This window comes from Ranitomeya variabilis, chromosome 7 (assembly GCF_051348905.1).
Source record: "Ranitomeya variabilis isolate aRanVar5 chromosome 7, aRanVar5.hap1, whole genome shotgun sequence".
In the NCBI taxonomy this organism is placed as follows: domain Eukaryota; kingdom Metazoa; phylum Chordata; class Amphibia; order Anura; family Dendrobatidae; genus Ranitomeya; species Ranitomeya variabilis.
This window is the reverse complement of record NC_135238.1, coordinates 16973277-17117455: the sequence shown is the minus strand read 5'-3', so window position 1 is coordinate 17117455 and position 144179 is coordinate 16973277. Positions and strand designations below refer to the sequence as shown.

General features: G+C 44.5%; 1 protein-coding gene, 1 long non-coding RNA gene and 1 pseudogene across 2 annotated transcripts; 1 reads left to right on the top strand and 2 right to left on the bottom strand.

The window, feature by feature from the left end:
- Nucleotides 1–39268: 39268 nt before the first annotated feature.
- On the bottom strand, nt 39269–88068 carry LOC143786169 (uncharacterized). The gene is made up of 17 exons (XM_077275458.1): nt 88041–88068; nt 87916–87990; nt 86968–87042; nt 86812–86862; nt 85365–85442; nt 85203–85262; nt 45918–45962; nt 44570–44608; nt 44000–44077; nt 43838–43897; nt 42629–42667; nt 41694–41783; nt 41307–41399; nt 40924–40953; nt 40716–40808; nt 40343–40429; nt 39269–39409 (listed from the first exon to the last, which is right to left on the bottom strand). The coding sequence occupies exons 1-17, from the start codon at nt 88066–88068 to the stop codon at nt 39336–39338; spliced, it is 1095 nt and encodes a 364-aa protein (XP_077131573.1). The 3' UTR covers nt 39269–39335.
- A 387-nt stretch (nt 88069–88455) lies between these two features.
- LOC143786168 (serine/arginine-rich splicing factor 9 pseudogene) lies at nt 88456–89732 on the top strand (annotated as a pseudogene).
- Nucleotides 89733–101726: 11994 nt separating this feature from the next.
- On the bottom strand, nt 101727–136413 carry LOC143784454 (uncharacterized). The gene is made up of 6 exons (XR_013217787.1): nt 136305–136413; nt 120821–120846; nt 120088–120123; nt 104299–104385; nt 102942–103016; nt 101727–102509 (listed from the first exon to the last, which is right to left on the bottom strand). It is a non-coding gene; the product is annotated as an uncharacterized LOC143784454 (long non-coding RNA).
- Nucleotides 136414–144179: the final 7766 nt, after the last annotated feature.

The window sequence follows — 144179 nt, the reverse complement described above, 5'->3', positions numbered from 1 at the left end:
GGGGGACAAAGACCGCCCCCAGACTTAAAAGAATAAACCTCGATACCCTGAATCTGTAAATAGTTACTGTTCCACTGCTTTGTTGCTATACCCGTAAAGGGTTAACTCTTAAAGGGATCCCTTTGTTTACCCGGGATCCCTATTGTTTGTTTTTGTTTCCAAAAGTTTTGCACAAGTTTTAAAAACTGCTGAATCATGAACAGTGCATGATCCGAACTCTTTTGTAAATAGTTTGCACCTTCTTAAAGGTGCTCCCTACTGGTTTTACTTAAACAAGGACTCTTTGCGAAGATACCGCACTGGAACCTTTGATGAGTATGGACTGGTAGCTTGAGAAGATGTGCTACCTCACAGAGACTTGGTCCTCTCTTAAAGGGGATGTTCATTTGTCACGCTTCGATAGTAATATTGCTTAAGATGAGTAGCAATAATGTTAATAGAAGGAAATGATGATAGTATTTACATGTAAAAGTTATATGTATGCCACTAGTTAATTATAAAGGAATGCTGATAATGTTCTCTGAAAGAAAAAGTAAAAGGAAGTAATGAGAAAGTTTAATATTGTGAAAAGAAGATAGTTGATAATGTTGATAAGAAAAGGGGGGGGATAGAAGGTAAACCCTGCATTCCCCATCGAAAGTTAGTAATGTGTTACTAAAGGACAGAAAGTGAACCCGTAAGGGTTAGTGGGTGAGTCCTTATAGGAGCCAAGTAGAGCCGGCTCAGTGTTCTCAAACTGAAAGAAAAGTTATGTTCTATACTGTGTATAGTAGTTGAAAAGGCAGTAGGCCCTGGCTGAACTGGGCGGTCCTGTAACAGAAAGGAGAGGCAGTAGGTCTGGTGCCGATAGGACAGGCGGTCCTGCAGATTCAACAAAGGAGAATGAAAAAGTTAAAATGCCTTATAATGTGATTATAGGAAGGTCTTTAGTGGATTAAGAGTGTATGTCCTTAAAGGCAAAGTTAAATTATTGTTTAATAATTTGTTGCACTTAGTAGAATACCTGGTTGGGTAAGAGAAGTTAATTATAGCATGTTGCTATGATATTTTACCATGTTTGTAACGTTCAAGTGTCCTCACCTCCCATAAAGGGAAGCCTGTTCAAGTATACTTATTGTTATTGCACTCAACAAAACTGTATGTCTTTTTGCTAACTTGTATTGTTGTTTTCTTCCCAGTCCCGGAGTACTGTGTTTAACCAGGGGGGAGTGCAGCGCCCCAGAGTCCTGGTCGTTGCAGTACTGTGGCTCCGCCACTATGGGGAGCTACGGTGCGTCCGATGGCACTGAAGGAGTTCATCTGATCAGGTATCACAGACACCAATACATTTCACAGCAGGGCCTCCGGGGGGAGCTAAGGGTGCTATTCATTAGGCCACTCCCCACCATAGTGGGTAAACTGGGGGTCAGGCAGGAAGTTAGATCAGAAAGCTGACTGGATTGGACGAAGCAACACCTAGTGGCAGAGGGTGTTGTGGAGGAAGATACAGTAGGGTCTCTGTCAGGGGTGGGATCCTGACAGAGGCTTGGCATTGGAAAGAACGTAACGGGTCCGCGCCAGCTCCGGGAAGCGGCGGGGCCCAAGAAAGGACTAGAAGCGAGATAGATTGTGCTGAGTGAGAAACGAGATCAAGCAATAGGAGAATACCAGTAGGGGTCGTGCTGTAAGACCGGAGCAACACCCTACTGAGGCGCACTACCGGTGGCCGGAACGCCGAGGGAGTATTATAACATTCAGCTTCAAGCAATACTCTAAACAGCGGCAGGACAGTCAGTTTAAGGCAGGCTGTCTAACACATATCACCTATGAAGTCTTGGGAGGCAATTGCGGGAGAGGGGCGTCTCTAGGGTCCCGGAAGAACTCCAGGCCTACCCGACAAACGGGTGCCGTTCTAACTGTAACATCAGGAAGGGACGGGCGATTAGAAGAACATCATTTAATCGAGTTGTGAGGGAACTTAAGAAACAGACACAACAGTTGTGGGGTACTTTCCGTAAGCACAGCAGGGAAGGACTACAACACATAGCGCTAAGAAGGAAGGCACCGATTTCCACCTGTGAAGTGAACTCTGGAGGTGCCATTGGACCGGCCGGACTTGCGCAGCCTGGTGAACCGTATTCTGGACTGAGGACTCAGAGATCTCCAGTAAAGAGGTAAAGAGACTGCAACCTGGTGTCCTCGTTATTTACCGCGACCTGCACCCCACAACTGCACCACCAACGTCCACACCTATCATTCACTGTGCGCCCCACGGCAGGGTCACGGACCGGGGCCTAGCCACCGTGACAACCCCAGAGCAGAGACTCAGAGGCCCAGTACTGGGTAGGTACCCCTCGGCCCTGCGGCGGTGGGGGCGCTACATAAGAATCGCACCTACTGTTCAGAGTGAAGGAAGAGCTGCTGAAGTGATTGCCAGCAGACTGTCACAATTAAAAATACAGGCTTGCTGAGGTGTCCATGGGAATGGCATAAACTATCCAGAGTGATTGCTAGCAGACTGTCACAAGTACAAATACAGGTCCTGCTGAGGTGTCGGATGGAAATGTTAAACAGGGAGTTGGACATGATGACCCTTAATGGCCTCTCCAACTATCAATCTATAATTCTATGTCCAGAGTGAAGGAGCTGAGACTAGGGAGAGGATTGTCACTGCAGAGGGGAGCAGAGAGACTTATTCTAGCATATTGGTTGAGGATTATGACAGCCATAAGGATGAGGAGTTATCACAGCATAGGGAAGCATAAAGTCTGATTTCTGAGTATGAGAATTGTTACATCAGTGCTGATTTCTGAATGTAAAGATGAGTGATAGACCAGTGACTGCTGGAGATTGGTGTTTTTGTGTTGGAAACTGTTACACAGTAATCTGCTACTGTTTACTAATTACCAGACAAAAGCTGTGGTAGGATATTGCTGCCATCAGATGTAATCATTGAGATGACTGACCAGCACTATGTGAGAATAACACCTACTGTTTATCGTGAAGGAAGAGCTGCTGAATTGATTGTCAGCAGATTGTCCCAAGTACAAATACAGGCTCTGCTGAGGTGTTCATGGGAATGGTATAAACTATCCAGAGTGAAGGATGAGCTGCTGAAGTGATTGCCAGCGGACTGTTACAATGTTAAGTACAGGCTCTGCTGAGGTCCATGAGAATAGCATAATCTCTCCAGATTAAAGGATGAGCTGCTGAAGTAATTGCAAGCAGTTTGTCACAAGTACAAATACAGGGTCTGCTGAGGTGTCGATGGAAATGTTAAACAGGGAGTTGGACACAATGTCCCTTGAGGGCCCTTCCAACTGTAACATTCTATAATTCTGTGTCCAGAGTGAAGAAGCTGAGACTTGGGGAGTGGATTGTCACTGCAGAGGGAGAGCAGAGAGACTTATTCTAGCCTGTAGGGTGATTATGACAGGCATAAGGGTGAGGATTTATCACAGCATAGCAAAGCACAAAGTCGTATTTCTGAGTGTGAGAATTGCTACACCACTGCTGATGTCTGAGTGTAAAGATGAGTCCTAGACCAGTGACTGCTGGAGACTGGTTTCTTTCTGTTGGAGACTGTTACATGGTAAGCTGCAAGTATTTACCAATTACCAGACAAAAGCTACCGCAGGACGTTGCTGCCATCAGACGTGATCATGAAGATGACTGTGACCAGCGCTATGTGAGAATCACACATACTGTTCAGAGTGAAGGAGGAGCTGCTGAAGTGATTGCTAGCAGAGTGTCACAAGAACAACTAAGGAGTGGCAATTGTCAGGCTCTACTGTATTCTATCTACCTCTGTCCAAACCAGCAGCCTCAGAAAACTGCAACCGTCAAGCTCATTGCCTCTTAGTGAGCACATTTTTAACTATTGCTGGATTCTCTGAAAGGGGACATCTCCCCAAAAAATAGCAATAATAATCATTAGAGATCTTCAAATTTGGTCAGGATTAACTGAATTTGCTTTAATTTTTTTTTTTAAATTGATTTTTCTTGATTTCAAAAATGTTTGCTATTTGCTCTGATTGAATTCAGTTTGCCACCATTTTGCTGAATTGTAGACACACCTCAGTGCTTACCTGTCCCATCACCACCATAGCTCGTCATCTGATCCTCTACTGAGAGAAGAACGCTGAAGAAGATGTTGTGCGCTGGAGGATGTTGGAAAGGAGAAGCTAGAGAGCGAGGAGGATAGGATGGCGAGCATCAGTGGGACAGGAGAGCGTTATATAGAGGCAACTTCTGGTTACATTATACTTCTATTCTCTTAGAATTCATATGATCTTCGAAAACTTCTTTAATACTCAGACAGAGCGCAGTGGGAGTTGCTGTTTTCCAACAGATTGACTCCAGATCTCCTTCGTCTTAGAGTATACTGTATGCACTTAATATTTCTCACATTCTTTTCAGCTCGGGGAGATCTTCCAGAGATGCAGAATGTTCTAGTGCCTTATGAAAAAGAGGTTGTGCCATCCTTCTTTTTATCTACTGATTATTGGATTAATCCTTGACATCAGGGAACTTTACCCTTTATTATATGACACCTGGAGTAAATTTGAGAGCAAGTCCCAATCCGAGCACAGTCTAAATACATTACTGACCATGGGGACACAACCGGATAATGCCATTAATGGAGTCTTGTAGCTGAGAAACATTCAATACTGTCTCCGTGTCAGAAGAATTGTTCATCTGGAGCTATGTGCACAATGCCAGAATGCTTCTGGAATGTTGTAAAGCCACATTATTAGCATAACTGGAGGGGGTGCAGAAATAGGACTGACACTTGTGTGGCCCTGGTTCTTGTGATAGATCCAAAGACGTCTCTACCACTGATGACATCATTATTATATGTTGCACATGGTCAATAGAAGCTTTGTTACAGATTGTACCTTGGGACCCAAGTTATGACTTTGTAAAAAGCCACCACTCCGACTTAAGTACTGTATCTAGCTGTCCGATGGACGAGTCTTATATATATATCACATGTACTGATTTTTATGATATTTCAGGTACTGTAGTGGGCCATCTCTGACATCATACACTTACAGTCTTGGTACCATGTCTCATGTTTGAGATTAGTAACTTTCTCATTGTGAATACGATAGTGCATCTTACTAACCCTATGTAAGCGATGATATCCTTTTGTGAATATATCATGTGACACACAGGTAATCGCGATATATTGGCACTGAGTGTTGAGGGAGGTTGGATCTGGTCATGATACATGTTGATCATATCTGAAGCTTCTACTTGGAGACCATGTTTTAATATTTGAATAAATAAAAGTCTAGTTTTAATAGAGGTTTTCCTCGTTGCTGGATTTAAGGGGTTCTCTGACAGTTAAATACTTTTTCTTTTTCAGGCATGGATGGTTTTTAATAATGAATAGAGGAATGACCACCTTCTCACCTCCTCACAGATCAGTCATAGGGTGCTCTGTAGTTCTGCATTGGCTCCGGAACGGTATCTGCTGGATTTGGAAGCCACAGAATCATTGCAATCTGTGATTAGCTAAATTGGTCAGGTGACTAAAAGAGTTCCTCATCTGAGAAACACGCTTTTCTAGTCACCTGATTTCTATAACCAATTATTAAAAAAATGTATTTCACTGTCTGACAAACCCTTTAATGCTGTGTTCCTACTATTTATGCCCCACCAGAACATTCACACAAGTGTCTCAGAAAGCAAAAATTGTATTTCACTGGCGGACAACCATTTTAATGTTGTGTTCCTACTACCGATTCCCACAAGAGCACTCACACAAGATTCTCAGGTTCTTGGACCATAAAAATGATGATACTAATACTGATCAGCCCCAGTGTTGCAGTGTCCATACTTTATTTTTATAAAATAACAATTTGAGGCCCAATGAAAGGCCCCATGGCGGTCCCTAAACAATGCAAAGTATCATAAATATATTCTCATCATTTATATATAGATATATGTATATGTATAAATATATATATTCTCATAATCATGACAATATGAATAGTGGGAATTATTCAACCTTGTCACCTCCAGAGCATCATTGGCATGCTGATAGCTTATCTCTCTTTTCATGCTGGCGCATGCGTACTACTCTCACAATCATTCTTCTTCTTGAACATCATAAGCAAGTGTGTAAAGAGTTGTATTGTGGTCAAAGCAGGGCAGTGGGTCTCATGTTTTGCCCTCACCTCATCCCTAGATATGCCACATCTATGAACCACCAAAAGAAAAACTAATACATTTAATATCTGAAAGTAGACTTTTTCTACAGGAGGAGGATTTGTCTGGTGCTACCTATTAGATTTATTAATCCTCAACATCAATACTGACATTTTAAGGAGTCCTGCCACATGACTTAGGATATGAAGCCAAAGTAGAAACTCCCTTTGCGACACATGTTTCAGGGTGTTGCCCTTCATCAGTGAAAAGCAGGAGATTTGATTTGGCTATGATATACATTCATGTCAAGGACACTTTACTAGCCTTAGGGTACCGTCACACAGTGCCATTTTCATCGCTACGACGGCACGATTCGTGACGTTCTAGCGATATAGTTACGATATCGTTGTGTCTGACACGCTACTGCGATCCGGATCCCCGCTGAGAATCAAACGTTGTAGCAGATCGTTTGAAACTTTCTTTCGTCGTCTAGTGTCCCGCTGTGGCGGCATGATTGCATCGTGTGACACAGGTTGTATACGATGTGCGCACAGTAACCAACGGCTTCTACATCGCAAATACGTCATGAAATTATCGCTCCAGCGCCGTGTATTGCAACGTGTGACCGCAGTCTACGCCGCTGGAGCGATAATCATACGACGCTGCAACGTCACGAATCGTGCCGTCGTAGCGATGAAAATGGCACTGTGTGACGGTACCCTTAAAGTGGGACTGTACCATGCTCAGCCAAAAAACATGCACTCCGCAATACCATTTACATGACCCCTGTGTGTGCCCTGGTGTCTGGAGTAAAGAAAATGAGTAGAGATGAGCAATTTTTTCCCCAAAAATAATTGATTAGCTGAAAATTAATATTACAACACAAAAAGGGGTAGAAACCCTTTAAAATATTAATTTTTATTTGCACACTTAAAACATACAAAATAATAAATATAAGTATGTATAAATTCTTGTGTCACTATCTTTCCTATCAATTTTGTATGTTGGAATCTGTGTCCATCATGGTGTCCAGTCTACGGGAACCATAGGTTAAGGTTGGGGTTGAAATTCCTGATTTCATTACACTCCCCAACTATGTGAGTAACGACAAATAACACTGCAATAGCCTTTTAAGTTCCCAGTCCAGGTCAGGGGCCCAATTTTAGACGTGAGGAGACTTACCAAATTAATTTGCATCAGTAAAGACACCAAAAATCTTCATATTTGCAAAAAACACAAAAAGAGGATAATTGTGTTCATGGAAGGCATGACATTTATTTGTTTTTCAATTCTGCTCAGGGTCCTGCGATGGGAATTCACACCAGCCGAAACCCCAAAATATAAATTTTGACAAAAAAAATTAGGAAGATTATAAAGAAAATTATATTTATGGAAAAGCCTGAATTTTTGTTTGAAAAATAATTTTTGCCCTGCAGAGTCAAAACCGAAAAAGTCTTCAAACTCACCCAAAAATCAGAGGATGGCTTATAATTATGGAAGCAATGATGGATTATATTTGGGGAGAACGGCAGCACAGCAATAAAATTCTTCAGAATGTTCAGAATTTTCTTGCCTCCATAGAAAAGTCCCAATGAGGGACCGTATTAACGACATTCAGGAAGGAATGTGAAGCACTAGAATGTTTCGCAAATGTACCCCAGTCCCCCCAACCCTCAGTGATTTTATGCACGGCAGGTATTTTGGCGCAATATTTGCTCAATCTTGTACTTTTTTCTCTAAAAACTTGCCAAAAAGCTTAAGGACAAAAATAAAAGATTTGAAAAATTTGGAGCCAAAAAATGGCAACGGATACACATGACAAAAAAGAAATGTGACCTTAAAAAATTGCAAATGATGTCTTGGGGCCACGTATAGTTTCTATACCGTATAGTCGGGCCATTCTCTGGAGACGTCCTGCCTCTCCTACACCCGCTCACCCTTTTTTCCCAGCCTACTGCATCACTCTGTCCACCAGGTTTATGATTTTATACCTGGACTAATTTTTCCCAAGGTCACACGTAGTATTCATTATTTTTATTTTTTTGTTTTTAAATTAATTTATTTGCTTTAGTTCTCTTTTCCCTCTGTCGTTAATAATCAAGTCTCTGTAGTATTTACAGACTACTGCTCTCATCATCTTCACTTCTGTTGTGCAGCTCGTACAGTTTGGAGTATCACCTTATCTTTATTGCTGAGCTGCGACGTCTTCTCGCTATCCAGGTTCACCATATATGGCTGCTGCATTTCCTGCCTTGTCTTTTACACAGACTGATAATCCTTCCTTATTGGTTGGGATATACCATGTGATGTGTTAGCTTCCTGACCCCTCCCTCCGTCCCCAAGTTCCCGCCATCCATTTCAGATGCAGTTTTTTTCCGTGACGTAACATGGCGGCGGACATTTTTGCTCATTGCTCACAAAGCAATTCCTAAATTGTTTGAGATCAGCAAATTCCCCAAAATTTCACGTTTGCATCATATCGATTTGCTCATCCCTGAAAACGGAACTCTTGGGGGTGACAATGAGGTTACTGAGTAATTGGGAGTCATGGGATAAGTGTATTACACAGAGGTGGAGCTATCCGGTCCGGTGCTTCTTTATACAGTCCGCATGTTGTTTTTGATTTCACGGACCCGCTTGCTATTGCGAACTTATCGCTCCAGCGTTATTACCTCCTTATAAGGTTTATGGTGAAACACCCTTACTGTATTTATGTCTCTATATTGTGCATTTTTGCCTACCTTCACGTTGGTAAATGCCCAGTAATCCTCCGCGTTGCTCTCCGTACCTTAAACCCTCGACTTCCTAAAATTTCTATTTATCCACCCACTTGCGACGTAGTTCCGTTACAAGCCCTGTGCTGTACCTGCGCCTGCGTGTCCCCATTACAGACACACTACAGACTTGGGACTATGTAAGGAGCACACAAACATCTTCTGGACCCAAGATAGGCTCAACACATCTCCCACCGATGTCCTACTCGTGATTTGTAGACCTCTATAACGTCTTCTTACCAACCATCGGTTCCAGAAAGTTTCTATTTGGTCTAATAATGGAGGATCTTTCTACATTATTTTAGGGTTGGGTGTTTTTGTAGGAACCCTGGAAAGTCTAAGAACTTGGACTTAGGAGAACATCATGTTATCTTGGGTCCAGAAGAAGATACAAGGAAGAAGGTCCATTAATTAGGACTTCCACCAAATCCTACAATAAAGGATTGTAATGACCAGTAACCCACTAGGTGGTCTCCAACTATGACTCTCGATAGTTGGAGAGTTGCAGGTCGTAGACCATCAAGACCTTAGACACAGGGTAATGTTGTATCACATGTCTTATAGATGTCCAGTAGGGGTGTAAAAGAGGTCTCCAACAAGAATCCAGCCCTGGAGGGTGAGACAAGGTGTGACCCTGATCACAGCTCCACGCTATGTGGTATATAGTATATATGATATTATATGTGTGTTATGTACCGATAGATTCATGATGGACACAGACACAAGACACAGGATGATCGTGAGCAGAACTTTATTTCAAGCTTCTGATTTTTCTTTCTGTCCTTTATTAGATTAGACGTTTGTGCATTTTTCTTGAAGGTATAAAAACAACACTTACTCCAGTGAGGACGGCTGTGATTTTTTATTGTATTTTTGGCTCACTAGTGCTAAAACGCCGCTTTGTCTATCTCTATTTATTTTCCGGTGCCTTGGAATTTTTGGTATGAAAACAATAAGCAGAAATTATGAGGACGTTTACGTATAACAGGATTGACTACTAAGTCCAAAAAATCACCCCGAAGCAGGAAAGCGGATTTTATTACAACCCAGGAAAGATTCGGCACAAAGTAGCAATCAAACACACACACACACACATATATATATATATATATATATATATATATATATATATATATATATATATATATATATATATATATATCTTCAATTTTCAAAAACAGCCTGGGTTGTAATATAATCCGTTTTCTCAGCATCTGACTTAGCAGTGATTTCCTGTATTTTTTAGATTTACTGTATGTACGAGAGCTTTCAGTGATAATTTTGGAGGTTTTTCAGCCATTTTTGCATAAAAAGTGCTATACGATCTGTCTGTCCCATATCTATCTTTATATGTCGTATTTCATTATCTGTCTCATATCAATGTCTATTGTGGAAAGATGGAGATGGAACAGATTACTATATAGTCAGATACAAAAAAAAAAGCAAAATTGAACCTCCAGATTTATCTCCAAATAAAATATCTCAAAAGGAAGATGGCAGCCCTCCAAATAAAAGACAAACAATGGGGACTGTTATTAATCCCTTATGTCCACATTTTTTTCATTCAAGCCAAGATACACAAAGAATAAGCAACAAAACCTCCGGTGTTTCTGGAAGAAGCTTCACAGCGTGATCGGCATGTGTATATAAAAACATTTGGTATTTGCATTTTGCCTCTTATGTGTTTTTCTCTCTTTTAGTCGGACGTTTCTCTGGTCGCGGAGGATCAGTTATAAAGATTTCAGAAGTTTTTACACTTTTATTGAAAAATCTATGAAGTTTCAGTGAAGCCTCAATATTCCCTGCGTTGCCCCTTGTTCTCCACGCTGCCCCTTGTTCTCCACTCTGCCCCTTGTTCTCCACACTTACCCTTCTTCTCTAGACTTCTGCCTGTTATTCTCCAGACTCCTGTCCCTTATTCTCCAGACTTCTCTCCTTATTCTCCACACTTCTGCACCTTATTCTCCTGTCATCTGCCCCTTATTCTCCTGTCTTCTGCCCCTTATTCTCCACACTTCTGCCCCTTATTCTCCACACTCCTGACCCTTATTCTCCAGACTTCTGCCCCTTTTTCTCCAGTCTTCTGCCCCTTATTCTCCAGTCTTCTGCCCCTTATTCTCCACACTCCTGCCCCTTATTCTCCAGTCTTCTGCCCCTTACTCTCCAGACTCCTGCCCCTTATTCTCCACACTCCTGCCCCTTATTCTCCAGACTCCTGCCCCTTACTCTCCAGACTCCTGCCCCTTATTCTCCACACTCCTGCCCCTTATTCTCCACACTCCTGCCCCTTACTCTCCAGACTCAAGCCCCTTACTCTCCAGACTCCTGCCCCTTATTCTCCAGACTTCTGCCCCTTACTCTCCAGACTCCTGCCCCTTACTCTCCAGACTCCTGCCCCTTATTCCCCACACTCCTGCCCCTTATTCTCCAGACTCCTGCCCCTTATTCTCCAGACTCCTGCCCCTTATTCTCCAGTCTTCTGCCCCTTACTCTCCAGACTCCTGCCCCTTACTCTCCAGACTCCTGCCCCTTATTCTCCAGACTTCTGTCCCTTACTCTCCAGACTCCTGCCCCTTATTCTGCAGACTTCTGCCCCTTATTCCTCAGAATTTTGTCCCTTACTCTCCAGACTCCTGCCCCTTATTCTCCAGACTTCTGTCCCTTACTCTCCAGACTCCTGCCCCTTATTCTGCAGACTTCTGCCCCTTATTCCTCAGAATTTTGTCCCTTACTCTCCAGACTCCTGTACCTTATTCTCCACACTCCTGCCCCTTATTCTCCACACTTCTGCCCCTTATTCTCCAGACTCCTGCCCCTTATTCTCCACACTCCTGCCCCTTATTCTCCACACTCCTGCCCCTTATTCTCCACACTCCTGCCCCTTACTCTCCAGACTCAAGCCCCTTACTCTCCAGACTCCTGCCCCTTATTCTCCAGACTTCTGCCCCTTACTCTCCAGACTCCTGCCCCTTACTCTCCAGACTCCTGCCCCTTATTCCCCACACTTCTGCCCCTTATTCTCCAGACTCCTGCCCCTTATTCTCCAGACTCCTGCCCCTTATTCTCCAGTCTTCTGCCCCTTACTCTCCAGACTCCTGCCCCTTACTCTCCAGACTCCTGCCCCTTATTCTCCAGACTTCTGTCCCTTACTCTCCAGACTCCTGCCCCTTATTCTGCAGACTTCTGCCCCTTATTCCTCAGAATTTTGTCCCTTACTCTCCAGACTCCTGCCCCTTATTCTCCACACTTCTGCCCCTTATTCTCCACACTTCTGCCCCTTATTCTCCAGACTCCTGCCCCTTATTCTGCACACTCCTGCCCCTTATTCTCCACACCTCTGCCCCTTATTTCTTCAGACTTCTGCCCTTCCCGTGGCAGCTGGATATCGGCTCCTGGACAGATCCTCACTGATGGCCGCCTGTTCTTGTCTCATCAAAGCTCAGAGTTTATCACAATTTTTGGGTTTTTCTTTGTCGTTTTTGAGGACTGACCGTAGGTTCTCACCGGTGTCAGTTTGGGGAGTTTCCTGGACCTAAAATTTCAATATTTTGTTCTCTGAGCTGCTTAGTTCTCACTTGGTCACAAGGCAAAAGTGAGCACTTAGTGACTCGGGAACAAAACATGGACATTTTGGGTCCAAGGAAACTCCCCCTGATCTCATACCAGTGAGAACCTGCGGTCAGTCCTCAAAACCGACAAAGAAAAATGAAGAAATTGTGATAACTCCGAGCTTTGATGAGACAAGAAAGGGCGGCGATCAGTCAGGATCTGTCCAGGGGCCGATATCCAGCTACCGGGGCGAAGGACAGAAGTCTTTAGAATAAGGGGCAGCACTGGAAATATTGAGGCATCACAGAAACTTCATGGATTTTTCAATCAAGGTGTAAAAACCTATGAAATGTTTATAATTTTCCGTCAATAACCATAGAAAAGTCAGACAAAAAAAGTGGAAACCCTGAGGCCACAAAATGTGAAAAACAAAACTTGTGTCAATTCTCAAAACTTTTCTCCATGACTGTATATCGTATTATCTATTTGTAATGTATTTATCTCATCCTCTCACATCTATCTAACCCTCCATGAGCTACATGACCTTGATGCCAACTTGCTGATGGTTTCCTTTGAGCCCCTTTTCTTCACCTTTCACAGAGTAGACCTAAATGAAAGCATCAGCCCAGAGCCTGTACCCAGTCACATCTGCAGCTTCTCGTCCATCTCCCCCATGCTCGGAGCAGAAGTCCCTGTGTGGTCACTAGTTGTGTGTCAGCCTCCGGCTTCGATTCCTCCTGAACCCCCTTGTGTCATACATTACCAGATCGGGATCAGCCTCACTTCCTCAGAACTCCGAGCTCTGTATATATACCATATGTGTATACTCCTCCCTGTGTCATCAGTAGGAAGTCCTGAATAGAGAAGTGGTCCTTGGCTCGTCCTCATCTGCTGTGAACGTTGTTCAAGCCACAGAGCAGGGTCTGCCCATATGGACCCCTCTAATAGCGACACTAGAGGGCTACTACAAAGATCCCTCCAGGTAACGATCCCTACTTCTTCCTCCGGACGTCTCTTCTTTTTCACCTTCTAAGATCTTCTCATGGATATAGTGATACATTGTAACAAAACCTGAGCTGTGTGACCAGCAATACTTATGGGCAGGTTACAGCTACTGTATGTTTCCGTTCACTGACAGCAAGCAAAATTAAAGCATTGAACACTTTAGCAATATTTGGAGATGGGCTGTGGTGGGCGATATTTGGAGAAGGGCTGTGGGGGCGATATTTTGGAGATGGGCTGTGGGGGGCGATATTTGGAGAAGGGCTGTGGGGGGTGATATTTTAAAGATGGGCAGTGAGGGTGATATTTTGGAGATGGGCTGTGGGGGGCGATATTTTAAAGATGGGCTGTGGGGGCGATATTTTGGAGAGGGCTGTGGGGGCGATATTTTGGAGAGGGCTGTGGGGGTGATATTTTGGAGAGGGGCAGTGGGGGGTGATATTTTGGAGATGGGCTGTGGGGGCGATATTTTGGAGATGGGCAGTGGGGGCGATATTTTGGAGATGGGCTGTGGGGCGATATTTTTGAGATGGGCCGTGGGGGGCGATATTTTGGAGATGGGCTGTGGGGGGTGATATTTTGGAGAGGGCTGTGGGGGGTGATATTTTGGAGATGGGCTGTGGGGGGGGCAGTATTTTGGAGATGGGCAGTGGGGGCGATATTTTGGAAATGGGTAGTGGGGGCGATATTTTGGAGATGGGCTGTGGGTGGCGATATTTTGGAGATGGGCTGTAGGAGCGACATTTTGGAGATGGGCGATATTTTGGAAATGGTCAGTGGGGGGGCAGTATTTTGGAGATTGGCCGTGAGGGTGATTTTTTGGAGATGGGCAGTGGGGGCGATATTTTGGAGATGGGCTGTGGGGGGTGATATTTTGGAGATAGGCTGTGGGTGGCGATAGTTTGGAGATGGGCTGTAGGAGCGACATTTTGGAGATGGGCGATATTTTGGAAATGGTCAGTGGGGGGGCAGTATATTGGAGATTGGTCGTGAGGGTGATTTTTTGGAGATGGGCAGTGGGGGCGATATTTTGGAGATGGGCTATGGGGGGCCGTATGTTTGTGATGGGCAGTGGGGCAATATTTTGGAGATGGGCTATGCGGGGCGATATTTTGGAGAGGGGCTGTGGGTGGCGATATTTTGGAGATGGGCTGTAGGGGGCAATATTTTGGAGATGGGCCGTGAGGGTGATATTTTGGAGATGGGCAGTGGGGGCGATATTTTGGAGATGGGCTGTGGGGGTGATAGTTTGGAGATGGGCTGTAGGAGCGACATTTTGGAGATGGGCGGTATTTTGGAAATGGTCAGTGGGGGGGGCAGTATTTTGGAGATTGGCCGTGAGGGTGATTTTTTGGAGATGGGCCGTGAGGGTGATATTTTGGAGATGGGCTGTGGGGGGGCACTATTTTGAAGATGGGCCGTGAGGGTGATATTTTGGAGATGGGCAGTGGGGGGCGATATTTTGAAGATGGGCTGTGGGGGTGATATTTTGGAGAGGGGCTGTGTGCGCGATATTATGGAGAGGGGCAATATTTTGAAGATGGGCTTTGGGGGGCGATATTTTAGAGATGGTCAGTGGGGGGGCAGTATATTGGAGATTGGTCGTGAGGGTGATTTTTTGGAGATGGGCAGTGGGGGTGATATTTTGGAGATGGGCTATGGGGGGCAGTATTTTTGAGATGGGCAGTGGGGCGATATTTTGGAGATGGGCAGTGGGGGGCGATATTTTGGAGATGGGCTATGCGGGGCGATATTTTGGAGAGGGGCTGTGGGTGGCGATATTTTGGAGATGGGCTGTGGGGGGCGATATTTTGGAGATGGGCTGTAGGGGGGCAGTATTTTGGAGATGGGCCGTGAGGGTGATATTTTGGAGATGGGCAGTGGGGGGCGATATTTTGGAGATGGGCTGTGGGGGTGATCTTTTGGAGATGGGCTGCGGGGGGCGATATTTTGGAGATGGGCTGTGGGGGGGCAGTATTTTGAAGATGGGCCGTGAGGGTGATATTTTGGAGATGGGCAGTGGGGGGTGATATTTTGGAGATGGGCTGTGGGGGGCGATATTTTGGAGATGGGCTGTGGGGGTGATCTTTTGGAGATGGGCTGTAGGGGGGCAGTATTTTGGAGATGGGCCGTGAGGGTGATATTTTGGAGATGGGCAGTGGGGGGCGATATTTTGGAGATGGGCTGTGGGGGGTGATATTTTGGAGAGGGGCTGTGGGGGTGATCTTTTGGAGATGGGCTGCAGGGGGCGATATTTTGGAGATGGGCTGTGGGGGGGCAGTATTTTGAAGATGGGCCGTGAGGGTGATATTTTGGAGATGGGCAGTGGGGGGCGATATTTTGGAGATGGGCTGTGGGGGGTGTTATTTTGGAGAGGGGCTGCGTGGGCGATATTATGGAGAGGGGCAATATTTTTGAAGATGGGCTGTGGGGGGCTATATTTTAGAGATGGTCAGTGGGGGGGCAGTATTTTGGAGATGGGCCGTGAGGGTGATATTTTGGAGATGGGCAGTGGGGGGTGATATTTTGGAGATGGGCTGTGGGGGTGATATTTTGGAGATGGGCTGCGGGGGTGATATTTTGGAGATGGGCTGTGGGGGGGGGGGCAGTATTTTGAAGATGGGCTGTGGGGGTGATATTTTGGAGATGGGCTGTGAGTGGCGATATTTTGGAGATGGGCTGTGGGTGGCGATATTTTGGAGATGGGCTGTGGGGTGCGATATTTGGAGATGGGCTACGGGGGGCGATATTTTGGAGATGGGCTGTGAGGGCGATATTTTGGAGATGGGCTGTGGGTGGCGATATTTTGGAGATGGGCTGTGGGGGGCAATATTTTGTAGATGGGCTGCGGGGGCAATATTTTGGAGAGGGGCTGTGGGTGGCGATATTTTGGAGATGGGCTGTGGGGGGCAATATTTTGGATTGAGGCTGTGGGGGGCGATATTTTGGAGATGGGCTGTGGGGGGCGATATTTTGGAGATGGGCTGCGGGGGCAATATTTTGGAGAAGGGCTGTGGGTGGCGATATTTTGGAGAGGGCTATGGGAGGCGATATTTTGGAGTGGGCTATGGGAGTGATATTTTGGAGAGGGGCAATGGGGGTGATATTTTGGAGATGGCCTGTGTGGGCGATATTATGGAGAGGGGCAATATTTTGCAGATGGGTTGTGGGTGGCGATATTTTTGAGATGGGCTGTGGGGGCGATATTTTGGAGATGGGTTGTGGGGGGGCAGTATTTTGGAGATAGGCCGTGAGGGTGATATTTTGGAGATGGGCAGTGGGGGGCGTTGTTTTGGAGATGGGCTGTGGGTGACGATTTTTTGGAGATGGGCTGTGGGGGTGATATTTTGGAGATGGGTTGCGAGGGCTATATTTTGGAGAGGGGCTGTGGGCGGTGATATATTGGAGATGGGCTGTAGGGGGCAATATTTTGGAGAGGGGCTGTGGAGAGCGATATTTTGGACAGGGGCTGTGGGGGTGATATTTTGGAGAGTGGCAATGGGGGGTGATATTTTGGAGATGGGCTGTGGGGGTGATATTATGGAGAGGGGCAATATTTTGGAGATGGGCTGTAGGGGTGATATTTTGGAGATGGACCGTGGCGGGCAATATTTTGGAGGGAAGCAATATTTTGGAGATGGGCACTGGGGGGGGCGATATTTTGGTGATGGGTCGTGGGAGTAATATTTTGGAGATGGGCAGTGGGGGACGATATTTTAGAGATGGGCTGTGGGGGTGTTATTTTGAAGAGGGGCTGTGGGTGGTGATATTTAGGAGATGGGCTGTGGTGGGTGATATTTTGGAGAGGGGCAGTGGGGGGCGATATTTTGGAGATGGGCTGTGGGGGTGATATTTTGGAGAAGAGAAGAGGAGTTGATATTTGGAGAGGGGTAGTGGGGGTCGATATACTGGAGAAATGCAGTGTGTCGGTTATATTTCACAGAGGGTCATTGTGTGGGAGATAGTTTGCAGAGAGGCAGTTTTAGGGATATATTGTACAGGAAGCCGTGAGTGGCAATTATATACAGTATATCAGCATTGGAGATTTTTTTTATGGGGCACTATAATGATACTTAAATTTTTAAGGACACGGTGTAGAGATGTGTTTCTGAAGTTGGAGAAGAACGAAGTCTGCAGAGGTGAGCTCTGGGCATTAAATCTCATCATGCTGTCTGCTACTTGGAGGCAAAAAGGGATGAGAATAACTTCAATCAGAGAAGATGTCAGATATAAGGTACCTGGATGTAACTGATTATTTGTGATTCGTCCCACGTCTCATCACTGCTGTGGTTCCTGTATGGTCCACAGTCTGACGATGACAACTCCCAGTATCTCCTTACCATTGTTAAATGTGATATAATTGTACATGCAGCGTGCATTCATGTGCTGACAGTGGTTCAGGCACTGCATTTATGTACTAACTGTAGTTATTGCTCTGCGTTCATGTACCAATGGTGGTCCTGGCGCTGCATTCATGTACTGACATGGGTTCCAGCTCTGCATTCATGTACTGACGTGAGTTGTAGTGCTACATTAAGTTACTGACTATGGATCTGGAACTGCAGTTATGTATTGACACTGGATATGGCATTGCTTTCATGTACTGACAGTGGATTTGGCACTGCATTCATATAATGACCGTGGTTCTAATTTTGTACATATATAGCAATCCAAAAAGTGCTTCATAGCTATGTTAAGATTTAAAAATCCTCAAAACTTAGGCTATTTTCACACTAGTGTCGTTTGGCCTCCGTCGCAATGCGTCGTTTTGGAGAAAAAATGCATCCTGCAAAAGTGCTTGCAGGATGCGTTTTTTCTCCATTGACTTGCATTAGCGACGCATTGCGACGGATTGCCACACGTCGCATCCGTCGTGCGACGGATGCGTCGTGTTTTGGCGGACCGTCGGCACAAAAAAAAGCTACATGTAACGTTTTTTCGTGCGACGTATCCGCCAGTTCCGACTGCGCATGGGCGGCCGGAACTCCACCCCCGCCTCCCCGCACCTCACAATGGGGCAGCGGATACGTGGAAAAACAGCATCTGCTGCCCCCGTTGTGCGGCGCTTCCACAGCTAGCGTAAGTACACTTTACATTTTTTGTGTCCTTTGGGATTGGTTTAGTATGGCATTGCGGCCCTTGGAGGAAAAAATGCTGTGCGCTCCTGATGTACATGAAGTATTTCACACAACTGCAACAATTATATCTAAGATATTTTTCTTTTTTTAATTTCCTTTCTATAAAAGTATTAACTGGAAAACTGCAGATAATGTCATCATGGGGAGAAAGGTCGGGGGTCCGAATAACTCATGTGATTGATAGCAGTGTTTGTACTATATGTTTTATACTATTAAATGTATCTCTGAGGATCTATTCATGCTGTGATTTAAGAAGATTTGTTTGTTCAAAACCCGACAGATGAATCTCCTGCTGATCTGAGCTGGATTTCACTTTTTGGAAATAAGGCCGTAAATCTTATTTTCTGAAGAATGCTGGATCTCTCTTTCTTATTCAACACACTGTATGAAATTTCGCACCTTGTCTGTGCACTTACTCCATGGATGAACAGTTTTTTTCAGTATTAAGTTACAATAATTCAGCCTCTATGTACAAGAATATAACTACTATAATACTGCTCCTATGTACAAGAATATAACTGCTATAATAATGCCCTTACGTACAAGAATATAACTACTATAATACTGCTCCTATGTACAGGAATATAACTACTATAATACTGCCCCTATGTACAAGAATATAGCTACTATAATACTGCTCCTATGTACAAGAATATAACTACTATAATACTGCTCCTATGTACAAGAATATAACTACTATAATACTGCTCCCTATGTACAGGAATATAACTACTATAATACTGCTCCTATGTACAAGAATATAGCTACTATAATACTGCTCCTATGTACAAGAATATAACTACTATAATACTGCCCCTATGTATAAGAATATAACTACTATAATACTGCCCCCTATGTACAAGAATATAACTACTAGAATACTGCCCCTATATACAACAATATAACTACTATAATACTGCCCCCTATGTACAAGAATATAACTACTATAATACTGCTCCTATGTACAAGAATATAACTACTATAATACTGGTCCTATGTACAAGAATATAACTACTATAATACTGCTCCTATGTACAAGAATATAACTACTATAATACTGGTCCTATGTACAAGAATATAACTACTATAATACTGCCCCCTATGTACAAGAATATAACTACTATAATACTGCCCTATGTACAGGAATATAACTACTATAATACTGCTCCTATGTACAAGAATATAACTATTATAATACTGACCCTATGTACAAGAATATAACTACTATAATACTGCCCCCTATGTACAGGAATATAACTACTATAATACTGCCCCTATGTACAAGAATATAACTACTATAATACTGCCCCTGTTATGACCCCAATGGCGAGGGTCTCAGAGGAACGTGGAAGTCTGCAGAATACAAAAATCCAGCTCATAGGGCAGTGGTAACTGGGTTGACCATATATCTACTCCTAACGCCAACACTAGAAGTAGCCGGGGATCATTCCTACGTTGATTCTAGATGACACGCGCCAGCCGGAGAATCTAGCTACCCCTAGTAGAGGAAAACAAAGACCTTTCTTGCCTCCAGAGAAGGGGACCCCAAAGCTGGATAGAAGCCCCCCACAAATAATGACGGTGAGGTAAGAGGAAATGACAAACACAGAAATGAACCAGGTTTAGCACAGAGAGGCCCGCTTACTGATAGCAGAATAAAGAAAGGTAACTTATATGGTCAACAAAAACCCTATCAAAATCCACACTGGAAATTCAAGAACCCCCGAACCGTCTAACGGTCCGGGGGGAGAACACCAGCCCCCCTAGAGCTTCCAGCAAAGGTCAGGATATAGATTTGGAACAAGCTGGACAAAAATACAAAACCAAAACAAATAGCAAAAAGCAAAAGGCAGACTTAGCTGATATAACTGGAACCAGGATCAGTAGACAAGAGCACAGCAGACTAGCTCTGATAACTACGTTGCCAGGCATTGAACTGAAGGTCCAGGGAGCTTATATAGCGACACCCCTAACTAACGACCCAGGTGCGGATAAAAGGAATGACAGAAAAACCAGAGTCAAAAAACTAGTAACCACTAGAGGGAGCAAAAAGCAAATTCACAACAGTACCCCCCCCCTTAGTGAGGGGTCACCGAACCCTCACCACGACCACCAGGGCGATCAGGATGAGCGGCATGAAAGGCACGAACTAAATCGGCCGCATGAACATCAGAGGCGACCACCCAGGAATTATCCTCCTGACCATAGCCCTTCCACTTGACCAGGTACTGAAGCCTCCGCCTGGAGAGGCGAGAATCCAAGATCTTCTCCACCACGTACTCCAACTCGCCCTCAACCAACACCGGAGCAGGAGGCTCAGCAGAAGGAACTATAGGCACAATGTACCGCCGCAACAAGGACCTATGAAATACATTGTGAATAGCAAACGACACAGGAAGATCCAGACGAAAAGATACAGGATTAAGGATTTCCAATATCTTGTAAGGCCCAATAAAACGAGGTTTAAATTTGGGAGAGGAGACCTTCATAGGAACAAAGCGGGAAGAAAGCCATACCAAATCCCCAACGCGTAGTCGGGGACCCACACCGCGGCGGCGGTTGGCAAAGCGCTGAGCCTTCTCCTGTGACAACTTCAAGTTGTCCACCACATGATTCCAGATCTGCTGCAACCTATCCACCACAGAATCCACCCCAGGACAGTCAGAAGGCTCCACATGACCCGAAGAAAAGCGAGGATGGAAACCAGAGTTGCAGAAAAAAGGTGAAACCAAGGTGGCGGAACTAGCCCGATTATTAAGGGCAAACTCAGCCAACGGCAAGAATGTCACCCAATCGTCCTGATCAGCAGAGACAAAACACCTCAAATAAGCCTCCAAAGTCTGATTGGTTCGCTCCGTCTGTCCATTAGTCTGAGGATGGAAAGCAGACGAAAACGACAAATCAATGCCCATCCTACTACAAAAGGATCGCCAGAACCTGGAAACGAACTGGGATCCTCTGTCTGACACAATATTCTCAGGGATGCCGTGCAAACGAACCACGTTCTGGAAAAACACAGGAACCAGATCGGAAGAGGAAGGCAGCTTAGGCAAAGGAACCAAATGGACCATCTTGGAGAAGCGATCACATATCACCCAGATAACGGACATGCCCTGAGATAGCGGAAGATCAGAAATGAAATCCATGGAGATATGTGTCCAAGGTCTCTTCGGGACAGGCAAGGGCAAGAGCAACCCGCTGGCACGAGAACAGCAAGGCTTAGCTCGAGCACAAGTCCCACAGGACTGCACAAATGACCGCACATCCCTTGACAAGGAAGGCCACCAAAAGGACCTGGCCACCAGATCTCTGGTGCCAAAAATTCCCGGGTGACCTGCCAACACCGAGGAATGAACCTCGGAAATGACTCTGCTGGTCCACTTATCCGGGACAAACAGTCTGTCAGGTGGACAAGACTCAGGCCTATCAGCCTGAAATCTCTGCAACACACGTCGCAGATCCGGAGAAATAGCTGACAAGATAACTCCATCTTTAAGAATACCAACAGGATCAGCGACTCCAGGAGCATCAGGCACAAAGCTCCTAGAAAGAGCATCGGCCTTCACATTCTTTGAACCAGGTAAATACGAGACAACAAAATCAAAGCGGGAGAAAAACAATGACCAGCGGGCCTGTCTCGGATTAAGGCGTTTAGCAGACTCGAGATACATCAGATTTTTGTGATCAGTCAAGACCACCACACGATGCTTAGCACCCTCGAGCCAATGACGCCACTCCTCAAATGCCCATTTCATGGCCAACAACTCCCGATTGCCCACATCATAATTTCGCTCGGCAGGCGAAAACTTCCTAGAGAAAAAGGCACAAGGTTTCATAACAGAGCAACCAGGGCCTCTCTGCGACAAAACGGCCCCTGCCCCAATCTCCGAAGCATCCACCTCAACCTGAAAGGGAAGTGAGACGTCAGGCTGGCACAAAACAGGCGCCGAAGTAAACCGGCGTTTCAACTCCTGGAAAGCCTCCACGGCAGCAGGAGCCCAGTTAGCTACATCGGAGCCCTTCTTGGTCATATCCGTCAAAGGTTTCACAATGCTAGAAAAATTAGCGATAAAACGACGGTAGAAGTTAGCGAAGCCCAAGAACTTCTGAAGACTCTTAACTGACGAGGGCTGAGTCCAATCAAGAATAGCTCGGACCTTGACTGGGTCCATCTCCACAGCAGAAGGGGAAAAAATGAACCCCAAAAAGGGAACCTTCTGTACACCAAAGAGACACTTTGAGCCCTTGACAAACAAAGAATTTTCACGCAGAATTTTAAAGACCAACCTGACCTGCTCCACATGCGAATCCCAATTATCAGAAAAAACCAAAATATCATCCAGATAAACAATCAAAAATTTATCCAGATACTTCCGGAAAATGTCATGCATAAAGGACTGAAAAACTGAAGGCGCATTGGAGAGCCCAAAAGGCATCACCAAGTACTCAAAATGACCTTCGGGCGTATTGAATGCGGTTTTCCATTCATCACCTTGCTTAATGCGCACAAGGTTGTACGCACCACGAAGGTCTATCTTGGTGAACCACTTGGCACCCTTAATCCGGGCAAACAAGTCAGACAACAGCGGTAAAGGATACTGAAATTTGACAGTGATCTTATTTAAAAGCCGATAATCAATACAAGGTCTCAAAGATCCGTCCTTTTTTGCCACAAAAAAGAATCCCGCACCAAGAGGGGAAGAAGACGGACGAATATGTCCTTTCTCCAGAGACTCCTTGATATATGAACGCATAGCGGTATGTTCAGGTACCGACAGATTAAACAGTCTTCCCTTAGGAAATTTACTGCCTGGGATCAAATCTATAGCACAGTCACAGTCCCTATGAGGAGGCAGTGCACTGGACTCAGACTCACTGAAGACGTCCTGATAATCAGACAAATACTCCGGAACTTCCGAAGGCGTAGAAGAAGCAATAGACACAGGCAGGGAATCCCCATGAATACCACGACAGCCCCAACTTGAGACTGACATAGCCTTCCAGTCCAGGACTGGATTATGGGACTGTAACCATGGCAGCCCTAAAACAACCAAATCATGCATTTTATGTAAAACCAGGAAACGTATCACCTCGCGGTGTTCAGGAGTCATGCACATGGTAACCTGTGTCCAATACTGCGGTTTATTTGCTGCCAATGGTGTAGCATCAATACCCCTAAGAGGAATAGGATTTTCTAATGGTTCAAGAGTAAAACCACAGCGCTTAGCAAATGAGAGATCCATGAGACTCAGGGCAGCACCTGAATCTACAAACGTCATGACAGGATAAGATGACAGTGAGCAAATCAAAGTTACAGACAGAATAAATTTAGGTTGCAAATTACCAACGGTGACAGGACTAACAACCTTAGCTATACGTTTAGAGCATGCTGAGATAACATGTGTAGAATCACCACAGTAGTAGCACAAGCCATTCCGGCGTCTATGAATTTTCCGCTCATTTCTAGTCAGGATTCTATCACATTGCATTAAATCAGGTGTCTGTTCAGACAACACCATGAGGGAATTTGCGGTTTTTCTATCACATTGCACCGAATTAGGTGTCTGTTCAGACAACACCATGAGGGAATTTGCGGTTTTGCGCTCCCGCAACCGCCGGTCAATTTGAATAGCCAGTGCCATAGTATCATTCAGACCTGTGGGAATGGGAAAACCCACCATAACATTCTTAATGGCTTCAGAAAGGCCATTTCTAAAATTAGCGACCAGTGCACACTCGTTCCAATGTGTCAGCACGGACCATTTCCGAAATTTTTGGCAATACACTTCAGCCTCGTCCTGCCCCTGAGACATAGCCAGCAAGGCCTTTTCTGCCTGAATCTCAAGATTGGGTTCCTCATAAAGTAAACCGAGCGCCAGAAAAAACGCATCAATATCAGCCAATGCCGGATCTTCTGGTGCCAGCGAAAAAGCCCAATCCTGAGGGTCGCCCCGTAAGAACGAAATAAAAATTTTTACTTGCTGAGCAGAGTCTCCAGATGAACAGGGTCTCAGGGACAAAAACAATTTACAATTATTCACGAAATTCCTAAACTTAAATCGGTCTCCTGAAAACAGTTCAGGAATCGGTATTTTAGGTTCTGACCTAGGATTTCTGATAACATAGTCTTGTATGCCCTGCACACGAGTAGCCAGCTGGTCCACACTTGTAATCAAGGTCTGGACATTCATGTCTGCAGCAAGCATAGCCACTCTGAGGTAAAGGGGAAAAAGAAAAAAAAAAACTCAGAATCTTCTTTCTTATAATCCCTCTTCTGCAATGCATTAAACATTTAATATAGGCCTGGCAAACTGTTATGACCCCAATGGCGAGGGTCTCAGAGGAACGTGGAAGTCTGCAGAATACAAAAATCCAGCTCATAGGGCAGTGGTAACTGGGTTGACCATATATCTACTCCTAACGCCAACACTAGAAGTAGCCGGGGATCATTCCTACGTTGATTCTAGATGACACGCGCCAGCCGGAGAATCTAGCTACCCCTAGTAGAGGAAAACAAAGACCTTTCTTGCCTCCAGAGAAGGGGACCCCAAAGCTGGATAGAAGCCCCCCACAAATAATGACGGTGAGGTAAGAGGAAATGACAAACACAGAAATGAACCAGGTTTAGCACAGAGAGGCCCGCTTACTGATAGCAGAATAAAGAAAGGTAACTTATATGGTCAACAAAAACCCTATCAAAATCCACACTGGAAATTCAAGAACCCCCGAACCGTCTAACGGTCCGGGGGGAGAACACCAGCCCCCCTAGAGCTTCCAGCAAAGGTCAGGATATAGATTTGGAACAAGCTGGACAAAAATACAAAACCAAAACAAATAGCAAAAAGCAAAAGGCAGACTTAGCTGATATAACTGGAACCAGGATCAGTAGACAAGAGCACAGCAGACTAGCTCTGATAACTACGATGCCAGGCATAGAACTGAAGGTCCAGGGAGCTTATATAGCAACACCCCTAACTAACGACCCAGGTGCGGATAAAAGGAATGACAGAAAAACCAGAGTCAAAAAACTAGTAACCACTAGAGGGAGCAAAAAGCAAATTCACAACATGCCCCTATGTACAAGAATATAACTACTATAATACTGCTCCTATGTACAGGAATATAACTACTATAATACTGCCCCTATGTACAAGAATATAACTACTATAATACTGCTCCTATGTACAAGAATATAACTACTATAATACTGCTCCTATGTACAAGAATATAACTACTATAATACTGCCCCTATGTACAAGAATATAACTACTATAATACTGCCCCTATGTACAAGAATATAACTACTATAATACTGCTCCTATGTACAAGAATATAACTACTATAATACTGCTCCTATGTACAAGACTATAACTACTATAATACTGCCCCCTATGTACAAGAATATAACTACTATAATACTGCTCCTATGTACAAGACTTTAACTACTATAATACTGCCCCCTATGTACAAGACTATAACTACTATAATACTGCCCCTATGTACAAGAATATAACTACTATAATACTGCTCCTATGTACAAGAATATAACTACTATAATACTGCTCCTATGTACAAGACTATAACTACTATAATACTGCCCCCTATGTACAAGAATGTAACTACTATAATACTGCCCCTATGTACAAGAATATAACTACTATAATACTGCTCCTATGTACAAGACTATAACTACTATAATACTGCCCCCTATGTACAAGAATATAACTACTATAATACTGCTCCTATATACAAGAATATAACTACTATAAGACTGCCCCATATGTACAAGAATATAACTACTATAATACTGCCCCATTTGTACAGGAATATAACTATTATAATACTGCCCCCTATGTATAAGAATATAACTACTATAATACTGCCCCCTATGTACAAGAATATAACTACTAGAATACTGCCCCTATATACAAGAATATAACTACTATAATACTGCCCCCTATGTACAAGAATATAACTACTATAATACTGCTCCTATGTACAAGAATATAACTACTATAATACTGGTCCTATGTACAAGAATATAACTACTATAATACTGCTCCTATGTACAAGAATATAACTACTATAATACTGGTCCTATGTACAAGAATATAACTACTATAATACTGCCACCTATGTACAAGAATATAACTACTATAATACTGCCCCTATGTACAGGAATATAACTACTATAATACTGCTCCTATGTACAAGAATATAACTATTATAATACTGACCCTATGTACAAGAATATAACTACTATAATACTGCCCCCTATGGACAGGAATATAACTACTATAATACTGCCCCTATGTACAAGAATATAACTACTATAATACTGCCCCTATGTACAAGAATATAACTACTATAATACTGCTCCTATGTACAGGAATATAACTACTATAATACTGCCCCTATGTACAAGAATATAACTACTATAATACTGCTCCTATGTACAAGAATATAACTACTATAATACTGCTCCTATGTACAAGACTATAACTACTATAATACTGCCCCCTATGTACAAGAATATAACTACTATAATACTGCTCCTATGTACAAGACTATAACTACTATAATACTGCCCCCTATGTACAAGAATATAACTACTATAATACTGCTCCTATGTACAGGAATATAACTACTATAATACTGCCCCTATGTACAAGAATATAACTACTATAATACTGCTCCTATGTACAAGAATATAACTACTATAATACTGCTCCTATGTACAAGAATATAACTACTATAATACTGCCCCTATGTACAAGAATATAACTACTATAATACTGCCCCTATGTACAAGAATATAACTACTATAATACTGCTCCTATGTACAAGACTATAACTACTATAATACTGCCCCCTATGTACAAGAATATAACTACTATAATACTGCCCCTATGTACAAGAATATAACTACTATAATACTGCTCCTATGTACAAGACTATAACTACTATAATACTGCCCCCTATGTACAAGAATATAACTACTATAATACTGCTCCTATATACAAGAATATAACTACTATAAGACTGCCCCATATGTACAAGAATATAACTACTATAATACTGCCCCATTTGTACAAGAATATAACTATTATAATACTGCCCCTATGTACAAGAATATAACTACTATAATACTGCCCCTATGTACAAGAATATAACTACTATAATACTGCTCCTATGTACAATATAACTACTATAATACTGCCTCCTATGTACAAGAATATAACTACTATAATACTGCTCCTATGTACAAGACTATAACTACTATAATACTGCCCCCTATGTACAAGAATATAACTACTATAATACTGCTCCTATATACAAGAATATAACTACTATAAGACTGCCCCTATGTACAAGAATATAACTACTATAATACTGCCCCATATGTACAAGAATATAACTACTATAATACTGCCCCATTTGTACAAGAATATAACTACTATAATACTGCCCCTATGTACAAGAATATAACTACTATAATACTGCCCCTATGTACAAGAATATAACTACTATAATACTACCCCCTATGTATAAGAATATAACTACTATAATACTACCCCCTATGTACAAGAATATAACTACTATAATACTGCCCCTATGTACAAGAATATAACTACTATAATACTGCTCCTATGTACAAGAATATAACTACTATAATACTGCCCCTATGTACAAGAATATAACTACTATAATACTGCCCCTATGTACAAGAATATAACTACTATAATACTGCCCCTATGTACAAGAATATAACTACTATAATACTGCTCCTATGTACAAGAATATAACTACTATAATACTGCCCCTATGTACAAGAATATAACTACTATAATACTGCCCCTATGTACAAGAATATAACTACTATAATACTGCCCCTATGTACAGAAATATAACTACTATGATACGGTCCAGTGTAGAGTCTTTTCTTTTTCTGTTTTCTGCTTTTGGACATCAGATACCAACTTCTTGTTAGACAAGTGACCTAAGCAGCTCGTGATTGTGCGGGTTATTATTTGTCATGTGTTTCTTGTCAGTATGTAATGACTTTATTTACCTTATGAATTTAAAGGGGAATGTTAACCACATGTTCAGGCCAACATATTGTTGATATGAATTAATAGAAATAAATTCTTATCGGACATATTCATTACTTGGGAGGATTCACTCGACCCACCTCTTCCATGAAATGCTTGTAGGAAGGGGATTTTTCACATATTAAGAATGAAACCTCAGCCCCGGTACAGGTAACCCCCCATCAGCACAAGGGTCTTGTCACACGCATGTAATACGGGCACCACCCTAACCAGCAGGAATAGTGTTATGGCAGGCATCGTCCCATACAACTCTTTCCAGGCACGAATATTGTATGTATGGCCACCCCTGCTCCTGTCATCTCATCCCCGACCCCCTTTGGTGGCCCTATTGGTGCCGGATAATGTTTTTATTTTTATTTTTTGCCAAATTTTTCAAAATGGCACCCAAAGGCTAGATGAATTTTTGAGCAAAATTAAAAATTCTCTTTTATTTTGTTGCCCGATTCTAGTGTCACCCACTAGTCGAAATTACAATGAGGCAGAGATGATGCTCCACCGGGACACCGGAGAACGATTCATGACAATTTTATGACATTTCGAAAAGTCGGAAATGATGAATTAGACAAAAACCATCCGGATTAAGGGGGAAAAAAAACAAGCTGACATTATCGATCCGAAAAAAGTGAGAAAACTGTTACACTTTTAACGTTTTCAAGTGACCCTTAAAAAGGGGCAAAGAACCATTTACACTGTAGAAAAAAGGACTTGAAAAAAACCATGATGAATCGCGGCCGTGAGAGTCATCAGATCAGAAGACAATTTGGACTCCATTTATCAAAAATTTTGTAAAGATTTCTGGGATAAAACTGTTCAAATTATTGCAAAAAATTGGTGCAAAAATGTTGCAACTAATGGAGTTCCAGAACCCCGGCCCTGCACATTTACCATTATCTGCACCACAAAGGTGACCGTGAATGAGGACAGACGTGATTAACGTTTCTTGGTGACGGATGTTCTCGCCTCTTAATGGATTTGGGGCATCTTATTCCAGAATTCACTTTATCAGGACTGGAGTAGAAAAGTTTTAATGACCCGGGGTCCAAGCGCTTTGCTCTCTTCTTTCAGTTCAAGAAACATAGCAAAAGAACAGAAAAGAAGAAGTGAGATTCGTGATCGATGACTCACTGGTCATTGGTTGATGTTCTTGTCTACAACCGTAACATTCTTCTCCTTTCACAGTTGTGTTATGGACAAATTGCAAAATTTGTCAGCCTCAAGTTTTTTTTTTTCCAACATAATGCTCCTCTCATCACTTTTAAAAATATAAATATTGTTTGGTTAGTTATACAAATAATGTTTAACCCCTTCACGACATGGCCTGTACCACATACCCCTCGTGTCGGTGATCACTGTCATTGGCTGATCAATTCACAATAAAGTTATTAAAAATCACAGTGACATGTTGTGATCGATCACAATTGTATTTTTGGTGCACTTTTTTGTGTTTGTTTTTTTTTCCCTATGCGTGGCATCCTGCGTTGAACATTCGTTCTCTTCCCGTAGCTGCTGCACTCTGATCAGTATCGCTGCTGATCAGAGTCTGCGCCAAGGGAGTTTTTCATTTTTTAGATATTGGTAGAGTAACGGATGTCGCAGTGTGAGTCACGTCCGATTTTTCTTTAAGAAAAACAAATAGTAATAGTTAGTACAGAGTAACTTTATAGGTAGGGAGAGAGCGTAATTCTATTGCAAAAAAAAAAGAAAGATTTGTTAGCTCCTGGTAAATTTTTAGCTAGAGCAAGAGGTAAACGTACGTCGCAGTGTTAGTGACGTCCGTTTTTCTTCTGCAAAAATAAAAAGAATAGTTAGTAATTTTATAGATAGGTCATTAGTGTAGTGAACGTCACGGTAATTTTTTTATACTTTTTTACATCTACTGATTTTTTTTTTTTTAATTTTATGCTTCAAAATATTTCTATTTTTCTACAACTTTTTTCCTCTCTTTTTTTTCTCTATTTTTATAATAAATGGTACCCTCTGCACAAATTCCAGACAAAGAAAAAAACGATCCGCACCACTGCAACACTTTGTGCTTGGCCTTTTTTTTAAATATCCAGTGTGCTTATGGCTGCCCAAATCAGACTCCTGGATGCTCACTCATAGAAAAAAACAATGCAAATGTCCATGCAGCAAAAGAGAAAAGAGTGGCACTCACCGTCCTTAAAATTCACTTTATTTTGGCAATTTTAAAACATCAAGGCCATGAGAGTAGTCGGTGGAACAAAGAGCTGGACGACGATCGTTTTGCGCACAGGCACTTCAACAGGTCCGAAGCGCCTGTGCGTGAAACGACCGTCGTCCAGCTCTTTGTTCCACCGACTACTCTCCTGGCCTGGATGTTTTAAAATTGCCGAAATAAAGTGAATTTTAAGGATGGTGAGTGCCACTTTTTTCTCTTTTGCTGTATGTACCCTTTACACAAGCCTTATGCAATACGTGTAAAAGCCCCACTTACAGACACATCCCCGGGGATTTAAAGAATAACATAAAAACTGCCTGTTTCTCAACAAGACGCTATTCACAAGAGGAGGCCAACCCTTTCTATGCCTCTGACCCCGATTCAGGAGGTGAGGAAGATCCAACATTCCTCTATTTCTCTTCCTCCTCATCTAGTGAGGAGATACCCCCCACAAGGCGCCCTAGGACCCAAGCAACCCCTACAGCAACCGATCCCACATGGACTCCACACCCTGAAAATTATCTCAAACAAATGGCCCGACAAGGAAAACTCCATGGACAGACACCTGTGGACTCGGAAGTAACCGTTCACCCCAACACGTGGAAGTAATCAGGATGGACTGGGATGAGACTGATTCAGTGTTTGGCACCTTGGTCCTCATTAGACACCAATGTAAATCTGTCGAAGGTCAAAGCAAATTTATGAAACAATCATCTCCTCGTGGGTAATTCCATCCTTGACTGATTCACCCGGGGAATTTATAGACGGTGGAGGAGCATAAAATTTCCAACTTCTGTTTTGGGAACAATTAAGAATAATTAAGCATGGTTTCCGAAAGCAACTTCCTGAAATATATTTTCCGAACTACATCTAAATTGTCAAAAACTGATTTAAGAACAAATAAAAAACACCATAACCAAATATGAAATGTGAAAACCAAGCCCACCGAGAGACGTTCTCTTGCAGTAGGGTTTGGACAATGGTTGAGCGAGCCAGCCTGTGCCCTTTGTTTGAACCTTTGCCTGCAGGACATACTCATTTTATGGATATCTTATGTAAATGTCTGGTTCAATCTTAAGACTAGACAAAAAGGATTTTGGTAAATTTTCTCCAATTTCGTAGTTAGTACGGTAATTAAACTACAAATGGCTAAGATAGAAGAAACCTTCTGCCAAATCCAGCTGAACTGAACCTGAAAGATCAACCTCATGGGTCTAACCACAAATTGCCATCACTGGTAAACCACTGGTCTAGCCGGTATTATCACTGGTAGAACTGGTGCTGGAATTTACGGTGATCACTAGCTTTTCAGGAACAGTATTACTCTCCGCATGTACAGAATAATGAAAATTAGAACATTTTAATATCCACTTAGACGACTAGATTTGGTGTCCAAAAAGAGTGTTGAGTGACTACAGGAGTGTTCGCTCATTGAATGTCCTGTGCTCACAGCCCGGGCGAGCTGCATGGGAACAGATCAATGATCCGGCAGTTTCCGTATTGTCGGCAGCTCCTCCTGTTTATACGCGGAGAATCATTGCTGACAATGGATCGTTTGTCCCGGCAGATAAGTCATCAATCCGTGGATGAGAGTTTTGTGAGTTGACATGTTTACACGGGACAAGGACGGGGAATGAACGGATGATTGTTCACTGATTAACGACCCTGCGAAAGGACTAGAGTTCAGCAAATCAATTTAGGGCAAATCAAATTTTACAAAAAAACAGATTAGTCAGAATCCATCCATTTTACAGGATAACAGAGGGATTAAAAAAATAGAAATATATATATAATCTCATTAAGATTTTACCAGTCTCTCTGTGCAGCTCTGGATCTCCCCCAGTCCGGTCTGATTTCCGATGCCCGCCATCTTGTGTGGCTTTAGCAATGCTACTACTCGCAAAGTCTTGCCATAGTGAGGCAATGCACATCTTCATGTAACCGGACTTAGCCAGCACCGGAGACACCAAAATATCACCGATGTTACCAAAGAAAACAAATGGGGGACTCCACAGCAGCACAGCGCAGGGACAGAGGGGTATAATTTATACTGACCATTATTATTCCCTGGGGTCTGCAGTGATCTCCGAGCATAAAAATGCACAATTTGCATCAAATTTCATGTGAATCTAATTTCCAAATTTGGGCAAATCTAACATGTAAATTTCATCAGGTTCTTCTTCTTTCTTCCTTAAAAGTGACATTAAGGATACATTTCCAGAAATCAAAAATGTAGTAGATTTTACTTTGTTTACTCACTAGCAGAAAATCGTCAAACTATGGGCAGCACAAATCAGAGATCATCAAGTATGTTTTACTCTAAAAATGCTCAGGAGGCCGGGGACCAAAAGCAGAGTGTGTACCATGAAGATATGTGCACCATGAAGGTCTGTGCACCATGAAGATATGTGCACCATGAAGGTCTGTGAACCATGAAGTAATGTGCACCATGAAGGAATGTGCCCCATGAAGGAATGTGCCCCATGAAGGAATGTGCCCCATGAAGGTCTATGCACCATGAAGGAATGTGCCCCATGAAGGAATGTGTCCCATGAAGGAATGTGCACCATGAACGTTCACCATGAAGGTCTATGCACCATGAAGGAATGTGCACAATGAAGGTCTGTGAACCATGAAGGTCTATGCATCATGAAGGAATGTGCACCATGAAGGAATGTGCACCATGATGGAATGTGCACCATGAAGGTCTGTGCCCCATGAAGGTCTGTGCCCCATGAAGGTATGTGCCCCATGAAGGAATGTGCCCCATGAAGGAATGTGCCCCATGAAGGAATGTGCCCCATGAAGGAATGTGCACCATGAAGGAATGTGCCCCATGAAGGAATGTGCCCCATGAAGGAATGTGCCCCATGAAGGAATGTGCCCCATGAAGGAATGTGCACCATGAAGGTCTGTGCACTATGTAGGTCTATGCATCATGAAGGTCTGTGCCCCATGAAGGTCTGTGCCTCATGAAGGTCTGTGCCCCATGAAGGAATCTGCACCATGAAGGAATGTGCACAATGAAGGTCTGTGCACCATGAAGGAATGTGCACCATGATGGAATGTGCACCATGATGGAATGTGCACCATGAAGGTCTGTGCCCCATGAAGGAATGTGCCCCATGAAGGAATGTGCACCATGAAGGTCTGTGAACCATGAAGGTCTATGCACCATGAAGGTCTGTGCACCATGAAGGTCTGTGCACCATGAAGGTCTGTGCCCCATGAAGGTCTGTGCACAATGAAGATATGTGCACCATGGAGGAATGACTTACAGTGGGGCAAAAAAGTATTTAGTCAGTCAGCAATAGTGCAAGTTCCACCACTTAAAAAGATGAGAGGCGTCTGTAATTTACATCATAGGTAGACCTCAACTGTGGGAGACAAACTGAGAAAAAAAAATCCAGAAAATCACAATGTCTGTTTTTTTATCATTTTATTTGCATTTTATGGTGGAAAATAAGTATTTGGTCAGAAACAAAATTTCATCTCAATACTTTGTAATAAATCCTTTGTTGGCAATGACAGAGGTCAAACGTTTTCTGTAAGTCTTCACAAGGTTGCCACACACTGTTGTTGGTATGTTGGCCCATTCCTCCATGCAGATCTCCTCTAGAGCAGTGATGTTTTTGGCTTTTCGCTTGGCAACACGGACTTTCAACTCCCTCCAAAGGTTTTCTATAGGGTTGAGATCTGGAGACTGGCTAGGCCACTCCAGGACCTTGAAATGCTTCTTACGAAGCCACTCCTTCGTTGCCCTGGCGGTGTGCTTTGGATCATTGTCATGTTGAAAGACCCAGCCACATTTCAACTTCAATGCCCTTGCTGATGGAAGGAGGTTTGCACTCAAAATCTCACGATACATGGCCCCATTCATTCTTTCATGTACCCGGATCAGTCGTCCTGGCCCCTTTGCAGAGAAACAGCCCCAAAGCATGATGTTTCCACCACCATGCTTTACAGTAGGTATGGTGTTTGATGGATGCAACTCAGTATTCTTTTTCCTCCAAACACGACAAGTTGTGTTTCTACCAAACAGTTCCAGTTTGGTTTCATCAGACCATAGGACATTCTCCCAAAACTCCTCTGGATCATCCAAATGCTCTCTAACAAACTTCAGATGGGCCCGGACATGTACTGGCTTAAGCAGTGGGACACGTCTGGCACTGCAGGATCTGAGACCATGGTGGCGTAGTGTGATACTTATGGTAGGCCTTGTTACATTGGTCCCAGCTCTCTGCAGTTCATTCACTAGGTCCCCCCGCGTGGTTCTGGTTTTTTCTCACCGTTCTTGTGATCATTCTGACCCCACGGGGTGGGATTTTGCGTGGAGCCCCAGATCGAGGGAGATTATCAGTGGTCTTGAATGTCTTCCATTTTCTAATTATTGCTCCCACTGTTGATTTCTTCACTCCAAGCTGGTTGGCTATTGCAGATTCAGTCTTCCCAGCCTGGTGCAGGGCTACAATTTTGTTTCTGGTGTCCTTTGACAGCTCTTTGGTCTTCACTAGTGTTGAGCGATACCGTCCGATACTTGAAAGTATCGGTATCGGAAAGTATTGGCCGATACCGGCAAAGTATCGGATCTAATCCGATACCGATACCCGATACCAATACAAGTCAATGGGACTCATGTATCGGACGGTATTCCTGATGGTTCCCAGGGTCTGAAGGAGAGGATGCTTGCGGTATCGGAATGCTCAACACTAGTCTTCACCATAGTGGAGTTTGGAGTCAGACTGTTTGAGGGTGTGCACAGGTGTCTTTTTATACTGATAACAAGTTTAAACAGGTGCCATTACTACAGGTAATGAGTGGAGGAAAGAGGAGACTCTTAAAGAAGAAGTTACAGGTCTGGGAGAGACAGAAATCTTGATTGTTTGTTTCTGACCAAATACTTATTTTCCACCATAAAATGCAAATAAAATGATAAAAAAACAGACAATGTGATTTTCTGGATTTTTTTTTCTCAGTTTGTCTCCCATAGTTGAGGTCTACCTATGATGTAAATTACAGACGCCTCTCATCTTTTTAAGTGGTGGAACTTGCACTATTGCTGACTGACTAAATACTTTTTTGCCCCACTGTATAAACGCCAATGTACTGACTACATTTTTCAAGCAGAGCACGCTTTAGAAAAACTGTTTCTACAGAAGCCTCTTTTATGCCATTTTTTGTGGCGGCTTTGCTTATTTTTTATTATTACAATTACTTGAGTGAGTGAGGTCGGCAGTGGTGGGAGAACGATCAGGTCACTGCTAGACAGCAATCAGTTTTACATTGCAGCACTTCTGTTTATTGTTCTTAGAACAGCCCTTTCTTGAGGCCCATTTCACTGATTTGTGAGGGGTTTTTTGCTGCATTTTTGGGATCAATTCTCTCCAATCAAAACTCATGTTTTTTGGAAAGGTCCAAAAACTCAACAAGGTTGTGTAATGTCTTCTCTGGTTTTAAGGCTACTTTCACACTAGCGTCGTGCACTGCACGTCGCAAGGCGACGTTGCAGCTCACCGACGCATACTGTGTAAGCGCCGCACAACGGGGGCAGCGGATGCTGTTTTACAACGCCTCCGCTGACCCATTGTGAGGTTCGGGGAGGCGGGGGCGGAGTTCCGGCCGCGCATGCGCGGTTGGAAAAGACGGGAACGACACACCAAAAAACTTTACAAGCAACGTTTTTTGGTGGCGACGGACGGACGCAACACGACGGTTACGACGTGTGGCAATGCGTCGCTAATGCAAGTCAATGGAGAAAAAACACATCCTGCAAGCTCTTTTGCAGGATGCGTTTTTTTCTCCAAAACGACGCATAGCGACGGGCAGTGCACGACGCTAGTGTGAAAGTAGCCTTACCGAGAACATTTCTGTACCTTCTGTTTCCTTTATCGAGAAAGATGGAAATTGTGTCACCTGTGTCTACATCGGTGATGAAACTGTTGTTCTGCATTGTTGACCGAAGTGAAGTTATAGACGAATACTCGTCGACGATTGTTGGGGTGGAAGTGCAAACTGTGAAATTTGTGGTGAAATTTTCACTTACTTGAAATAACTGTAGGAAGAAACTGCTTGGGTAACGGGAGCAAATATTAACTCCTTAGTGACCGGGCCAATTTTTTTTTAATCTGACCATTGTCCCTTTATGTGGCAATAACTCTGGAATGCTTCAACAGATCCCACTGATTTGGAGATTGTTTCTTCGTGACACATTATACTTTATGATAATGGTAAACGTAGGTTGATATGTTTTGAGCTATTTATAAATATATCAGAAATGTATCAAAAAATGATTAAAAAAAATAGCAGTTTTTAATCTCTGAATGATTATCCCTTTAATCCAGACAGTCACACCACACAAAAAACAATAATAAATTAGCTGATATGATGTCCTGCCATACACCGCTCATAGACAAGAGATTCCTGTTCTTCATTCCTTAGTTATCTCACAGACAGAAGAAGCAGCAGTATGGAGAGCATTATACAGCAATACTGAGCAGTGTAGATGTGAATCCATCTCTGGGGTGAGGTAAAAGACTTGCTAGAAAGCTCAGCACCATTTTCTTTATTTTTCTCTGCCCGATTTCTCACTTTTTCCCCCTTCACTACATGAACCAAAATGCCATTCGTACACCTTACATAATGTGGGAAATAATAAGGTAACAATTATTAACGCCAATGTTGCCCTGACCAATCTAGAATAGAAAACCGTGCTGCAGTAACAGTGCTGCACTAACCCATTCCCAACATATGAAGCATCTCAGGAGCTGTGTCATACAGCCGACCTCTGCCTGCGGCAGCATTGAGCATCGATCACTGAGGTTTAACCCTTTAGACCACAACAGTTAAATTGTGTACACCGGATTCCATCAACACCCCCATGATGCACCGTGTTGTTGGGTTGTCATGGTAGTCGGCGACCTGATAAAGGTCCCCATGGCTGCCATCGTTCTCCTGTGATTCAAAGTCTGTGGCTGGACTCCATAGGAGTTCTTTTTTATCTATATACTGTAATACCTTGGTATAACAATACATTATATAAGCAAACAATCAATATTTAGAATCCACTAAGGACTCTTAACAAGTAAAATTAAAAAAAAATGATTAAAATGTTTGCATTTTTGTCATATTTTCCCCCTGGGAAAACGAAGGGGGGGGGGGGGGGGCCTTCGTTTTCCCAGTTTAAAAATAAAGGTATTAAAAAGTAATCCTATTTCATAGCGCTGCATTCAAATATATTTAAAAAAATCCAATCTATCAAAATATATAATAAATTAACCCATATGGTAAAATCCACAAAGAGGAAAAATACAAACACCAGAATTGCATTTTTCTGGGTGCAACACCTTCCTAAAAAATGCAATAAAAAGTGATCCAAATGTCGTACGTAGCCTAAAGTGATGTCAATAAAAATGTCTGTTCTCTTCGCAAGAAAATAAGCCATGACACAGCTTCTTCAACAGAAAAATGAAATTTGCAAGTCTCAGAAAATGGCAACAGAAACCAATTTTTCCACTCATTTCTTTAAAAAATTGTCACCGCTTAAAAATATGCAAGTTTGGTATGATTATAGTTCGATCTGAACAATTAACTTTCAAAGGGCCTTTTTAGTGCACAATGAACGCCGTAAAAACAAGACCCAAAAAAACGACGCATTTTTCACCATTCCTTTTGGAATTTTTCCCCATTTTTCAGTACATTGCATAATACAATGAAGGGTGTGATTGAAAACGACGACTGGTCCCTGGGACTGCGAAATAAAGAGATATATCTTTTGAATAAAGTGAATTAAAAAATGGAAGAGCGAAAAACGGAAATTGGCCGCGGTGGGACTTTTGACTCATGGCGTATATTTTTGTTTTTTGCTTGCAGAAGTGTTTTCTTAAATTGCTCAATTTCTAAAAGATCTGCTTTTTTTAAGGAACTCAACAAAAAAGCTGACGGCAATGCTCCTTGTCCCAAAAATATAATGTTTTTTCTATAGACTGTGAGCACTTATTGCAGGGCCGCTTACAGTCCTTACAGAAAGGCAACAAGTGCAATGCTCCTATAGTCTAACCTGCATACCCAGAATTCATTGTGTAGACATAGGCAGGGGTGGGTAAAGACCACCCAGTCCAGACCCGCCCCCGCCTATGAATCCTGGATAGACCGTGTCTACAGTTACTCAAAATCATGCCAGCAGGCTCTGAACAAGCAGGGGGTGACGCTACACCGTGTACAGAGGGGGTGACTGTGCTTTTTCTCACATTCATTTGTAAATCCTGTAAAAAAACAAATAGCAGAAATTGTTAAGTCCGCCCACAATTGGACAGCCTCGCCCATTAGGGTGTGGTTTATATCAACTCTGCTCCTTTAAAAATGAAACAATTATCAATTTTTTAAAGATTGCTTTTAATAGTGATTATTACATTTATAAATAAGAATGTGGAACCACATTCTCACACAATTAGGCATCAATCTCATTTATTTTAGGAACAGACACAAGACCGGTCTCCTGGATAGGAAAATTTAGCAATTCCTCTGAAAATTAAAACAGAAACCAAAATTAAAAAGTTGTAAAAACAATTTCAAATACATTTCTTAGTTAGAAAAAAAAACTCTCAATGTTTCACCATGTTTTTTACATTTTTTTTTTCTTGGAGATATCAGGGGAATATTAGGTGAAGATCAATTTTGAGCTTTGGTGAAAGCCATGAACAGGCAAATTTGTTTGTAGATATAATATTGCCTGTTGCAACAGTGTTAGTAGTGTGAACAGCTACAGTGAAGAGTTCATTATGATTATATCAGAAAAAGGGTTAATCAGCAAAGAAATGGATAGCCACTGACAGACAGGAAGAACAAGCAAACTTTTTTTGTAGAGACGATACATCCTGTTGCAGCAGCGTTTGTAGTGTGAACAGTTCGGGCTTTTCAGCAGACTCTGTCAATGACCAGTTTTAGGCTATGTTCACATGGGTTGGATTTGACCTAAATGAATTTGAGGCCAGATTCCACTCTGAAATCCATAGGACAGTCAATCACTCAAAACATGTGAATGGGGTTCATGCAACCTCAATAGTCTCCAGTGGAAAATGGCCCAAAATCTGGAACAAAGTAATGGCAGATTGCCCAACACATATTTACTGGGACTTATTCTAGTGTGAACGCATGTCAGCTTGGGTTTATGCTACTGAAACTGTAGGTTGGAAAAGGAAACTCATGTGGTCAGGACAGCAACCAACCAAAACCTACACAATACAACCCATGGACATATGTCGGTAAAGGCCGCGGCAGCTTTAATGAGGGCCCTGCCGGGGATTGGACTCCAGGTTGGTCTCATTCCCTTTTTAATGAGTAGGGACAACCTGTTAAGGATCACGTGCAGAAATACCAGAAAATAAGGAGGTGTGTTGAAGAGTACTAGTGTCTTAAAGGAGGCTAAGTTTTATCTTTTTTTATGGCCGTGCTCACCAGGAAAGTCAATATTCTCTCCAATAGGATTGCATTGATTATTCTTCTTTATAGGCACAAATACAAACTCGTCCTGCTCTATTCCATCTGTGAACAAACAAAAACAAGCATGTAAAATTGTATCCAGGCATCTCCATGGTTACAGACTACAAATAAAGTCTGTGTAGTCAGAGCCTGCTGTCATGTTTTTTTTTCCATCATCCACCATCTGTACCTTTTTTTTTATTAAAAAAAAAGTTTGTGATTACCACGTGTTCAGCAAATATCATCAAACACCAAAATGGAATATATACCCAGAGAGGGGTTGAAATGTGCTAGTGTCAAGCAGCTCCTAAAAGGAGGCTAATTTTATTGTTGCTATGGGCGTACTCACCAGGAACGTCCATATAAGTTCCTGCTCCAAAAGGATTCATTTTCTTATTTTTCTTCATAAGTACATATACTGAATTGCCTTCTTTAATTTCATCTGTGAATGTAAAAAAACACATTTAAAATTGTATCCAGGTGTCTCCATGGTTACAGACTACAAAGAAACTCTGTGTAGTCAGATTCTGTTTTCATGGGGTTTTTTCCCCACTCACCTCCCATCTCCTCCTTGTTATATTGAAAATCTACAGACAAGAGAATAGAAATGAAGAGATTAGATTAACCCATGATTGCAAGATTTTAATCTGTTGCCTAGGAGACAAATATTTCTGTATAGGAGCTGTAAATGCATAACTGTAGAAGAAGAAAATCATTGTCAAATTTTTTATTTTTTACTTTGTGTTTTAAAAAGTGCTCTGTGAGTGAATGGGAACCCTGCAATCAATTCAGGAACAGCTGATCTGCAGCGCCTGTTGTCACCCCCCCACTGATCAGATATTGATGACTTATCCTAAGGATAGATGATTAAGGTTAAAGTAGTGGACAACTTCTTTAAAAATCTAAAAAGCTAAAATAAACAAAACAAGACCGTGCTCACCTGGAAAGTCTATATTAGCTCCCGCTCCAATAGGATTGCATTGATTATTCTTCTTTATAGGCACAAATACAAACTTGTCCTGTTCAATCCCATCTATGAAAAAACAAAAACAAGCATGTAAAATTGTATCCAGGCATCTCTATGGTTACAGACTACAAACAAAGTCTGTGTAGTCAGATCCTGCTGTCATGTCTTGTTTTTGTTTTTTTTTCTCATCCACCATTTTTACCTTTTTGTTTTATTAAAAAAAAGTTTGTGATTACCACGTCTGCAGCAAATATCAGCAAACACCAAAATTTAATTTATACCCAGAGAGGGTCGAAATGTGCTAGTGTCAAGCAGCTCCTGAGAGGAGGCTGATTTTATTATTGCTATGGGCGTACTCACCAGGAAAGTTCATATAAGTTCCTTCTCCAAAAGGTTTTATTTTCTTATCTTTTTTCACAAGTACATATACTGAATTGTCTTCAATTTCATCTGTGAATGTAAAAACACACAAGGATTTAAAATTGTATCCAGGCGTCTCCACGGTTACAGACTACAACGAAACTCTGTGTAGTCAGATCCCGCTGTCATGGTTTTTTTTTCACTCCCCTCCCATCTCCAACTTGTTATATTGAAAATCTACAGACAAGAGAATAGAAAGGAAGAGATTAACCCATGACTGCCAGATTGTAGTCTGTTACTTTGGAGACATATACTTCTGCATAGGTTCTGTAAACACATAACCATAGAAGACTGCAGTCATTGTCAACATTTCTTACTTTATATTTTAAAAAATGCTCTGTTGTCAGTAAATGGGAACCCTGCAAGCAATGCGGCATATACATTCAGTGACTCATTCCCTACCGTTTTTTGTCTGCAGCTCCTATGCAGATGAATGTGTCTCCGTAAAGAAGGTTAGGGGTTGTCCACTACTTTAAGATTAAGATTGATGATCTATCCTTAGGATAGGTCATCAAAAGCGGATTGGTGGGGGTGATACACCCGGCACCTCCAAAGATCAGCTGTTCCTGGTGTCGGTGGCAGCCGGAACTGCACTCCTCCATCAACTCTCTAGTGGCCGCGGCTGGGTACTGCACATCCGCTCTCTTTCAAATCAATAGGTGGCGCATGTGCAGTAACCGGCCGCGGAAACTATTCCATCCATGGAGCTGCGCTGTGCAGCTCTGTAACTGCGCAGTTCCAGAAGACACCGGGAACATGATTGGCGGCGACGCGCGCCGGCTGTCGTATCCCCACCGATCAGCTATTGATGACCTCTCTTAGTAGTGGACAACCTCTTTAAAAACATAAAACTGTAAAATAAACAGAGAACTCACCAGCACGATAGATACAACAGCATAAAATATTCTCAAAAGCTGTATGAAATGGAAAAGAAATACATTATTCAGGGGTAGCAAAAATTATCTCTTAAATGGAACTTTCAAAATGCAATTATTAAAGGAACCCCACACTGTTATGGCAAAATTGGGATGAAGTTGTTGTGCAACTATAAATACACAGCACTGGACCATAAGTGGACCGTAAGGTTCGGTACAAATTACAACTACATTCAATAGTGCCCCTGATGAAGCTGTAAGCGAAACACACGTATGGGTGCTGAGTTCCACTGGCATGGCATTTGGTGGGTATTATACTTAAGGTTCTTGTTCTTTTTGGACCTGTGTTTATATAGATCTTGTGAGAGTGGTTGGTTATAGCCATTGTTACGCTTTATGGGTTTATAATGACGACTTTCTAACCACTGTGTGTGTGAAATATTTGGTATCCACCTATCAGATTGTTATATTTATTTTATATATTATAATGGATTTTGCACTACACTTCTGCTTATATTATGACTGCATTGTCCTATCTGGGTTTTTATAGAACATTTTGAGCGTTGTTTGTACAACATTTGTGTTGATAAAGTTTGATATTCTAGAACTATTGAGCTACAGTTGATGATCATTAATAATAATTTGTAGTCTAAGGGTCATTTATAGGTAACTGTTGTGGAACTTTACAGGGACTATATCTTTGGCTTCCCGTCATGTCCCCACCCTATGATAAAAGCGTTTGCATCACTTACATTGAATATCCTGCAACTTTAACAAGTGCTGACATTTAGTGGCCAAGAAGGGTTCTGCAGCCTTGATTGAAAAAGCTCCCGTTTTGTGTTTGCAGCTCTCATGAATATTCATGACTCCGTGTAGTCTGATCCTGCGGTTTTGTGTTACTCCGCTCCCTCCGCCGCTCTTCTACAGACAATAGAGGAGAGAACAACACCTGACTACAGGATCAGGGTTTGTTTGTAGTCTGTTACCATGGGAACAGAACAGTCTGCAGACAGTACCAACTGTAGACACTAAACGGTAGGAGATTTTTAATCGAGACTTTCAATGACATGACCGGTTGTATTATTTATCTCCAATAGTTAATGACGGGAACAAGAACCGAACTCTGAAGTCTTGGACTGTGAGATGTGATGGAATCGGCCATAACCCTTATTGCTTTTTGCGTTGTGGCCCTTACTGCTCTTTTCTTACCCTTTATATTTCTCCTAAAGAATATGAAGTTGGGAGGTCCATCATATCGATTAGGTTCTTCTACAAATTTGTAAAAATAAAATATAAAGATTAATTCTGAGATTTCCCATATAATCACAATAGTGGAGTGTTGGCGCGGTCCTGTGTGATTTATCTTTTCACCTTGTATCGGACAGTTACTATAAATCACAGCTCGCGGGTCCGGACTTGTCTCTTGTTTGGATCTTTTATAGTGTACATCTGATAAACGGGGAAAAAAGTTACAATTATGTATCATACTGGTCTATCCAGAATCAGACTACACAGGGTTTGTTTGTAGTCTGTAACCATGGAAATGCATAGATCCAGATAAGAGCTCAAGAGCCCAATTCTTTTTTCTTTTTTTTTCAGCAATAAAAAATGTGCAAATATATATATGTATGTATTTGTAATTGTAAACTTTGGTTCTTGCTTGCAGAATTGCTCAATTTCTAAAACATCTCCTTTTTTTAGAGAACTCAACGAAAAAGCTAACTGCAAGGCTCCTTGTCCCAGATAAATAATGCTTTTCTAGACTGTAAACACATATTGCAGTGCCGGCTTACAGCCCTTATAGAAAAGCAACAAGTGCAATGTTCCTATGGTCTGACCTGCATTCCCAGAATTCATTGTACCATGGGTATAGATATCAATGTTAAAGTAGTGGACAACCTCTTTAAAAACATAAAAGTGTAAAATAAACAGAGAACTCACCAGCACGATAGATACAACAGCATAAAATATTCTTAAAAGCTGTATGAAATGAAAAAGAAACACATTATTCAGGGGTAGCAAAAATTATCTCTTAAATGGAACCTTCAAAATGCAATTATTAAAGGAACCCTACACTGTTATGCCAAATTTGTTATGAAGTTCTTGAGCAACTATAACTATCCAGCACTGGACCATAAGTGGACCGTAAAGGCCGGTACAAATTACAACTACATCCAATAGTGCCCCTGATGAAGCTATAAGCGAAACACACATATGGGTGCTGAGTTCCACTGGCATGGCATTTGGTGGGTATTATACTTAAGGTTCTTGTTCTTTTTGGACCTGTGTTTATATAGATCTTGTGAGAGTGGTTGGTTATAGCCATTGTTACGCTTTATGGGTTTATAATGACGACTTTCTAACCACTGTGTGTGATTATTTGGTATCCACCTATCACATTGTTATATTTATTTTATATATTATAATGGATTTTGTACTACACTTCTGCTTATATTATCACTGAATTTTGAGCGTTGTTTGTATAACATTTGTGTTGATAAAGTTGGCTATTCTAGAACTATTGAGCTACAGTTGATGATCATTAATAATAATTTATGGTCTAAGGGTCATTTATAGGTGACTGTTGTGGAACTTTACAGGGACTATATCTTTGGCTTCCCGTCATGTCCCCACCCTATGATAAAGCGTTTGCATCACTTACATTGAATATTCTGCAACTTTAACAAGTGCTGACATTTAGTGGCCAAAAAGGGTTCTGCAGACTAGTATTAAATAAAATACTTCTGGGTTATCAGGGGAACTTACTGAATAAAGATAGAAAATGTGCATTTAAATACTAGAATGTCATTTTTCTTAAATTTTCCCTTTAAGAAACAAACTTGCATCACTTTTTTTCTTCTATATCCACACTAAAAGCAAAATAAACTCCAACAGTTCTCCAACAATACACTGCTTTGAATCAAGCAGTATCTCTGAACAACATGCTCTTTAAAATACATCTCCATATAAGATCTTTAATGGTCTTAATTCTACTCTAGTCACATCTAAAGAACCTTCAAAAGCAAGAAAGTTTCATGTCATTGCTTTCTTGGCGTTCAATTTCTGAAGGATTCCTCGTGGGTGGAGTCAGTGATAAGGGCAGGCATACAGACCGCCCATGCAGAGACTGATTAGGTAGAGATCATCTATATAGAGCTTTTTATGTAGCTGCTGTAGGATGGGACTTTGGGATTTGTGATGTAATGGGTTAACTAGTTTCAGGATGGGGTCTTTTTTTTTTAAGATGGGGCCCCTATATGCCCTTATGTGCAATTATTTAATTTCTCACCTTTCATTAATCTTTCCTTATATCCTCCTATGCTGGGGGGCTTATCTGCAAATGATAAAAAATGACAATTAATTCCAATAAATTATATTTATTCCTGTTTTATATTCTCCCATCATCAGTTAACAATTTATCATAAATCACCGACAATTTTACCTTGTACAAATGTATAGAAAAGAAAATTACAAAACGTTAAATGTGAGTTATTTTTTTTTTAAGGGTACTTATACTTTTGCAACCAGATTTTTGTTATACTCCTGTAAAATAAAAAGTTTAGCAACTGTGCAAAAAGCTGTGATTGAAAAAGCTCCCGTTTTGTGTCTGCAGCTCTCATGAATATTCATGACTCCGTGTAGTCTGATCCTGCGGTTTTGTGTTACTCCGCTCCCTCCGCCGCTCTTCTACAGACAATAGAGGAGAGAACAACACCTGACTACAGGATCAGGGTTTGTTTGTAGTCTGTTACCATGGGAACAGAACAGTCTGCAGACAGTACCAACTGCAGACACTAAACGGTAGGAGATTTTTAATCGAGACTTTCAATGACATGACCGGTTGTATTATTTATCTCTAATAGTTAATGACGGGAACAAGAACCGAACTCTGAAGTCTTGGACTGTGAGATGTGATGGAATCGGCCATAACCCTTATTGCTTTTTGCGTTGTGGCCCTTACTGCTGTTTTCTTACCTTTTATATTTTTCCTAAAGAATATGAAGTTGGGAAGTCCATCATATCGATTAGGCTCTTCTACAAATTTGTAAAAATAAAATATAAAGATTAATTCTGAGATTTCCCATATGATCACAATAGTGGAGTGTTGGGACGGTCCTGTGTGATTTATCTTCTCACCTTGTATCGGATAGTTACTATAAATCACAGCTCGCGGGTCCGGACTTGTCTCCTGTTTGGATCTTTTATCTTGTACATCTGATAAACGGGGAAAAAAGTTACAATTACGTATCATACTGGTCTATCCAGAATCAGACTACACAGGGTTTGTTTGTAGTCTGTAACCATGGAAATGCATAGATCTAGATAAGAGCTCAAGAGCCCAATTCTTTTTTTCTTTTTTTCCAGCAATAAAAAATGTGCAAATTTATATATATTTATATTTGTATATTTTGTTTCTTCTTTTTGGAACAATAAAAGGATGATTCCAATGTTTATATGTCAGTTACATTTTTGCGACTGATGGGTGTAACAGTGAGTACTTGTACTTTGAAATATGACTTAAAAACAAGTAATTTTGTTTTTTGGAGCATTGGCTCCTTGTCTGTAAAGTGCTATGGAACTAACGGCGCTATATAAGTGAGTAAAATAAATAAATAAAAAGTCTCCCCTGTAAATAATGTAGGCACAGATAGTACTTCTTCCTTGTCTTTTTTTGTGTCAATTTCGTAACTATTGATAATACCATACATCATCGTGAACATGAAGTACAGGTTCTGACTCTGTCTAATCCCATAAATTGCATAGGCACAGATAGTGCTGCATCCCTGTCTTTTCTTGCTAATTGTATAACTACAGATAGCAGTGCCCTGCTATAAAATGTATGTAGCTAAAGATACTACTGCCTTCTTGCATCATCCTTATATACTGTCTCCTTGTCTTGTTATAATTTATAAAGATATGATGTCCTCCGATATCTCACTGTAAATCGTGCAGACATAGCATTGCTTTCCTGTCCATTCCTTTAAAAGTGAAAGGCACAGATAGTATTGCTTCCCTGTCTTTTTCTGTGAATTATGTATGCATAGATTGTACGGCCTTTGCTTCATCCTAAGTATAGGCACAGATAGTACTCTCTCCCTGTTTTTCCAAGAAAATTATGTAAGCACAGATAGTACTGCCTCCTTGTCTTTTCTTGTGATGTATGTATGGACAAATAGTACTGCCTCCCTTGCATCATTCTGTAACTTAAATAAGCACAGAGAGGGTTAGGTTATAAAAAAAAATAGCCCAAGCTCTGAATATCTCACGGAGCACTGTTCAATACATCTTCCAAAACTGGAAGGAGTATGGCACAACTGCAAACCTACCAAGACGTGGCCGTCCTCCTATCCTGACATCCCTAGCAAGGGGAGCACTAATACAGAAGAAGCCAAGAGGCCCATGGTCACTGTGGAGCTGCAGAAATCCACAGCTCATGTGGAGAATCTGTCCACAACTATTAGTCGTGTACTCCACAAATCGCATTTATGGAAGAGTGGCAAGAAGAAAGCAATTTTTGAAAGCCATAAGAAGACCCGTTTGTGGTTTGCAAGAATTCATATAGTAGACACAATGAGCATGTGGAAGAAGGTACTCTGGTCAGATGAGACCAAAGTTAAAACTTTTGGGGCTAAATGCAAAACACTGTAAGTGGTAGAATATTAATACTGCACATCCCCCTGAAAACACCATCCCCACTGTCACACATGGAGGTAGCAGCATCATGCTGTGGGGAGACTTTTCTTCAGCAGGGGCAGGGAAGCTGGTTAGAGTTGATGACAAGATAGCTGTAACTAAATACAGGGCAATCCTGGAGGAAAATATGTTAGAGGCTGAAAAAACTTGAGACTGAGGCTTAGGTTTACCTTATAGCAGGACAATGACACTAAACATCCTGCCAGAGCTACAACGTAAGGTTTAAATTAGCGCATATTCCTGTGTGTGAACGAGCCCGGTCACAGCCAGACCGGATCCTCAGAGAATCTGTGAAAATTGCTGTTTTGCTACTTTGTGCTGGTATATCACATAAAATCCCAAGAAATATAAACAAGGTCTCCTTCGCACACCCATATAATACCGGTACTGAAAAAAAGCAGTAGCAGTGTCATCAGTGTTTTGGATCAGTGTCTCATCAGTGTGCCATCCATTTTTTTTTGGCCTGACTTAAGAAAAATCCATTCCAAAGCTTCTGCTGTACTTTACAATGTTAAAAATGTACAGCAAACGGACTGTACACTTCTGCCATCCGTGTGCTGCACGTATTTTACATGGACCCATAGACTTGAATTGGCCCTGGTCATCCGTGCCGCTGGTAAAAAAAAACAAACGGACATGTGCGCAGCACCATAGGTTATAATGGGTGTGTGTAGTATCCATGAAAAAAGCCACACGTACCTGAAACACGGACAAGTGAAGGGAGCCTAGGTTTGTGGTATAATGTGGGAAAAAATGTGGAAAAGTTAGCAGGGTGTGAATACGTTTTCGAGGCACTGTGTATGACTCTGCAGGGACGTTTCAGAATGTCCTTGATGACTCGGCCCCTGCAGGAGCGATGAGATGCCTGTCAGAGACAGCAGGACTATCGTGGAGAAGGCAGAGATGGTTTATTTTGTTATGCTCTTCCGAGCGCTGTGTACACACGCCGAACAGACCGAGCACTGTGAGGACCATTCAGGGAGCGGTGATGGCGCCTCCTTCTCACATCTCAGCGATCACGCGATTATTGGGTGATGGGAAGGTACAGGAGATGCAGGAACTAAGCAGACTCTGATCAGGTCTACAGTGAAGAAGGAGAACAAGTGGAAAGGAGAAGAGAGGGAAGTGATAAGAGGCGAGGTGAAGAGGAGAGAGGAGAAAGGTGAGGAATATACATGGAGGGACAGGGAATGGGATAGTCAGCTCACTGTATATTAACTGTTCAGATGAAGATGGAGTCCCCGGCTCTGGACGTGCAGAAGCAAACAATGTGAAAGAGGTTCTCCAGCGTAGTCAGGAATAAAACTTCACATTTATTGTAGAAACATTAAAAGGACATATGGTGGATGGCTAGCGATCGACGCGTTTCAACCGTGAGGTCTTAATCATGGACCATGAAACGCGTCAGTCGCACGCCATCCTGGGCTTCCAAGTGTATCCACCATATGTCCTTTTAATGTTTCAACAATAAATCTGAAGTTTTATTCCTGATCACGCTGAAGAAAGATGAGAAGTGCAAGTAAAAGAAAAGAAAGAAAAGAAAAAAAAGAAGGGAAAGGAAAGAAGTAAAAAAAATAAGAAGAAAAGAAAGGGAAAAGAGAAGTGAAAAATAAGAGGAGAAAAGAAGACACCTAAGTGAAAGAAAGAATGGAAAAAAGAAAAGAAACAAAAGGGAAAAAACAAAAGAAAAAAAAGAAGAAAAACTTTAAGAGAAAAGAAAGTGAAAGAGAAAAGAAAGGAAATAACAATATAAAGGAAAATAAAGTGCAGTTTCTACCAATGCCTCGGCTCCAAGGCAATATATACAATATATAAACATAGTAGTGTTGGAAGGGACAGAGCGATACACAATGTAATTTATTGTGGCACATTCTACTAATTTAAAAAAAAAAATGAAAAACAGACGTGTATTTCCTTTTTTCTTTATCTTTTCCCCCCAAGATCACAACAAAATATCAAATATAAATCTGAAAACAACATAAAAAGAATACAAATAATTTAAACAACCAGAAGAAAAAACACCTAAACTACATAAATGAAATGAAAAAAAAAAAAAAATTGCCTGGTTATAAACAGGAACGTTTTACATTCTCACCTTGTTTAATTCCCTGTATAAAATCCCGCGGCACAATACGAGGATATGGAGGAAATTTTCTAAAATTCTCATCTGCAAATACAGTAAGGAAAACAAGAAAAACGTCACATTAAGATCATTGCCGGTGACTGAGCCGCCTCCATATATCGGGACAGATTTACTGTCTGACAACCCTGATCAGAGCTGCTGCCCAGAATTCCAAAAGTTCAAAATGTGTGTAAAGTTTTTGGGATTTGCCCCCACTTTGATGAAAACTGATCTGTGATAACACATGATGAAAGATTTAACTGCCTGACATGCAATACCACATTGCTCCTGTAGTGGTCACCATAGAGCAAATGTATAGTAGGGAGGAAACGGAAGCCAGAATGGCTTAAAGGGATGGTCTATTTGTAGGGTGTGCCATGAATATCGATCAATTGCGGTATGGAGAGTTGAAATCCTATGATCAACTGACTGAAGGGGCCCTTACTTTTGGATATGGTATGGCCTATCGTAACAATAGCATACAAGGGTCCCAGATTTTGCAATGGGGTCCAAGATCTCCTGTAGAGATAACCCCTTTAATTGTAAATAGGAAGTTGCACTCACCTTCTCTATAACGTATGCTGCACATAATCTTATAACCTAGATGTAAAGTCATAGAAAAATAGTTGAGTGGCTCTGTACATGCATTATGTCACATTTTATGATTATCCTGAGTTATCACCTGTATTATATTCCGGAGCTGCATTCATAATTCTGCAGGCTTTATAGCCATATTCTCCCTGCTGCATTATTGGTGATATGCAGATTTGTATGCTGGGAAGTGTCCTCTTTACTCCTGGTCCTGCACAGTCATGGGATGTATAAAAAACTGTCCTCCTACGTCCCACGGATGGATATAATTCTGGTAAGGTCCTCGATGATGGCTCCTGTAGAAACGGCTTAGAATAACAATTTCCCATTTTTTCCTGTAGAAATAGAAATTTTCTGCTGATAAGTGAATGAGAAAGTGAGAGTTCTGCCCACTGTTAGTCTTCTTTTATGGTTAAATATATGTACTGTAGGTACGGTACCCAGATAGTGTGGCACTTGATGCTTCTTGGTGCCATCTTTATACACACGTATATACTTCTAAATCTGTTCATTACTAAACTGTTCATGCACTTGTGGTTTCTCTTTCCTACATAGCAAAGTTGGGAAAATCCCCTTCCTTTTGTAAACTCACAGTAGAAAGTGTATGTAGGTTAGCATATAAAAAGGAACCACCCACTGGAGTAATTCCCTGTAGCCTGGGAGGCAGGAGAGCTGCAGGTGCTTGTAAGGCCTACTGGAGTAATTCCCTGTAGCCTGGGAGGCAGGAGAGCTGCAGGTGGTTGTGAGGCCTACTAGAGTAATGCCCTGTAGCCTGGGAGGCAGGAGAGCTGCAGGTGGTTGTGAGGCCTACTGGAGTAATTCCCTGTAGCCTGGGAGGCAGGAGAGCTGCAGGTGGTTTTGAGGCCTACTAGAGTAATGCCCTGTAGCCTGGGAGGCAGGAGAGCTGCAGGTGGTTGTGAGGCCTACTAGAGTAATTCCCTGTAGCCTGGGAGGCAGGAGAGCTGCAGGTGGTTGTGAGGCCCACTAGAGTAATGCCCTGTAGCCTGGGAGGCAGGAGAGCTGCAGGTGGTTGTGAGGCCTACTGGAGTAATTCCCTGTAGCCTGGGAGGCAGGAGAGCTGCAGGTGCTTGTGAGGCCCACTGGAGTAATTCCCTGTAGCCTGGAAGGCAGGAGAGCTGCAGGTGGTTGTGAGGCCTACTGGAGTAATTCCCTGTAGCCTGGGAGGCTGGAGAGCTGCAGGTGGTTGTGAGGCCCACTGGAGTAATGCCCTGTAGCCTGGGAGGCAGGAGAGCTGCAGGTGCTTGTGAGGCCCACTAGAGTAATTCCCTGTAGCCTGGGAGGCTGGAGAGCTGCAGGTGGGTGTGAGGCCCACTGGAGTAATGCCCTGTAGCCTGGGAGGCAGGAGAGCTGCAGGTGGTTGTGAAGCCTACTAGAGTAATGCCCTGTAGCCTGGGAGGCAGGAGAGCTGCAGGTGGTTGTGAGGCCCACTAGAGTAATTCCCTGTAGCCTGGGAGGCAGGAGAGCTGCAGGTGCTTGTGAGGCCCACTGGAGTAATTCCCTGTAGCCTGGGAGACAGGAGAGCTGGAGGTGGTTGTGAGGCCCACTGGAGTAATGCCCTGTAGCCTGGGAGGCAGGAGAGCTGCAGGTGGTTGTGAGGCCCACTAGAGTAATTCCCTGTAGCCTGGGAGGCAGGAGAGCTGCAGGTGCTTGTGAGGTCCACTGGAGTAATTCCCTGTAGCCTGGGAGGCAGGAGAGCTGTAGGTGGTTGTGAGGCCCACTAGAGTAATTCCCTGTAGCCTGGGAGGCAGGAGAGCTGCAGGTGCTTGTGAGGCCCACTGGAGTAATTCCCTGTAGCCTGGGAGGCAGGAGAGCTGCAGGTGCTTGTGAGGCCCACTAGAGTAATGCCCTGTAGCCTGGGAGGCAGGAGAGCTGCAGGTGGTTGTGAGGCCTACTGGAGTAATTCCCTGTAGCCTGGGAGGCAGGAGAGCTGCAGGTGCTTGTGAGGCCCACTGGAGTAATTCCCTGTAGCCTGGGAGGCAGGAGAGCTGCAGGTGCTTGTGAGGCCCACTAGAGTAATGCCCTGTAGCCTGGGAGGCAGGAGAGCTGCAGGTGGTTGTGAGGCCTACTGGAGTAATTCCCTGTAGCCTGGGAGACAGGAGAGCTGCAGGTGCTTGTGAGGCCCACTGGAGTAATTCCCTGTAGCCTGGAAGGCAGGAGAGCAGTAGGTGGTTGTGAGGCCCACTAGAGTAATTCCCTGTAGCCTGGGAGGCAGGAGAGCTGCAGGTGCTTGTGAGGCCCACTGGAGTAATTCCCTGTAGCCTGGGAGGCAGGAGAGCTGCAGGTGCTTCTGAGGCCCACTAGAGTAATGCCCTGTAGCCTGGGAGGCAGGAGAGCTGCAGGTGGTTGTGAGGCCTACTGGAGTAATTCCCTGTAGCCTGGGAGACAGGAGAGCTGCAGGTGGTTGTGAGGCCTACTGGAGTAATTCCCTGTAGCCTGGGAGGCAGGAGAGCTGCAGGTGGTTGTGAGGCCCACTGGAGTAATTCCCTGTAGCCTGGGAGGCAGGAGAGCTGCAGGTGGTTGTGAGGCCTACTGGGGTAATTCCCTTAGCCTGGGAGACAGGAGAGCTGCAGGTGGTTGTGAGGCCTACTGGAGTAATTCCCTGTAGCCTGGGAGGCAGGAGAGCTGCAGGTGCTTGTGAGGCCCACTAGAGTAATGCCCTGTAGCCTGGGAGGCAGGAGAGCTGCAGGTGGTTGTGAGGCCTACTGGAGTAATTCCCTGTAGCCTGGGAGACAGGAGAGCTGCAGGTGGTTGTGAGGCCTACTGGAGTAATTCCCTGTAGCCTGGGAGGCAGGAGAGCTGCAGGTGGTTGTGAGGCCCACTGGAGTAATGCCCTGTAGCCTGGGAGGCAGGAGAGCTGCAGGTGGTTGTGAGGCCTACTGGAGTAATTCCCTTAGCCTGGGAGGCAGGAGAGCTGCAGGTGGTTGTGAGGCCTACTGGAGTAATTCCCTGTAGCCTGGGAGACAGGAGAGCTGCAGGTGGTTGTGAGGCCTGTCATGTTCTCAATGGCAAGAGAACATAGCATCAGCATATATAGGAACTAGCTCTTGGAAGATGGGAACTGAGCTGACCATGAACTAAACCTAACGCACAACTAGCAGTGGCCGGGTAGCATGCCTACGTTGATTCTAGATGCCCAGCACCAGCCGGAGGACTAAATAAAGCTAGCAGAGGAAAATATTAGTCCTAGCTCACCTCTAGAGAAATACCCCGAAAGGAGACAGAGGCCCCCCACATGTATTGGCGGTGAATTAAGATGAAATAACAAACGTAGTATGAAAATAGGTTTAGCAAATTTGAGGTCCACTTACTACATAGCAGAAGACAGAAAGGACACTTTCATGGTCAGCTGAAAACCCTATCAAAACACCATCCAGGAATTACTTTAAAACTCTGGCATTAACTCATAACACCAGAGTGGCAATTCCTGTTCACAAGAGCTTTCCAGACACAGTAACGAAACTACAGCTGTGAACTGGAACAAAAATGCAAAAACAAACATGGACAAGAGTCCAACTTATCTAGTAGTTGTCTAGGAGCAGGAACAAGCACAGAGAGGCTTCTGATAACATTGTTGACCGGCAAGCAACTAACAGAGCAGCAAGGTTATATAGCGACTCCCACATCTTGATGGGAACAGGTGAACAGAGAAGATGAAAACACCAGTTCAATTCCACCAGTAGCCACCGGGGGAGCCCAGAATCCAAATTCACAACAGTACCCCCCCCTCAAGGAGGGGGCACCGAACCCTCACCAGAACCACCAGGGCGATCAGGATGGGCCCTATGAAAGGCACGAACCAGATCAGAGGCATGAACATCAGATGCATTCACCCAAGAATTATCCTCCTGGCCGTATCCCTTCCACTTGACCAGATACTGGAGTCTCCGTCTGGAAACACGAGAGTCTAAGATTTTCTCCACAACGTACTCCAACTCACCCTCAACCAACACCGGAGCAGGAGGCTCAACGGAAGGCACAACCGGTACCTCATACCTGCGCAATAATGACCGATGAAAAACGTTATGAATAGAGAAGGATGCAGGGAGGTCCAAACGGAAGGAAACAGGGTTAAGAATCTCCAATATCTTATACGGGCCGATGAACCGAGGCTTAAACTTAGGAGAAGAGACCCTCATAGGGACAAAACGAGAAGACAACCACACCAAATCCCCAACACAAAGCCGAGGACCAACACGACGGTGGCGGTTGGCAAAAAGCTGAGTCTTCTCCTGGGACAACCTCAAATTGTCCACCACCTGCCCCCAGATCTGATGCAATCTCTCCACCACAGCATCCACTCCAGGACAATCCGAAGATTCCACCTGACCAGAGGAAAATCGAGGATGAAACCCCGAATTACAGAAAAACGGGGACACCAAAGTGGCAGAGCTGGCCCGATTATTGAGAGCGAACTCTGCCAATGGCAAAAAAGCAACCCAATCATCCTGGTCAGCAGACACAAAACACCTCAGATATGTCTCCAGGGTCTGATTAGTCCGCTCGGTCTGGCCATTCGTCTGAGGATGGAAAGCGGACGAAAAAGATAAATCTATGCCCATCCTAGCACAGAATGCCCGCCAAAATCTAGACACGAATTGGGTCCCTCTGTCAGAAATGATATTCTCAGGAATACCATGCAAACGAACAACATTTTGAAAAAACAGAGGAACCAACTCGGAAGAAGAAGGCAACTTGGGCAGAGGAACCAAATGGACCATCTTAGAGAAACGGTCACACACCACCCAGATGACAGACATCTTCTGAGAAACAGGCAGATCTGAAATAAAATCCATCGAGATGTGCGTCCAAGGCCTCTTAGGAATGGGCAAGGGCAACAATAATCCACTAGCCCGAGAGCAACAAGGCTTGGCCCGAGCACAAACGTCACAAGACTGCACAAAGCCTCGCACATCTCGTGACAGGGAAGGCCACCAGAAGGACCTTGCCACCAAATCCCTGGTACCAAAAATGCCAGGATGACCTGCCAACGCAGAAGAATGAACCTCAGAGATGACTCTACTGGTCCAATCATCAGGAACAAACAGTTTATCAGGTGGGCAACGATCCGGTCTATCCGCCTGAAACTCCTGCAAGGCCCGCCGCAGGTCTGGAGAAACGGCTGACAATACCACTCCATCCTTAAGGATACCTGTGGGCTCAGAGTTACCAGGCGAGTCAGGCTCAAAACTCCTAGAAAGGGCATCCGCCTTAACATTCTTAGAACCCGGTAGGTATGACACCACAAAATTAAACCGAGAGAAAAATAATGACCAGCGCGCCTGTCTAGGATTCAGGCGCCTGGCGGTCTCAAGATAAATCAAATTTTTGTGGTCAGTCAATACCACCACCTGATGTCTGGCCCCCTCAAGCCAATGGCGCCACTCCTCAAAAGCCCACTTCATGGCCAAAAGCTCCCGATTCCCAACATCATAATTCCGCTCAGCGGGCGAAAATTTACGGGAAAAGAAGGCACAAGGCCTCATCACGGAGCAGTCAGAACTTTTCTGCGACAACACTGCCCCAGCTCCGATCTCAGAAGCGTCGACCTCAACCTGAAAAGGTAGAGCAACATCAGGCTGACGCAACACAGGGGCAGAGGAAAAACGGCGCTTAAGCTCCCGAAAGGCCTCCACAGCGTCAGGGGACCAATCAGCAACATCAGCACCCTTCTTAGTCAAATCGGTCAATGGCTTAGCAATATCCGAAAAACCAGCAATAAATCGACGATAAAAGTTAGCAAAGCCCAAAAATTTCTGAAGACTCTTAAGAGAAGAGGGCTGCGTCCAATCACAAATAGCTTGAACCTTGACAGGATCCATTTCAATGGAAGAGGGAGAAAAAATATATCCCAAAAAGGAAATCCTCTGTACCCCAAAAACACACTTAGAACCCTTCACACACAAAGAATTAGACCGCAAAACCTGGAAAACCCTCCTGACTTGCTGGACATGAGAGTCCCAGTCATCCGAAAAAATCAGAATATCATCCAGATACACAATCATAAATTTATCCAAATAATCGCGAAAAATATCATGCATAAAGGACTGGAAAACTGACGGAGCATTTGAAAGACCAAAAGGCATCACTAAATACTCAAAGTGGCCCTCGGGCGTATTAAATGCGGTTTTCCACTCATCCCCCTGCCTGATTCGCACCAAATTATACGCCCCACGAAGGTCAATCTTAGAGAACCACTTGGCCCCCTTTATGCGAGCAAACAAATCAGTCAGCAACGGCAATGGGTATTGATATTTTACAGTGATTTTATTCAAAAGCCGATAATCGATACATGGTCTCAAAGAGCCGTCTTTTTTTGACACAAAGAAAAAACCGGCTCCTAAGGGAGATGACGATGGACGAATATGTCCCTTTTCCAAGGACTCCTTTATATATTCTCGCATAGCAGCATGTTCAGGCACAGACAGATTAAATAAACGACCCTTTGGGTATTTACTACCCGGGATTAAATCTATGGCACAATCGCACTCTCGGTGCGGAGGTAACGAACCAAGCTTGGATTCTTCAAAGACGTCACGATAGTCAGACAGGAACTCAGGAATTTCAGAGGGAATAGATGATGAAATGGAAACCACAGGTACATCCCCATGAGCCCCCTTACATCCCCAGCTCAACACAGACATAGCTCTCCAGTCGAGGACTGGGTTGTGAGATTGCAGCCAAGGCAATCCTAGCACCAAATCATCATGTAGATTATACAGCACCAGAAAGCGAATAATCTCCTGGTGATCCGGATTAATACGCATAGTTACTTGTGTCCAGTATTGTGGTTTATTATTAGCCAATGGGGTGGAGTCAATCCCCTTCAGAGGAATAAGAGTCTCCAAAGGCTCTAAATCATACCCACAGCGTTTGGCAAAGGACCAATCCATAAGACTCAAAGCGGCGCCAGAGTCGACATAGGCGTCCGTGGTAATAGATGACAAAGAGCAAATCAAGGTCACAGATAGAATAAACTTAGACGGTAAGGTGCAAATGGAAACAGATTTATCAAGCTTTTTAGTGCGCTTAGAGCATGCTGATATAACATGAGTAGAATCACCACAATAGAAACACAACCCATTTTTCCGTCTAAAATTCTGCCGCTCGCTTCGGGACAGAATTCTATCACACTGCATACTCTCTGGCGACTTCTCAGTGGACACCGCCAGATGGTGCACTGGTTTGCGCTCCCGCAAACGCCTATCGATCTGAATAGCCATTGTCATGGACTCATTCAGACCCGCAGGCACAGGGAACCCCACCATAACATCCTTAATGGCATCAGAGAGACCCTCTCTGAAAGTCGCCGCCAGGGCGCACTCATTCCACTGAGTAAGCACAGACCATTTACGGAATCTTTGACAGTAAATTTCCGCTTCATCTTGCCCCTGAGATAGGGACATCAAAGTTTTTTCTGCCTGAAGCTCCAAATGAGGTTCGTCATAAAGCAACCCCAAGGCCAGAAAAAACGCATCCACATTGAGCAACGCAGGATCCCCTGGTGTCAATGAAAAAGCCCAGTCTTGAGGGTCGCCCCGGAGCAAGGAAATCACAATCCTGACCTGCTGTGCAGGGTCTCCGGCAGAGCGAAATTTCAGGGACAAAAATAATTTGCAATTATTTCGAAAATTCTGAAACCCAGATCTATTCCCCGAGAAAAATTCCGGCCAAGGAATTCTCGGCTCAGATACAGGTGCATGACAAACAAAGTCTTGCAAATTTTGTACCTTCGTGGCGAGATTATTCAAACCTGCAGTTACACTCTGAAGATCCATTACAAACAGGTGGACACAGAGCCATTCAAGGGTTAAGAGGAGGTAAGAAGCAGCTAGACAGCAATTAAGGGCTAGGCAGCAAAACTCTGAGGGGAAAAAAAAAAAAATTCCCTTAAACACTTCTTTTTCTCCTGCTTCAGCCCAAACAATTAACACTTTGTGGGCCGGTCAAACTGTCATGTTCTCAATGGCAAGAGAACATAGCATCAGCATATATAGGAACTAGCTCTTGGAAGATGGGAACTGAGCTGACCATGAACTAAACCTAACGCACAACTAGCAGTGGCCGGGTAGCATGCCTACGTTGATTCTAGATGCCCAGCACCAGCCGGAGGACTAAATAAAGCTAGCAGAGGAAAATATTAGTCCTAGCTCACCTCTAGAGAAATACCCCGAAAGGAGACAGAGGCCCCCCACATGTATTGGCGGTGAATTAAGATGAAATAACAAACGTAGTATGAAAATAGGTTTAGCAAATTTGAGGTCCACTTACTACATAGCAGAAGACAGAAAGGACACTTTCATGGTCAGCTGAAAACCCTATCAAAACACCATCCAGGAATTACTTTAAAACTCTGGCATTAACTCATAACACCAGAGTGGCAATTCCTGTTCACAAGAGCTTTCCAGACACAGTAACGAAACTACAGCTGTGAACTGGAACAAAAATGCAAAAACAAACATGGACAAGAGTCCAACTTATCTAGTAGTTGTCTAGGAGCAGGAACAAGCACAGAGAGGCTTCTGATAACATTGTTGACCGGCAAGCAACTAAAGGTACCTTCACACGAAACGACATTATAACGATATCGCTAGCAATCCGTGACGTTGCAGCGTCCTCGCTAGCGATATCGTTTCGTTTGACACGCAGCAGCGATCAGGATCCTGCTGTGATGTCGCTGGTCGCTGAATAAAGTCCAGAACTTTATTTGGTCGTCCGATCGCTGTGTATCGTTGTGTTTGAAAGCAAAAGCAACGATACCAGCGATATTTTACACTGGTAACCAGGGTAAACATCGGGTTACTAAGCGCAGGGCCGCGCTTAGTTACCCGATGTTTACCCTGGTTACTAGCGTAAAATGTAAAAAAAACAAACAGCACATACTCACATTGCGTCCCCTGCAGTCTGCTTCCTCCTCTGACTCAGCGCCGCAAAGTGAAAGTGAAAGCAGCACAGCGGTGACGTCACCGCTCTGCTCTCACTGTACGGCGCTCAGTCAGTCAGGAAGTGGACGCAGGGGGACGTGAATGTAAGTATGTGCTGTTTGTTTTTTTTAGATTTTACGCTGGTAACCAGGGTAAACATCGGGTTACTAAGCGCGGCCCTGCGCTTAGTTACCCGATGTTTACCCTGGTTACCAGGGGACCTCGGCATAGTTGATCGCTGGAGAGCGGTCTGTGTGACAGCTCTCCAGCGACCAAACAGCGACGCTGCAGCGATCGACATCGTTGTCGCTATCGCTGCAGCGTCGCTTCGTGTGAAGGTACCTTTACAGAGCAGCAAGGTTATATAGCGACTCCCACATCTTGATGGGAACAGGTGAACAGAGAAGATGAAAACACCAGTTCAATTCCACCAGTAGCCACCGGGGGAGCCCAGAATCCAAATTCACAACAGAGGCCTACTGGAGTAATTGCCTGTAGCCTGGGAGACAGGAGAGCTGCAGGTGGTTGTGAGGCCTACTGGAGTAATTCCCTGTAGCCTGGGAGGCAGGAGAGCTGCAGGTGGTTGTGAGGCCTACTGGAGTAATTCCCTGTAGCCTGGGAGATAGGAGAGCTGCAGGTGGTTGTGAGGCCTACTGGAGTAATTCCCTGTAGCCTGGGAGACAGGAGAGCTGCAGGTGGTTGTGAGGCCTACTGGAGTAATTCCCTGTAACCTGGGAGACAGGAGAGCTGCAGGTGGTTGTGAGGCCTACTGGAGTAATTTCCTGTAGCCTGGGAGACAGGAGAGCTGCAGGTGGTTGTGAGGCCTACTGGAGTAATTCCCTGTAGCCTGGGAGGCAGGAGAGCTGCAGGTGGGTGTGAGGCCTACTGGAGTAATTCCCTGTAACCTGGGAGACAGGAGAGCTGCAGGTGGTTGTGAGGCCTACTGGAGTAATGCCCTGTAGCCTGGGAGGCAGGAGAGCTGCAGGTGGTTGTGAGGCCTACTGGAGTAATGCCCTGTAGCCTGGGAGGCAGGAGAGCTGCAGGTGGTTGTGAGGCCTACTGGAGTAATTCCCTGTAGCCTGGGAGACAGGAGAGCTGCAGGTGGTTGTGAGGCCTACTGGAGTAATTTCCTGTAGCCTGGGAGACAGGAGAGCTGCAGGTGGTTGTGAGGCCTACTGGAGTAATTCCCTGTAGCCTGGGAGGCAGGAGAGCTGCAGGTGGGTGTGAGGCCTACTGGAGTAATTCCCTGTAGCCTGGGAGACAGGAGAGCTGCAGGTGGTTGTGAGGCCTACTGGAGTAATGCCCTGTAGCCTGGGAGGCAGGAGAGCTGCAGGTGGTTGTGAGGCCTACTGGAGTAATTCCCTGTAGCCTGGGAGACAGGAGAGCTGCAGGTGGTTGTGAGGCCTACTGGAGTAATTCCCTGTAGCCTGGTAGGCAGGAGAGCTGCAGGTGGTTGTGAGGCCTACTGGAGTAGTTCCCTGTAACCTGGGAGACAGGAGAGCTGCAGGTGGTTGTGAGGCCTACTGGAGTAATTCCCTGTAGCCTGGGAGGCAGGAGAGCTGCAGGTGGTTGTGAGGCCTACTGGAGTAATTCCCTGTAGCCTGGGAGACAGGAGAGCTGCAGGTGGTTGTGAGGCCTACTGGAGTAATTCCCTGTAGCCTGGGAGACAGGAGAGCTGCAGGTGGTTGTGAGGCCTACTGGAGTAATTCCCTGTAGCCTGGGAGACAGGAGAGCTGCAGGTGGTTGTGAGGCCCACTGGAGTAATGCCCTGTAGCCTGGGAGGCAGGAGAGCTGCAGGTGGTTGTGAGGCCTACTGGAGTAATTCCCTTAGCCTGGGAGACAAGAGAGCTGCAGGTGGTTGTGAGGCCTACTGGAGTAATGCCCTGTAGCCTGGGAGACAGGAGAGCTGCAGGTGGTTGTGAGGCCTACTGGAGTAATTCCCTGTAGCCTGGGAGGCAGGAGAGCTGCAGGTGGGTGTGAGGCCTACTGGAGTAATTCCCTGTAACCTGGGAGACAGGAGAGCTGCAGGTGGTTGTGAGGCCTACTGGAGTAATTCCCTGTAGCCTAGGAGGCAGGAGAGCTGCAGGTGGGTGTGAGGCCTACTGGAGTAATGCCCTGTAGACTGGGAGGCAGGAGAGCTGCAGGTGGTTGTGAGGCCTACTGGAGTAATTCCCTGTAGCCTGGGAGGCAGGAGAGCTGCAGGTGGTTGTGAGGCCTACTGGAGTAATTCCCTGTAGCCTGGGAGACAGGAGAGCTGCAGGTGGTTGTGAGGCCTACTGGAGTAATTCCCTGTAGCCTGGGAGACAGGAGAGCTGCAGGTGGTTGTGAGGCCAACTAGAGTAATGCCCTGCTGAATAGAAGAGAGGAGAACTGCAAGTGGACAGGAGGCCCACTGGAGTAATGTCCTGTAGAGTGGAAAGGAGTAGAGCTGCAGGTGGTTGTGAGGCCTACTTTAGTAATGCCCTGCAGAGGAGAGCTGCAAGTGGACATGAGGTCCACTGGAGTAATGTCCTGTAGAGTAGAAGAAATTAGAGCTGTAAGTGGACATGAGGCCCACTGGAGTAATGCTCTGCAGAGTGGAAGGGAGGAGAACTACAAGTGGCTATGAAGCTACCTGTGCAGTCTCTCAGTGGAGACAATTTTTGTAGCTGGTGTAGATTTAAGTTTGTGTTACATTTTATTAGGCTCCACCACCTCGTCTTTCATTGACAGCTCTGACTCCACATGAGCCATAATTGTCTCCACTGACATCCTGTGCATACACCGCATACCAAGATATCGTCCCACGAGCAGATCAGTTCATCTGATCAATATTCTGTGCCTAAATATACACTGCACGATCAAACATAATGGCAAAAATTCCTTTACCAAAATCTCAAGTGTTCAATCCCTTCCCAGAGACAGAGATAGCGACAAACATGTATAACAAGTATAACAATGCTGTGTAAGGCTACGTTCACATTTGCGTTGTGCGCTGCAGCGTCGGCGACGCAACGCACAACGCAAACAAAAATGCAGCAAAACGCATGCAAAGCGCTGCGTTTTGCGACGCATGCGTCCTTTTTTTGGTTGATTTTGGACGCAGCAAAAATGCAACTTGCTGCGTCCTCTGCGCCCGGACGCGTGCGCCGCAGTGACGCATGCGTCGCAAAACACAAGTGCAACGCATGTCCATGCGCCCCCATGTTAAATATAGGGGCGCATGACGCATGCGGCGACCCTGCGGCGCCCGACGCTGCGGCGCAGACCGCAAATGTGAACGTAGACTTAGTGTGAAAACTGCCGAATGGTCACAGCAGTAACAATCCACTCATAATATATATATAAGAACAAACTGAATGTTCCTTATTATAGTCCGAGACCTCTACAGACCTAGCGCATAATAAAGGAATGGTGGACACAAATAATGATACTCGCCGCACTGCTCACCTGTCAGGCCCAGACCATTTGGGGGGTTTTGTGTGAAATTATGTCAAATTTTTCTGTTATTTTGTGTATGTTGTTCCAATACACACAAAGAAAATAAACATACGTAATTGTAATAATTTTCTGGGAGAAATACTCCACCCTCCCTTTGTTAGAATTGCATGCAACACTTTAAAGGGAATCTGTCACCTCATTTTCCGCATATAAGCTGCTGCCACCGCCATCAGGGGCTTATCTACAGCATTCTGTAATGCATTCTGTAATGCTGTAGATAAGCCCCCGATGTACCTGAAAGATAAGAAAAAGAGGTTAGATTATACTCACCTGGGCGGGCGGTCCCATGCAGTCCGGGTCCGGGCCTCCCATCTTCCTACGATCACGTCCTCTTCTTGTCTTCACGCTCCGGCACAGGCGTACTTTGTCGGCCCTGTTGGGGGCAGAGCAAAGTACTGCAGTGCGCAGGCCGGGCCTCTCTGACCTTTCCCGGCACCTGCGCACTGCAGTACTTTACGCTTTATTTTACTCCTCTCATGCATTGGGCTTTTTTTTGTTCCTCTCAGGGGACTACGTTATATTCTGGGGGGCTACATCATACCATATGAGGGGGGGCAGCATTATGCCCTATGAGGGGGCTACAGTATACTTTATAGGGGGGCTGCATTATACCCTATGAGGTTGCTACATTATATTCTATGGTGGGGACTGTATTATACTTTATGAGGGGGCTGCATTATATTCTATGAGGTGGCTGCATTATATTCCATGAGAGAGGGCTGCATTATATTCTTTGAGGGGGGCTACATTATTTAATGAGGGGGGTACATTATATTCTATGAGGGAGGCTACATTATATTCTATGAGGGGGCTACATTATATTCTATGAGGGATGCTACATTATATTCTATGAGGGGCTACATTATATTCTATGAGGGGGCTGCATTATATTCTATGAGGGGGGCTACATTATATTCTATGAGGGGGCTGTATTATATTCTATGAGGGGGCTACATTATATTCTATGAGTAAGGCTACATTATATTCTATGAGGGATGCTACATTATATTCTATGAGGGGGCTACATTATATTCTATGAGGGGCTACATTATATTCTATGAGGGAGGCTACATTATATTCTATGAGGGGCTACATTATATTCTATGAGGGGGCTACATTATATTCTATGAGGGAGGCTACATTATATTCTATGAGGGAGGCTGCATTATATTCTATGAGGGGGCTACATTATATTTTATGAGGGGCTACATTATATTCTATGAGGGGGCTGCATTAAATTCTATGAGGGGGCTACATTCTATTCTATGAGGGGGCTACATTATATTCTATGAGGGGCTACATTATATTCTGTGAGGGGGCTACATTATATTCTATGAGGGGCTACTTTATATTCTATGAGGGGCTACATTATATTCTATGAGGGGGCTGCATTAATTTCTATGAGGGGGCTACCCCAACCCCTGCTACATAATTAAGACATGTACTAGCTTATATTATGCCCTGATATTAGCGTGTTTTACTACACAATTGATGGTCTTGTATTTATTTCTATATAGCTACATAGTGGGCCACAAAAATGATTTTCTCTGGTGGGCCCAAGGTGCTCCAGTCCGAATCATCACTTAGATATATATACGCCCAGACTAGCCCCCATAAACAGGTACGGACCCCTGCACAGACTTCTATTTATTTTATTCCTGCAGAAAATGTCCTGGCCGGGAGCTAAGAGGACGGTAAGAATAAGGAAATGAAGTAAGAAGTCAGGCCGCAGAGACGCTGCTTTCCTGGAGTCTTTCTTAGTGTCTCACACCTTGTTTATACTGTGATTACTCACTTGTAGAAGTTCTGGTAATGTCCGCTGCCGCCTGTCACCTACTCGCCTCTGCTACACCAGAGCACTGGCTTCTTACAGATCAAACTCTCAGCTTCTTAGCTGTGAATCCTCCCAGGAAGTTACCTGCCACCTGTAAGATGGACCTACCCGCCAAAACTTTCCCGCTCGTGTAAGATGGACCTACCTGCCAAAACTTTCCCGCCCGTGTCAGCAGAGTGAATGTACTGAGGACTTTACCTTTGTAAATCGCATGTATTTTGTCACTTCCTTAACCCCTTCCTGCACCGTGCTGTAATAATATAAGGTAAAATAGGAGATACTCAGATTCTGAACAGTTAACCCCTTAGGTGCTGCTGACAATACGAACCCTTGACATGTCACATTGGAAAAACTTGGCTGCAGCTTGTGCATGTGACCCCTATGTGGGGGCATCATATGGGGCATTATGCTATGTCAGGGCATCATATGGGGCATTAGAAGGGATGAACAAGCACTAAAATGCTCGGGTGCTCATCACTCAAACTGAGCAATTCCTAATATTCGCATGTTCGTTTATGTGGGAGTGAATGGGAAAGTTGATTTTTTTTCTCTATAAAGAGGTCTGGGGGCAGAGAAAATGTTCAACTGGATGGAAAAAGTGCTGAATGGAAGTAGAACAGCATGGAGAAGACTCCTGGAAGCATCTCTGATTCCCAGCTAACTGCTGAGAATAATGGCGTCACACTTTTACTCCACTTTGAGGACTGACAAAATATTCCAAACTGACGAGAAATTGGAATATACATGAAAAAATGCTAATAAACATTTATTCCTGTATAATAACTTAGCAAATTTTAACATTATTAAAAAAATAATAATAATTTAAGTAAACCAAACGTGATTTTTTTAAATAAAAAAATTGGAAATTTCAGTGTAATTTATGAAGAAGGCAAGAACTGCCAAAATAAGGAACAGATACACCCTGTATCAGTCATAAAGGAGAGCCTCATACACATTCTGTTCATATTGTCATGTAGTGGTACTCCTAGACTCTAGTGATGAGTGAGTATACTCGTTGCTCGGGTTTTCCCAAGCACGCTCAGGTGACCTCCGAGTATTTGTTAGTGTTTGGAGATTTAGTTTTCATCACGGCAGCTGAATGATTTACAGCTATTAGCCAGGCTGAGTACATGTGGCGGTTGCCTGGTTGCTAGGTAATCCCCACATGTAATCAAGCTGGCTAATAGCTGTAAATCATGCTGCTGAGGCTATGAAAACTTAATCTCCGAGCAGTCATAAATACTCGGAGACCACCCGAGTGTGCTCGGGAAAACCTGAGCAACGAGTACACTCGCTCATCACTACTAGACTCATAAAGGCTGTACACTGCTAAAAATTACAAGCAGGGTAATCCATACACCCTTCTAGGCACCAACTGCAGAACATCATTCAAATATTGTGAACATAGTGTAGAGGTGGTACTTTTACACTCATAAAATCTTCACACACACTGCAAAGCCAAGAAAAAATGACAAGCAGGGTCATCCATACACCCTTAAAGGCACCAACTGTAGTGCCTTGTAAAAAATTAAGAACGTGTAGTTGTGGCACTTCTAAACTCATAATAAGTGGGGTCATCCAGTCATTCATAGACCCTTGAAGGCAACAACTGGCATGCCTTATTTAAATATTGAATATTACAAACACTTTATTTGCTCCTGACGTCTCGTAGTGTGGAAAAGTCGGATCTAATCCAAGCTTTGTTCATTTTTATCAGAGTGAACCTGTCTGAATTCTCTGTTGACAGACGAAAGCGCCTGTCTGTTATGACCCCCCCTGGCAGCACTAAAAACCACTCAGACAGTACGCTAGAGGCAGGGCAGCTCAACACCTCCAAGACATAAAGGGACAGCTCTGTTGTGGATTCTGTTGGTGGGCTCCCTCTGGTGGTTACTGCTGGTACTGGGTGACTTTGGTGGGTTGCGGCCTTTGGTTTCCACCTGTCCATCAGAGGCTGGGTGTTTCCTATTTTACCTGGCCTTTCTGTCATTTCCCTTGCCGGCTATCAATGTGTTCAGATGTGCTCTGTTTGGTTCCTGCCTACCTGCTCCCAGATCTTTCAGGATAAGCTAAGTGCTGATTTTCAGTTGTTTGGTTTTTGGTCCAGCTTGCTTAGAATGTCTCTATGCTAGCTGGTTGCTCTAGTGGACTGAGGTTCTCCCCATGTGCCATGAGTTGGCACATGGGTTCTTGTAATCTCAGGATGGTTTTTTTGATTAGGGTTTTTTGCTGACCGCTCAGTCCCCTTTTGTATCATTCTGCTTTCTAGTTTTCAGCGGGCCTCTATTTGCTAAAGCTATATACATCATCTCTATGTGTGTGCCTTCCTCTCATTTCACCGTCAATACATGTGGGGGGCAACTATACCTTTGGGGTTAATTCCTCTGGAGGCAAGTGAGGTCTTGTTTTCTCTGCAGTACTAGTTAGCTCTTAGGCTGGTGCGTGGCGTCTAGAACCAACGTAGGAACGCTCCCTGGCTATCTCTAGTTGCGTTTGTCAGGCGTAGGGCAGCGGTCAGCCCAGGTTCCATCACCCTAGAGCTCGTCCGATATTTGTTATACTTTGCTTGTCCTGTGCTATCCCTAGCCATTGGGAATTCATGACAGTATAGCCGGCCCACAAAGTGTTAATTGTTTGGGCTGAAGCAGGAGGAATAGAAGTGTTCAAGGAAAATTTTTTTTTTTTTTTTTTTTTTTCCTTCAGAGTTTTGCTGCCTAGCCCTTAATTGCTGTCTAGCTGCTTCTTACCTCCTCTTAACCCTTGAATGGCTCTGATCTTAGCTATTTATCATGGATGTCCAGAGTTTGGCTTCCAGCCTGAGTAATCTCGCGGCAAAGGTTCAAAACATACAGGATTTCGTTGTTCACACTCCTATGTCTGAACCTAGAATTCCTATTCCTGAGTTTTTTTCTGGAGATAGATCTACCTTCCTGAATTTCAGGAACAATTGTAAATTGTTTCTCTCTTTGAAATCTCGCTCCTCTGGAGACCCTGCTCAACAGGTCAAGATTGTTATATCGTTCCTACGGGGCGACCCTCAGAATTGGGCATTTGCATTGGCACCAGGGGATCCTGCGTTGCTCAGTGTGGATGCGTTTTTTCTGGCATTGGGATTGCTCTATGAGGAACCTAACCTAGAGATTCAGGCTGAAAAGGCTTTATTAGCCCTCTCTCAGGGGCATGATGAAGCGGAAATATATTGTCAGAAATTTCGGAAATGGTCGGTGCTTACTCAGTGGAATGAGTGCGCCCTGGCTGCAAACTTCAGAAATGGTCTTTCTGAGGCCATTAAGGATGTTATGGTGGGGTTCCCTGCGCCTACAGGTCTGAATGAGTCTATGGCTATGGCCATTCAGATTGATCGGCGTTTACGGGAGCGCAAACCCGTGCACCAGTTGGCGGTGTCTTCTGAACAGGCACCTGAGACTATGCAATGTGATAGAATTCAGTCCAGAAGTGAACGGCAAAATTATAGGCGGAAAAATGGTTTGTGTTTTTATTGTGGTGATTCAGCTCATGTTATATCAGCATGCTCTAAACGCACAAAAAGGGTTGATAAATCTTTTGCCATTGATACTCTGCAGTCTAAGTTCATTTTGTCTGTGACTCTGATTTTTTCACTGTCTTCCATTTCCGTCGATGCCTATGTGGATTCAGGCGCTGCCCTGAGTCTTATGGATTGGTCATTTGCTAAACGCTGCGGTTTTAGTCTAGAGCCTCTGGAAGTTCCTATTCCTCTGAAGGGAATTGATTCTACACCATTGGCTATGAATAAACCGCAGTATTGGACACAAGTGACCATGCGCATGACTCCCGTTCATCAGGAGGTGATTCGCTTCCTTGTACTGTATAATTTACATGATGTACTAGTGCTTGGTCTGCCATGGTTACAAACTCATAATCCTGTCCTGGACTGGAAAACAATGTCTGTGCTAAGCTGGGGATGTCAGGGGGTTCATGATGATGCACCTCCGATTTCTATCGCTTCATCGACTCCTTCGGAGATCCCTGCGTTTTTGTCAGATTATAAGGATGTTTTTGAGGAGCCTAAGCTCAATTCGCTCCCTCCTCATAGGGAGTGTGACTGTGCTATAGAATTGATTCCTGGCAGTAAGTTCCCTAAGGGTCGTTTATTTAATCTGTCACTGCCAGAGCATACTGCTATGCGGAATTATATTAAGGAGTCCTTGGAAAAGGGACATATTCGTCCATCTTCGTCCCCTCTGGGAGCAGGTTTTTTTTTCGTGGCAAAAAAAGATGGTTCCCTGAGGCCTTGTATAGATTATCGCCTTCTGAATAAGATTACAGTCAAATACCAGTATCCATTGCCATTATTTACTGATTTGTTTGCTCGCATTAAGGGGGCTAGGTGGTTCACTAAAATAGATCTTCGTGGTGCGTATAATCTGGTGCGGATAAAACAGGGTGATGAGTGGAAAACCGCATTTAATACGCCTGAGGGCCATTTTGAGTATTTGGTAATGCCTTTTGGACTCTCCAATGCTCCGTCAGTCTTTCAGTCCTTTATGCACAATATTTTCCGTGAATATCTGGATAAGTTTATGATTGTGTATTTGGATGATATTTTGGTGTTTTCTGATGACTGGGAGTCTCATGTTCTACAGGTCAGGAAGGTGTTTCAGGTTTTGCGGGCCAATTCTCTGTTTGTGAAGGGCTCAAAGTGTCTCTTCGGAGTCCAGAAGATTTCTTTTTTGGGGTACATTTTTTCTCCTTCTACTATTGAGATGGATCCCGTTAAGGTTCAGGCTATTTGTGACTGGACACAACCTACATCTGTTAAGAGCCTTCAGAAGTTCTTGGGGTTTGCAAATTTTTATCGTCGGTTCATTGCTAATTTTTCCAGTATTGTTAAACCTTTGACTGATTTGACTAAAAAGGGTGCTGATGTTGCTGATTGGTCTCCTGCGGCCGTGGAGGCCTTTCGGGAACTTAAGCGCCGGTTTTCTTCTGCTCCTGTGTTGTGTCAACCAGATGTTTCACTTCCTTTTCAGGTGGAGGTTGATGCTTCCGAGATTGGAGCGGGGGCGGTTTTGTCACAGAGAAGTTCTAATGGCTCGGTGACGAAGCCATGTGCTTTCTTCTCTAGAAAATTCTCGCCCGCCGAGCGCAATTATGATGTGGGTAATCGGGAGCTTTTGGCCATGAAGTGGGCATTTGAGGAGTGGCGTCATTGGCTTGAGGGTGCTAAATATCGCGTGGTGGTCTTGACTGATCACAAGAATCTCATTTACCTTGAGTCTGCCAGGCGTTTGAATCCTAGACAGGCTCGTTGGTCATTATTTTTTTCTCGTTTCAATTTTGTGGTTTCATACCTGCCAGGTTCAAAGAATGTGAAGGCAGATGCTCTTTCCAGGAGTTTTGTGCCTGATTCTCCTGGAGACACTGGGCCTGCTGGTATCCTTAGGGATGGGGTAATATTGTCCGCCGTATCCCCAGACTTGCGACGCGCATTGCAGGAGTTTCAGGTGGATAAACCGGATCGATGTCCACCAGAAAGACTGTTTGTTCCGGATGATTGGACCAGTAGAGTCATCTCCGAGGTCCATTCTTCTGTGTTGGCTGGTCATCCTGGAATATTTGGTACAAGAGATTTGGTGGCCAGGTCTTTTTGGTGGCCTTCCTTGTCTAGGGATGTGCGTACCTTTGTGCAGTCTTGTGAAGTGTGTGCTCGAGCTAAGCCTTGCTGTTCACGGGCTAGTGGGTTGTTGTTATCTTTGCCCATCCCGAAGAGGCCTTGGACGCACATTTCCATGGATTTTATTTCTGATCTCCCGGTTTCACAGAAAATGTCCGTTATCTGGGTTGTGTGTGACCGCTTTTCTAAGATGGTTCATTTGGTGCCCTTGCCTAAGTTACCCTCCTCCTCTGAGTTGTTTCCTTTGTTTTTTCAGAACGTGGTTCGTTTGCATGGGATTCCGGAGAATATCGTTTCTGACAGGGGATCCCAGTTTGTGTCTAGATTTTGGCGGACGTTTTGTGCCAAGATGGGCATTGATTTGTCTTTCTCGTCTGCATTCCATCCTCAGACGAATGGCCAGACGGAGTGGACGTGGTGGTGGAGAGGCTACATCAGATTTGGAATCAGGTGGTGGACAATTTGAAGTTATCTCAGGAGAAGACTCAGCAGTTTGCTAATCGCCGTCGCCGCGTGGGTCCCCGACTTCTTGTTGGGGACTTGGTGTGGTTGTCTTCTCGTTTTGTCCCTATGAAGGTCTCTTCTCCTAAGTTCAAGCCTCGGTTCATCGGTCCTTATAGGATCTCGGAGATTCTTAACCCTGTATCTTTTCGTTTGGATCTCCCAGCATCGTTTGCTATTCATAATGTGTTCCATCGGTCGTTGTTGCGGAGGTATGAGGTGCCCGTTGTTCCTTCGGTCGAGCCTCCTGCTCCGGTGCTGGTGGAGGGAGAATTGGAGTATGTTGTTGAAAAGATCTTGGATTCTCGTGTTTCCAGACGCAAACTCCAGTATTTGGTTAAGTGGAAGGGTTATGGTCAGGAGGATAATTCCTGGGTGGTCGCCTCCGATGTTCACGCGACTGATTTGGTCCGCGCCTTCCATAGAGCTCACCCTGATCGCCCTGGGGGTTCTCGTGAGGGTTCGGTGACCCCTCCTCAAGGGGGGGGTACTGTTGTGGATTCTGTTGGTGGGCTCCCTCTGGTGGTTACTGCTGGTACTGGGTGACTTTGGTGGGTTGCGGCCTTTGGTTTCCACCTGTCCATCAGAGGCTGGGTGTTTCCTATTTTACCTGGCCTTTCTGTCATTTCCCTTGCCGGCTATCAATGTGTTCAGATGTGCTCTGTTTGGTTCCTGCCTACCTGCTCCCAGATCTTTCAGGATAAGCTAAGTGCTGATTTTCAGTTGTTTGGTTTTTGGTCCAGCTTGCTTAGAATGTCTCTATGCTAGCTGGTTGCTCTAGTGGACTGAGGTTCTCCCCATGTGCCATGAGTTGGCACATGGGTTCTTGTAATCTCAGGATGGTTTTTTTGATTAGGGTTTTTTGCTGACCGCTCAGTCCCCTTTTGTATCATTCTGCTTTCTAGTTTTCAGCGGGCCTCTATTTGCTAAAGCTATATACATCATCTCTATGTGTGTGCCTTCCTCTCATTTCACCGTCAATACATGTGGGGGGCAACTATACCTTTGGGGTTAATTCCTCTGGAGGCAAGTGAGGTCTTGTTTTCTCTGCAGTACTAGTTAGCTCTTAGGCTGGTGCGTGGCGTCTAGAACCAACGTAGGAACGCTCCCTGGCTATCTCTAGTTGCGTTTGTCAGGCGTAGGGCAGCGGTCAGCCCAGGTTCCATCACCCTAGAGCTCGTCCGATATTTGTTATACTTTGCTTGTCCTGTGCTATCCCTAGCCATTGGGAATTCATGACACAGCTCATACCAGGTGTCCAGCTTTGAGACCCAATAGCTGAAGGTCGCAGAGTAGTTAAGGAGTATGCTGGTTTTGTCATCCAGGTATTGCTCGACCATCTTTAAAAATGTAGCCCTCCTGAAAAATAACCCGTCATCAGGGCCTGGATGCTGGGAGGGTGTCATGAAATTGGCCCAGGCCTTTGACAGTGTACACCTGCCTCTGCTCTACCTGCTGTGTGTCTCCCTGGCCTCTCCTCCTTGGTCAGGCAAGCTTGACCCCTGCCACTAGCAATGTCTGATGGGAATGTATTTTTTTAACATATTTTCCACAATGCCTTCTCCTAAAGCACCATGTTAGTACACCTCTCCGCCTCGGTAAGGAGAGATTCAAGGTTCTTCTTGTGGAATGAGACTTCCTACATGAACAACCAGTGCTCTTTTTTAGGCCAAGAGGAATGTAGCGCGAGTGTTACAGGAAAATCTGACCGCAAGAGGATGAAAAGGTGGAAAATGCCCCTTCAGGGGTCAAAATGTATGATGGGGGATGGTTTGTAGACGGGAGGTGAGGGGGCACAATCCCTGCAGGGCTTACATCAACTTTGCCCCTTTAATAATGAGACTACTCCAAATTTTCCAACATTGGTTTCAATAGTTATTTAATTATGAATTTTACGACTGAGAATGTGAAACCACATTTTTGCACAATCGGGTATAAATCTCATTGATGTATTAATTTTCCGATCTTCTTCTAGCTGTGCAGAAACAGGATCAGTCTCCTGGATTGGAAAACTTAGCTGCTCACCTTTAAAAAAAAAAAAATCATTTTCAAATGCATTTTTTACTAACTAAAAAATCTTTGAACATTTGTATCCTTTTTTTTACATTTTCTCTTTTTTTTTCATAAATACTTGTTTCAAGCAAATGTTGGGTGACAATCAATATGGCTTCCACAAAGCGTTCATTATTGATGGAAGCCAAGAACAGGCAAACTTGTTTGTGGATTATTATATACTAGATGGCAGCCCGATTCTAAAGAATCGGGAGTCTAGAATCCATATATACTTTATTTATTCAAATGTAAGAATCATTTGGTGGGCGGGGACCCTCGGCCTCCGATTTGGTTGGCGGGGCCCCACGGCCTCCGATTTGGTGGGCGGGGTCCCTCTGCCTCTGCTTTGGTGGGCGGGGCCGCTCGGCCTCCGATTTGGTGGGCGGGGCCCCTCGGCCTCCGATTTGGTGGGCGAGGCCCCTCGGCCTCCGATTTGGTGGGCGGGGCCCCTCGGCCTCCGATTTGGTGGGCAGGGACCCTCGGCCTCCGATTTGGTGGGAGGGGCCCCTCGGCCTCCAATTTGGTTGGTGGGGCCCCTCGGCCTCCGATTTGGTGGTCGGGGACCCTCGGCCTCCGATTTGGTGGGCGGGGACCCTCGGCCTCCAATTTGGTGGGCGGGAACCCTCGGCCTCCGATTTGGTGGGCGGGGACCCTCGGCCTCCGATTTGGTGGGTGGGGACCCTCGGCCTCCGATTTGGTGGGCGGGGCCCTTCGGCCTCCGATGTGGTGGGCGGGGCCCCTCGGCCTCCGCTTTGGTGGGCGGGGCCGGGCCCCTCGGCCTCCGCTTTGGTGGGCGGGGCCGCTCGGCCTTCGATTTGGTGGGCGGGGCTCCTCGGCCTCCGATTTGGTTGGCGGGGCTCCTCGGCCTCCGATTTGGTTGGCGGGGCCCCTCGGCCTCCGATTTGGTGGGCGGGGACTCTCGGCCTCCGATTTGGTGGGCGGGGACCCTCGGCCTCCGATTTGGTGGGCGGGGACCCTCGGCCTCCGATTTGGTGGGCAGGGACCCTCGGCATCCGATTTGGTGGTCGGGGACCCTCAGCCTCCGCTTTGGTGGGCGGGGCCCCTCGGCCTCCGATTTGGTGGGCGGGGTCCCTCTGCCTCCGATTTGGTGTGCGGGGACCCTCGGCCTCCGCTTTGGTGGGCGGGGCCCCTCGGCCTTCGATTTGGTGGGCGGGGCCCCTCGGCCTCCGATTTGGTTGGTGTGGACCCTCGGCCTCCAATTTGGTGGCGGGGACCCTCGGCCTCCAATTTGGTGGGCGGGGCCCCTCGGCCTCCGATTTGGTTGGTGGGGCCCCTCGGCCTCCGATTTGGTGGGCGGGGACCCTCGGCCTCCGATTTGGTGGGCGGGGACCCTCGGCCTCCAATTTGGTGGGCGGGGACCCTCGGCCTCCGATTTGGTGGGCGGGGACCCTCGGCCTCCGATTTGGTGGGCGGGGACCCTCGGCCTCCGATTTGGTGGGCGGGGACCCTCGGCCTCCGATTTGGTGGGCGGGGCCCCTAGGCCTCTGATGTGGTGGGCGGGGCCCTTCGGCCTCCGCTTTGGTGGGCGGGGCCGCTCTGCCTTCGATTTGGTGGGCGGGGCTCCTCGGCCTCCGATTTGGTTGGCGAAGCCCCTCGGCCTCCGATTTGGTGGGCGGGGACCCTCGGCCTCCGATTTGGTGGGCGGGGACCCTCGACCTCCGATTTGGTGGGCGGGGACCCTCGGCCTCCGCTTTGGTGGGCGGGGCCCCTCGGCCTCCGATTTGGTGGGCGGGGTCCCTCTGCCTCCGATTTGGTGGGCGGGGACCCTCGGCCTCCACTTTGGTTGGCGGGGCCCCACGGCCTCCGATTTGGTGGGCGGGGTCCCTCGGCCTCCGCTTTGGTGGGCGGGGCCGCTCGGCCTTCGATTTGGTGGGCGGGGCTCCTCGGCCTCCGATTTGGTTGGTGGGGCCCCTCGGCCTCCGATTTGGTGGGCGGGGCCCCTTATCCTCCGATTTGGTGGGCGGGGACCCTCGGCCTCCGATTTGGTGGGCGGGGCCCCTTGGCCTCCGATTTGGTGGGCGGGGCCCCTCGGCCTCCGATTTGGTGGGTGGGGACCCTCGGCCTCCGATTTGGTGGGCGGGGCCCCTCGGCCTCCGATGTGGTGGGCGGGGCCCCTCGGCCTCCGCTTTGGTAGGCGGGGCCGGGCCCCTCGGCCTCCGCTTTGGTGGGCGGGGTTGCTCGGCCTTCGATTTGGTGGGCGGGGCTCCTCGGCCTCCGATTTGGTTGGCGGGGCCCCTCGGCCTCCGATTTGGTTGGCGGGGCCCCTCGGCCTCCGATTTGGTGTGTGCTCTGCCTGGGGCCACTGTGCTCTGCCTGGGGCCCCATATGCTGCCTGGGGCCCCTGTGCTCTGCCTGGGGCCCCATATGCTGCCTGGGGCCCCTGTGCTCTGCCTGGGGCCCCATATGCTGCCTGGGGCCCCTGTGCTCTGCCTGGGGCCCCTGTGCTCTGCCTGGGGCCCCTGTGCTCTGCCTGGGGCCCCATGTTCTGCCTGGGGCCCCTGTGCTCTGCCTGGGGCCACTGTGCTCTGCCTGGGGCCCCATGTTCTGCCTGGGGCCACTGTGCTCTGCCTGGGGCCCCATAAGCTGCTTGGGGCCCCTGTGCTCTGCCTGGGACCACTGTGCTCTGCCTGGGGCCCCATATGCTGCCTGGGGCCCCTGTGCTCTGCCTGGGGCCACTGTGCTCTGCCTGGGGCCCCATATGCTGCCTGGGGCCACTGTGCTCTGCCTGGGGCCCCATATGCTGCCTGGGGCCCCTGTGCTCTGCCTGGGGCCCCATATGCTGCCTGGGGCCCCTGTGCTCTGCCTGGGGCCCCTGTGCTCTGCCTGGGGCCCCATGTTCTGCCTGGGGCCCCTGTGCTCTGCCTGGGGCCCCATATGCTGCCTGGGGCCCCATATGCTGCCTGGGGCCCCTGTGCTCTGCCTGGGGCCCCATATGCTGCCTGGGGCCCCTGTGCTCTGCCTGGGGCCCCTGTGCTCTGCCTGGGTGTAGGACACTGGTGACGTCACTTATCTCCGGACATTAGCTCCGGACATTAGCTCCGGACATTATCTCAGGACATTAGCTCCGGACAAAGCCACGGAAGTTGGCACAAATTGCAGGAAGTAGTATTCTAGGCAATTATATATTAGACAACAGTGTTAGTAGTGTGAACAAATACAGAGAAGAGTTCATTATGCTTACAGCAGAAAAAGAGTTATTCCGCATAGAAATAGATAGCCATGAACAGGCAAACTTGTTTGTAAATAATATACACTCTGTTGCAGCAGTGTTAGTAGTGTGAACAACTAGAGAGAAGAGTTCATTACTAGTGATGAGCGAGCACGGGTGATCTCCAAGTATTTGTTAGTGCTTGGAAATTTAGTTTTTGTTGACGCAGCTGCATGATTTATGGCTGCTAGCCAGCCTGAGTACATGTGAGGGTTGCCTGGTTGCTAGGGAATCCCCACATGTATTCAGCCTGACTAGCAGGCATAAATCATGCAGCTGCGTCAACAAAAACCCGAGCAATGAGTATACTCGCTCATCACTATTCATTATGATTACAACAGAAAAAGAGATATTCCGCATAGACGGGATGAACAAGCAAATGTTTTTGTAGATAAGATACATGCTGTTGCAACAGTGTTAGTAGTGTGAACAACTACAGAGAAGAGTTCATTATGATTATAGCACAAAAATAGTTATTTTGCATAGAAATGGATAGCCACTGCCAGATGGGATAAACAAGCAAACTTGTTTGCATAGAAGATACTCTGCTGCCGCAGTTTTTGTAGCGTTTTAGCCCCCACTCCAATAGGATTACATTGATTATCTTTCTTTAATGGCACATGTACAAAATGATTTTCCTCAATTCCATTCCATTTAAAATTGTATCTCGGTCTTCTATGCTTTTATGCAGATGATTGTGTCTCCGTAAAGGAGGTTAAAACTGTAAAATGAAGGGAGAACTCACCGGCACGGTCGGTACAACCACGAAAAATAGTCATAAAAGCTGCAAGAAATGGAATAGAAATACGTTATCCAATGGTTGCAAAAATGATCTCTTCGGATTTCCAATTATTAAAGGACTCTTACACTATTATTCCAAAGTTGCAAACACTTTGTTGTGCAAGTATAAGTATCCAACACTGGACCCTAAGATCCATTACAGATTACAACTACATTTAATAGTAAATAGTGCCAGTCCTCCTGAGGAAGCGATAAGCGAAACGCGCGTCTGGGGTAATGGGTTCACTGACGTGGCTTTTAGACCGGTGTTGATGCAGTTATTACTAGAGTGGTTGATTATTGCCATTATTGGGGTTTATGTATTTATAATGACGACTTTCTAACCACGTTGCGTGCGATATATTGGGTATCTACTTATCTGATTGTTATTTTTTTTATATTTTTTAATAGATTTTGTGCTAGGTCCTTATATTATGACTTCGTTGCCCTACCTGGATGTTTAATGATTTATTTTGACAGTTGTTTGTATAACGTTTGTGCTGATAAAGTTTGATACTCTATAACTATTGAGCTACTGATCAATAATATGGTTCAAGTGCAAATTTTTACATGGACTATATATTTGGCCCAGAAGCTTACAGTCCTGTCTGCACCCTATGTTATAGCAGCGCATGCATCCATTACATGATGTATCTGCGGACACAAGGTGGCCAAAGAGGGTACTGCAGGCTAGTACAAAAATAACCCTTTAATGTTATCAGGGGGAGTTAATGAATAAAAGTTGGGAGATCCGTGTTTAAATTAAGGAAAGTTATATTTATTATATTATCCCTTTAAGAGAAAAAGTGAAATCAAATTAAAATAATAAAAAAAGCCTTGCTCTTAATGCCGCTGTTTCGAACGTTTGCGCAAAAATGTATTTTCTCACCTTTCTTCAGCATTCTGATATAATCTCTTATTTTGGAGAATTTATCTGAAATGTAAGTAAAAATAATTAGTTGCGTCAGGAGATACAGTATTTCATACAATCGCAGTTAAGGCGCCGACTGACGGTGATTTAGGCTTCATCTTCTCACTTTCAGTGAGCAATTTTTCAAAAATAATAGACACATTTATCATGCGCAAGTAGGAGAAAAAAAAACTTACAATGAGTGAAAAACTAATTATTATCTGTTTTCAAAGGGACTGTATACTTTTGCAACCTGTTTTTATTTTAACTTTAAAATAAAAAAAAAGTGAAACAAATATGCAAATAATAATGTCTAATTCTGTAAAAGTGAAAGGTACAGATAGTACCACCTCCCTGTCTCTTTCTGTGAATTATATATGCATTGATATTACTGCCTTTCTGGCATCATCCTAAGTGTAGGCACAGATGCTACTGTCTACATTTTGCAAGTAAAGGATGTAGGCACAGATAGTACTGCCTCCTTGTTTTTTTCTTGTGAAGTATGTATGTACAGATAGTACTGCCTCCTTGTTTTTTCTTGTGAAGTATTATGAACAGATAGTACTGCCTCCTTGTTTTTTCTTATGAAGTATGTATGTACAGATAGTACTGCCTCCTGTTTTTTTCTTGTGAAGTATGTATGTACAGATAGTACTGCCTCCCGTTTTTTTCTTGTGAAGTGTGTATGTGCAGCGCCCCAGAGTCCTGGTCGTTGCAGTACTGATGCTCCGCCACTAAGGGGGGCTATGGTACGTCTGATGGCACTGAAGGAGTTCACTTGATCAGGTATCACAGACACCAATACACTTCACAGTCTGGCCTCCAGGGGGAGCTAAGGGTGCTATGTATTAGGCCACTCCTCACAGTCTGGTAAAACTGGGGGTTGGATAGGAAGTTAGATCAGAAGCTGACTGGGAATCAAACAGGCAACATCCTGTGGCAGAGGGTGTTGCGGGGAGAGACTCAGGGGGGTCCTTGTCAGGGGTGGGATCCTGACAGAGGCCTAGCGAACTGAGAGAACGTTACGGGACCGCGCCTGCACCTGATCGCGGCGGTGCCCTAAGAAAGGACAAGAAGCGAGGTTTATTGTGCTGAGTGAGAAACGAGATCAACGCAACAAGGAGAAACACCAGTAGGAGTCGTGCTGTAAGACGAGGCAACATCCTACTGAGGCGCGTAACCGGTGGCCGGAACGCCGAGGAAGTATAGAGCTCCAGGCCTAACTTCAAACCTACGGCAGGACAGTCAGTTATAGGCGGGCTGTCTCACCCAAATCACCTAAGAAGACATAGGGGGCAACAACAGGAGAAGGGCGACTCTAGGGTCCAGGAAGAGCTCCGAGCCTACCCGTCATATGGGTGCGTCCTAGCCATATCATCTGGGGGACGAAGAAGAACATCAGAATCGAGTTGTGAGGGAACACGAGAAACAGACACAACAGTTGTGGGGACTATCCCGTAAGCACAGCAGGGGAGGACCACAACACACAAGCGCTAGAAGGTCTGTGACTTCTTGCCAGTGTACTGCCACTTGCCGCCAAAGATTCCCGCCAAAACCGCCGCCATTACAGCGCTAAGGAGAGCGCAGGAGAAGAAGAAGGGCGTGGAAGTGGGCGTGAACAAGCTGAAGAGCGCGAAAGACAATGGCCGCCCAGTCTAAATATTTGGCCCCTTGAGGACGTGTCTGTCAACAGCCGAGATCCGCCTCCTGATCCTCAATGGTGGGCAGAGACAAAGAAAACGAAACCGCCCACGGAGGAGAGAGCGGGAAAAGGACGAGGAAGAAGAAGTCAGCGACATGGAGGACGCCATGGCCAGCCACCCGGAGCCGGAGCGTGGGGTAGGAGCAGAGGACTCCCCCAGCTACCCGGAGGGGCACCGCAACCAGGCCTCCACCGCTGATATTGACTTCCTGCAGGCCGGAGTGGATGAGCTCGGCGACCAACTCCGGCGGACGTAGCTGAGCACTGAGGCCGGGTGGAAGAAGACCTTCATCGGGAGCCTCATCAGACGTCTGTTGGCAGCCTCGTCTGGTCCGGAGCAAGAAAGAAGTTCCAGCGCTCCGAAGCCAGAAAGCAAGGCCCTGCCGGAAAGCGAGGTGCTGCAAACTGAGATGACAACGCCGCAGCGCAAGGCCCTGCAACTAGCGTTCCAGACCCCAGCGGAGACGGAGCAGATCGGCACTGGAGGGACCGCATCTGAAGCAGGTATGAAGAACAACCCTGCCTCGCCAGCAGAGGACTTGCTGATAGGCCCCGTCGCGGTACCCCCTCTCCCTGGGACCTATAAACTCCAGCGCCTTACACCCTGGGATCAGGCCCCGGGTATGGAGCACTTCTTAAAGGCCCCGATCTCGCCGATCACCTTGCCGAGCGAGGTCTATGCAGAGCTACGGCCGCCAGAGCGAGAGTAAACCTCGATGCCATGGATATGTATATAGTTCATTTAACTGTTTGTCTTCTTGCTTGTTTTTGCTGCTAATACCCGACCGGGGTTGTTCTTAAAGGGATCCCTTTGTTTACCCAGGATCCCTATTGCTTTTTATTTTTGCTTTTATTTTCCTTTTTGCTCCTTGTTCACCCATGTTGCAAAGACTACCGAATCATGGACGGTGAATGATTCACAAACTGTTTTGTAAATAGTTCGCACCTTATTAAAGGTGCCCTCTACTGGTTTTATAAAAGAAAGGACTCTTTGCGAAGAAACTGTTCCTGGAAACAGCACCAGAGTCCTTACTGCATACGGACTTGCAGCTTGAGAAGTTGCACTACCTCATAGAGACTTGGTCCCCTCTTAAAGGGAACGCTCACCCATAGTACTTAAAGTATAATGATGCTTTAAAAGAAGAAGTAATAATGCTGATATGTAAAAGTTATATGTAGCAAGCTAGTTAATTGTAAGGAATGTTTAATAATGTGTTAGAAAATGAGGACAGGAAGTGAACCCAGACGGGGTTAGTCAGTGAGTCCTCCAGAGAACAATAAGAGATGGTTGATTGGTTTAGTAAATGAGAGAAGAATTACGTTCGCATGAGAAAAAAGGCAGTAGGCCTGGGCAGATAGACAGGCGGTCCTGCATGAGATAATAGTCCTCCTAGGAGCCATACAGAGATGGCTCCGCGGTCCTAAATTGTGAGATGGATGATAAGTTCTATACTGTGTATAGTAGCAGAAAGGCAGTAGGCCTGGGCAGAAAGGGGCGGTCCTGTAATAGAACGAGAGGCAGTAGGCCTGGGCGAGTAGACAGGCAGTCCTGCAGATGTAAAGATGGAAAATGAAGAAAAGTTGATTAGCCTTATAATGTTTTATAAGAAGGTCTTTAGTGGATTCAGCGTGTACGTCCTTAAAGGCAACGTTAAATTATTGTTCAGAAATTTGCACTTAGAATACCCGGTTGGGTAAGAAAAGTTATTTCTAGTATGTTATTTAAAGTATTTAACCATGTTTGTAACGTTCAAGTGTCCTTACCTCCCATAAAGGGAAGCTCTGTTCAAATTTGCTTATTGTTACTGCATTTCTAAAATTGTATGTCTTTTTGCTGACATGTATTGTTGTTTTCTTCCCAGTCCAGGAGTACTGGATTTAACCGGGGGGGAGTGCAGCGCCCCAGAGTCCTGGTCATTGCAGTACTGATGCTCCGCCGCTAAGGGGGGCTATGGTACGTCTGATGGCACTGAAGGAGTTCACCTGATCAGGTATCACATACACCAATACACTTCACAGTCTGGCCTCCAGGGGGAGCTAAGGGTGCTATGTATTAGGCCACTTTCCTCACAATCTGGTAAAACTGGGGGTTAGATAGGAAGTTAGAAAGAAGCTGACTGGGAATCGAACAGGCAACATCCTGTGGCAGAGGGTGTTGCGGGGAGAGACTCAGGGGGGTCCTTGTCAGGGGTGGGATCCTGACAGAGGCCTAGCGAACTGAGAGAACGTTACGGGACCGCGCCTGCACCTGATCGCGGTGGTGCCCTAAGAAAGGACAAGAAGCGAGGTTTATTGTGCTGAGTGAGAAACGAGATCAACGCAACAAGGAGAAACACCAGTAGGAGTTGTGCTGTAAGACGAGGCAACATCCTACTGAGGCGCGCAACCGGTGGCCGGAACGCCGAGGAAGTATAGAGCTCCAGGCCTAACTTCAAACCTATGGCAGGACAGTCAGTTATAGGTGGGTTGTCTCACTCAATTCACCTAAGAAGACATAGGGGGCAACAACAGGAGAAGGGCGACACTAGGGTCCAGGAAGAGCTCCGAGCCTACCCGTCATATGGGTGCGTCCTAGCCATATCATCTGGGGGACGAAGAAGAACATCAGAATCGAGTTGTGAGGGAACACGAGAAACGGACACAACAGTTGTGGGGACTATCCCGTAAGCACAGCAGGGGAGGACCACAACACACAAGCGCTAGAAGGTAGGCACATATTTCCACCTGCAAAGGGAACTCTGGAGGTGCCATCGGACCAGCCGGACTTGCGCAGCCCGGTTAACCGTATTCCGGACTGAGGATCCTGAAGCCTTCAGTAAAGAGGTAAAGAGACTGCAACCTGGTGTCCTCGTTATTAACTGCGACCGACACTGCACCGCACCTCCACCACCATCCACATCTATTATTGTACGCCCCTCAGCAGGGTCACGGACCGGGTCTAGCCACCGTGACAACCCCAGAGCAGAGACTCAGAGGCCCGGTACCGGGTACCCCTCGGCCCTGCGGCAGTGGGGGCGCTGCATATGTACAGATAGTACTGCCTCCCGTTTTTTTCTTGTGAAGTGTGTATGTACAGATAGCACTGCCTCCTTGTTTTTTTTCTTGTAAAGTATGTTTGTACAGATAGTACTGCCTCCCTGCTTTTTCTTGTGAAGTATGTATGTACAGATAGTACTGCCTCCCGGTTTTTTCTTGTGAAGTGTGTATGTACAGATAGTACTGCCTCCCGTTTTTTTCTTGTGAAGTATGTATGTACAGATAGTACTGCCTCCCGTTTTTTTCTTGTGAAGTATGTATGTACAGATAGTACTGCCTCCCGTTTTTTTCTTGTGAAGTATGTATGTACAGATAGCACTGCCTCCTTGTTTTTTCTTGTGAAGTGTGTATGTACAGATAGAAGTAAAAGAGAAAAATGTTCCAGCTTCTTTGATAAAATGTAAAACTTTAATCCATCATATAAAATAGTAGAGGACACACTCCTGGGACAATGCCATATCACAAGTGAAGAAAGCTACGCGTTTCGACCATACGGTCTTTGTCACAGCTGATCTGCTCAGCAGTCCATCCAGTATACGAAGGACTGACCTACCAATGGAAAGGTAAAGCAAAAAAAAAAAAAAGGAGCTCACCTGACCAACAGTACTTTGAATCACAAACACATATAGATCATTGCCAGATATTTAGAATTCTTCACTTGTGATATGGCATTGTCCCAGGAGTGTGTCCTCTACTATTTTATATGATGGATTAAAGTTTTACATTTTATCAAAGAAGCTGGAACATTTTTCTCTTTTACTTGGATTTGCATCACGTCGAGTCAAGACGAAGTTCCGTGCTTCTTGCATATATCGGTGAGCTGGCTTTTTTTCTTTCTTTGTACTTAATATGTACAGATAGCACTGCCTCCTTGTTTTTTCTTGTGAAGTATGTATGTTCAGATAGTACTGCCTCCCGTTTTTTTCTTGTGAAGTATGTATGTACAGATAGTACTGCCTCCCGTTTTTTTCTTGTGAAGTATGTATGTACAGATAGTACTGCCTCCCGTTTTTTTCTTGTGAAGTATGTATGTACAGATAGTACTGCCTCCTTGTTTTTTCTTGTGAAGTATGTATGTACAGATAGTACTGCCTCCTTGTTTTTTCTTGTAAAGTATGTTTGTACAGATAGTACTGCCTCCGTGTTTTTTTCTTGTGAAGTATGTATGTACAGATAGTACTGCCTCCTTGTTTTTTCTTGTGAAGTATGTATGTACAGATAGTACTGCCTCTCTGCTTTTTCTTGTGAAGTATGTATGTTCAGATGGTACTGCTTCCTTTACATTATCCTGTAACTGATGTACACACAGATATCACTGCTTCCCTATGTGATATTTTAAATAATGAAGGCACAGATAGTACTGTCAGAATGTTAGCATAAATAACACTGTCATCGTCTTTTTCATGCAGCATCCAGTAAGTGATATAGGCACAGGTAGTACTGCTGCCCTATCTCATCCTGCAAATAACATTGGCATAGATAATACTGCTTCTCTGGCTCACTGTAAATGTAGGTACAGATAGTGCAGCCTCCTTGTCTTTTCCTTGTATTATCACGAAACTGATGTAGACACAGATAGTACAGCAACTCTACAAATAGCCTTGATTGAAAAGCTCCTGTTTTGTGTCTGCAGCTCTCATGAATATTCATGACTCCGTGTAGTCTGATCCTGCGGTTTTGTGTTACTCTCCTCCCTCCGCCGCTCTTCTGCAGACAATAGAGGAGAGAACAACACCTGACTACAGGATCGGAGTTTGCTCGTAGTCTGTTACCATGGGAACAGAACAGTCTGCAGACAGTACTGTAGACACTACACAGTAGGAGATTTTTTTTAGACTATTCACAAATTACCTAATTTAAAAAAAAAAATTTTGCCACAAGAGTATTAAAAAAAAGTTGTTTCTGTTTCAACAACATTTTATATCTTCAATATTTAGGGAAGGGAACAAGCACTGGGCATAATGTTTTAGACTGTGAGATGTGATGGTATCAGCCATAACCATTTGTTTTCTCACATAATGCGACTTTTGCTGCTCTTTTCTTACCTTTTATATTTCTCCAAAAGAATAGGAAGTTGGGAGGTCCATCATATCGATTAGGTTCTTCTACAAATTTGTAAAAATAAAATGTAAAAATTAATTCTGAGATTTCCCATTTAATCACAATAGTGGAGTGTTGGGACGGTCCTGTGGGATTTATCTTCTCACCTTGTATCGGATAGTAACTATAAATCACAGCTCGCGGGTCCGGACTTGTCTCCTGTATAGGTATTTTATCTTGTACATCTGATAAACAAGGAAAAGAAGTAACTATTGAAAATCCCTCACATCAGAGCTGGGCAAACTGCGGGCCACAGGCCATAGCCGGCCCTCTGACTGTCCCAGTAAGGCCCGTGGACCGTGACAGCCGAAGGGTTAACACAGAGGTCCACAGGCCACACCATTACCTCGCCTGTCTGCCGCTACCCACTGTCACCGCTGGTTACATCCTCAGGGGAACAGACAGCGGTTAATAGGGGAGGAGCCACCGGCTCATGCTTCCACCAATCAGCATGTGGGACTGGGCCAGCGGACATGATGACGTCACTTCATCGCCTCTGCTGTGCGTAGAGGCAGTGTGTCGGAGAGCGTCAGGGGAACGAGAATGAGGTAAGTATGTGGTGGGTTTCCTTTCATATGTGTATGTGATTTTAGCATATATAGGGGGCTATATAGGGGCTCATACTGTATATAGAGAGGCTATGTGGGGCCCATACAGTATATAGATGGGCTATGTGGGGGCTTTTACTGTATATAGAGAGGTTATGGAGGTTTATACTGTGTATAAAGAGGCTCTGTGGGGGCTCATACTGTATATACGGGCTATGTTGGGGGCTATGTGGGGCTCACACAGTATATAGATGGGCTATGTGGGGGCTCTTACTGTATATAGAGAGGCTATGTGGGGGCTCTTACTGTATATAGAGAGGTTATAGGGGCTTATACTGTATATAGAGAGGCTCTGTGGGGGCTCATACTGTATATACGGGCTATGTTGGGTGATATGTGGGGCTCATACAGTATATAGATGGGCCATGTGGGGGCTCTTACTGTATATAGATGGGCTATGTGGGGGCTCTTACTGTATATAGAGAGGCTATGTGGGGGCTCTTACTGTATATAGAGAGGCTATGTGGGGGCTCTTACTGTATATAGAGAGGCTATGTGGGGGCTCTTACTGTATATAGAGCGGCTATGTGGGGGCTCTTACTGTATATAGAGAGGCTATGTGGGGGCTCATACTGTATATTGAGAGGCTAAAGGGGCTTACACTATATATAGAGAGGCTCTGTGGGGGGCTCTCACTGTATATAGGGGCTATGTTGGGGGGCTACGTGAGGGCTCATACAGTACATACTGTAGAGGGGCTATGTGGGGGTTAATGTACATAGAGGGGCTGTGTGTGGGCTCTTTCGGTATATAGGAATCTGAGTGTGGGCTCATACTGTATATATAGAGGCTATGTGGGGGCTCATAATGTATATGTAGTACTGCCTCCCTCCATCATCCCGTAAATGTGGTATTTTTTTTTTTTTTTAAATTGCCACTGGAGAAATAAAAAAAAAAGTTGCTTCTGTTTTTTTTTGCGTTGTGTTCCTTACTGCTCTTTTCTCACCTTTTATATTGAAGTTGGGCGGTCCATCATATTGATTAGGTTCTTCTATAACTTTAGAAATAGAAAGGAAAAAAAAAGTTAATTCTGAGATTTTCCACAATTTTGGAGTCTTGGGAAGGATAGAGCACAATGGTCCTGTGTGTTTTATCTTCTCACCTTGTATCAAATGGTTATTAATCAGGGCTCGCGGGTCTGGACTTGTCTCCTGTGTGGGTATTGTATTATGTAAATCTGATAAACAGGAAAAAAAGTTGCAATAATTTATCTTATTTTATTCAGAATCAGACTACGCAATGTTTGTTTGTAATCCATAACCATGGAAACATATAGTCTATAGAAGTGCTTAAGACCTAAAATGGTCGGTGATTTTTAACCAAGGCTACTCGCAAAATTTTGGGTTTTTGAAGATTTTTTTTTTCAGAGCAATAAACCATTGTTTATAAGAATAATAAAGAATAGAAAAGAAAGGAAAGCAAATAATGGGAAAGAAAGGAAAAGAAGAAGAAAATAATAGAAGATTAAAAAAAAAAGAAAAGACAAGAAAGGAGAGAAAAGAAAGGAAAGGAAAGGAGAGGGGAGGACATGTAAAGAAAAAATAAGAGAACAGAAAGGTAAAGAAAAGAGAATAAATGAAAAGAAGAAAAAAACAAAAGAGAAAGGAAGGAGAATATATCAAAAGAGAAAAAAAGAAAACCAAGAGAAAAGAAGGAAATAAGAGAAGAAAAAAAATGAAAGAAAAGAGAAGAGAAAGGAATGAAAAGAAAGGAAAGAGAAGTAAAAAAAAAGAAAAGAAAGGAAATGAAAAGATAGGAAAGAGAAAAGTGGAACTTGAGTTTCCAACTGATGAAAACAATATAAACAGTATATAAAAAAATATTAGTATGGAAAGAGCAGAGCAATGTAAAGTGTATTTTAGTGGGACATTGTTCCATTTGGAAAATAGTGGAAAAAAAAAGATATTTATTTCCATTTTCTCTTTATCTTTCCACCCAGTATCGGCAAAAAAATTTGAATATTAAAAGGACATAAAAGGAACCGCATGTATGAAGAAAAAAATGCCTGATCATGAACATGTTAATAATAAACAATGTTTTACATTCTCACCTTCTTTAATTCCCCGTATAAAATCCCGCGGCACAATACGAGGATATGGACGAAATTTTCTAATATGCACAACATCTGCAAATACAGTAAAGAAAACAAGAAAAAATTCACATTAAGATCATTGCCGGTGACTGAGCCGCCTCCATATATCATTATTTACTATCATTATATTACTGTCTGACTACCCTGATCAGAGCTGCCGCCCAGAATTCAAAAAGTTAGTAAAGTTTTTGGGATTTTCCCCCATTTTGATGAAAACTGACCTGTGATTACACATGATGAAACGTTTAACTATCTGACATGCAATACCACATTGCTCCTGTAGTGGTCACTATAGAGTAAATGTATAGTAGGGAGGAAAGTGAAGTCAGACTGGCTTAAAGGGATGGTCTATTCTTAGCATATGCCATGAATATCAGATCATGGGGGTCCAACTCTCTGTACCCCAATTGATTAGCTGACTGAAGAAGCCTTGACTTTTGGATATGGTGTGGCCTATCCTAAGAATGGGCCATCTGTTTAGCGATAAAAGGCCCAGGGATGGCATCTACAGCCTGGTCCCGAGGTCTGAGGATGCCCAACAGGGCCTCTGCATCATAAGAAGACAGTAGGGTTATACAGTGAAGAGAAAGGGTAACAATGCTTTGACCTGCTTTGACCGTATTTTTGTGGACAATTTACCGGCCAATGTACGAGAGAAGGAGCTGGAGGAGTTGTTCCATCAGTATGGGATGATCTCTACCATCGAGCTGCAGAATCATGGGAGAGGGGGTGCCACACCATTCACCTTCATCACCTTCCAGTATACACGGTATGCGGAAAACGCCATGAGTGGAAGCAATGGATACGAGTTCGACTCTTATTGTTTACGTGTGGAGTTTCCCAAGTCAAGCAGGAGACCAGGTGGAGGTTACGGAGGACTAAACTGGAGGAACTGGTCACTTTCTCCTCTCAGAACTTCCCCCCTCGAGAAGTTGGCAGGATCTAAACGATTATATGAGAGAAGCTGGAGATGTCTACTATGCTGATGAGCACAAGGATGGAACGGGGATTGTTGAGTTTGTTCACAAGGAGGACATGGAATATGCTTTGAGGAAACTGGATGAAAAAAAGTTTTGTTCTCTTGAAGGTGAAACCTCTTACATTCGTGTCTCTGCTTAAAGACATGCTAAAGGATTGCCCCCTATAAGTGCAGAAGGGTGATTGGAAGCCTATCATGTCTGGCTAATTAAGATGGGGGAGGTATGTGGCGACATCGCATTTAATCTGAACTATCCAGACATACTATTTCAGTAGGCCCAGAGACCTGAGCTCGAGTTCATGTGAGAATGACTGTTCACCATTATTGTCACCAAATTATAGTTCACTGGCAGCCATTTGTGGACTGGCTGCTGATTAACTATTGTATCTGTCCTAGTAGTGATCTACTATTTATAGGAAACAAAGGCACAATGTTTGAATGTTTGTTAATATGTTGATGACCCATTGGTGCTCTGCAATATGAAGGACAAGCTATGCATGTTGTTTGCACACCTGCAGCGAGGGATGGCACCTACCACCTTCCCCCCAATCTGTGGTGGAATGACTGAATGAGAAGTTGTGACCTATAAAAAGGAGGATCTCCCTGTGTTCAGAGACTCTACATTACAGAAGTCATGGAATCATCACTCCAACTGAAGAAATACAGAGCTGCCACATTTGACCATCACTGAACCACTGACATGTTTGGAGAAAGCCAGGATTGGGACCCGCCGGTCGCCTGGTTCCATGGAGACGTTTAGAGAAGCCAGGTTGTGATTCTCGTGTCAACTGGCCATGTACCTCGTATGGACTCGTTGGACTGTCATCTTCCTACGCTTGTCGTTACCTCCTCTGTTGTGAATTTGGATTCTGGGCTCCCCCGGTGGCTACTGGTGGAATTGAACTGGTGTCTTCATCTTCTCTGTTCACCTGTTCCCATCAAGATGTGGGAGTCGCTATATAACCTTGCTGCTCTGTTAGTTGCTTGCCGGTCAACAATGTTATCAGAAGCCTCTCTGTGCTTGTTCCTGCTCCTAGACAACTACTAGATAAGTTGGACTCTTGTCCATGTTTGTTTTTGCATTTTTGTTCCAGTTCACAGCTGTAGTTTCGTTACTGTGTCTGGAAAGCTCTTGTGAACAGGAATTGCCACTCTGGTGTTATGAGTTAATGACAGAGTTTTAAAGTAATTTCTGGATGGTGTTTTTGATTAGGGTTTTCAGCTGACCATGAAAGTGTCCTTCCTGTCTTCTGCTATGTAGTAAGTGGACCTCAAATTTGCTAAACCTATTTTCATCCTACGTTTGTTATTTCATCTTAATTCACCGCCAATACATGTGGGGGGCCTCTGTCTCCTTTTGGGGTATTTCTCTAGAGGTGAGCTAGGACTAATATTTTCCTCTGCTAGCATTATTTAGTCCTCCGGCTGGTGCTGGGCATCTAGAATCAACGTAGGCATGCTACCCGGCCACTGCTAGTTGTGTGTTAGGTTTAGTTCATGGTCAGCTCAGTTCCCATCTTCCAAGAGCTAGTTCCTATATATGCTTATGCTATGATCTCTTGCCATTGAGATCATGACAGTTTGACCGGCCCACTAAAGGGTTAAAATCCTTGGCTGAGAAAGGAGAGAAATAAGTAGTCTGCTGATATATATTTTTTTTTTTTTCCTCTCCTTTGAATGGCTTTGTGTCCACCTGTTTGTAATGGATCTTCAGAGTGTAACTGCAGGTTTGAATAATCTCGCCACGAAGGTACAAAATTTGCAAGATTTTGTTTGTCATGCACCTGTATCTGAGCCGAGAATTCCTTTGCCGGAATTTTTCTCGGGGAATAGATCTGGGTTTCAGAATTTTCGAAATAATTGCAAATTATTTTTGTCCCTGAAATCTCACTCTGCCGGAGACCCTGCACAGCAGGTCAGGATTGTGATTTCCTTGCTCCGGGGCGACCCTCAAGACTGGGCTTTTTCATTGACACCAGGGGATCCTGCGTTGCTCAATGTGGATGCGTTTTTTCTGGCCTTGGGGTTGCTTTATGACGAACCTCATTTGGAGCTTCAGGCAGAAAAAACTTTGATGTCCCTATCTCAGGGGCAAGATGAAGCGGAAATTTACTGCCAAAGATTCCGTAAATGGTCTGTGCTTACTCAGTGGAATGAGTGCGCCCTGGCGGCGACTTTCAGAGAGGGTCTCTCTGATGCCATTAAGGATGTTATGGTGGGGTTCCCTGTGCCTGCGGGTCTGAATGAGTCCATGACAATGGCTATTCAGATCGATAGGCGTTTGCGGGAGCGCAAACCAGTGCACCATCTGGCGGTGTCCACTGAGAAATCGCCAGAGAGTATGCAGTGTGATAGAATTCTGTCCCGAAGCGAGCGGCAGAATTTTAGACGGAAAAATGGGTTGTGTTTCTATTGTGGTGATTCTACTCATGTTATATCAGCATGCTCTAAGCGCACTAAAAAACTTGGCAAATCTGTTTCCATTTGCACCTTACCGTCTAAGTTTATTCTATCTGTGACCCTGATTTGCTCTTTGTCATCTATTACCACGGACGCCTATGTCGACTCTGGCGCCGCTTTGAGTCTTATGGATTGGTCCTTTGCCAATCGCTGTGGGTATGATTTAGAGCCTTTGGAGACTCCTATTCCTCTGAAGGGGATTGACTCCACCCCATTGGCTAATAATAAACCACAATACTGGACACAAGTAACTATGCGTATTAATCCGGATCACCAGGAGATTATTCGCTTTCTGGTGCTGTATAATCTACATGATGATTTGGTGCTAGGATTGCCTTGGCTGCAATCTCACAACCCAGTCCTCGACTGGAAAGCTATGTCTGTGTTGAGCTGGGGATGTAAGGGGGCTCATGGGGATGTACCTGTGGTTTCCATTTCATCATCTATTCCCTCTGAAATTCCTGAGTTCCTGTCTGACTATCGTGACGTCTTTGAAGAATCCAAGCTTGGTTCGTTACCTCCGCACCGAGAGTGCGATTGTGCCATAGATTTAATCCCGGGTAGTAAATACCCAAAGGGTCGTTTATTTAATCTGTCTGTGCCTGAACACGCTGCTATGCGAGAATATATAAAGGAGTCCTTGGAAAAGGGACATATTCGTCCATCGTCATCTCCCTTAGGAGCCGGTTTTTTCTTTGTGTCAAAAAAAGACGGCTCTTTGAGACCATGTATTGATTATCGGCTTTTGAATAAAATCACTGTTAAATATCAATACCCATTGCCGTTGCTGACTGATTTGTTTGCTCGCATAAAGGGGGCCAAGTGGTTCTCTAAGATTGACCTTCGTGGGGCGTATAATTTGGTGCGAATCAGGCAGGGGGATGAGTGGAAAACCGCATTTAATACGCCCGAGGGCCACTTTGAGTATTTAGTGATGCCTTTTGGTCTTTCTAATGCTCCGTCAGTTTTCCAGTCCTTTATGCATGATATTTTTCGCGATTATTTGGATAAATTTATGATTGTGTATCTGGATGATATTCTGATTTTTTCGGATGACTGGGACTCTCATGTCCAGCAAGTCAGGAGGGTTTTTCAGGTTTTGCGGTCTAATTCCTTGTGTGTGAAGGGTTCTAAGTGTGTTTTTGGGGTACAGAGGATTTCTTTTTTGGGATATATTTTTTCCCCCTCTTCCATTGAAATGGATCCTGTCAAGGTTCAAGCTATTTGTGATTGGACGCAACCCTCTTCTCTTAAGAGTCTTCAGAAATTTTTGGGCTTTGCTAACTTTTATCGTCGATTTATTGCTGGTTTTTCGGATATTGCTAAACCATTGACCGATTTGACTAAGAAGGGTGCTGATGTTGCTGATTGGTCCCCTGATGCTGTGGAGGCCTTTCGGGAGCTTAAGCGCCGTTTTTCCTCTGCCCCTGTGTTGCGTCAGCCTGATGTTGCTCTACCTTTTCAGGTTGAGGTCGACGCTTCTGAGATCGGAGCTGGGGCAGTGTTGTCGCAGAAAAGTTCTGACTGCTCCGTGATGAGGCCTTGTGCCTTCTTTTCCCGTAAATTTTCGCCCGCTGAGCGGAATTATGATGTTGGGAATCGGGAGCTTTTGGCCATGAAGTGGGCTTTTGAGGAGTGGCGCCATTGGCTTGAGGGGGCCAGACATCAGGTGGTGGTATTGACTGACCACAAAAATTTGATTTATCTTGAGACCGCCAGGCGCCTGAATCCTAGACAGGCGCGCTGGTCATTATTTTTCTCTCGGTTTAATTTTGTGGTGTCATACCTACCGGGTTCTAAGAATGTTAAGGCGGATGCCCTTTCTAGGAGTTTTGAGCCTGACTCACCTGGTAACTCTGAGCCCACAGGTATCCTTAAGGATGGAGTGGTATTGTCAGCCGTTTCTCCAGACCTGCGGCGGGCCTTGCAGGAGTTTCAGGCGGATAGACCGGATCGTTGCCCACCTGATAAACTGTTTGTTCCTGATGATTGGACCAGTAGAGTCATCTCTGAGGTTCATTCTTCTGCGTTGGCAGGTCATCCTGGCATTTTTGGTACCAGGGATTTGGTGGCAAGGTCCTTTTGGTGGCCTTCCCTGTCACGAGATGTGCGAGGCTTTGTGCAGTCTTGTGACGTTTGTGCTCGGGCCAAGCCTTGTTGTTCTCGGGCTAGTGGATTGTTGTTACCCTTGCCTATCCCGAAGAGGCCTTGGACGCACATCTCGATGGATTTTATTTCAGATCTGCCTGTTTCTCAGAAGATGTCTGTCATCTGGGTGGTGTGTGACCGTTTCTCTAAGATGGTCCATTTGGTTCCTCTGCCCAAGTTGCCTTCTTCTTCCGAGTTGGTTCCTCTGTTTTTTCAAAATGTTGTTCGTTTGCATGGTATTCCTGAGAATATCGTTTCTGACAGAGGGACCCAATTCGTGTCTAGATTTTGGCGGGCATTCTGTGCTAGGATGGGCATAGATTTATCTTTTTCGTCCGCTTTCCATCCTCAGACGAATGGCCAGACCGAGCGGATTAATCAGACCCTGGAGACATATCTGAGGTGTTTTGTGTCTGCTGACCAGGATGATTGGGTTGCTTTTTTGCCATTGGCGGAGTTCGCTCTCAATAATCGGGCCAGCTCTGCCACTTTGGTGTCCCCGTTTTTCTGTAATTCGGGGTTTCATCCTCGATTTTCCTCTGGTCAGGTGGAATCTTCGGATTGTCCTGGAGTGGATGCTGTGGTGGAGAGATTGCATCAGATCTGGGGGCAGGTGGTGGACAATTTGAGGTTGTCCCAGGAGAAGACTCAGCTTTTTGCCAACCGCCACCGTCGTGTTGGTCCTCGGCTTTGTGTTGGGGATTTGGTGTGGTTGTCTTCTCGTTTTGTCCCTATGAGGGTCTCTTCTCCTAAGTTTAAGCCTCGGTTCATTGGCCCGTATAAGATATTGGAGATTCTTAACCCTGTTTCCTTCCGTTTGGACCTCCCTGCATCCTTTTCTATTCATAACGTTTTTCATCGGTCATTGTTGCGCAGGTATGAGGTACCGGTTGTGCCTTCCGTTGAGCCTCCTGCTCCGGTGTTGGTTGAGGGTGAGTTGGAGTACGTTGTGGAGAAAATCTTAGACTCTCGTGTTTCCAGACGGAGACTCCAGTATCTGGTCAAGTGGAAGGGATACGGCCAGGAGGATAATTCTTGGGTGAATGCATCTGATGTTCATGCCTCTGATCTGGTTCGTGCCTTTCATAGGGCCCATCCTGATCGCCCTGGTGGTTCTGGTGAGGGTTCGGTGCCCCCTCCTTGAGGGGGGGGTACTGTTGTGAATTTGGATTCTGGGCTCCCCCGGTGGCTACTGGTGGAATTGAACTGGTGTCTTCATCTTCTCTGTTCACCTGTTCCCATCAAGATGTGGGAGTCGCTATATAACCTTGCTGCTCTGTTAGTTGCTTGCCGGTCAACAATGTTATCAGAAGCCTCTCTGTGCTTGTTCCTGCTCCTAGACAACTACTAGATAAGTTGGACTCTTGTCCATGTTTGTTTTTGCATTTTTGTTCCAGTTCACAGCTGTAGTTTCGTTACTGTGTCTGGAAAGCTCTTGTGAACAGGAATTGCCACTCTGGTGTTATGAGTTAATGACAGAGTTTTAAAGTAATTTCTGGATGGTGTTTTTGATTAGGGTTTTCAGCTGACCATGAAAGTGTCCTTTCTGTCTTCTGCTATGTAGTAAGTGGACCTCAAATTTGCTAAACCTATTTTCATCCTACGTTTGTTATTTCATCTTAATTCACCGCCAATACATGTGGGGGGCCTCTGTCTCCTTTTGGGGTATTTCTCTAGAGGTGAGCTAGGACTAATATTTTCCTCTGCTAGCATTATTTAGTCCTCCGGCTGGTGCTGGGCATCTAGAATCAACGTAGGCATGCTACCCGGCCACTGCTAGTTGTGTGTTAGGTTTAGTTCATGGTCAGCTCAGTTCCCATCTTCCAAGAGCTAGTTCCTATATATGCTTATGCTATGATCTCTTGCCATTGAGATCATGACACTCCTCTCTGTGTGTGCCACAGGTGGGGTAGTGACCCTGGAAGATGAAGCCAGGCTGTGACCCTCTGGTCAACTGGCCTTGTACCTCAATGGACTGTCATCTTCCTACGCTTGTCGTTACCTCCTCTCTGTGTGCGTGCCACAGGTGGGGTAGTCGACCCTGGAAGATGAAGCCAGGTTGTGACCCTCTGGTCAACTGGCCTTGTACCTCAATGGACTACCATCTTCCTAAGCTTGTCGTTACCTCCTTTCTGTGTGCCTGCCACAAGTGGGGTAGTCGACCCTGGAAGATCTGAAGTCACAGTTTCTATTATTCCCGGCGAGTCAAGGGAAGGGTGAGACTCTGTAATGTGCGCCATCTTAGGTACTTTGCTGGGACTGTTCTGTTTGCTATTGCGTGTTGTGGTTCAATAAATTATTGCCACACCGTTACCCTCACCCTGTGTTGTCTGAGTAGTGTTCTGCCAACGGTGCGAGAGATCGGGCATTTAGTGGTATGAGCTCTGGTCTATGCAGTCTTGCTAAAGACAGCCAGGCCACCGGACGAGAGCACTCACTGACCCCCGTATCTCCACAGCATCTTATGATTATTCTCAGTTCTAACCTTTATCATATTCCAGAGCTGCGCTCATAATAATTCTGCAGGGAAGAGTCTTCTCTACTCCTGGTCGTGAACAGTCATCAGATGTGACACGATCTGTCCTGATATGTCCTATACCTTGTAATAATTGTGATACGCTCCCCGGTGGCAGCTTGTATTGGAAAAACTTGGAACATTTTCCCATTCTTCCCTGTAAAAGAAAAAATAAGTGAATGACATAATGAGAGTTCATCATCACACCTGAAGATCAACACAACCCCCAGATCAGGTCCCCTAAACAGATGCAGGTGCCCTTGAAGAAGTACAACCCCCCCACCCCAATACAGACCCACTAAATACAGACCTGAGACCAGACCCCCTAAATACAGGCCCCACATCAGCTTCCGTAAACAGATACAGATCCCAAAAAAGGGCCCTTCAACAAATCTAGACTCCAACCTAGAACCTGTAAACAAACACCCCAAACCAGACCCCCAAAACAAATATAGCAGCCAAGCTAGATCCCCCTAACAAACCTAGACCCTGAACAAGTACAGCACCCTCCAACCAGACCCCCAAACCAGACTCCTGTAACAAATACAGACCCTAAACCAAACATATAAACACACTACAAACCAGCCCCCCTAAACAGATACACACCCCAGATCAGATCACCGAAATAAATACAGACACCGTACCAGGACTACGAATCTATTACATCCCATGCCATACTAATATCGGCAGACCACGTGTCACCCCCTCCCCCGGCTTGGCATGTCCTCAGGATGCAGGTACCCTTGAGTGCAACAGTGGAACCCCGCTACGCACTGTCACCCCGCTACGCACTGTCACCCCGCTACGCACTGTCACCCCGCTACGCACTGTCACCCTGCTACACATTGTCACCCCGCTACGCACTGTCACACCGCTACACACTGTCACCCCGCTACGCACTGTCACCCCGCTACGCACTGTCACCCCGCTACGCACTATCACCCCGCTATACACTGTCACCCCGCTCCGCACTGTCACCCCGCTACGCACTGTCACCCCACTACGCACTGTCACCCCGCTACGCACTATCACCCCGCTACGCACTGTCACCCCACTACACATTGTCACCCCGCTACGCACTATCACCCCGCTACGCACTGTCACCCCGCTACGTACTGTCACCCCACTACACATTGTCACCCCACTACGCACTATCACCCCGCTACACAATATCACCCCGCTACGCATTGTCACCCCACTACACATTGTCACCCCGCTATGCACTATCACCCCCGCTACGCATTGTCACCCCACTACACATTGTCACCTCGCTCTGCACTGTCACCCCATCTACTCTGCCTAATATTTTTTTGAGGGAGGGGGGCCCGATTAGGACTTTTGCTATGGGGCCCCATTATTTCTATGTACGCCCCTGATCTCAGACCACGGACCCCTCAGTGTAGGCTCAGGCCAGACCCCTTAGATAAATATACCCAGACTAGCCCCCATAACCAGATACAGACCCCTGGCCAGACTCTTATCTATTTTGTTCCTACAGCTGGCCGATCCTCGGTATTTTTTGTGCTCCAGCATAAAATGTTCTGTAGGGCAGCGCCGGTGTCAGGGCGTTATCTGCACTGGGCGGCAAGAATAAGGAGAGACAGTAAGAGGCGAGAAAGCAGAGAATGCGGCTCGTCCAGAACTCATACCTGATATTATATGCCTTGTGTTCTCGCCGTACGGTCAGCTTCAGTCCGTGACCCTCGGGACTAAATCGCCTCTGCTGCACCGAAACGGCGGCTTAGTTTATTTCTGGCGCCAAAAAATCACTCCTCCCAGGAAGTTACCGAGCCCCATGTAAGATGATCGTCCAAACATCCCTCGTCATAAGAGTGAATGTACCTGAGGACTTTTTCTTCGTAAACCCATATATTTAGCCACTTCTTTAACCCCCTTCCTGCACCGCGCTGTAATAATATGTGGCAGAATAGGAGGTATTTAGATTCTGACCATTTAACCCCATAGATGCTGCTGACGATACAAACGCTTGACGTGTCAGACTGGAAAAACATGGCCGCAGCTTGTGCACTGATGCAGTACAGGTAGATCAGACGATCCAGGCGTGAACAGGAAAACAAACCGTTTACTAAAAAAAAACCAAGTGGAATAATTTTTTTTCTTTTGCAAAAAAGATTATTTGCATAGATGACATATCTACAGTCCTAAGGAGCCGTCAAGTAGAATTGATACTTTATTTATACATCATAAAATGCAAACAAACAGGAAACTCTTGAAAACGACATACAGGCTTGATACAATGTATCCGTGTATCCAATCCTCCGACTGCAGCACCCGATACATTACTAGATACAGTAACATTATGTAGCAGCCAGACACCATCCTTAATATAGGGGGCAGTATCATAGTAGTTATATTCTTGTACATAGGAGCAGTATTATAATAGTTATATTCTTGTACATAGGGAGCAGTATTATAGTAGTTATATTCTTGTACATAGGAGCAGTATTATAGTAGTTATATTCTTATACATAGGGGCAGTATTATAGTAGTTATATTCTTGTACATAGGAGCAGTATCATAGTAGTTATATTCTTGTACATAGGGGCAGTATTATAGTAGTTATGTTCTTGTACATAGGGAGCAGTATTATAGTAGTTATATTCTTGTACATAGGAGCAGTATTATAGTAGTTATATTCTTATACATAGGAGCAGTATTATAGTAGTTATATTCTTGTACATAGGAGCAGTATTATAGTAGTTATATTCTTGTACATAAGGGCAGTATTATAGTGGTTATATTCTTGTACATAGGAGCAGTATTATAGTAGTTATATTCTTGTACATAGGAGCAGTATTATAATAGTTATATTCTTGTACATAGGGGAAGTATTATAGAAGTTATTTCTTGTAAATAGGAGCAGTATTATAGTAGTTATATTGTTGTACATAGGAGCAGTATTATAGTAGTTATATTCTTGTACATAGGGGCAGTATTATAGTAGTTATATTCTTGTACATAGGAGCAGTATTATAGTAGTTATATTCTTGTACATAGGAGCAGTATTATAGTAGTTATATTCTTGTACATAGGGGCAGTATTATAGTAGTTATATTCTTGTACATAGGAGCAGTATTATAGTAGTTATATTCTTGTACATAGGGGCAGGATTATAGTAGTTATATTCTTGTACATAGGGGCGGTATTATAGTAGTTATATTCTTGTACATAGGGGCGGTATTATAGTAGTTATATTCTTGTACATAGGGGCGGTATTATAGTAGTTATGTTCTTGTACATGGGGGCGGTATTATAGTAGTTATGTTCTTGTACATGGGGGCGGTATTATAGTAGTTATATTCTTGTACATAGGAGGCAGTATTATAGTAGTTATATTCTTGTACATAGGAGCAGTATTATAGTAGTTATATTCTTGTACATAGGAGCAGTATTATAGTAGTTATATTCTTGTACATAGGGGCGGTATTATAGTAGATATGTTCTTGTACACGGGGGCGGTATTATAGTAGTTATATTCTTGTACATAGGAGGCAGTATTATAGTAGTTATATTCTTGTACATAGGAGCAGTATTATAGTAGTTATATTCTTGTACATAGGAGCAGTATTATAGTAGTTATATTCTTGCACATAGGGGCAGTATTATAGTAGTCATATTCTTGTACATAGGGGCAGTATTATAGTAGTTATATTCTTGTACATAGGGGCAGTATTATAGAAGTTATATTCTTGTAAATAGGGGCAGTATTATAGTAGTCATATTCTTGTACATAGGAGCAGTATTATAGTAGGTATATTCTTGTACATAGGGGCAGTATTATAGAAGTTATATTCTTGTAAATAGGGGCAGTATTATAGTAGTTATATTCTTGTACATAGGGGCAGTATTATAGTAGTTATATTCTTGTACATAGGAGCAGTATTATAGTAGTTATATTCTTGTACATAGGGGCAGTATTATAGTAGTCATATTCTTGTACATAGGGGGCAGTATTATAGTAGTTATATTCTTGTACATAGGGGGCAGTATTATAGTAGTTATATTCTTGTACATAGGGGCGGTATTATAGTAGTTATATTCTTGTACATAGGGGCGGTATTATAGTAGTTATGTTCTTGTACATGGGGGCAGTATTATAGTAGTTATATTTTTGTACATAGGAGGCAGTATTATAGTAGTTATATTCTTGTACATAGGGGGCAGTATTATAGTAGTTATATTCTTGCACATAGGAGCAGTATTATAGTAGTTATATTCTTGTACATAGGGGCAGTATTATAGTAGCTATATTCTTCTACATAGGGGCAGTATTATAGTAGTTATATTCTTGCACATAGGGGCAGTATTATAGTAGTTATATTCTTGTACATAGCAGCAGTATTATAGTAGTTATATTCTTGTACATAGGAGCAGTATTATAGTAGTTATATTCTTGTACATAGCAGCAGTATTATAGTAGTTATATTCTTGTACATAGGAGGCAGTATTATAGTAGTTATATTCTTGCACATAGGGGCAGTATTATAGTAGTTATATTCTTGTACATAGCAGCAGTATTATAGTAGTTATATTCTTGAACATAGGAGGCAGTATTATAGTAGTTATATTCTTGCACATAGGAGCAGTATTATAGTAGTTATATTCTTGTACATAGCAGCAGTATTATAGTAGTTATATTCTTGTACATAGGAGGCAGTATTATAGTAGTTATATTCTTGCACATAGGGGCAGTATTATAGTAGTTATATTCTTGTACATAGCAGCAGTATTATAGTAGTTATATTCTTGTACATAGGAGCAGTATTATAGTAGTTATATTCTTGTACATAGCAGCAGTATTATAGTAGTTATATTCTTGTACATAGGAGGCAGTATTATAGTAGTTATATTCTTGCACATAGGGGCAGTATTATAGTAGTTATATTCTTGTACATAGCAGCAGTATTATAGTAGTTATATTCTTGAACATGGGAGGCAGTATTATAGTAGTTATATTCTTGTACATAGCGGCAGTATTATAGTAGTTATATTCTTGTACATAGGAGGCAGTATTATAGTAGTTATATTCTTGTACATAGGGGCAGTATTATAGTAGTTATATTCTTGTACATAGGGAGCAGTATTATAGTAGTTATATTCTTGTACATAGGGGAAGTATTATAGTAGCTATATTCTTGTACATAGGGGGCAGTATTATAGTATATTCTTGTACATAGGAGCAGTATTATAGTAGTTATATTCTTGTACATAGGGCAGTATTATAGTAGTTATATTCTTGTATATAGGAGCAGTATTATAGTAGTTATATTCTTGTACATAGGAGCAGTATTATAGTAGTTATATTATTGTACATAGGGGCAGTATTATAGTAGTTATATTCTTATACATAGGAGCAGTATTATAGTAGTTATATTCCTGTACATAGGGGCAGTATTATAGTAGTTATATTCTTGTACATAGGAGCAGTATTATAGTAGTTATATTCTTGTACATAGGAGCAGTATTATAGTAGTCATATCCTTGTACACAGGGGCAGTATTATAGTAGTTATATTCTTATACATAGGAGCAGTATTATAGTAGTTATATTCCTGTACATATATATATATATATATATATATATATATATATATATATATATATATATATATATATATATGTATATATATACACACACACACACGAATTGTTCAGAGTTTCGTGATACTTTTATTAAATAAAAAACACTTTTTTCTTTTTTTTTTAAATGTCACATAAGGTCATGGCAGGCTTTTACTTTGTACATTATTATTTGTATCACATGATATGACATATCCACAGTAATACAGTTAAGAAGTAATGTATCACAGTGCTGTAAACTACAAGTATATTATATAAGTGATCAAAAGATTGCAAGTTCAAGTCCTTTGAGAAGACTAAAAAAACATGAAAAAATGTAAAAGCTATTATAAACAATACCTAATTTTAAATGTCCTTTTTTTCCTCCAAACGTAAATATTGATATAAACAAAAAAATCCATTGATCGTTATGACTGCTTGAGTCCAAACTAATAAGCTATCATAAAATTCATCCCTTATGTTGAAACACTGTAATGGAAAAAAATATTTGAAATGTCAAATTGTTTTTTTTTTGTATGGAGTCATTGAAAACAATAGTTCATACTGCAAAAATAATGCCCTGATAGCCAGCAATTCAAGGGTGTGAGACCCACATTAAACTATCGTACAGGTGGACTGCTGAGCGCTGCAACAGAATATCCTATTTCCATATGTTGATCCTTCTTTAGACTTTGCCGCCCTCCGAGGAGCTCGATTTCCATCCTGATGTCTGCACTAATAAAATGTCCTCAAGTTCCTCTTAGTATAGTTACTAAGATAAGCTCTGTGTAGATTGTAAGCTCTTCAGCCTAGCATCAGCTATCAACTTCTTGAAGTTTTCCACCATATTACTCTCTTATGAATGAGGTACCTAGAAAATTAAAAAAGCACATTTTAAAAAAATAACCAAGGTGTGGTAATGGGCAAGCTGGTATTATGTAATATCTGTACTAGGGGCCCCCAGCATTGCTGTTCTCCTACGTTCCAAAGCAATATTCTGCCACTCTTCGCCCCTTCTGACTTCACCCTCCCAGACGTTACCCCCCCTGACGTCACCCCCAACTTCACCCCCTCTGACTTCGCCCCCTCTGACTTCGCCCCCTCTGACTTCGCCCCCTCTGACTTCGCCCCCTCTGACTTTACCCCTCTGACTTCACCCCTTCTGACTTCACCCTCTCTGACTTCACCCCCGCTGGCCGGGAATCAATGCTGACTACAAAATGTTTCCTTTTTTCATTGGTTGTCAAATATTCGGGGCCCTTTGGTGGAAGCAGGAGGAGAGGAGATCAGGTTATTTTTTTACCTTTGTCCCATACTGTTACTGAAGAGTTATTTCGGCCAGAACCAGGCCCTCCAGTTGATTGATCCATTAATATTTCTGCAAATGAAATGAAAATAATGAATCAAAACTAAGACATAAATTTTACTTGCAGTTCTGTAGGTTCTGCAAGTTTTCCATTTACAAACATTTAAATATTATGTGTACCCCATCTTATAATGTCTTAATGTGGTCTCTATATTGAGATCCTAAGGATGTGGCCCATGGTTGTGGCTCACTGGTAAGCTGGCAGGAATGGATCAGGATCACAGAATATTGGCCCAACTGGCACAGTCAGGAACGGGACAGGATCATGGACTATTGGCCCAGCTAGCACAGCCAAGAACTGGCCACATTCTCAGATTATTGGTCCAGCTAGCACAGCCAAGAACTGGCCACATTCTCAGATTATTGGCCCAGCTAGCACAGCCAAGAACTGGCCACATTCTCAGATTATTGCCCAGCTGGCAAAGTCAGGAACTGGCCATGATCACAGAGTATTGTCCCAGCTGGCACAGTCAGGAACTGGCCACATTCTCAGATTATTGCCCAGCTGGCACAGTCAGGAACTGGCCATGATCACAGAGTATTGGCCCAGCTAGCACAGCCAAGAACTGGCCACATTCTCAGATTATTGCCCAGCTGGCAAAGTCAGGAACTGGCCACGATCACAGAGTATTGGTCCAGCTGGCACAGTCAGGAACTGGCCACGATCACAGATTATTGCCCAGCTGGCACAGTCAGGAACTGGCCACGATCACAGAATATTGGCCCAGCTAGCACAGTCATGAACTGGCCACGATCACAGAGTATTGTCCCAGCTGGCACAGTCATGAACTGGCCACGATCACAGATTATTGCCCAGCTGGCACAGTCAGGAACTGGCCACAATCACAGATTATTGGTCCAGCTGGCACAGTCAGGAACTGGCCACGATCACAGATTATTGGTCCAGCTGGCACAGTCAGGAACTGGCCACGATCACAGATTATTGCCCAGCTGGCACAGTCAGGAACTGGCCACGATCACAGATTATTGGTCCAGCTGGCACAGTCAGGAATTGTCCATGATCATAGACTATTGGCCCAGCTGGGATAGTAAGGCACAGGTCGCAATCAGAGGTTACTGGTAAGCTTGAATATTCACGAACAGACCATAGTCATGAGTTACAGGAGGGCTCACATAGCCAGGAACAAGCGACCTTGATGGTGCAAAGTAACTATTGGAAAAAAATAGAAGTGACGTAAAATATGGTAAAAGATACAGACCAAATGCTGGAACTGCTCCACATGGATAAGCCCGCACTAGCCGTTAACGTGAAGGATTTTTGCAGATTACCAACCTGCCTGGTTTTTAATAACTGCATTCGGTTCTTCCTGGGTGGGATTACTCAGAGGGGGCAAAACAGATCGACGCTCGTCAGTCCTCTCTAAGGAAAAAAGAGACAAATATTAGTAGGATTCAAAAATAACTACACGGTTTTAATCCAGAAGAAGCAAAAACACAATTGTAGGTAGCTATATTTGTAGCTATGGGGCCCTAATAACTGAGGGGCCCCTAGGACCCTTCTGTCTTATTAATGGCACATGGGAGGTCGGACACAGGAACTTCATCAACACCCACCTCAGTGATGCAGATCCCCTTTAATCCTGATATATACTGTGTGTGTGTGTATATATATATATATATATATATATATATATATATATATATATATATATATATATATATATATATATATATATACACAGTACAGACCAAAAGTTTGGACACACCTTTTCATTTAAAGATTTTTCTGTATTTTCATAACTTTGAAAATTGTACATTCACACTGAAGGCATCAAACAGGTGTGCCCTGTCAGGTTTAATAAGTGGGATTTCTTGCCTTATAAATGGGGTTGGGACCATCAGTTGTGTTGAGCAGAAGTCTGGTGGATACACAGCTGATAGTCCTACTGAATAGACTGTTAGAATTTGTATTATGGCAAGAAAAAAGCAGCTAAGGAAAGAAAAACAAGTGGCCATCATTACTTTAAGAAATGAAGGTCAGTCAGTCTGAAAAATTGGGAAAAAATTGGGAAAACTTTGAAAGTGTCCCCAAGTGCAGTGGCAAAAACCATCAAGTGCTACAAAGAAACTGGCTCACATGAGGACCGCCCCAGGAAAGGAAGACCAAGAGTCACCTCTGCTTCTGAGGATAAGTTTTCACCAGCCTCAGAAATCGCAGGATAACAGCAGCTCAGAGTAGAGACCAGGTCAATGCCACACAGAGTTCTAGCAGCAGACACATCTCTACAACAACTGTTAAGAGGAGACTTAGTGCAGCAGGCCTTCATGGTAAAATAGCTGCTAGGAAACCACTGCTAAGGACAGGCAACAAGCAGAAGAGACTTGTTTGGGCTAAAGAACACAAGGAATGGACATTAGACCAGTGGAAATCTGTGCTTTGGTCTGATGAGTCCAAATTTGAGATCTTTGGTTCCAACCACCGTGTCTTTGTGCGACACAGAAAAGGTGAACGGATGGACTCTACATGCCTGGATCCCACCGTGAAGCATGGAGGAGGAGGTGTGATGGTGTGGGGGTGCTTTGCTGGTGACACTGTTGGGGATTTATTCAAAATTGAAGGCGTACTGAACCAGCATGGCTACCACAGCATCTTGCAGCGACATGCTATTCCATCCGGTTTGCGTTTAGTTGGACCATCATTTATTTTTCAACAGGACAATGACCCCAAACAGACCTCCAGGCTGTGTAAGGGCTATTTCACCAAGAAGGAGAGTGATGGGGTGCTACGCCAGATGACCTGGCCTCCACAGTCACAGACCTGAACCAATCGAGATGGTTTGTGTTATGATCCTAGTGGTAGAGGATCCTGCAAAAACATAGGAACTGCTCTAGGGAGGTGGAAACTGGGCTAACCGCATACCTGATCCTAACACACAACTAACAGTAGCCGGTGAACGTGCCTACGTTGATTCTAGACGTCTCGAGCCAGCCGGAGAACTGACTACCCCTAGAGGGAAAATTAAGACCTCACTTGCCTCCAGAGAAATTAAACCCCAAAGATATAGAAAGCCCCCAACAAATAATAACGGTGAGGTAAGAGGAAAACACAAACGTAGAGATGAACTAGATTCAGCAAAGTGAGACCCACTAATCTAGATAGGCAGAAAATAGAAAGTGAACTATGTGGTCAGCAGAAAACCCTGCAAAAACATCCACGCTGAATATTCAAGAACCCCCACACCAACTGACGATGTGAAGGGAGAATATCAGCCCCCTAGAGCTTCCAGCGAGCTAGAAATCACATATTGAGCAGGCTGGACAAAAAACACTGAAAATACAAATGATCCAAAGAATGCAAACAGGACTTAGCTTTTCTTGAATGAGTCAGATGGCAAGGAATCAGGAGGAGACCAAATAGAACTGAATACATTGATGCCAGGCAAGAGACTGAGTCCAAAGGAGGACTAAATAGGGAACACCCACAGTTTAATGAAACAGCTGAAGCCCAGGCCTGCAGAAAGACATGACTCATACAATACCATTAGTGACCACAAGAGGGAGCCCAGAAACACAGTTCACAACAGTACCCCCCCCCCTTGAGGAGGGGTCACCAAACCCTCACCAAGACCCCCAGGGCGATCAGGATGAGCAGCGTGAAATGCATGAACCAAATCAGCCGCATGAACATCAGAGGCAACCACCCAGGAATTATCCTCCTGACCATAGCCCTTCCACTTAACCAAATACTGAAGTCTACGTCTAGAGATACGAGACTCCAAGATCTTCTCTACTACGTACTCCAACTCGCCCTCAACCAAAACCGGGGCAGGAGGCTCAACAGCAGGAACCACAGGCACCACGTAGCACCGCAACAAGGACCTATGGAACACATTATGAATAGCAAATGACGCTGGAAGGTCCAAACGAAAAGACACCAGGTTAAGGATTTCCAAAATCTTATAAGGACTGATAAAGCGAGGCTTGAACTTAGGAGAGGAGACCTTCAAAGGAAAATGCCGAGAAGACAACCAAACCAAATCCCCAACACGAAGTCGGGGACCCACACCGCGGCGGCGGTTGGCAAAACGCTGAGCCTTCTCCTGTGACAATTTCAAATTGTCCACCACATGGTTCCAAATCCGCTGCAACCTATCCACCACAGAATCAACCCCAGGACAGTCAGAAGGTTCAACCTGGCCCGAGGAAAAACGAGGATGAAAACCAGAATTGCAGAAAAAGGGCGAAACCAAAGTGGCAGAACTAGCCCTATTATTAAGGGCAAACTCAGCCAGTGGCAAAAAGGTCACCCAATCATCCTGATCCGCAGAAACAAAACATCTCAAATAAGTTTCCAACGTCTGATTAGTTCGCTCGGTTTGGCCATTAGTCTGAGGATGAAAAGCCGATGAGAACGACAAGTCAATACCCATCTTAGCACAAAAGGATCGCCAGAATCTGGACACAAACTGGGTGTTATGACCCCAATGGCAGAGGGTCTCAGAAGTTATTACCAAGTCTGCAAACACAAAAAACCAGCTCATAGGGCAGTGGTAACTAGGCTGACCGTATACCTGATCCTAGCACCACAAATAGCAGCAGCCGGGGAACGTACCTACGTTGGTTCTAGACGTCTCGCGCCAGCCGGAGAACTAACTAACCCTAGAAGGGAAAAGATAGACCTTTCTTGCCTCCAGAGAAAAGACCCCAAAAGTTGGATACAAGCCCCCAACAAATAATAACGGTGAGGTAAGAAGAAAAGACAAACGTAAGAATGAACTAGGTTTTTAGCAAAGAGAGGCCCACTGACTAATAGCAGAATATAGTAAGATGACTTATACGGTCAGCAAAAACCCTATCAAAATTTCCACGCTGGATATTCAAGAACCCCCGAACCGTCTAACGGCCCGGGGGGAGAATATCAGCCCCCTAGAGCTTCCAGCAAAATCAGGAATCACATTTAGTGCAAGCTGGACAAAAAATAAGAGCAATGCAAATAACCAAAAAACAAGGAAGCAGGACTTTGCTGGTCCTGGTTCTTGCAAAATAAGCTGACAGGAGCAAACAGAAAGGAACTGATAACAACGATGCCAGGCACCAGACTGAAAATCCAGGAAGCTTAAATAGCAACACCCCTGGACTAACGAGCCAGGTGGGTACCAAGCTGGGGAAAGAAACTCAAAGTGTCATGTAGCTAGTGACCACAAGAGGGAGCCAAATAATCCAATTCACAACAGTACCCCCCCCCCTTAAGGAGGGGTCACCGAACCCTCACCAAGACCACCAGGACGATCAGGATGAGCAGCGTGAAAGGCACGAACCAAATCGGCCGCATGAACATCAGAGGCGACCACCCAGGAATTATCCTCCTGACCATAGCCCTTCCACTTGACCAGATACTGAAGCCTCCGTCTGGAGAGATGAGAATCCAAGATCTTCTCCACCACGTACTCCAACTCGCCCTCAACCAACACCGGAGCAGGAGGCTCAACAGAAGGAACCACAGGCACAACGTAGCGCCGCAACAAAGACCTATGGAACACGTTGTGAATGGCAAACGACACCGGAAGATCCAAGCGAAAGGACACTGGATTAAGGATTTCCAAAATCTTATAAGGACCGATGAAGCGAGGCTTAAATTTAGGAGAGGAGACCTTCATAGGAACAAACCGAGAAGACAGCCACACCAAATCCCCAACACGAAGTCGGGGACCCACACCGCGGCGGCGGTTGGCAAAACGCTGAGCCTTCTCCTGTGACAACTTTAAGTTGTCCACCACATGATTCCAGATCCGCTGCAACCTATCCACCACAGAATCCACCCCAGGACAGTCAGAGGGCTCAACATGTCCCGAGGAAAAACGAGGATGAAAACCAGAGTTGCAGAAAAATGGCGAAACCAAAGTAGCGGAACTAGCCCGATTATTAAGGGCAAACTCAGCCAATGGCAAGAAGGTCACCCAATCATCCTGATCTGCAGAAACAAAACACCTCAAATAAGCCTCCAGAGTCTGATTTGTTCGCTCCGTTTGGCCATTAGTCTGAGGATGAAAGGCAGACGAAAACGACAAATCAATGCCCATCTTAGCACAAAAGGATCGCCAGAACCTGGAAACAAACTGGGATCCTCTGTCAGACACGATATTCTCAGGAATGCCGTGCAAACAAACCACATTCTGAAAGAACAAAGGAACCAGATCGGAAGAGGAAGGCAGCTTAGGCAAAGACACCAAATGGACCATCTTGGAAAAGCGATCACATACCACCCAGATGACAGACATGCCCTGAGACACCGGAAGATCTGAAATGAAATCCATGGAAATGTGTGTCCAAGGCCTCTTCGGGACAGGCAAGGGCAAGAGCAACCCGCTGGCACGAGAACAGCAAGGCTTAGCTCGAGCACAAGTCCCAAAGGACTGCACAAATGACCGCACATCCCGTGACAAGGAAGGCCACCAAAAGGACCTAGCCACCAAATCTCTGGTGCCAAAAATCCCCGGATGCCCTGCCAACACCGAGGAATGAACCTCGGAAATGACTCTGCTGGTCCATTTATCAGGAACAAACAGTCTGTCAGGTGGACAAGAGTCAGGTCTACCAGCCTGAAATCTCTGCAACACACGTCGCAAATCCGGAGAAATGGCTGACAAGATTACTCCCTCTTTAAGAATACCAACTGGCTCTGCGACTCCAGGAGAGTCAGGCACAAAGCTCCTTGAAAGAGCATCAGCCTTCACATTCTTTGAACCTGGTAAATACGAGACCACAAAGTCAAAACGGGAGAAAAACAATGACCAACGGGCCTGTCTAGGATTCAGGCATTTAGCAGACTCGAGATACATCAGATTTTTGTGATCAGTCAAGACCACCACACGATGCTTAGCACCCTCGAGCCAATGACGCCACTCCTCAAATGCCCACTTCATGGCCAACAACTCCCGATTGCCAACATCATAATTCCGCTCAGCAGGCGAAAACTTCCTAGAAAAAAAAGCACATGGTCTCATTACAGAGCAACCAGGGCCTCTCTGCGACAAAACGGCCCCTGCCCCGATCTCAGAAGCATCCACTTCAACCTGAAAGGGAAGTGAGACATCAGGCTGGCACAAAACAGGCGCCGAAGTAAACCGGCGCTTCAGCTCTTGGAAAGCTTCCACGGCTGCAGGAGCCCAGTTAGCAACATCAGAACCTTTCTTGGTCATATCCGTCAAAGGTTTAACAACGCTAGAAAAGTTAGCGATAAAACGACGGTAGAAGTTAGCAAAACCCAAGAACTTCTGAAGACTCTTAACTGACGTGGGTTGAGTCCAATCATGAATAGCTCGGACCTTGACTGGGTCCATCTCCACCGCAGAAGGGGAAAAAATAAAACCCAAAAAGGGAACCTTCTGTACTCCAAAGAGACACTTTGAGCCCTTAACAAACAAAGCATTCTCACGCAAAACCTGAAACACCATCCTGACCTGCTTTACATGGGAGTCCCAATCATCAGAAAAAAACAGAATATCATCCAGATAAACAATCATAAATTTATCCAGATACTTCCGGAAGATATCATGCATAAAGGACTGAAACACTGAAGGAGCATTAGAGAGCCCAAAAGGCATCACCAAGTACTCAAAATTACCTTCGGGCGTATTAAATGCAGTTTTCCATTCATCTCCTTGCTTAATGCGCACAAGGTTGTACGCACCACGAAGATCTATCTTGGTGAACCACTTGGCACCCTTAATCCGGGCAAACAAGTCCGACAACAGAGGCAAAGGATACTGAAATTTAACAGTGATTTTATTCAGAAGCCGATAGTCTATACAAGGTCTCAAAGATCCGTCCTTCTTGGCCACAAAAAAGAATCCCGCACCAAGAGGGGAAGAGGATGGACGGATATGCCCCTTCTCCAGAGACTCCTTGATATACGAACGCATTGCGGTATGCTCAGGTACAGACAGATTAAATAATCTTCCCTTAGGAAATTTACTACCCGGAATCAAATCTATAGCGCAGTCACAGTCCCTATGAGGAGGAAGGGCACTGGACCTGGACTCGCTGAATACATCCTGATAAATCAGACAAATACTCAGGAACTTCCGAAGGAGTAGAGGAAGCAATAGACACCGGCGGGGAATCAGCATGAATTCCCTGACAGCCCCAACTTGACACAGACATTGCCTTCCAATCCAAGACTGGATTATGGGTCTGTAACCATGGCAGACCCAAAACGACCAAATCATGCATTTTATGCAGAACAAGAAAACGAATCACCTCCCGATGTTCAGGAGTCATGCACATGGTTACCTGTGTCCAAAACTGCGGCTTATTTTCCGCCAATGGCGTAGCATCAATACCTCTAAGAGGGATAGGATTTACCAACGGCTCAAGAACAAAACCACAGCGCTTGGCAAATGACAGATCCATAAGACTCAGGGCAGCACCTGAATCCACAAACGCCATAACAGGGTAGGAAGACAATGAGCAAATTAAAGTCACAGACAAAATAAATTTAGGTTGCAAATTACCAATGGCGACAGGACTAACAACCCTTGTTAGGCGTTTAGAGCATGCTGATATAACGTGTAGAATCACCACAGTAAAAACACAACCCATTCTGACGTCTATGATTTTTCCGTTCATTTCTAGTCTGAATTCTACCACATTGCATTAAATCAGGTGTTTGTTCAGACAACACCACAAGAGGATTAGCGGCTTTGCGCTCCCGCAAACGCCGGTCAATTTGAATAGCCAGCGCCATGGAATCATTCAGACCTGTAGGAATGGAGAAACCCACCATCACATTCTTAATGGCTTCAGAAAGGCCATTTCTGAAATTTGCGGCCAGAGCACACTCATTCCACTGAGTAAGCACGGACCATTTCCGAAATTTTTGGCAATACACTTCAGCTTCATCCTGGCCCTGAGAGATAGCCAGCAAGGCTTTTTCTGCCTGAATTTCAAGATTGGGTTCCTCGTAAAGCAACCCGAGCGCCAGAAAAAACGCATCAATATTTGCCAATGCCGGATCTCCTGGCGCTAACGAGAAGGCCCAATCCTGAGGGTCGCCCCGCAAGAAAGAGATAACAATTTTAACTTGCTGAGCTGAGTCTCCAGACGAACGGGGTCTCAGAGATAGAAACAATTTACAATTATTCCTGAAATTCCTAAACTTAAAATCGGTCTCCAGAGAACAATACCGGAATAGGTATTTTAGGTTCAGACATAGGACTACTGGTAACAAAATCTTGTATGCCCTGCACACGAGCAGCAAGCTGATCCACACTAGTAATCAAAGTCTGGACATTCATGTCTGCAGCAAGCTCAAGCCACTCAGAGGTTAAGGGGAGGAAGAAAGAGAAAAAAAAAAAACAAACTCAGAATTTCCTTTCTTATTATCCCACTTCTGCAATGCATTAAACATTCACCTTTGGCCTGGCATACTGTTATGACCCCAATGGCAGAGGGTCTCAGAAGTTATTACCAAGTCTGCAAACACAAAAAACCAGCTCATAGGGCAGTGGTAACTAGGCTGACCGTATACCTGATCCTAGCACCACAAATAGCAGCAGCCGGGGAACGTACCTACGTTGGTTCTAGACGTCTCGCGCCAGCCGGAGAACTAACTAACCCTAGAAGGGAAAAGATAGACCTTTCTTGCCTCCAGAGAAAAGACCCCAAAAGTTGGATACAAGCCCCCAACAAATAATAACGGTGAGGTAAGAAGAAAAGACAAACGTAAGAATGAACTAGGTTTTTAGCAAAGAGAGGCCCACTGACTAATAGCAGAATATAGTAAGATGACTTATACGGTCAGCAAAAACCCTATCAAAATTTCCACGCTGGATATTCAAGAACCCCCGAACCGTCTAACGGCCCAGGGGGAGAATATCAGCCCCCTAGAGCTTCCAGCAAAATCAGGAATCACATTTAGTGCAAGCTGGACAAAAAATAAGAGCAATGCAAATAACCAAAAAACAAGGAAGCAGGACTTAGCTTATTTTGCAAGAACCAGGACCAGCAGACAGGAGCAAACAGAAAGGAACTGATAACAACGATGCCAGGCACCAGACTGAAAATCCAGGAAGCTTAAATAGCAACACCCCTGGACTAACGAGCCAGGTGGGTACCAAGCTGGGGAAAGAAACTCAAAGTGTCATGTAGCTAGTGACCACAAGAGGGAGCCAAATAATCCAATTCACAACACTGGGATCCTCTGTCAGACACAATGTTCTCAGGAATGCCGTGCAAACGAACCACATTCTGAAAGAACAAAGGAACCAAATCGGAGGAGGAAGGCAACTTAGGCAAGGGCACCAAACGGACCATTTTAGAAAAACGATCACACGCCACCCAGATGACCGACATCTTCTGAGACACTGGAAGATCCGAAATGAAATCCATGGAAATGTGCGTCCAAGGCCTCTTCGGGATAGGCAAGGGCAAAAGCAACCCGCTGGCACGAGAACAGCAAGGCTTAGCCCGAGCACAAATCCCACAGGACTGCACAAAGGAACGCACATCCCGCAACAAGGAAGTCCACCAAAAGGACCTAGCCACCAAATCTCTGGTACCAAAAATCCCAGGATGCCCCGCCAACACCGAAGAATGAACCTCGGAAATAACTCTGCTGGTCCATCTATCAGGGACAAACAGTCTCTCTGGTGGGCAACGATCAGGTCTATCAGCCTGAAATTTCTGCAGCACTCATCGCAAATCTGGGGAAATGGCAGACAAAATCACTCCCTCTCTGAGAATACCAGCCGGTTCTGAGACTCCCGGAGAGTCAGGCACAAAACTCCTAGAAAGCGCATCAGCCTTCACGTTCTTCGAACCAGGCAGGTACGAGACCACAAAGTCAAAACGGGAGAAAAACAATGACCAACGAGCCTGTCTAGGATTCAGACGCTTAGCAGACTCGAGATAAATCAGATTTTTATGATCAGTCAAGACCACCACACGATGCTTAGCTCCCTCGAGCCAATGTCGCCACTCCTCAAATGCCCACTTCATAGCCAACAACTCCCGATTACCAACATCATAGTTCCGCTCAGCAGGCGAAAATTTTCTGGAAAAGAAAGCACGTGGCTTCATCACAGAGCAATCAGAGCTTCTCTGCGACAAAACGGCCCCTGCACCAATCTCAGAAGCATCAACTTCAACCTGGAAGGGAAGAGAGACATCCGGCTGGCACAAGACTGGCGCCGAAGTAAACCGGTGCTTCAGCTCCTGAAAGGCCTCCACGGCCGCAGGAGACCAATTAGAAACATCGGAACCTTTCTTGGTCATATCCGTCAAAGGTTTAACTACACTAGAAAAATTAGCGATAAAACGACGGTAAAAATTAGCAAAGCCCAAGAACTTCTGAAGGCTCTTAACAGACGTGGGCTGAGTCCAGTCATGAATGGCACGGACCTTGACTGGGCCCATCTCCACAGTAGAAGGGGAAAAGATGAAACCCAAAAAAGAAACCTTCTGTACTCCAAAGAGACATTTTGAGCCCTTCACAAACAAAGCATTATCACGCAGAACCTGAAACACCATCCTGACCTGGTTCACATGGGAGTCCCAATCATCAGAAAAAAACAAAATATCATCCAGATAAACAATCATAAATTTATCCAGATATTTTCGGAAGATATCATGCATGAAGGACTGAAACACAGAAGGAGCATTAGAGAGTCCAAAAGGCATCACCAAGTACTCAAAATGACCCTCGGGCGTATTAAATGCTGTTTTCCATTCATCTCCCTGCTTAATACGCACAAGGTTATACGCACCACGAAGATCTATCTTGGTGAACCAACTAGCACCCTAAGGCTGGGGTCACACATGGCGTAAGACAATACGCCACGTATTATACGTCCGTACTACGGCCGTAATACGGAGAAATGTTCCCAAAATAGTGATCCGTAGTCAGGGTGTGTCAGCGTATTTTGCGCATGGCATCCTCCGTATGTAATCCGTATGGCATCCGTACTGCGAGATTTTCGCGCAGGCTTGCAAAACCGACATCTAATGGATTTATGTGCTCAAATGTTCGGGAAAACATATATACAGTATATATATATATATATATATATATATATATATATATATATATATATGTCATTGTGACACATATATATATATTCTGTATTTAGATTTCAATCAGCGCGATATCTGTGAACAGCCGGTAATTCAATTGCCGGCTTTTTATTTCTCCTGCACAAACCCGACAGGATATGAGACATGGTTTACATACAGTAAACCATCTCATATCCCCTTTTTTTTGCATATTCCACACTACTAATGTTAGTAGTGTGTATGTGCAAAATTTCTGCGCTGTAGCTGCTAAAATAAAGGGTTAAATGGCGGAAAAAATTGGTGTGGGCTCCCGCGCAATTTTCTCCGCCAGAGCGGTAAAGCCAGTGACTGAGGGCAGATATTAATAGCCAGGAGAGGGTCCATGGTTATTGGCCCCCCCGTGGCTACAAACATCTGCCCCCAGCCACCCCAGAAAAGGCACATCTGGAAGATGCGCCTATTCTGGCACTTGGCCACTCTCTTCCCACTCCCTGTAGCAGTGGGATATGGGGTAATGAAGGGTTAATGCCACCTTGCTATTGAAAGGTGACATTAAGCCAGATTAATAATGGAGAGGCGTCAATTATGACACCTCTCCATTATTAATCCAATTGTAGGAAAGGGTTAAAAAACACACACACATGATTGAAAAGTATTTTAATGAAATAAACACAGCGGTTGTTGTAATAATTTATTGTTCTCTCAAATCCATTTGCAGTCCCTCGCTTGGCAACATAATAAACGCACAAGATACATACCTTCTGATGTACTGTCAGGTCCAACGATGTAATCCATCTGAAGGGGTTAACTAATATTACAGGCAGGAGCCCTGCTAAATGCAGCGGTGCTCCGTGCCTGTAATCCCCGGCGAATGAATGAAATGTTGGTCATTGACCTACATTTCCTTCAGTCGCGGTGAGGCGCCCCCTGGTGGATGTTCTCATGAACTGCAGCCTGGGAACTTTTTCCCACGCTCCAGGTCATATGAGGACATCCACCAGGGGGCGCATCACGCGACTGAAGGAAATGTAGGTCAATGACCTACATTTCATTCATTCGCCAGGGATTACAGGCACGGAGCACCGCTGCATTAGCAGGGCTCCTGCCTGTAATATTAGTTAACCCCTTCAGATGGATTACATCGTTGGACCTGACAGTACATCAGAAGGTATGTATCTTGTGCGTTTATTATGTTGCCAAGCGAGGGACTGCAAATGGATTTGAGAGAACAATAAATTATTACAACAACCGCTGTGTTTATTTCATTAAAATACTTTTCAATCATGTGTGTGTGTGTGTTTTTTAACCCTTTCCTACAATTGGATTAATAATGGATAGGTGTCATAATTGACGCCTCTCCATTATTAATCTGGCTTAATGTCACCTTACAATAGCAAGGTGGCATTAACCCTTCATTACCCCATATCCCACCGCTACAGGGAGTGGGAAGAGAGTGGCCAAGTGCCAGAATAGGCGCATCTTCCAGATGTGCCTTTTCTGGGGTGGCTGGGGGCAGATGTTTGTAGCCACGGGGGGGCCAATAACCATGGACCCTCTCCTGGCTATTAATATCTGCCCTCAGTCACTGGCTTTACCGCTCTGGCGGAGAAAATTGCGCGGGAGCCCACGCCAATTTTTTCCGCCATTTAACCCTTTATTTCAGCAGCTACAGCGCTGAAATTTTGCACATACACACTACTAACATTAGTAGTGTGGAATATGCAAAAAAAAAGGGGATATGAGATGGTTTACTGTATGTAAACCATGTCTCATATCCTGTCGGGTTTGTGCAGGAGAAATGAAAAGCCGGCAATTGAATTACCGACTTTTCACTAACAGCGCTGCGTATTTCTCGCAAGTCACACTGCTGGTCCGTGTGGAATCCGTATTTTTCTCGCCCCCATAGACTTTCATTGGCGTATTATTTGCGCAATACGCTGACAAACGCAGCATGCTGCGATTTTGTACGGCCGTAGAACGCCGTATAATACTGAACCGTAATATACGGCTAATAGGAGCAGCCCCATTGAGAAGCATTGTGCCGTATGTAATGTGAGTTTTACGTACGTAGTTTTTGCGCTCTTACGTACGTAAAACACGCATGTGTGACCCCAGCCTAAATCCGAGCAAACAAATCAGACAACAAAGGCAAAGGATACTGAAATTTGACCGTGATCTTATTCAGAAGACGATAATCTATACAAGGTCTCAAAGACCCGTCCTTCTTGGCCACAAAAAAGAATCCTGCACCAAGAGGAGAAGAGGATGGGCGAATATGTCCCTTCTCCAAAGACTCCTTTATATAACTCCGCATCGCGGCATGCTCAGGTACAGATAAATTAAAGAGTCGACCCTTAGGAAATTTACTACCAGGAATCAAATTTATAGCACAATCACAGTCCATATGAGGAGGAAGGGCACTGGACCTGGGCTCACTAAATACATCCTGGTAATCTGACAAAAACTCAGGGGTCTCAGAAGGAGTGGAAGAAGCAATAGACACCAACGGAGTATCGCCATGAATTCCCCGACAACCCCAACTTGACACAGTCATAGCTTTCCAATCTAAAACTGGATTATGGGTCTGTAGCCATGGCAGACCCAAAACGACAACATCATGCAAATCATGCAAAACAAGGAAGCGAATCACCTCCTGATGTACAGGAGTCATGCACATGGTCACTTGCGTCCAATACTGAGTCTTATTCTCTGCCAATGGCGTAGCATCAATTCCTCTAAGAGGAATAGGAATTTCCAAAGGCTCCAGGACAAAACCACAGCGCTTGGCAAACGAAAAATCCATCAGACTCAGAGCAGCACCAGAATCCACAAAAGCCATGACTGAGTAAGAAGATAATGAACAAATTAAGGTTACAGACAAAATAAATTTAGGCTGTAAAGTACTAATGGCGACAGGATTAACAACTCTTTTTAAGCGCTTAGAGCATGCTGAGATAACATGCGTTGAATCACCACAGTAAAAACACAACCCATTTTGACGTCTATGATTTTGCCGTTCGGCTCTGGTTAGAATTCTGTCACATTGCATAGGGTCAGGTGTCCGTTCAGACAGCACCGCCAAAGGATTAGCAGATTTGCGCTCCCGCAAACGCCGATCAATTTGAATGGCCAGAGCCATTGAATCATTCAGACTTGTAGGGATAGGAAACCCCACCATCACATTCTTAATGGCTTCAGAAAGACCATTTCTGAAATTTGCGGCCAGGGCACACTCATTCCATTGAGTAAGCACGGACCATTTCCGAAATTTTTGACAATACACCTCAGCTTCGTCCTGACCTTGAGAGATAGCTAACAACGCCTTTTCAGCCTGATTTTCAAGATTAGGCTCCTCATAAAGCAAACCAAGCACCAGAAAAAACGCATCAACATTCACCAATGCAGGATTTCCTGGCGCCAGAGAGAAGGCCCAATCTTGAGGGTCGCCACGCAAGAAGGAGATAACAATTTTAACCTGCTGAGTGGAATCTCCAGAGGAACGAGGTCTCAGAGACAGAAACAATTTACAATTATTCCTAAAATTCAGGAACTTAGATCTATCTCCAAAAAACAGCTCAGGGATAGGTATCTTTGGTTCAGACATAGGACTATGAGTGACAAAATCCTGAATGCTTTGCACCCTTTCAGCAAGCTGATCCACACTAGAAGTCAGAGTCTAAACATTCATGTCTGCAGCTGAGCTCCAAGCCACTCAGAGTATAAGGGGAAGAAAGAAGCCAGACAGACTGCAGCAAGGAAAAACAACACAAAAAAAAAAAAAAAATACTCCGAACTTCTTTTTAATCCCGCTTCTGCGATGCATTAAACATTTCCTTTTTGGCCTGGAATACTGTTATGATCCTAGTGGTAGAGGATCCTGCAAAAACATAGGAACTGCTCTAGGGAGGTGGAAACTGGGCTAACCGCATACCTGATCCTAACACACAACTAACAGTAGCCGGTGAATGTGCCTACGTTGATTCTAGACGTCTCGAGCCAGCCGGAGAACTGACTACCCCTAGAGGGAAAATTAAGACCTCACTTGCCTCCAGAGAAAATAAACCCCAAAGATATAGATATCCCCCAACAAATAATAACGGTGAGGTAAGAGGAAAACACAAACGTAGAGATGAACTAGATTCAGCAAAGTGAGGCCCATTAATCTAGATAGGCAGAAAATAGAAAGTGAACTATACGGTCAGCAGAAAACCCTGCAAAAACATCCACGCTGAATATTCAAGAACCCCCACACCGACTGACGATGTGAGGGGAGAATATCAGCCCCCTAAAGCTTCCAGCGAGCTAGAAAATCACATATTGAGCAGGCTGGACAAAAACACTGAAAATGCAAATGATCCAAAGAATGCAAACAGGACTTAGCTTTTCTTGAATGAGTCAGATGGCAAGGAATCAGGAGGAGACCAAATAGAACTGAATACATTGATGCCAGGCAAGAGACTGAGTCCAAAGGAGGACTAAATAGGGAACACCCACAGTTTAATGAAACAGCTGAAGCCCAGGCTAGCAGAAAGACATGACTCATACAATACCATTAGTGACCACAAGAGGGAGCCCAGAAACACAGTTCACAACAGGTTTGGGGTGAGCTGGACTGCAGAGTGAAGGCAAAAGGGCCAACAAGTGCTAAGCATCTCTGGGAACTCCTTCAAGATTGTTGGAAGACCATTCCCGGTGACTATCTCTTAAAGCTCATCAAGAGAATGCCAAGAGTGTGCAAAGCAGTCATCAAAGCAAAAGGTGGCTACTTTGAAGAACCTAGAATAGAAGACATAATTTCAGTTGTTTCACACTTTTTTGTTAAGTATATAATTCCACATGTGTTAATTCATAGTTTTGATGCCTTCAGTGTGAATGTACAATTTTCATAGCCATGAAAATACAGAAAAATCTTTAAATGAGAAGATGTGTCCAAACCTTTGGTCTGTATTATATATATATATATATATATATATGTATATATATATATATATATATATATATATATATATATATATATATATATATATATATATATATATAGCGTTGATGGTCACCGTGAATGTACACTCACCTTGGGTGCCCCTGAAGCAACACAAGTTCCAAAGACCTGGACAGGAGAGAGAAGAGTAATATATAAATAATATAGATGTTATGCAGAATATTTTTTTTTGTTCTTTTCTAATCTTATAATAAAAAAAAATTTTGGAGGGCAAAAAAAATAAAATAGTGAAAAAAGAAACAGAATTTTAAATACCTGTGATCTGAAACAATATTTTCCCATATTCTGGATTTATAGTAATACATTCTATATATACATTAAGTACAAAAAGTCTACACGCCCCTGTTAAAATACCAGGTTTTTGTCATGCAAAAGAAAAATCATTTTAGAACTTTTTCCACCTTTAATGTCGCCGATAAACTGTACATTGCCATTGAGAACAAACTGAAATCTTTTTCGGTGGAAAAATAAAAATAAAGAAGTAAAATAATGTGGCTGCATAAATCTGCACACCCTTATATTAATACTTTGTTGAAGTTCCCTTTGAATTTCTGACATCATTCGGTGTTTTTGGGTCGGGGTATATCAGCGCGGCACGTCTAGGATTGGCAATCTTTGCCCCCTCTTCTTTGCAGTATCTCCACGTCTGGGATCGGTTACGGAATGGCGGTATTTATTTATTTGCTATGTATTTTACTCTTCATTTCCTATCTTGTATTCTCGGTACATGGGTTGTCACATTTTACTTCACGAACTGTGGTGCTTAAAATGTTTCAGTAGTGTCCAAGACGCCGTAGAGACTTACATGAATGCGCCATTATTTATCACGACCTAGAAAAAAAAGGAAAAAACATAAAAATAAATCAGATATGTAGGGGTTGTAATGGCAGATATCCCCAAAACCCTACACCCATCAGATCATATAGCGTGCAGAGTTTATGGTGGCACTCCGCTTACATAAAGGTACATAGAGGTGTGCGGTGTCATGGAGGTATAGGTATTTGGTTTATTAACAACATTTGCAAACTTTCTGCTCAACAAATCAATGAGACAAGAAAAATCTAAATAGCTGAACACAACTAATATAACGAGTGGGATCTCCAAATTCTGCATAAAATGCCACAATTACTGACTACTATAGTCTCATGAACATTGACCCCTTCATTACCAATGTCGTTAGAGCTAGGAGAGCACCGCTGGCTGTTATAACCTGCTGCCCATCTGGCTGTTGTGACCTGCTGCCCCTCTGGCTGTTGTGACCTGCTGCCCCTCTGGCTGTTGTGACCTGCTGCCCCTCTGGCTGCTATGACCTGCTGCCCCTCTGGCTGCTATGACCTGCTGCCCCTCTGGCTGTTATGACCTACTGCCCCTCTGGCTGTTATGACCTGCTGCCCCTCTGGCTGTTATGACCTGCTGCCCCTCTGGCTGTTATAACCTGCTACCCCTCTGGCTGTTATGACCTGCTGCCCCTCTGGCTGTTATGACCTGCTGCCCCTCTGGCTGTTATAACCTGCTGCCCCTCTGGCTGTTATGACCTGCTGCCCCTCTTGCTGTTATAACCTATTGCCCCTCTGGCTGTTATGACCTACTACCCCTCTGGCTATTATGACCTGCTGCCCCTCTGGCTGTTATAACCTGCTGCCCCTCTCGCTGTTATGACCTGCTGCCCCGCTGGCTGTTATGACCTGCTGTACATGATACATTGCCATAGTGAAGAACAAGACGTGCACTCTCGCTAGTGCTGGTGCGGACTGAACATGGAGGGATACTCCAGACTATAATCCTGTACAACAACAGTCGCACTCAATAAAGGAGTTTAGAATTTTCGTTAGTAAAAAAAACGTGATTTCTTTATTGTTAACAAACACCAAAAATGAGGGTATCACCGCAGTGTTTCAAGGTAGGTAACGTTTCGACCCACAGGGTCTTTCTCAAACCTTACTTTCAGTGGTGGATACCTCACACCACCACCGCAGACACCAGATAATCTCATTCTACAGCCCCTAACGGGACTCCTGCATCTCTACAGGGATTTGTGCCCTCCTCTTGGTATCCACCACTGAAAGTAAGGTTTGAGAAAGACCCTGTGGGTCGAAACGTTACCTACCTTGAAACACTGCGGTGATACCCTCATTTTTGGTGTTTGTTAACAATAAAGAAATCACGTTTTTTTGACTAACGAAAATTCTAAAAACTCCTTTATTGAGTGCGACTGTTGTTGTACAGCATGATACATTGCCAGACACCAGTTTCTTCCAGCATTCCTGAAGAATCTTCACCCTTTCCTCATGGGCGATGACCCCTAGATTACTAATATTATTGGGTTTCCTGCAACTTCCTTCTTTACATCCTATTAAAGATTTGCTATGGGGTCCAAGTCAGAAAACTGTGACAGCTGCCCCAGAATCTTCCAGGATATATCCAGAACCCAAACCTTGGTGAACTTTGCTTGACTGTAGGAATCACTGAGTCCCCACCATACTTCACTGTAGGCATCACTGAGCTCCCGTCATGCTTCACTGTACACATCCCCAAGCCACTGCCATGCTTATTTATTTTGCTCACAAAAAGACAATAATTTCACAGTACTTTACAGATATCATCATCACTATCCCCATTAGTGATCACAATCTAGATTCCCTATCAGTATGTTTTTGGAGTGTGGGTGGAAACCGGAGAACCCAGAGGAAACCCACCAGACACAGGGAAGAGGTTGGCGAATGTAGGGGCACAGGTCGCACCCATCGCAGTGCCACATTCCTGGAAATAAAAAAATGCCTAAGATACAGTATGAATATTAATCTATATAGATGACTCTTCACTGGTCTTATTAACATACAGTGGGGCAAAAAAGTATTTAGTCAGTCAGCAATAGTGCAAGTTCCACCACTTAAAAAGATGAGAGGCGTCTGTAATTTACATCATAGGTAGACCTCAACTATGGGAGACAAACTGAGAAAAAAAAAATCCAGAAAATCACATTGTCTGTTTTTTGATCATTTTATTTGCATATTATGGTGGAAAATAAGTATTTGGTCAGAAACAAACAATCAAGATTTCTGGCTCTCACAGACCTGTAACTTCTTCTTTAAGAGTCTCCTCTTTCCTCCACTCATTACCTGTAGTAATGGCACCTGTTTAAACTTGTTATCAGTATAAAAAGACACCTGTGCACACCCTCAAACAGTCTGACTCCAAACTCCACTATGGTGAAGACCAAAGAGCTGTCAAAGGACACCAGAAACAAAATTGTAGCCCTGCACCAGGCTGGGAAGACTGAATCTGCAATAGCCAACCAGCTTAGAGTGAAGAAATCAACAGTGGGAGCAATAATTAGAAAATGGAAGACATACAAGACCACTGATAATCTCCCTCGATCTGGGGCTCCATGCAAAATCCCACCCCGTGGGGTCAGAATGATCACAAGAATGGTGAGCAAAAATCCCAGAACCACGCGGGGGGACCTAGTGAATGAACTGCAGAGAGCTGGGACCAATGTAACAAGGCCTACCATAAGTAACACACTACACCACCATGGACTCAGATCCTGCAGTGCCAGACGTGTCCCACTGCTTAAGCCAGTACATGTCCGGGCCCGTCTGAAGTTTGCTAGAGAGCATTTGGATGATCCAGAGGAGTTTTGGGAGAATGTCCTATGGTCTGATGAAACCAAACTGGAACTGTTTGGTAGAAACACAACTTGTCGTGTTTGGAGGAAAAAGAATACTGAGTTGCATCCATCAAACACCATACCTACTGTAAAGCATGGTGGTGGAAACATCATGCTTTGGGGCTGTTTCTCTGCAAAGGGGCCAGGACGACTGATCCGGGTACATGAAAGAATGAATGGGGCCATGTATCGTGAGATTTTGAGTGCAAACCTCCTTCCATCAGCAAGGGCATTGAAGTTGAAACGTGGCTGGGTCTTTCAACATGACAATGATCCAAAGCACACCGCCAGGGCAACGAAGGAGTGGCTTCGTAAGAAGCATTTCAAGGTCCTGGAGTGGCCTAGCCCGTCTCCAGATCTCAACCCTATAGAAAACCTTTGGAGGGAGTTGAAAGTCCATGTTGCCAAGCGAAAAGCCAAAAACATCACTGCTCTAGAGGAGATCTGCATGGAGGAATGGGCCAACATACCAACAACAGTGTGTGGCAACCTTGTGAAGACTTACAGAAAACGTTTGACCTCTGTCATTGCCAACAAAGGAAATATTACAAAGTATTGAGATGAAATTTTGTTTCTGACCAAATACTTATTTTCCACCATAATATGCAAATAAAATGATAAAAAAACAGACAATGTGATTTTCTGGATTTTTTTTTCTCAGTTTGTCTCCCATAGTTGAGGTCTACCTATGATGTAAATTACAGACGCCTCTCATCTTTTTAAGTGGTGGAACTTGCACTATTGCTGACTGACTAAATACTTTTTTGCCCCACTGTATCTACATATTATTTTAGGACCCTTGTATGTTCATACCAGTTCCCGTAACCACTGCTACTGGTGATCGTCTATTGGACTTCAGTCCTTGTTTTTAAAAGTATTTACACTAAAAATTATTTTTTTATTCAGCCTTGTGATCTCTTGTTTCTCCTCATTTATGTGTTGTTGAGTCGCTATGCTAATAGGCAACTAATTGTTTAATGATATGCGAGTCTCAAATTATATACTGTAGGAACTTCTGTGACTCTGGAGGTGTACTTTTTTTTTTTCAGGCACTTTTATTGACATTCAGGGGGGTATACTTTCCTGTAAGCAGGCTGGTGGGTCACTGTACGTGGTGGTGTTTCAGGTTAGTGGGGGCAGCTTCCAGGAGGAGGGCTCCGGCATCAGCACAGGCCCGCGCAGCGCTACTCTATAACATAGGCGCAGTATGATGGCGCAGAGCTGCAACCGTGACCTTTATTAATAATGAGGGACCAATGGATGGAAAAAGTGAGGAAGTGCGGGAGTAACTGCGAGCAGAGAGGCCCAGAGATGTGGGATCTGCTGAGGCAGAGTCGTAGGCCCTCACTTATCAAAATGGAGTAAAAGAAAAACAGTCTTTGTAGCCCATAGCAACCAATCACAGCGCAGCTTTCATTTTTTAAACCGCTCTGGCAGAATGAAAGCTACGCTGTGATTGGTTGCTATGGGTAACCAAGAAAGGCTGTTATGGACTGAGGCCTGAGCCCCAAACCTCGGAGGTCAAGAAATTGTGACTTTGTGAGGTGATATGGAGGTATGTGAGGTTATATGGAGGTATGTGAGGTTATATGGAGGTATGTGAGGTTATATGGAGGTATGTGAGGTTATATGGAGGTATGTGAGGTTATATGGAAGTATGTGAGGTTATATGGAGGTATGTGAGGTTATAAGGAAGTATGTGAGGTTATATGGAGGTATGTGAGGTGATATGGAGGTATGTGAGGTTATAAGGAAGTATGTGAGGTTATATGGAGGTATGTGAGGTTATAAGGAAGTATGTGAGGTTATATGGAGGTATGTGAGGTGATATGGAGGTATGTGAGGTTATAAGGAAGTATGTGAGGTTATATGGAGGTATGTGAGGTTATAAGGAAGTATGTGAGGTTATAAGGAAGTATGTGAGGTTATATGGAGGTATGTGAGGTTATAAGGAAGTATGTGAGGTTATATGGAGGTATGTGAGGTTATAAGGAAGTATGTGAGGTGATATGGAGGTATGTGAGGTTATAAGAAGATATGTGAGGTTATAAGGAGGTATGTGAGGTTATAAGAAGGTATGTGAGGTTATAAGGAAGTATGTGAGGTTATATGGAGGTATGTGAGGTTATAAGGAAGTATGTGAGGTGATATGGAGGTATGTGAGGTTATATGGAGGTATGTGAGGTTATATGGAGGTATGTGAGGTTATATGGAGGTATGTGAGGTTATATGGAGGTATGTGTGGTTATAAGGAAGTATGTGAGGTGATATGGAGGTTTGTGTGGTTATAAGGAAGTATGTGAGGTGATATGGAGGTATGTGAGGTTATAAGGAAGTATGTGAGGTTATATGGAGGTATGTGAGGTTATATGGAGGTTTGTGTGGTTATAAGGAGGTATGTGAGGTTATAAGGAAGTATGTGAGGTTATATGGAGGTATGTGAGGTTATAAGGAAGTATGTGAGGTGATATGGAGGTATGTGAGGTTATAAGGAAGTATGTGAGGTTATATGGAGGTATGTGAGGTTATATGGAGGTATGTGAGGTTATATGGAGGTATGTGTGGTTATAAGGAAGTATGTGAGGTTATATGGAGGTATGTGAGGTTATAAGGAAGTATGTGAGGTTATATGGAGGTATGTGAGGTTATATGGAGGTATGTGAGGTTATATGGAGGTATGTGAGGTGATATGGAGGTATGTGAGGTTATAAGGAAGTATGTGAGGTTATATGGAGGTATGTGAGGTTATAAGGAAGTATGTGAGGTGATATGGAGGTATGTGAGGTTATATGGAGGTATGTGAGGTTATATGGAGGTATGTGAGGTTATATGGAGGTATGTGAGGTTATATGGAGGTATGTGTGGTTATAAGGAAGTATGTGAGGTTATATGGAGGTATGTGAGGTTATATGGAGGTATGTGAGGTTATAAGGAAGTATGTGAGGTTATATGGAGGTATGTGAGGTTATATGGAGGTTTGTGTGGTTATAAGGAAGTATGTGAGGTGATATGGAGGTATGTGAGGTTATAAGGAAGTATGTGAGGTTATATGGAGGTATGTGAGGTTATATGGAGGTATGTGAGGTTATATGGAGGTATGTGAGGTGATATGGAGGTATGTGAGGTTATAAGGAAGTATGTGAGGTTATATGGAGGTATGTGAGGTTATAAGGAAGTATGTGAGGTTATATGGAGGTATGTGAGGTTATAAGGAAGTATGTGAGGTGATATGGAGGTATGTGAGGTTATATGGAGGTATGTGAGGTTATATGGAGGTATGTGAGGTTATATGGAGGTATGTGAGGTTATATGGAGGTATGTGAGGTTATATGGAGGTATGTGAGGTTATATGGAGGTATGTGTGGTTATAAGGAAGTATGTGAGGTGATATGGAGGTATGTGAGGTTATAAGGAAGTATGTGAGGTTATATGGAGGTATGTGAGGTTATAAGGAAGTATGTGAGGTGATATGGAGGTATGTGAGGTTATATGGAGGTATGTGAGGTTATATGGAGGTATGTGAGGTTATATGGAGGTATGTGTGGTTATAAGGAAGTATGTGAGGTTATATGGAGGTATGTGAGGTTATATGGAGGTATGTGAGGTTATAAGGAAGTATGTGAGGTTATATGGAGGTATGTGAGGTTATATGGAGGTATGTGAGGTGATATGGAGGTATGTGAGGTTATAAGGAAGTATGTGAGGTTATATGGAGGTATGTGAGGTTATAAGGAAGTATGTGAGGTGATATGGAGGTATGTGAGGTTATATGGAGGTATGTGAGGTTATATGGAGGTATGTGAGGTTATATGGAGGTATGTGTGGTTATAAGGAAGTATGTGAGGTTATATGGAGGTATGTGAGGTTATATGGAGGTATGTGAGGTTATAAGGAAGTATGTGAGGTTATATGGAGGTATGTGAGGTTATATGGAGGTATGTGTGGTTATATGGAGGTATGTGTGGTGATATGGAGGTATGTGAGGTGATATGGAGGTATGTGAGGTTATATGGAGGTATGTGAGGTTATAAGGAAGTATGTGAGGTGATATGGAGGTATGTGAGGTGATATGGAGGTATGTGAGGTTATATGGAGGTATGTGAGGTTATAAGGAAGTATGTGAGGTTATATGGAGGTATGTGAGGTTATATGGAGGTATGTGAGGTGATATGGAGGTATGTGAGGTTATATGGAGGTATGTGAGGTTATAAGGAAGTATGTGAGGTTATATGGAGGTATGTGTGGTTATATGGAGGTATGTGAGGTTATAAGGAAGTATGTGAGGTTATAAGGAAGTATGTGAGGTTATATGGAGGTATGTGAGGTGATATGGAGGTATGTGAGGTGATATGGAGGTATGTGAGGTTATATGGAGGTATGTGAGGTTATATGGAGGTATGTGAGGTTATAAGGAAGTATGTGAGGTTATATGGAGGTATGTGAGGTTATATGGAGGTATGTGTGGTTATATGGAGGTATGTGTGGTTATATGGAGGTATGTGAGGTTATATGGAGGTATGTGTGGTTATATGGAGGTATGTGTGGTTATATGGAGGAATGTGAGGTTATATGGAGGTATGTGAGGTGATATGGAGGTATGTGAGGTTATATGGAGGTATGTGAGGTTATAAGGAAGTATGTGAGGTGATATGGAGGTATGTGAGGTGATATGGAGGTATGTGAGGTTATAAGGAAGTATGTGAGGTTATATGGAGGTATGTGAGGTGATATGGAGGTATGTGAGGTTATATGGAGGTATGTGTGGTTATATGGAGATATGTGTGGTTATATGGAGGTATGTGAGGTTATATGGAGGTATGTGAGGTTATAAGGAAGTATGTGAGGTTATATGGAGGTATGTGAGGTGATATGGAGGTATGTGAGGTTATAAGGAAGTATGTGAGGTTATATGGAGGTATGTGAGGTGATATGGAGGTATGTGAGGTTATATGGAGGTATGTGTGGTTATATGGAGATATGTGTGGTTATATGGAGGTATGTGAGGTTATATGGAGGTATGTGAGGTTATAAGGAAGTATGTGAGGTTATATGGAGGTATGTGTGGTTATATGGAGGTATGTGAGGTTATATGGAGGTATGTGAGGTTATAAGGAAGTATGTGAGGTTATATGGAGGTATGTGAGGTGATATGGAGGTATGTGAGGTTATAAGGAAGTATGTGAGGTCATATGGAGGTATGTGAGGTTATAAGGAAGTATGTGAGGTTATATGGAGGTATGTGAGGTTATAAGAAGATATGTGAGTTTATAAGAAGGTATGTGGTTATATGGAGGCATCTGATGTTATACAGAGGTATATGGTTATATGGAGGTATGTGATGTTCAGGGGCACACCTATCATTAGTGCAGTCGCACAGGGGCTCCACTCCGCCTCCAAAACCGTAAACTGCTTCTGTCACAGACACATTATTGCACTGCATAAGGCCCATATACTGGTCCTGCACAAGAGCCTTTTCTGTCTGTGTCCGTCCCTGGTGAGGTTATATAGGAGGCTATATAGGGGCTCATATTGTATATAGGAGGCTATATAGGGGCTCATACTGTATATAGTAGGCTATATAGGGGCTCATATTGTATATAGGAGGCTATATAGGGGCTCATCTACTATATAATTGTCTAAGGGTCACTTCCGTCTTTCTGTCCTTCTGTCTGTCTGTCACGGATATTAATTGGTCGCGGCCTCTCTCTGTCATGGAAATCCAAGTCGCTGATTGGTCGCGGCAAAACAGCCACGGCCCACGACCAATCAGCGACGGGCGCTGTCCGGCGGCAAAATGGCCGCTCCTTCCTCCTCGCAGTCAGTGCCCGCTCCATACTCCCCGCAGTCAGCGCTCACACAGGGTTAATGGCAGCGCTAACGGACTGCGTTATGCCGCGGCGTAACGCACTCCGATAACGCTGCTATTAACCCTGTGTGACCAACTTTTTACTATTGATACTGCCTATGCAGCATCAATAGTAAAAAGAGCTAATGTTAAAAATAATAAAAAAAAATAAAAAATCGTTATATACTCACCGTCCTCCGGTGACCGCTCCATGCATTGCGGTCTCGCGAGATGATGACGTAACAGTCTACGTCATCATCTCGCGATACCTGTCATGAATCCCCAATGGCTAGGGATAGCACAGGACAAGCAAGGTACAAATAAATAACGGATGAGCTCTAGGGTGATGGAACCTGGGCTGACCGCTGCCCTACGCCTGACAAACGCAACTAGAGATAGCCAGGGAGCGTGCCTACGTTGGTTCTAGACGCCACGCACCAGCCTAAGAGCTAACTAGTACTGCAGAGAAAATAAAGACCTCACTTGCCTCCAGAGGGATGAACCCCAAAAGGTATAGTTGCCCCCCACATGTATTGACGGTGAAATGAGAGGAAGGCACACACATAGAGATGATATATATAGGTTTAGCTGTAAACTAGAAAGCAGAACGATACAAAAGGGGTCTGAGCGGTCAGCAAAAAACCCTAATCAAAAAACCATCCTGAGATTACAAGAACCCATGTGCCAACTCATGGCACATGGGGAGAACCTCAGTCCACTAGAGCTACCAGCTAGCATAGAGACATAATAAGCAAGCTGGACAAAAAACCAAACAACTGAAAATCAGCACTTAGCTTATCCTGAAAGATCTGGGAGCAGGTAGGCAGGAACCAAACAGAGCACATCTGAATACATTGATAGCCGGCAAGGGAATGACAGAAAGGCCAGGTAAAATAGGAAACACCCAGCCTCTGATGGACAGGTGGAAACCAAAGGCCGCAACCCACCAAAGTCACCCAGTACCAGCAGTAACCACCAGAGGGAGCCCACAAACAGAATCCACAACAGATACCGCAATGCACTCTTGAGACCGGAGCGCGCTTCGCCTGGATCCGGGGGCCAACGGAAGGTGAGTATATAACTATTTTTTATTTTAATTCTTTTTTTTAACAGGGATATGATGCCCACATTGCTATATACTACGTGGGCTGTGCAATATACTACATGGGCTGTGCAATATATTACGTGGGCTGTGCAATATACTGCATGGGCTGTGCGATATACTGCGTGGGCTGTGCAATGTACTACATGGGCTGTGCAATGTACTACGTGGGCTGTGCAATATACTACGTGGGCTGTGCAATATACTACGTGGGCTGTGCAATATACTACGTGGTCTGTGTTATACACTACGTGGGCTGTGCTATATACTGCGTGGGCTGTGCGATATACTACGAGGGCTGTGCTATATACTACGTGGCCTGTGTTATACACTACGTGGGCTGTGCGATATACTGCATGGGCTGTGCGATATACTGCGTGGGCTGTGCAATGTACTACATGGGCTGTGCAATGTACTACGTGGGCTGTGCAATATACTACGTGGGCTGTGCAATATACTACGTGGGCTGTGCAATATACTACGTGGTCTGTGTTATACACTACGTGGGCTGTGCTATATACTGCGTGGGCTGTGCGATATACTACGAGGGCTGTGCTATATACTACGTGGGCTATGCAATGTACTACGTGGGCTGTGCAATGTACTGCGTGGGCTGTGCAATATACTACGTGGCCTGTGCAATATATTACATGGCCTGTGCAATATACTACGTGGCCTGTGCAATATACTACGTGAGCTGTGCAATATACTACATGGGCTGTGCTATACACTATGTGGGCTGTGTTATACACTACGTGGCCTGTGTTATACACTACGTAGCCTGTGTTATACACTACGTGGCCTGTGTTATATACTGTGTGCGTGGGCTGTCATATACTACCTGGCTGTGTTATATTCTATGTGGGCTGTTATACACTCCGTGGGCTGTGCTATATACTACGTGGCTGTGCTATATACTACGTGGCCTGTGCAATATACTACATGGGCTGTGCAATATACTACATGGCTGTGCTATATACTACATGGGCTGTGTTATATACTAGGTGGCTGTGCTGTTGTGAACTCCGTTCTCGAACTCCCTCCTGTGGCCAGGAATGGTACTTCTGTGAGTTCTGTCCGTGGACTCCCTCTGGTGGCTGAAAGTGGAGCTGCTGGTCTGGAAGTGGCTTCCTCAGCTGCATCGTTTAGGACTGGGCTGGTTCCTCTATTTAACTCCGCTCAGATCATTACTTGATGCCGGCTGTCAATGTATCAGTACTGGTTCAGATCTCTCTTGGATCTTTCTGATGTCCTGTTTACTTCAACAGAAGCTAAGTCCCTGCTAAGCTCATTTGTTGTTTATTTGTGTGCTCAATATATTTCTGAGTACCTGTTAAGTTTCTGTCCAGCTGGTTATCATGATTTAGTTTTGCTAGCTGGAAGCTCTGGGTTGCAGAGTGGCACCACCGCACCGTGAGTCGGTGCGGGGGGGTCTTTTTGCACACTCTGCGTGGCTTTTGTAGATTTTTGTGCTGACCGCAAAGATCCCTTTATCTATACTCTGTCTATTTAGTAAGACTGGCCTCCTTTGCTGAAACCTGTTTTCATTTCTGTGTTTGTACCTTCCTCTTAATTCACAGTTAATATATGTGGGGGCTGCCTTTTTCCTTTGGGGAATTTCTCTGAGGTAAGTGAGGCTTTGTTTCTCTTTAGGGGTAGTTACCTCTCAGGCTGTGAAGAGTCGTCTAGGCAGAGTCAGGCACGATCCACGGCTAATTCTCGTGTGTGTGATAATAGGATTAGGGTTGCGGTCAGCAGAGCTCCCACTTCCCAGAGCTCGTCCTATTTTGCAGTTTGACTATCAGGTCATTCCAGGTGCTCCTAACCACCAGGTCCATAACACTGTGCTATATACTCCGTGGGCTGTGCTATATACTACGTGGCTGTGCTATATACTATGTGGCTGTGCAATATACTACGTGGCTGCTATTTACTACGTGGGCTGTTATATACTACGTGGCTGTGCTATAAACTACATGGCCGGCCGCGAACAATCAGCGACAGGTGCAGCTGAATCCTGTGTATTCAATGTATTATTCTAAAGTCTTCATAAATAAACTACATACATATTCTAGAATACCCGATGCGTTAGAATCAGGCCACCATCTAGTAGTGTATATAACAGGCTATATACAGGATCATACTGTATATAGGAGGCTTTGTGGGGGCTCATACTGTGTATAGAAGGCTATATGGGGCTCATACTGTATACAGGAAGTTATACGAGTGCTCATACTGTATCTAGGTAGCTATATGTTGGCTCATACTGTAAATAGGGGGCTATATGTGGTTCATACTGTGTATAGGGAGCTAAATTTAAATTGTTTTATTGCTATGGTTTACATGTATAGGGGCCCCATAGGTTGATTGCTTTGGTTGTTGATTGAGGAGTCTATGTGGGAACTCATATTGTATGGAGGGGGCTATTTGGGGGCTCATATTGTATGCACGAAGCTATGTGGGAGCTCATATTATATATATGGGGCTATGTGGGTACTCATATTGTATGTAGGGGCTATGTGGGGGCTCTTATTGTATGTAGGGGGCTATGTGAGGGCTCATATTATATGTAGGAGGCTATGTGGGGGCTCATATTGTATGTAGGAAGCTATGTGGGGGCTCATATTGTATGTAAGAGGCTATGTGGGGGTCATATTGTATGTAGGGGGGCTATGTGGGGGCTCATATTGTGTGTAGGGGTTATTTCAGGGGGCTCATTGTATGTAGGGGGGCTATGTGGGGCTAATATTGTATGTAGGGGGCTATGTGGGAGCTCATTATATGTAGGGGCTATGTGGGGGCTCATATTGTGTGTAGAGGGTTATTTCGGGGGGCTCATATTGTATGTAGGGAGCTATGTGGGGCTCATTGTATGTAGGGGGCTATGTGGGAGCTTATTGTATGTAGGGGCTATGTGGAGGCTTATATTGTGTGTAGGGGGCTATATGGGGGCTCATATTGTATTTAGGGGGCTATGTGGGGGGCTCATGTTGTATTTAGGGCGCTATGTCGGGGCTCATATTGTATGTATGGGGCTATGTGGGAGCTCATATTGTATGTAGGGGGCTCATATTGCATGTACGGGGCTATATGGGGGCTCATATTGTATGTTGGGGGCTATGTCGGGCTCATATTTTATGTAGGGGGCTCATATTGTATGTACGAGGCTATGTGGGGGCTCATTGTATTTACGGGGCTATGTGGGGGCTCATATTGTATGTTGGGGGCTATGTGGGGGCTCATATTTTATGTAGGGGGCTATGTGGGGGCTCATATTATATTTACTGGGCTATGTGGGGGGTTATATTGTATGTCTGTGGCTATGTGGGGGCTCATATTGTATGTAGGGGGCTATGTGGGAGCTCAAATTGTTTGTAGGGGACTCATATTGTATGTTTGGGGCTGTGTGGGGGCTCATATTGTATGTAAGGGGCTATGTGGGGGGCTCATGTTGTATTTAGGGCGCTATGTCGGGGCTCATATTGTATGTATGGGGCTATGTGGAGCTCATATTGTATGTAGGGGGCTCATATTGTATGTACGGGGCTATATGGGGCTCATATTGTATGTTGGGGGCTATGTGGGGGCTCATATTTTATGTAGGGGGCTATGTGGGGGCTCATATTGTATGTACGGGGCTATGTGGGGCTTATATTGTATGTATGTGGCTATGTGGGGGATCATATTGTATGTAGGGGACTCATATTGTATGTTCGGGGCTGTGTGGGGGCTCATATTTTATGTATGTGGCTATGTGGGGGCTCATAGTATGTATAGGGCTATGTGGGGGCTCATATTGTATGTAAGGGGCTATGTGGGGGGCTCATGTTGTATTTAGGGCGCTATGTCGGGGCTCATATTGTATGTATGGGGCTATGTGGGAGCTCATATTGTATGTAGGGGGCTCATATTGTATGTACGGGGCTATATGGGGGCTCATATTGTTTGTTGGGGCTCATATTTTATGTAGGGGGCGATGTGGGGGCTCATATTGTATGTACGGGGCTATGTGGGGGCTCATATTGTATTTACGGGGCTATGTGGGGGCTTATATTGTATGTATGTGGCTATGTGGGGGCTCATATTGTATGTAGGGGGCTATGTGGGAGCTCATATTGTATGTAGGGGGCTCATATTGTATGTACGGGGCTATATGGGGGCTCATATTGTATGTTGGGGCTCATATTTTATGTAGGGGGCGATGTGGGGGCTCATATTGTATGTACGGGGCTATGTGGGGGCTCATATTGTATTTACGGGGCTATGTGGGGGCTTATATTGTATGTATGTGGCTATGTGGGGGCTCATATTGTATATAGGGGGCTATGTGGGGGCTCATATTGTATGTAGGGGGCTATGTGGGGAGCTCATATTGTATGTAGGGGACTCATATTGTATGTTCGGGGCTGTGTGGGGGGCTCATAGTATGTATGGGGCTATGTGGGGGCTCATATTGTATGTAAGGGTCTATGTGGGGGGCACATATTGTATGTAAGGAGCTATGTGGGGGCTCATATTGTATGTATGGAGCTACGTGGGGGCTCATATTGTATGTACGGGGCTATGTGGGGGCTCGTATGTAAGGGGCTATGTGGGGGCTCATATTGTATGTACGGGGCTATGTGGGGGCTCGTATGTAAGGGGCTATGTGGGGGCTCATATTGTATGTAGGGGCTCATATTGTATGTAAGGGGCTATGTGGGGGGCTTATATTGTATGTACGGAGCTATGTGGGGGCCAGGGCTCATATTGTATTTAAGGGGCTATGTGGGGGACTCATATTGTATGTAGGGGCTATGTGGTGGGTCATATTGTATGTAGGGGCTATGTGGGGGGCTCATTGTATGTACAGGGCTATAGGGGGGCTCATATTGTATGTAGGGGCTATGTGGTGGGTCATACTGTATATAGGTGGATGTCAGCATACTTAATTCTGCCCAATATTAAGTCATACAATTATTATTTTTTTTTTATATTAATATGAAGTAAAATTAATTTCAGCCCATTGGTTCGGGCTCCACAATAGTCATCGTCTCTCATGTGGCCCCTGGGGAACATTAATATTTATACTGCCGTACATGGGGTAAACATTTGCGCTCCTCACTCCCCTATCTGACGTGTTCCGTGTACGGCGGTGCCCCCACCGGTGCGTTACTCACACGATCCATCCTACTATGTGATCATATAACCGGAGAGGTTTCGTGTCCGTCTACGAGACTCCTCGCGTCTGCGCCCTCCCCCGTCCTCATGTATACAGTGTATATATATATATAAATATATACATATACACCTGCATCGTTATCCAGGGCGTGAGAATTCTGCTCTTTCATACTTCGATGACCCAATCTCAGTGATAATTACCGGGTGTGAGCCGCGTCCCGTCAGACCTGATTCAGCGCGATATTCAGGGTGCGGCTGGATTTTCAAAGATGGCGGCTCCTTCCTCAGCAATCACTTTCCCACGATGTCTCATCATTTTACTTATTTACATGCTGTTTGTGCCCCGGGTTTAACCCTTTACATTGCAAATGCCATTTTTATTTCATGTTGTGCTGTGATTCAGGTACAGGACGCGCTCGCCGAGCGGCCATTATAAAGTGTATATATGGGGAGGAGAATACGCACGGTGTAGTATGTGTCACCCCAACACTGCCACGACGCGCGTCACCTACCCAACTGGTTGGAGGAGATCCGAGCGGCGGGGAGGACGTTTTCTAATGGCGGTGTGATGAGACGGCCGGTGGTGGCAGCAATATCCGGGTCTGGTCGCCCCTAGATGACGTCACACTGACTCCGGATCTGAATCAGCTCCTTCTCCTATATCTAGTAGCTTTTACTAGAACACGTGCATGTCACAACTTAAAGGGAATTTTATATATCTTAAAGGGACACCCTAAATAGTGAACGCTCCCTGTGCCGTGGTGTGACACATTGTACGCCCCCCATAATTAGTGCACGATCATCAATAATTATCTAATAAACGTTGCATTCCACTTTCTCACATGGCTGCTTGCTGTCAGTGAATCTGACCCTTATTATTGAAAATTGTCTCTTCAGAGAGGAAGTGAAGTAGAACTCTAGTGCCACCTATTGGAAGTAGCAATCCTAAAAGTCAATGTCGACCCTTTAACGAGCCTCGTCACATAGGATAATAGTCAAACCAGAATCTCAATTTCCATTGCGGCTTTAAGTCTCCTCATCTCCGAGGAGAAACGAGACTTCTGGGAAATCCTTCTTTGGCTACGTTCACATTTGCGTTGTGCGCCGCAGCGTCGGCGCCGCAGCGCACAACGCAAACATAAACGCGGCAAAACGCACGCTAAAACGCTGCGTTTTGCGCCGCATGCGTCGTTTTTGCCCGCAAGTTGGACGCAAAAAAAATGCAACTTGAAGCGTTTCTTGCGTCCAACGCTTGCGGCCATGCGGCGCAAAACGCAGCACAACGCATGTCCATGCGCCCCCATGTTAAGTATAGGGGCGCATGACGCATGCGGCGCCGCTGCGGCGCCCGACGCTGCGGCGCTGACCGCAAATGTGAACGTAGCCTTATTGATACATTTAGGAAGTTTGTTCCCTTTGTCTCCACAATCCTCTCTGGACTCCACATTGACACATTGTAGCAAACTCTGAGGATGGGGGGGAATGTTTGGTCTGCGTCTCCGAGAATTGTCAGGACTCATCAGGTCTCGCCTTGCTTTGGCTTATATTAGGGAATTGTCCTATAAGCAGCTGCATATTATTCTGTGGATCAGCGTTTTCCCTGTGACACAACTACAACTCTCAGCATGCCCTCACTGCCGCTGGCTAACGATGGGAAAAGCTCTGGCTCCACCATACAGAAAAGAGAATTGCTTATATAGCAACTCCCAAATCAACCAAGAGGACGCAGAAAATAACAACGGAGGCTTCATGGTGAGAAAACGACACAAAGCTCAAAACTTTATTATACAGCAGAGAACTCAGAAAGTGAAGGATGGGATTAGATACACTGCTCAGCAGACAGTATCACACAGGATGGGATTAGATACACTGCTCAGCAGTCAGTATCACACAGGATAGGATTAGATACACAGCTCAGCAGTCAGTATCACACAGGGGAGGATTAGATACACGGCTCAGCAGTCAGTATCACACAGGAGAGGATTAGATACACGGCTCAGCAGTCAGTATCACACAGGAGAGGATTAGATACACGGCTCAGCAGTCAGTATCACACAGGAGAGGATTAGATACACGGCTCAGCAGTCAGTATCACACAGGAGAGGATTAGATACACGGCTCAGCAGTCAGTATCACACAGGAGAGGATTAGATACACGGCTCAGCAGTCAGTATCACACAGGAGAGGATTAGATACACAGCTCAGCAGTCAGTATCACACAGGAGAGGATTAGATACACGGCTCAGCAGTCAGTATCACACAGGATAGGATTAGATACACGGCTCAGCAGTCAGTATCACACAGGAGAGGATTAGATACACAGCTCAGCGGTCAGTATCACACAGGAGAGGATTAGATACACGGCTCAGCAGTCAGTATCACACAGGAGAGGATTAGATACACGGCTCAGCAGTCAATATCACACAGGAGAGGATTAGATACACGGCTCAGCAGTCAGTATCACACAGGAGAGGATTAGATACACGGCTCAGCAGTCAGTATCACACAGGAGAGGATTAGATACACGGCTCAGCAGACAGTATCACACAGGAGAGGATTAGATACACGGCTCAGCAGACAGTATCACATAGGGGAGGATTAGATACACAGCTCAGCAGTCAGTATCACACAGGATAGGATTAGATACACGGCTCAGCAAACAGTATCACACAGGAGAGGATTAGATACACGGCTCAGCAGGCAGTATCACACAGGAGAGGATTAGATACACAGCTCAGCAGTCAGTATCACACAGGATAGGATTAGATACACGGCTCAGCAAACAGTATCACACAGGAGAGGATTAGATACACGGCTCAGCAGGCAGTATCACACAGGAGAGGATTAGATACACGGCTCAGCAGACAGTATCACACAGGAGAGGATTAGATACACGGCTCAGCAAACAATCACACAGGTAAGGATTAGATACATGGCTCAGAAGTCAGTATCAGAGGATAGGATTAGATACACGGCTCAGCAGTCAGTATCACACAGGATAGGATTAGATACACGGCTCAGCAGTCAGTATCACACAGGATAGGATTAGATATACGGCTCAGCAGTCAGTATCACACAGGAGAGGATTAGATACACGGCTCAGCAGACAGTATCACACAGGAGAGGATTAGATACACGGCTCAGCAGACAGTATCACACAGGGGAGGATTAGATACACAGCTCAGCAGTCAGTATCACACAGGAGAGGATTAGATACACGGCTCAGCAGGCAGTATCACACAGGAGAGGATTAGATACACGGCTCAGCAGTCAGTATCACACAGGAGAGGATTAGATACACGGCTCAGCAGTCAGTATCACACAGGATAGGATTAGATATACGGCTCAGCAGTCAGTATCACACAGGAGAGGATTAGATACACGGCTCAGCAAACAGTATCACACAGGAGAGGATTAGATACACGGCTCAGCAGTCAGTATCACACAGGAGAGGATTAGATACACGGCTCAGCAAACAATCACACAGGTAAGGATTAGATACATGGCTCAGCAGTCAGTATCACACAGGATAGGATTAGATATACGGCTCAGCAGTCAGTATCACACAGGAGAGGATTAGATACACGGCTCAGCAAACAGTATCACACAGGAGAGGATTAGATACACGGCTCAGCAGTCAGTATCACACAGGAGAGGATTAGATACACAGTCGATCAAAGGGCAATTATCAAGTAGAGATTCCAATAATATCCTGATACAAAAGAATGGAAATAATAACAAAATGTTTCCTGAAAAGCAACAAAAAGTTGATCAAAATTAAAATAAAATAACAAAAAGCAGCAATAAAAAAATAATTCATGAGAAAATAAATAAGAAATTAAAAAATGTTATAACAGTTAAAAATAAATAATTTACAAAAAAAGGTAAAAAAAATGATAGTAAATAAAAAGATCTAAATAACAAGGAATTACAAATGTTTTATACAAATATTAACAAATATATATTACAAATAGAAATCGGTTAGAAAAAAATTAAAATAATTTAAAGAATCATTATTTAAACTAAAATAGAAATGTAAATGAAAAATTAATATAAAAAGTTGCTTAAAAATAAGAACCTTTAAAATCAAAAGGTGATTTTTGTCCAGGGTCTGCGAGTGTGACATAAAGGAGAATCAAAATAAGGAGATAAAGAAAATAAAAAAGTAAAAAAAAATAAAAATAAATCTCTTCTTCCTCTTAGTCTCAGCGTCATACCTCTTCTGCAGGACATGAAATCTCTTGTGTCTCTGTACAAGTAATGGCAATCAGGAACGATGAGCCTCTCCTTACAGACGCCTCTCCTTACAGACCCCTCTCCTTACAGACCCCTCTCCTTACAGACGCCTCTCCTTACAGACCCCTCTCCTTACAGACCCCTCTCCTTACAGACGCCTCTCCTTACAGACGCCTCTCCTTACAGACGCCTCTCCTTACAGACGCCTCTCCTTACAGACCCCTCTCCTTACAGACCCCTCTCCTTACAGACCCCTCTCCTTACAGACCCCTCTCCTTACAGACCCCTCTCCTTGCAGACCCCTCTCCTTACAGACTCCTCTCCTTACAGACCCCTCTCCTTACAGACTCCCCTCCTTACAGACTCCTCTCCTTACAGACTCCTCTCCTTACAGACCCCTCTCCTTACAGACCCCTCTCCTTACAGACCCCTCTCCTTACAGACCCCTCTCCTTACAGACCCCTCTCCTTACAGACCCCTCTCCTTACAGACCCCTCTCCTTACAGACGCCTCTCCTTACAGACGCCTCTCCTTACAGACGCCTCTCCTTACAGACCCCTCTCCTTACAGACTCCCCTCCTTACAGACTCCCCTCCTTACAGACTCCTCTCCTTACAGACTCCCCTCCTTGCAGACTCCTCTCGTTACAGACTCCTCTCCTTACAGACCCCTCTCCTTGCAGACTCCTCTCCTTACAGACCCCTCTCCTTACAGACTCCTCTCCTTACAGACCCCTCTCCTTACAGACTCCCCTCCTTACAGACTTCTCTCCTTACAGACGCCTCTCCTTACAGACTCCCCTCCTTACAGACTCCTCTCCTTACAGACTCGCTGGTTCTGCCTCCTCCTCATTTTATACTAAATAGTTTCTGTTTCTTTTGGATACATCTGACATGGTGTAGGAGAACGACACCTGTCGGCGCCCCACCCCGTCACTCACCTGTGCTCTCTGAGGTTTGCCACTGGAGTTTCGGTGACCTGACTGTTCTGCCAAGAACATAAGCAGAAAGCCAAGCCACACAAGGGCTGGTGATTTTTTTTTTACTTATTTGCCAAATCTTATGTGGTGCCTTTGTATGCGGCATACTACTGTGTGGTGATCTCATATGGACATACATTACTAGGTGTAGGTGTTCCATAAGGTTACAGTACTGTGTGGGAATATCATATGTGGGAGCATCAAATGGGGACACTGTACTGTGTGGGTGCATCATATGGGGGCACTGTACTGTGTGGGAGCATCATATGGGGGCACTGTACTGTGTGGGAACATCATATGGGGGCACTGCACTGTGTGGGAGCATCATATGGGGGCATTGTACTGTGCAGGAACATCATATGGGGGCACTGTACTGTGTGGGAGCATCATATAGGGGCACTGTACTGTGTGGGAGCATCATATGGGGGCACTGTACTGTGTGTGGGAGCATCATATGGGGCACGGTACTGTGTGGGAACATCATATAGGGGCATTGTACCGTGCAGGAACATCATATGGGGGCACTGTACTGTGTGGGTGCATCATATGGCGGCACTGTACTTTGTGAGAGCATCATATGGGGGCACTGTACTGTGTGGGAGCATCATATGGGGGCACTGTACTGTGTGGGAGCATCATATGGGGGCACTGTACTGTGTGGGAGCATCATATGGGGGCATTGTACTGTGTGGGAGCATCATATAGGGGCATTGTACTGCGTGGTGGAGCATCATATAGGGGCATTGTACTGTGTGGGAGCATCATATGGGGGCATTGTACTGCGTGGGAGCATCATATGGGGGCATTATACTGTGTGGGAACATATGGGGGCATTGTACTGTGTGGGAGCATCATATGGGGGCATTGTACTGTGTGGGGACATATGGGGGCATTGTACTGTGTGGGAGCATCATATGGGGGCATTGTACTGTGTGGGAGCATCATATAGGGGCATTGTACTGTGTGGGAACATATGGGGGCATTGTACTGTGTGGGAGCATCATATAGGGGCATTGTACTGCGTGGTGGAGCATCATATGGGGGCACTGTACTGTGTGGGAGCATCATATGGGGGCACTGTACTGTGTGGGAGCATCATATGGGGGCACTGTACTGTGTGGGAGCATCATATGGGGGCATTGTACTGTGTGGGAGCATCATATGGGGGCATTGTACTGCGTGGGAGCATCATATGGGGGCACTGTACTGTGTGGGAGCATCATATGGGGGCACTGTACTGTGTGGGAGCATAATACAGGGGCATTGTACTGTGTGGGAGCATCATATAGGGGCATTGTACTGCGTGGTGGAGCATCATATAGGGTGTAGCAAAGTCAGATAGAACTGGGTTACATCCTAGCATTGCAAGTTTTGATTCAATGCACCTTTTTTTTTTTTACGCCCAGGCCCTGTGATCACTAGGTGGGTGTCAGTCTGCTGGATATTGAGCAGTCAACTGCTAGTGAATGATCAGCCAAAATGTGAGCTAGGCTACAGCAGGGAGAGAGACGTGCCGTGGTCTCTGAATGGAGACTGCATGGGTCAGCTGGGAAAGCTGAGCAGTCTGTGTGTTGGAGCTGCGGAGAACATGTGGAAGCTGCAGTCTGTACAGTGTGAACTGTGCCTGGAGTTGAACACTTGGCGCTGGAAGCTGCTGGAGATCAGGCTGAAGGTGATATCGTGACTGGAGGGATTGTGCTCCTGCTGTTTATAAAGTTTGCTCTGGGAGAAAGTATTGTAATCTGTTTAGGTGAGCCTGCACTGACAGATCTGTACCTGCTGAATTACCGGTTTATTTTCTGTTTTTTGTACTGAATTCCTTGGAGTTTTCTGAAAGTAATAAAACTGCAGCTGTTTGGACCAAACCGCCTGGCCTGTGTGAACGCTACCTAATGCCTGAGAGCGCGAATCCCTACAAGGGGCAGAGTTCTGTTTATGGAGGCATAATGCTGAGCGTTTGGGTGTATGTACAATACAAGGTGTGAGGGGTCATATAGAGTATAACAGTATATGAGGGGGCTCTAGGGGCGTCATACTGCATAAAAGTGGTATTGCACTGTGTGGAAACACTATGGGGCTTCTCTGGGGGCACGGTTTCTATTGGAGCGCTTAAACGGATAGGAAAAGATGAGAGGTATAGCTTAGCTTCCAAAATATTTGTGCCAAAAAAATAACCTTCTTTCCTGATCATTAGGAGATGGGACATATGGCCCAAATCAGATAGTGCCCTCATTTACTGTGCTTCAACTAATGGTCTCCCTATATACAGTGCCTGCAGTATATACAGAGCCTGCAATATATACAGTGCCTTCAGTATACACAGTGCCTGCAGTATACACAGAGCCTGCAGTATACACAGAGCCTGCAGTATATACAGTGCCTGCAGAATATACAGTGCATGCAGTATATACACAGAGCCTGCAGTATACACAGTGCCTGCAGTATATACAGTGCCTGCAGTATACAGAGTGCCTGCAGTATATACAGTGCCTGCAGTATATACAGAGCCTGCAGTATACACAGTGCCTGCAGTATACACAGAGCCTGCAGTATATACAGAGCCTGCAGAATATACAGTGCATGCAGTATATACACAGAGCCTGCGGTATACACAGTGCCTGCAGTATACACAGTGCCTGCAGTATACACAGTGCCTGCAGTATACACAGTGCCTGCAGTATATACAGAGCCTGCAGTATACACAGTGCCTGCAGTATACACAGAGCCTGCAGTATACACAGTGCCTGCAGTATACACAGAGCCTGCAGTATACACAGTGCCTGCAGTATAAACAGTGCCTGCAGTATACACAGTGCCTGCAGAATATACAGAGCCTGCAGTATACACAGAGCCTGCAGAATACAGAGCCTGCAGAATATACAGAGCCTGCAGAATATACAGTGCCTGCAGAATATACAGTGCACGCAGTATATACACAGAGCCTGCAGTATATACAGTGCCTGCAGTATACACATAGCCTGCAATATATACAGTGCCTGCAGTATATACAGAGCCTGCAATATATACAGTGCCTGCAGTATACAGAGTGCCTGCAGTATACAGAGTGCCTGTAGTATACACAGTGCCTGCAGTATATACAGTGCCTGCAGTATATACAGAGCCTGCAGTATATACAGTGCCTTCAGTATACACAGTGCCTGCAGTATACACA

Coding starts and splice junctions, on each gene's coding strand:
- LOC143786169 (XM_077275458.1), bottom strand. CDS start 88,068: ATGATATATGGAGGCGGCTCAGTCACCG. Junction 87,043..87,915: donor TATACGGGGAATTAAAGAAG/GTGAGAATGTAA, acceptor CCTGTTTATCAG/ATTTACATAATACAATACCC. Junction 85,443..86,811: donor GCCCAACTTCAATATAAAAG/GTGAGAAAAGAG, acceptor CTTGTTTATCAG/ATGTACAAGATAAAATACCT.